Below are 144,179 nucleotides of genomic sequence, written 5' to 3' on the forward strand. Positions count from 1 at the left end.
AATTGTGTGATAATAAATAATCAAAATCATCAGAGAATGAGAGCCGAGACATTGCAACTATCGACTATCCAGGCGATAGTCACAATAATACTATCTACACCTCACTAACGCAGAGTTACAATTCAGTTATGGTACTGAAATAACCGACATCGAAGGCACTAGAGTCCTAGTGGATTAAAAAAAATAAAGAATAATAACTGGGAAATGTACCGAGCTCACAACTCTCTTTAGTTATAGTCCATTATTTCTATGACATATAAACAGGAAACAATCTAACTATCAGGTCTGTTACACCCTTTCGGGGCAACTCCTCCAAATATGAATTACATCGTATACAGAGGACTGCTTACTCGTTTAGAATACGACGGATTATCACGTCAACCGAGAAATTTACGCGAAACGAATAAATCCGTCGTACTAAAAGGGCTAAAATTCGTAGAACGACTTTAACAAAGAACAGTTTACCTCGTTCTATTATTATCAATAACCGGTACGTCTATTTCAAACATGATCTAATTGATATGACTCGAATAACTATTGACTACTATTGAAATTTGAAAACTATTTGTCTTTTCTAATACCGCTTCTCTGAAATACACATTTTCATAATACATCGCTCGTTGTCAATAAATAGAAGCGAATAATTCCCTTCGGTCGTTCATTAACATTTAAATTCTTACATCTACGCTATTCAGATAAAAGAATACTACGCGGCGATAACACGAAAGTCAATCAACTTCTGTCCCACACAGAACACTTCATTCCAAAATAGGAATACAATCTTTCCAATTCCAAAATCAAAATGCATAACGGCATTTTCCTTTATTCAATACAACGCTGGTACCACCGTTTGAATTTGGAATGGAAGCTTAGAATAACATTTTAAAAATAGAATGTAACATGAAATGGAATGAGACGCGCTTCCATTCCGTTATTATTCACATCAATTACCGTTATAGTAACAATATTAACCGTAATACAAATGATAATCCATTGTGTTAGGCAGTATTGTGTTAGACTTATGAAACGTTAAAAATTACACAGATATTTTTTTTTTATAAACTAGTAATTGTTTGGGTAACAGATGACACAGTCAGACTAGGAGTAGGTCTCCTAGAGAGGGTTGATCCTCCGAACGGAGGACCGTTTTGGTTACACGTAGCTTTCCACATGGGAGCTGGTGGACGGCCCCTAGAAGGACGCTTCCACTAAGTAAGTCCCGTCCATCGCAACACCGGTCTGGTTTCCTTGCACCGTGCTACCAGCGGGAATGTATTTACCGCAAGCTTGCTGTGAAACAAAACATTAATATTAATTCAAAATGTGAGGGTGAATGTAAAAAAATATTTCTAAGGTAAATAAACATTTTAGAAAATATATCGCTTCTCTATTTTATAATACTTGGTATAATTTCTTATTTTGAAACGTTTCGCGATCAATTTGCAAATATAATTTTTCTGAATTTTAATTTCAAATATTTGAAGTCTATTTAGTTTAAAATATACTAGTCAGTATGGAAGACTTTTGAGTTGCTTTAACTAAACTTTATATATTATATATAACTAACTACAGGAGTTTATATACTTTACTGACACATAAACATTAAAGCTTTACACCTTAAAAAGCTTCACAATAAGGATTCCACAGAAAAAAACACCGACGCAAAAAATTCAATAAAAAAATACACAAAAGTAAAAGTAAAAATGTGTCAAGTAGCATCGATGTAAGTGTTCTGAATGAAAAGAATAGTGTGCTTACATGCCAATTAAAATTACTTTTTGTAATGTAGACCCACTAGCGAGTAATGTTCATGTAAAAATGATGTATGTGAGAGTAATAATGACTTATTCGTGTGTGGTCGAATTTGAATTATCTAGTTTTCTATATGAATGTCGATGAATTGCATTATTATAAGAATATATCGTTTAAATTCCTTCGAAGAGCATCAAACACCGTTTTTAATTTAAAATTGATTGCTAAATAATTTTTACTTTTTATGAATAAAAGTAAAAATCGTGGCGTTCCATTTTTAAATTTTGCGAGGTGTTTAAGTTAGCTGGCAAGCAAAGAGGCTCTTTCTTAGTAATGTTGCCAATTAAAATTTGTAATATGTGTGCAGTGTGTTGGCATCAGATACTGCATGTTTTATGTTAAAAAACATCACTTAAACATTTATACGACATCATTTATTAACAATTACAACACTTTTGGATCTACTTAGTCGCTTTATTCTTCATTGTTCATTTTAAGCAAATTAAATAAAAGTTACGCAGCTGGGAAGATTGAAGCATCTTTTAATAATTACAATAAAATTACAACTGTTACGTTAGGTTTAAAAATCTTTTCATATATTTTTTGAAATATTTTTTGATTAGAAAGTCAAAGGCAGTAGGCATTTGAAGAATAAAGCAACTCAAATACAATGATACAAGAGGGAAAACAAAAATAATTTACATATCCATAGATTCTCAGCGTAAGTTTAGTTTAAATACACAATAGCGCAAGCTCATAATACAACGACGACATTCATCGGCGTAACTAGATTCGGGGCGCAATGATTTTAAATTTCGAATGAGATAAACTTACGATAAACACTTCTTACGCCAAAGGGAATTCGAGATACATGGCGTAACTTTTTTAAAAACACTTAAAAAAATTCTAATATTTTTAACAAGTAATTTATTTTATTTATATTCTCATTTTTAAATGTAAATTGTATTTCGATATTTTTTATATTATGTAACTATTTCCACAAAACTCTAGTTACGCCTGTGTACAACACACGTAGCGACACATGTGTCGTACGAAGCAACAACATGGTACGCAGCCAACACCCTGCACACATCGAAAGCCAATGACGGATTGTTTAACGAAGGACACCGCACAGCGATACGGATTTCAGATTGCTAAAAAAAAAGATAAAAAAAGAAAATAGGGAAATAAACTGGCTACTGAAAATAAAAAAAAGAACTAACTATTTTATTTCTGTTTTTGGAAAAACATAAATCATTTATAAGTAGATTAGAAATAAGTAGTTGTCAACAAATGGTACACTTAATTTAAATAAAAAAAAACTTGGTATTTTTTTCCTGTTTACTTAATTAATATCCTCTAAAATCTAAAAAAAACACAACTCAACTCGACAAAAATAAAAAAAAATACAATAAAAATAAAAAAGCTAGTTCGGATCGCTGCGCGGCGCCACACAACGTACTGGTAACGGGTCCTCACTGGCCGCCGCCGACACTGACGTGTCGGACGGACGCGACGCGGAAGTGTACCGACGTGCGCCCTTCATCCGACCCTTCCTACTCGACTCTAACAGCAGGACCTGTCAGCCAATTGGAAACTCAACCTTTTTGATAACACTGATGTGAAACTCCTTTCGGGGCTTAACATTATAAATTTAAATTTCAAAATAAAGAGCGCTCTTTCCATTTTTAAATTTAAAGAACAGGGCTTTCATTTAAATTTCATAGTATAAAAATAAAGTGATGTTAGATGTGATGCACATTTGTACCGTCGCAAGACCTTGTTCCATAGTAGTCTACTCTACGGTCAATAGGAAACAAAGATAATGTAAATATTATAGGTGAAACTTCTTTTGAAGTTTATGGATTCCAAAATCAAAAATTCCCCATAAAAGAAATATGCACTCTGGTTTTGCAACCAAATCAAACATTTTTTTTTTCATAATAATAAAAAGGTTTTGGCCAGAAAATATTATGTTAAAAAATCTTATATGAGATATTATTCACAGGATTTTAAAAATATACGCACACTGTCTACGGTCTTCCAAAAAAAGTTTCACGTCCGAAAATTGTTTTGTAGTCAAATACTCAAAATAATACCTAGTGTAGTGTTTTGTAAGAAGAAATTCTAAATAAAACGTGTCAAGTATAGAGTACAGATAATAGACAAATAAAAAAAAACAATAAAAAAGAAAAAAAAAATACACAGATATTTTCTTACAAAGAATTTTATAGAAATCAGAGTTCTGGTACAATGATTTATATCTTTAATTATACAAACTAGCCTCATCAAAAATGTTCTTCATTTCACCAATATGACGAAATTTTTTATTTACTTTTATAACCTTACTTAAAATACTTACCAAAAGTCCGTGGTTCATGACATTAACACAATAAACATGAGTTATTTGGGTTCTATTATTTATATTTAAAAAAAGGAAAATGAATAAGATATATTTTACGCCGTAAACCTCTATTTTGAGATTATATTTTTACTACTATATATTTAACACTAGACGCAGTAGTCAGTAGTTATTGCTGTGCCAGGATAAAATATAAATAAATGGATAATAAAATACATAAACTAATCATTATATCCCTGAAATAGATTGTTTATAAAATCAGGGGTTCTATGCCGTCTAAGGAGGCAAATCCGTCCTCTTCAATTACGAGCGATTTTATTCAAAGACAGCTTTGATAACCGTATAGATACAAGTGCCGAAAAATACCCTATCCTTAAACCACCTATGAAATCTGTCCTTTGATTAGAACGCCTATAATTGCAAACACACGGATTTGCCCCCATAGAAGGAGTAGGGCCTTATTTAAAATTAATTTGGTTCATATTGATAGCTAAATATATGAAAAATGATTTTTTAAATACTATTTATTTACTTTGATCAGTCTATTTCAAAATTAGTAACCAAATTAATTCAAAATTTAAATATTAAAAAATGTATATATTCAGTACATACACTTCACAACATGGCACTAAGCTTCTCATCTGAAGTAAAATTTTGATAGTGGCGAGTTACCACACTTTGCTGTTTAAGCCACAACATTCAGGGCCCTTATTCTGTATGATAGTGTAAACGCGTAACGCGGCCGTGTCATGTTATCTTCGAGAAATGTGCGTGGAATGGTATTCTGTAAGTCAAGTTTCTATAGTCCTAAACATGACGCGTAGTGTTCCTTGCTTGTTACACACTGTTGAAATAACGTGCGGGATAGAGAATAAGGCCCCAGTAAGGCTTGTATAATGATTACGAGTTGCCAATAATTAATAAACGTACGTAAAAGCTCATCACGCCTTTATTTCCGAAGGGGTAAGCAGAGGTGTAATCTAGGCACCCACTTTTCCGCTGTGAGTTCCGTCCTAAAATGTAAAGCGAGCTTATCGTCATACCGAGCACAAACTCCAGACACCGGGCTGACATTGTAGAAATACCCAATATCACTTTCCCCGGCCTGGGATTCGAACCCAGGAAATCAGAACTGTGTGGTACAGCACACGAATACAACGTAATACTACGCCATATTACTTGAACCCAGGACTTCAGAGCGATGTACCGCACACGCAATATTACGCAACAGAAACAGTCGGTTTTAACACTAAAAATATTATTTTAAAGCTTACTAATGTCTTAAAAATCGCACTTACGTTTTTGGTAATTTTTAACTTACGCAATTTCGCTACACCACTTTAAAAATATTCATTACGAAAGTCTATTATAATTTATAAAAAATCTCCTTATACATCTGTTATTAAAACATTTAGCCTTAACAATAAATTTGCATATTTACGATAAATTCACAATTAATAGTAAAGTAAAATGGTTTCATTCATCATCATGGTCATCATCAGTCCACTGTTGGACATAGGAAATATATAAACACACTTATTCTTATAATATTATTCTATAATTACCCTATAATCATTGCTGTATCTCATATAAAATCTACATATCTAGCCACTCCATCCTACAAGAGCAGAATATTAAATTTAAAGTCATATCAAACATATTTTATATTACCTCAATTGATTCTTAATTTTATTTAGCACACATTACGATACATTTTACTATTAACAGTAGCAAGCCACGCATATAACTGATATCGAGTTTCCATTGAATATAAACAGAAACCTCATTTATATGAATATAGTAACATTTTAGTACTAGCCACTGAAATATGTAGCAAGCAACACGGAACAATAAATGCGCAGCGGGGTAACGGGTACTGCGGTGGCGACGGTACCTCGCTTAACGGGTAGATGCGACCGAGGGGACTCACGCACCGCGCCGAACGACCGCGCTTCTGTCAGTAGAACACGCATATTAATAATCTGCTATCGAGATTATATAGTTATATATTTCTTTTCTCAATATAGGTACCAAAACTAGCCTATACGTACTTACGCAGATAAGAAATAAGTAGCGGATACAAAGGTAGTGCTTGAAACTGATGGTATCTTAGCATTACTACTAAAAATTACTTTTAGTACTAGCCATTTAATTTTCACATATTATTCTTTTGCCATTATATTACCTATTCTAGCAAAAACTTTTAACAATAAGTAACAAGCGTTAAGAGGCCTCAATAACTCCCAGAGGAGTAATAGGTACTGCAGTGGCAAATATACCTGACTTAACAGGTAAATGCGCCAAAGGGGAGTCATATTTCATCAAAGAAGTCTCCACGTTTTAATAATGAATGTCAAGATATCGCAGGGTAATTCTAGCACTGCTTTCTAAATTCACTTTACCTCTGAGATCTTTATAATCTACTAAGATATTAATTATCTTATCTCTCTTTTTATATACTCTAATCTCTTTCAATACGTTAGAGAATTTTTATACTACCAACTATAATACTGAAATTGGAGCTACGTAAAACTCTTCAATGTTATACCATTTTACGGTATCTAGATTTCAACCAACCCTTTTTGTACTAAAACTAGCCAGTCGAGTAGCAAACTAGACTAATGAATACATTACGGAGTAAAAAGTACCATTGTTCGGTAGAGCGGTGGCGAAGGTACCTCATTGAATGGGTGTACGAGTGGACTCACGCATCGCACCGAACGTCGGTGTCTCTGTCAAAATCATCATTTCGTTGATGTTCCATTAACATAGTACTTTTATTTTACCACAATCATTTTGACTGAACACACTCTCTACCTTATTAAAAATACAACATTATACACGTATATTGCTATTTATCTTAAAATATTATGTTATAAAAATAGATGTAAGGAAATACATAGATAAATATACATATATGTAAATATAATACAGACTATTATTACTGTCTTTCCTTTTGTATTTCTCGATTTTTAGCTCTATCTACATCTTTACACTCCGTGATAAAAACTTCGAAGTTGCGTGACGACGCAACGCCATTAGTAACGACTTATATTAGAGGGCTATGAATGAAATTTCCACATTCCTTAACATCTAATCTAAATCCCCTAAAGAAGACATAAGTAGCTCAGTATTATATAAATACCCGTAAACTTATACGTTTAACAATATCAAAGATCCCACAGCACATCACCTGATATTTCTGCGGGCAGCAGCCGCAGCGCGCGCAGCACGCGAGCAGCGCCGGCGCGCGGCCCGAGTGCGCGGGCGACGCGAGCGGCGACGGCGAGCCGGGCCGCTTCGCCGCGCCGTTGTACGGGTTCTCCATTTCGACGAACTCGCGGTCCTGGAATTCGTGATTTGGATTTTAGTAGAGGTCCTAAGTATGTGAAGCGGGAATGTGATTTGTAATATCGCACTCTTAATAAAATAATGACCTATACTAAAATTGTTAATGTGTGGGAATCATCAAAAAATTCATTTCTGTCGGCGAAGTTTTTTTTAAGTTGCTATAAAATTTAACTTGTTGAAGATAAGTCAAAAATGAAACATATAGCATGTATAAAAATTAAAAGTAAAAAAGTTTTTTGACGATTCCCACAAATTAATAATTTTGGAATATGTCATTATTTTATTTACTACTATGAATGTATAGTTGACTATTGAACTAGTAAAGATTGATGTATCAGAAGTCATCCATACCGTAGTGCGCTCCAGACATCTGAGCAGATGGTGATGCTGCAACTCGAAAATGTCCTCGTCGCGGCCGGCGTCGTCGAGTTCCACGCCCGACTCTTGCGCAGCGAGCCGCGCCTCGGCAGCCTTCTTCTTGGACACGAACGCAGCGCCAGATGAGGCTTTGGCGATGCGAATACGCGCAAGGCGGGCTTTCTGTAATGTTTAATGGTAAAAAGATGGAAGAAGTGAAGACAATGGATTGAAGTTAGAGTTGGTTTAATAGAATGTGAAATGGAAAGCAAAATAGAAGATTAACAACGACGAAATGTTCTAAGATAGGTTTAAACACCAACTGTTTATCGTTAAAATATCTACTAGATCGTATTATTATGTCGCATACTCCGATAAACTAGTGTTTCATAGAGTGTCTCAATGGTATTAGGCTCGTGTTCGGAATTATTTCTAGATGTGTACAGAACCCAAAATAGGATAAGTTTTTGAAAAATCTATTCATGAGTCTACCGACGTTTCAACAGGATTCAAAATTAGATCAAAAGGTTTGGATAGTTTATTTAAAAATCACCCAAGCAAAACAATTTTAAACCTTTACCCAATATCAAAAACAACTCTTTCATCATCAAACAGCTCCTTAATACCACTAAAATCTTACATCGAAACTAAACCCTTTATTTCTAGTCCATACCCTCTGAGCCTTCCTCTTGTCAGCCCGCTGGTTCTGATGATAGATCCTGGAGAAGTTGGACACGATGACCGGGACAGGCAGGGCGATCACCAGCACTCCTGAGAGGGAGCACACGCCTCCCACTATCTTCCCTGCGATGGTCCCTGGCACCATGTCTCCGTACCTGGAAAGAGAGAGATAGTTTAAGATGAGAGATGCAAGATGGTTTACAAAAATAGTCTTGAAATTTTTATGAATATATACTGGAAGTTCTTTATTATTATAGTTTTTACAAGTTATTCCAAGGTTATTGCATGATTAACAAATATTGATAAGTCATTGTGAAGGTTCATCAAAAAGTGTGGATTATATATCAGTTTTAACCTCAGCCTGAATGTCAGAGTATTGTTACTGAACCACTCAAAACATGATTGCTGTTTATAAGACTTGAAGATGCCGATATCCCATTCTCCCTACAACTTGTGAGAGGACATGATGTTGGTAGGTACTCAACCCTATAATGCATACTCTGATCATTCAATTTATGGGCAGTCACGTAGTGTTGAAAAATTCCATAGAGACAATCTATCGCACGAACAAACCAAACTATTTGACACATACTCGTACGCACTCTTTTGTTTATGATTCACTGAAAAACAAAGACAAGCATACACGTGTGAGCTTCTCAAATATTCCATCGTAAACAATGTAAAAGGAAGTTTTTGTTAACGACGCGTTCGCATCAACTCTATATAGCTTTTGTGAGCTTTTAAAAGCTTTTACAAGTTTTACATTTTAATTATGATAAGTTGTTGAGTAAGTAACAGTATGATGAGATCTTTTATACATGCGAGCCATAATACACTATGATTTTCACCCTACAACGTTCAGTATAGCTAACCAGGAAAATAAAAAACCTCACTACAATTTAGTAAAATATGGAACCAATTTCTTGTACGGACAACTTTAACTGTAAAACTAAAAGCAATAGTGGAATCCACGAAGCATATGTTACTTTCCCGGTCATGCTAGAATTAATTTCTATGGTTTTATAAGTAAATTGTAAAGATCACCGGGAGTCATTAGGAAAATTGACTGTTTTTTTATTCGGACTCGGAAAAGTGACCCCACTGCACCTGATGGTAAGTGGAGCAGGGTCCAATAGAATGTCGACTGACAGGAGATGATTACCCCTCGGCAGTTAATACAATTATGTCGGACTGTTGTAATCGGATATACACAGGCTGATCATCAACGCGACACTTACGTGGGCCACTATGGCGGGTTTTAACACCTTATGTTCGGTGATCGCTATCCAGGCGGATATAAAATATATCCTACCACCAGCAAACTGATATACTAAATTGAATTTGTTTCTCTTCAATAGGTACAAATAACTTATTAAGATAAATAATAGTTTACTTTTATCACGTAAACCAGTAGGGCTTCATCACGTAGGCGTAGCAACAGTATACTAGCTATAAAATGTAATATAAAGCAAAGATCATAGGCTAGTCTAAGAAATACGAAATAACATTATGGCTCTTTAAATATGACTTGAACCAAAGTGTACATAAGGGCGTAATTCCCGCGCGTTCCGAAAACTGCGCGGCTTTCCCACGGCTGTGTTGTCACATTAAAATTTCAGCGATTCGTGTCTTTATTAAGAGTTTATAAATGGTTGGACAAGGGATTATAAGTAATTTTTAAATATAGTATGTTTATTATTGCTTTGAATGACGAGACGAGCTTGCCGTTCAGCTGATGGTAAGCGATACGACCGCCTATAAGCAGTAGAAACACCATCAAACAACTTGAATTTCAAGGTATTGTTTGGTATTCCACTGCGCTCGTCATCCTGAGACATGAGATGTTGAGTCTTATTATGACCAATAGTTGTATTGGCTACAATGCTGCTTGCCGGCAGAAATGAAGTATTATATTCATTGCATCGTTTATAATCATTTGTAACGAATCTAATTACTTTGAACTGTAATATTATAATTGTAGTAAGAAGTTAGTCAAGCAGTCCATTTTAATAATTGACTGAGTCCATCCAAAGGTTGTCTGGAAGAAAATGGCGATAGCAATAAAACCGTGAATTGTCCTTCCATATTATATAAAACTAGTAACTACTGTATCTTTATTTTTCTATTATATCTTAAATGCACAATAAAGAGTTTAAAATAAATAAATAAAAAAAAATACGTAGATTAACCTTTACAATAAAAACATATAAACCTTTAAAAATCTTTTTAGCGCATTAAAAATAGCTACCTATCTCACTTAAGTTTAATTCCACTAGAGGTCGTTGAATTTTCAAGAGAACAATGAATTGACAATGCGTTTTATCGGCAATACGTGTGAACTCGATGTAACATGGGATGCTAGTTTATACTGCGGACTAAGTCTGCTGACATCTGGACTGAATGAATTTTTGATAAATATCCAGTTGGCAATATAAAGTTTGCGTCTGTTACTATAATATTATACCAAAATAAGATATTTTAAAGAATTATTTAAGCATGAAGTATTTACGGGAAATTCCGTTCGTACATATATACATAGTATCACGCTTCTATCCCATAGGGGTAGGCAGAGACTATGGATTGCCATTTTGCACGATTCTGGCATACTTCTCTCGCTTCTTCCACCTTCATCAATCTTTTCATGCATTCTCGCCGGTTCAGGGTACTTTTGACCCGGCCTTCTTAAGACTGTCTGATATTTGAAATTTGAAGGTTCGTTGCAGTCGCCCTCTATCGGATCTACTTTTTAAATAACTTTTAAATTAATATAACAGCGTTATCAAAATTAGGACTGGTTATCGCTGTTTAAGAATTTCGAAGACCTAATTAAATATTTTTTGAAAATAGTCGTAAAAATCCACAAAAATCTCTTTAACTTAATACTCAATGAACATTGTTAACTGTATTTTAATATGTCTCAGTCAAGTACTGTTTTAGATATTTTATATATTTGTTAAGACTATATATTTGTTAAGTTGACTGTTGCAGCCATAATATAATAATAAAAACTTTTTAAAAACCTGCCTTATAAAATTATTATAAGGTAGGTTTTTATATTAAAACGTATCTTATAAAATTATTTATTATTTTACACATAAAATCATCAGATTAAATCGAAGCTTAAACATTGGCTATTAAGCGGCGATTGCTTAGTTGGTTATGGAACGGACTGTCGAGACGCATGTCCGCAGTTTCAAATCCCAAGGGCACACACCTCTGACTTTTCTAAAAAAATATGTGTGTATTCTTTGTGAATTATCGCTTGCTTTAACGGTGAAGGAAAACATCGTGCGGAAACCTGCATACCTGAGAAATTCTCTATAGGAATTTTCGAGGGTGTGTGTAGTCTACCAATCCGCACTAGGTCAGCGTGATGGACTAAGGCCTAATCCCTCTCAGTAGTAGAGGAGGCCCGTGCTCAACAGTGGGACAGTATATAATACAGGGCTGATATTATTATTATTATTATTAAACATTGGCTAATCCGGAGTCACTGCATCTGGCGGAGGACCGTCATGCCTGGCGATCAGCTTTCCAAGACGCAACCAAGTGACAGAGGTCACGATCCTCAGCATTGAGGGAACGATTAGAAAGAGAAAAATTAGGGGCCGTTTAAGTCTTTGTAACGTAACGTAACTTTGTTACGTAACGCAATTTGGGGAGAGGGGGGTCTTGTAAAACGTTACGATGCTTTACAGAGGCTTCGTACAAAGCTTTATGTAACATTGTTTTTTTTATTTTAAAAGAATATCAAAGGCATTTTAACGACTCCGGTATTTTGCGTAAAATAATTAGAAAAAAGGTTGTAACTTTACGGTTACATAACTTTTGGAGGGGGGGGGGGTCAAAAGTCTTCAAAAATTGCATTACGTAATACTTGAACGGCTCCTTTGCTAAAGTGCAAAATGTGCCTCCTCTACGTAGTTGAACTAAATAAATACACGATCCCATAACACAGGTGTGTACCTCAGAAGATAAAGCGTTTACTGACAAAATATGAATCCATATATTTTCATTAAACGCTCCACAAGGCTGAGCCCTTCCCTTTAAAAATAGACTTTATTTATACACCCATAAAGATCATATCTATATTATTGATGTTACGTCATAGAGCAATATGTTATCATGAGCGGACTTTCCGAGTTTCTTTGAAGAATTTAAATTAAAACACGCGGTTAGCACGCGGTGTATTTGTTTATCAAATATAAGGCTTGTCGATGACAGTCAGTTCGATCTTCTGTTAGATATTTATATTCCCAAGAGATTCCAAAAAAAAGCATTCATGTCGAATTGATAACCTCCTCATTTTTTTGAAGTCGGTTAAAAGTCATTTGTACAGAAAATACAATAAATACTTAAATCGATTTAGCCAGTTAAGATGGTATTTTAAGGTGTTTGAGGTTAAATGTTGATATCTGTGAGGAAGTGGGAATATAATTTTGCTTTTTAATTGTTAATTTCAATGATTTATCAATGAAAAATCTAAGAATTTTAATGGTTTATGCTCGTAGCTTGATCAGTTGCCATTGCCTAGTTGAGTTTGCAATCGAATATAAGTCAGTGGATGATGAATATAATATCTTAATATTATAAAATATAAATATCTCTCGTCAGACTCACTATCTGATAGCCAGTCCACTTAGTTAAAGGTAGTGGAGATATCTATACATATTTTAAAACAAAGTCCCGTTTGATGTCTGTTTGTATATTACCGATTTTTTCCAAAATCTACTGAACGAATTTTATAAAATTTGGTATGGAGATGGTTTAGGACCTTAGGAAGGTTATAGGCAATTTTTTATCCCGAAAAATATACGGGACTTTTATCCCGGAAAACTTTTTCACGCGGTAGAAGCTGCGAGAAAAGCTAGTATATCTATATAGCTTATAATATTTTTTAAATGCCATAGCGTGTTTAATAAGTAATTGACTTGATTGGTGAAATCTACAGCCCATTAAAAACATACTACCCAAAGAATAATTATATATGAACTCAAAATAAAACTATTTTTCGGTCACGGGACGGAGTGATCATGAAAGCTACAAGTCTTCGAAACATCGGGCGAAAATCATAGTATAAAAAACCGCGATTAAATCAGAAAAATAGTTTTATTTCAATGTCTAACATTCGCGTAACCATAACCAGTCTTACTTATAAAAAATTCCCAATACTATGCTTAAAACACAAATGTACTCGATCAGCTGTAAGTCAAAACCCGCCATCTTGCCTCTTAATAAGGTTTAAACCAGGAACTGGTAATGTTTGTGACAGTTATTTAAGCAGTTCTTAACCACCTCTTAACGCTAGAACAAGTTTATAAGTAACACTGAATAAATCGTTGTCTAGTTTCCTGACTTAAAAAATAGACTTAAAAAGTAGACGTATTTTTATTTATTTATTTGTTTATTAAACACAAATCGGGTTACAATCATGAATGCAACATATTATGACATGAAAAATAATTCCTGGACTATAATTATAACCCAAAACATGTGCTCTAGAAAGTAAAAGTTACATACAGCAAGTACTAGCTATTGCTCGCGGCTTCGCCCGCGTGAAGGAGTTTTTCGGGATAAAAGTCCCGCTATACATTTTCCCGGAATAGTAGCCTATAAACTTCCCAGGGTCTTATACTATCTCCATACCAAATTTTGCTTTCTTAAACCACGTCTTATGTCACGTCCCGTTCCCGTGGGAACGGGATAAAAAGTATCCTATGTCCGTCTCCTGGTTCTAAGCTACCTCTCCACCACTTTTCAGCCAAATCGATTCATCCGTTCTTGAGTTATAAAAAGTATAACTAACGCCACTTTCTTTTATATATATAGACTAGCTTTTGCCCGCGGCTCCGCCCGCGTTATAAAGTTTTTCAGGCTAAAGTTTTCCGTTATAAAAGTAGTGGTTTCCCGGGAGCCTATGTTCTTCCCGGGGTCTCAAACTGACTCCATACCAAATTTCATCTTAATACGTTGGGTAGTTTTTGAGTTTAATACGTTCAGGCAGACAGATGCAGCGGGGGACTATGTTTTATAATATATTTTTTAGAACTTTTTAAGAGGAACAATCCCGTCATACATCATTGTTGCATAACTTTAACCGTTTACGCAGCGCACGCAACAGAAGCTCTCAATACTAATAAATTGTCCCCGTGTTTGCAACATGTTTCATTACTGCTCCGCTCCTATTGGTCATAGCGTGATGATATATAACTTAGAGCACTCCAAAAACAAAGGGCTATTCAACACAAAAAGATTTTTTCATTTCGAACCGGTAGTTCCTGAGAATAGCCATTACTGATCCGCTCCTATTGGTCATAGCGTGATGATATATAACTTAGAGCACTCCAAAAACAAAGGGCTATTCAATTCAAAAAGAATTTTTCAGTTCGAACCGGTAGTTCCTGAGATTAGCCATTACTGCTCCGCTCCTATTGGGTATAGCGTGATGATATATAGCCTATAGCACTCCACGCACAAAGAGCTATCCAACGCAAAAAGAATTTTTCAGTTTGGACCGGTAGTTCCTGAGATTAGCCATTACTGCTCCGCTCCTATTGGTATATAGCGTGATGATATATAGCCTATAGCACTCCACGATCAAAGAGCTATCCAACGCAAAAAGAATTTTTCAGTTTGGACCGGTAGTTCCTGAGATTAGCCATTACTGCTCCGCTCCTATTGGGTATAGCGTGATGATATATAGCCTATAGCACTCCACGATCAAAGAGCTATCCAACGCAAAAATAATTTTTCAGTTTGGACCGGTAGTTCCTGAGATTAGCCATTACTGCTCCGCTCCTATTGGGTATAGCGTGATGATATATAGCCTATAGCACTCCACGAACAAAGGGCTATCCAACGCAAAAAGAATTTTTCAGTTTGGACCGGTAGTTACTGAGATTGGCGCGTTCAAACAAACAAACAAACAAACAAACAAACTCTTCAGCTTTATATAATAGTATAGATATATAAAACCACAGTTTGAGTTTTGAGACTTACTCTTATTCAGACCTCTTTTAAAAAAAACGTGACAAACAAAATCTTCTCCTCTGATTTTTGAGGTAATTTCGGCCATATACAGACCTCATCGCATTCATCTTTGCGCCTCGTTTACCACTACGCTAAAACTACCCTTATACTGACGATATTTCGCGTGAAAACTTTTTAGGTTAATTTCCGGCGGACGCCATTTTTTCTTCACTTAATCATGTTTTATGGATAAACATGCTATAAGTTTTTGTAAATATGAAATAAAAGCGTGGAGTTATTGACAAACGTTATTATTTGCGGTATTCAGTTATAAAAAATACGATATCAATGTATTTTTTGTATCTTTTGAAGGTAGTACAAAGAATTAAAAAAAAATCTTGGTTAAATTAAAAAAAAATATATCACTTGAGTCAATCAGCCCTTTGAAACATCGATATTATAGAGTGGGTTTCTAACAACACCTACTTGTTTTTTTATTATGAGTCCATTATATTTTTTGAACACCGATTCGCGTACTATATGAAACTTAAAATTGACTAAAATGGGGCCTCAATCGGGAATAATACATATTTCAATTAGTGAAAGAAGTTACTTAAATTCATTTTAAAGCTATTAAAAAAAAGTTTCTCTACATTAATACAATTAAATCTACACTTGATCCATTCCGCACTAAACTACCTTGATGGACTATAACCTAAACTTGGTAATAGACGAGTTCTGTGATCTGAGGAACATAATACAACGGTAGTATTATTTATTTTTAAAAGGGCACAACAAAGCAAAGCATTGTACAAGAACTATTACATTCGGGTTTTTATTTATTTAAACAGGGAAATTATAATTGGATATTATTAGACTTAACACCCTATGCCACAGTTATTTTTTTATACGCATACGAGAATGTGACTCCGTTGCACCTGATGGTAAGTGAAGTGGAGTCCAAATAGTGTTGACTGACGAGATATTATTACTTTGGCCAGTCGACACAATCATGCATACCTCACTGGATATACAAAAGTTAGTCTTGAATAAAAGTAAATGTATTGTTACGCGCCGCTGTCCTAGCCGATGACATCGGGCGTTTCCGGAAGTATTCGGCTGCGCGGGCAGGCTGGCAGAAGAGAAGATATGTCACGCGGCAACTATTCTATTATAATTATTCTCTTTGGTTGGACGTTGTCAAAAAATGTCTAAAATTGTATTCTGTAATTATTTTGCTAATATAGTGTTTACTGTAAAAAGAGCGTTTAACAGTATATGTAATATGTAAATTGTATTGTATACACAGTATTTTAGAGTCAGTTACCCAATTGTTCGTGTACGTGGAGTGTAAACGCCTGACTCACAAAGTAAATGCTATAATTTACCGTCGGAACAATGTTTTGAAGATATTTCGGGTATTGGATAGTAAAATACAGTACGGCTACTTGATGACGATTACTGGTGGTAGGTCTCTCTTATGTGAGACTCGTCCTGGGTAGGTACCACCACAATGTCTATTTCTGCCGCCAAGCAGCGGTGTGTAGTCACTGTTGTGTTCCGGATTGAAGGACGTTGTAGCCAGTCTAACTACTGGACATAATAGACTTAACATCTCATGTATCAGGATGGTGAGCGCAGTGGAATACCAAACAATACTTGTAATTCAAGGTGTTGGATATTGTTTCTACTGTTTATGGGCGGTCGTATTGCTTACCATCAGGCGAGCGGCAAGCTCGTCTCGTCATACAAAGCAATAAAATAAAAAGGGAGCTTAGAAGATATTAACTACAATGCTTATTCCACCTGTCATGATATACAGGGTCATTTTGACTTTGCGTTACTAAAGTAAACCACATATTCGTCTTCACCTTTGCTGACATTGTGCCAAAAATCAACCATTAATAACGAATATTTTCTCCAAAATTCCTGAAATTAATTTTCTGATTTTTTTATCATTTTGTAGTTTAATGCGATTATGGCGTGTACGTGAGTGTAATCCTGACTGAAAGTATGATATTGCCGTTGAAACGAATTCTCTTAGAGTAGTAGTAGTGGCATTAGGGCGCGTAAAGTTAAAATTACTTTTTATTAATAAATATTTTTTCGAAACTTAGACATTTTTATTTTACATCTACGGCTCAAGTAATTTATTGTAAAGTGTTATTTCCAAGTAGATAAATATGTGGTTTCATTTAGTAATGCGATGTCAAAATGAGCCTGTATATGCTGCCGAGCACTATATGTTGTTCTGAAACACGAGATATTTCTGCATTCCATGAGTTACGGCTCGCCGGCATATTTTTCACTGCCCACTTGCCCACGGCCCAAATTCATTACTCTGAGATGAAGAAAGCTATAATTCAGAGCTCTCATCCCGTTTCATAAACTGCACTTTGGATTTATGTGTTGAAGCTTTTTATTATGAACTGATGTGACTAATGAACTTTAAATTCACACTTTTGTCCACGTAGGGGTAGGCAGAGGTGTAACTAAAGTTTTAGAGTGCCGTTAAATGAAGACAATCCTTTGTAATATACTTTATTATTGTCATTGTAAACTTTGTGATATATAAATACATTATTATGTTTTTATTCTCTTTATTTTAAAGGTGTTTTTTACATATATATTCTTTAATAAAGAAAACATGCATATAAAAAAAATAATGATATTCCGATGGCGAAGCTCAAGACCCAAGCCACCGGTGGTTAGGGATTCAAAGTGAGGAATCTCCTATTAACATTATTATTGTCCCGATTGTCGTTTCTGCGCATGGGTTGATACCAAAGAGCCTCGACCAACATCTTCGGAAGCTCATAGATAGACTATGCAATTAAAATCCAGCTTAACTAGTAATTTTAATTAGGCACCGACTCCAAAATTCGTATCCAGTATATACCTGTTATATGAAATTATTTTTTGGTTTTGAGTGGTTTTTGAAGGCGGTTTAATTTTTTGTTAAAATTATTTTTATCTAAGGAAGCATTGCTGTGATAACAAGTCTGTTTCTCAGCTTTGTTTATCTGCCAGCCAACTAGATTCAAGTTGTATCTCAATATTACCCGAGTGCCGAGAGCCGAGTGTAGCCGAGCAATCAATCCCATATAATAGGCGAGTCTGCAACCATATCGGGTATAATTTCTAATCTTAGGAAAATCGGGTGTTTTTTTTTAATCATAGCTTCAGTGTTCTAGTATTAAAATCGTTACTAAACTTACGTTCTAGGCTCAATTCCAGAACCAAACAACCCAAAATAATACTATAAAGTGGGGATAAGAACTGAACTTCGTATTATTATGACTTGTAAAATTTCCCAAGACCAAAGCAAGAAGCCGCTAAACTCAGATTGAACTGAGCTGGTCACGTTAGACGAGTCGGGCCAGGATTGCTACCTTGTGGAGCCCTGTCACTGCTCGTAGACGTCGAAGTAGACCAAAGAAGAGATGGCGAGACGAACTGGAATTATTTCAAAATAACTGTTTCACTATAGCGCAGGATCGTGAGTCATACAAGGATGTCGGGGAGGCCTTTGCCGAACATTGGGATATGATAAGCTGATATAATACAAAGCAAGAAGGTAGATTTTTTTTCCTATTTATTTAACTAACAACGTATGTGTCCTTCAGTTATTGTAGATGCTTCAGTCGATCTATTCCCTCTGTTGATAGCTCAAAACATAAAATAATAATTCCAACAAAGCAAATGAATACTAATTTATTCAACAAACAGGGAGATAATTTTGGCCTAAATAGTTCGCATAATTTATCAATAAAGGAAACATTACGTGACGTACACTATTATAGCCTAGATTATGACGCTCTATTTGTAATCGGAAATGCATCAGAGCGGATGAGTCCGCTCACGCCCGTCTGGCTTTATCATTATAAAAAAAGCAAAGGTCAGAGGGGGGATGCGATTTATTAACATTTTTATAGGTGCAGTAAATAATAATATACTGTCCCACTGTTGGGCACAGGCGTTCTCTACTACTGAGAGGGGTTAAACCTTAGTCCACCACGCTGGTCTAGTGCGGATTGGTAGACTTCACTCTCAAAATCCCTATAAAGAATATTCACACATAATTTTAGAAAAGTCAGAGGTGTGTGCCCTTGGGATTTGAACCTGCGGACATTCGTCTCAGCAGTCCGTTCCACACCCACCTAGGCTATCGCCACCGAGGTGCAGTAAGTCATAATGTAAATAAATGAGAATATTCATTTAAAAAGAAAAAAAGAATATTTTATTTTAATATAATTACCAAGCTATGAGTTGCTCGCAAATCCACCCATTTCAAAGATGATGATTATGATTCTTCGTAACCGAATTTCGGCCACGGCAGCCAATCACTACGGAGATCAGTCAAGTACGCAGGAGATATTATAGTGTGTGTGTAATACACAAGTGCACTCTCTGTTCCTTCACTCTCATAGTCCGGTGAGACGGCAATCTGACCTGACCAGAGAGATCAGACGCAGGGCCAATGGCTTTACGTGCTTTCCGAGGCACTATTACTAAGCTCCTTATTCAAGATTATATTTATTAAAACCATATGCGATATTTATTATCAGACAAAGGAACTTTGACGTAAAGCAAATTCTTCATCGTGATTGGTCGATTGTCCCCCTTCCCCCTTTTTTCCCCGAACATTGTAATATACTTGTTTTTTCTCGATTGTAACACGGTAAATATAAAACTAGTAAAACTACTTTAATAATTTAAAACCCGCTATAGTGGCTCACGTAAGTGTATAGCGTTCGGGATCAGCCTGTATATATCCGACTCTAACAGGCCGGCATAATTGTATCGACTGCTGAGGTATAATCATCACTCGTCAGTCGACTCCACTTACCATCAGGTGCAGTAGAGTCATATTGCCGTGCACGTATAAAAACAAATAGTAATATTCTATTTCGCATATCTATAAGAAATCGTTTATTCTAAGAGTCCAAAGTCAAAATAATTCCACACCAGCACCAAGCCGCAATATCTTTTATAACCTCGGGTACAAACCTATCTTGATTCCAATATATCATAGCATCGTGTGTAGCAATACTATGATAGACCCTGCAAGCCCCGAGGGGCCTCAAATACAATCAGTTTAAAAGGGTTTAAAAATAACGCAGTTTCTGCGCTTCAGATATCTCTTATACAATGTTTTAGTCCCAAAAGTGTATGTGAAGATGTCCATCGTCAAATCTACGCGCTTATCAGTCTCATAATGTATTAAGCATCGATACATGTTCTACGTACAAGATTTGGCGTTCCGCACATTCACTGTGTCCAACTGAATTGAACTGCAATCCATTCAAACTGACTTTAGTATGGTCAATATTGACAGCTTGTGATTGTGTACGGAGTGGCACTCATGATATAAAAAATCGAGTCTAAATGTACACCTAGGTTTGAATAATATTAGTCAAATAAATAATATTATTTGTTCTTCAAGTGAATAAATAGGTTATAACATTGACGTTTTGGTTGCCATTTTTGTTCAGATTTTGAACAAATAGTTTAAATGGAATATACGTCAATGGTATTAAATAATAAAGGCATCACTATAAATGATACCTTGATGGCGTATTACATTGTGTGTACGGTACAGTATTGCTCTGAAGTCCTGGGTTCGAATTCAGGGTCGGGTAGTCATGTTTAACTTTTCTGCTAGATATCGGCTTGGAATACCGGCGAAAGTGGGTACACTGGTTGCCCCTCTGTCTACTCCTTCAAGGATAAAGGTGGGATTTGTCTTTTGTTTTTATATATATTATATTTATAATAAACTACTTAAAGTAATATACAAGCGTAACGATCAAACTTTATACTGGTTAGTTCATGGTGATGAACAGGTGACTTATATTAAGATATGATATATTGTAGACTCAATAATATAACTGTCCATATGCTTACAAAAATACGTTCGGCATTACAATCTCTGATAACCCACGTGTTTTTCGCGCAATTCATAATGTTTATCCAAACGGCGCATCGCACTCAGATCTCCACGGTTCAAAATATACGATGTCTAATAATAACTATGATATCTACTATCCAACGAACATGTCTATAAACAATATCAGTAGTGTTAGGAACTGAAGCGATTTTGATTAAAATAAAAACTATTTTCTATAGGACTTTCGAAGGTGTATGAAGTCTACCAATCCGCACTAGGCCAGCGTGGTGGACTAAGGCCTAATCCCTCTCAGTAGTACAGTAGTAGAGGAGGCCCGTGCCCAACAGTGGAACAGTATATAATACAGGGCTGATATTATTATATTATATAATAAGATCTATATCTGACTAAAGATATTCTTGCACAAATATTATACAAACCAACCAACCAATATGATTTGTTAATTGCTTTGAATGACGAGTCGACCTTGCCGTTCGCCTGATGGTAAGCGATACGACCGCCCATAAACAGCAGAAACACCATCCAACACCGTGAATTTCAAAGTATTGTTTAGTATTCCACTGCGCTCGCCATCCTGAGACGTGAGATGTTAAGTCTTATTATGTCCAGTAGGTATACTGGCTATAATGTCCTTCAAACCGGAACACAACAATGACTACACACTGTTGCTTGGCAGCAGAAATTGACATTACCTATTCAAGCGGACTCTCATATATGAGAGATCTACCACCAGTCAACTATGAATGACCAACTGCCTCAGCTTCTATTTTTTTTTAACCTATACGTTTGTTAGCCTGGCAGGGCCGGCTTATACAAACATCGGACTTTCGGGTGAGGGCTTTAGGCGCTCGCAACCCTTGAAAATTAAGTGACCATGCTAAGAGCGACATACTAACGGGTCACGGACCTCGGCTCAGAACAGTCATTGGGAAAGGATGAGACGTCAACGATTATAGCCTCGGCCTGTCAAACGCTCATGTTTTTGTAGCAAAAAGTGTTACATATACCCTCACAAAAATATTTTTATACCAACAGTACTATAATTATTCTTTTACAGAGAACAAGTGTTCTATACTACTGAGGTTTAGATCTTAGTCCACCTAGCTGGCTTTTTTTAATCTTTTAAGGAGCTTGGTCGTTATTTCACGACTATGTCGCTCCGTATGTTCACTTTTACCCGTGCCTACTAGCTTTTGATGAAATCAAAATATTTTTTTAATAACCTAGCTGGCTGGTTGTTGTTATTCAGTGACCAGATAAATAAAAACCTCGCCAGTCGCCTGTGGTGAATTATGGTACAATATCTTGTAGTGATAACGTTAATTGAAATAAATAGTTTTCGGATTTTATTCCGGTTTTTATATCATTATTGTCTCCTCAAAGTTTAAGGTCAACATGCGCGTAATTATAAGAAATCTTTATACTGAATGTTAACTTTAGATCGGAAACACAAAAATGGCTTCTTCAAAGCAGGTGTTCTATTTTCCCGGTCAGACAATACATACCTATGTATCTAAATACAGATATCTGCAATTTTTTTTATACGTACACAGCGAAATGATCCCACTACGCCTGATAGTAAGTGGAGAGGGGTTCAATAGATCTTCGACTGAAGAGAGATGATTACCCCTCGACAATAAACACAATTATGCCGGCCTATTGGATCCGGATATACACAGACGAATTCCAAAACGCGACACATTTACGTGGGCCACTACAGCGGGTTTTAACACCTTGTGTACAGTCGCTATCCAGGCGGATATAAAAAATATTCTACCAGCAAACAACATCTTCACTTATTTTACTAACCTGCCTCAAAACCGAATGTATTTTTTGGTGTAAATTTCAATAAAACAATACATGTCCAGCGTAAACGTCGTAGAATAAACAAACACTATGTTTCTCTTGGCACGCGCTACAAAAACTGGACAAGAATGTTACATTTATTCGCTGGTTTTGAGAACACCTGATGGAAGGAATTAGCTGCTGCTGTTACTTTTATATATTACGTTTGTTAGGACAAGGGTCTTTTGAAGACCAGACCTCGCAGACAATACCGGAAGAAACCTGCGTTTGGGATGCTATAAGAATGCTCTAAAAACAATAAAAAACCAATTGTATTTTTATTTATCTTCTCTCTTTATCATGTACTGTAGTCTTTACCCTAAATTAAAAAGAGCAACACCAAAGTTTCTTGCCCGTTCTTCTCTGGTGAGAACTGCTTTCCGAACTAATGGTAGAGTTAATATTGACGGAATATATAGTAATATATAACATTTTACAGATTCAAATAAATCATTTTATTTCAGAATCTCCAGACATAGCGACTACAGGGTACTGGAGGAAAGTTGGCAAGCGATATTTGGGGGAAGGATAAGGATCCCTCTTAGGTTGGCGGAGGAGAGAAGGCCAGGAAAGGTTCGCGAGCCCTCATAGGCTTTATCGTGAATTTGGCAAACATGAGGTATACATAACTGTGTGCGTAGAGCCGCGAGAAAGAGTCCTCCCGTGCACGTGCATGCATTCGGTGCGAAGACCAAACACAAGAATTGCCTCTGAGCGTATAATGGTTGGCTTATACAAATACACCGGACTTTGGGTGAGCGCTTGAGGCGTTCACAAACCTTAGCAAATTACGTTCAGAGCAGTTGTTTAGACAATGTTGAGAGCAACCTTAACGGGTTACGAACCTCGACTCAGGACAGCTACTGGTAGAGGGTGAGACATCAATGATTAGGAAGTGTGTTATGGACGAGAATCGAAGCTGTTAAATAGCGTAGATGTCGACATTGCGGTGGTACTTACTCAAGCGGACTCTCGCATATGAGAGATCTACCACCACATGCAAAGCTTTGATATTTTTGGTTAGGCTGTTACATTTTTATATGTTACTTATTAATATCTCAACTCGCAACCGTTTCACAGCCTCGCTTTAACCTAGTGCATCGACCCACGATACCAAACTGTTGACCTGTTTAAAATTAAACTTACTCGGCTGCGCGCAAAAATTTTAATATTTAATAACACGTTTGCGGAAACCTTAAACTGAATATTAAAATAGTTTTAAAGATCGTCGCGATAAAATTTGGGAAATGGAACGCATAGTCACTCTTCATGACGTCAGCTCTCACGCTGCAATGAGATATAACAAAAAACACACATCTATCGGCGATAGCCTAGTTGGTTGTGGAACGAACTGTCGAGACGAATGTCCGCTGGTTCAAATCCTACACACCTCTGACTTTTCTAAAAAATTATGTGTGTGTTCTTTGTGAATTATCGCTTGCTTTAACGGTGAAGGAAAACATCGTGAGGGAACCTGCATACCTGAGAAATTTTCTATAGAAATTTTCGAGGGTGTGTGAAGTCAACCAATCCGCTCCAGGCCAGCGTGGTGGACTAAGGCCTAATCCCTCTCAGTAATAGAGGAGACCCGTGCCCAGCAGTGGGACAGTATATAATACAGGGCTGATACTATTACACATCTATCACGCCTCCATCCCCAAAACAAAGTATTTAGCTAAATACTCCATACGAAGCTCTTGGTGTATGGTAGTGTTTTATATAGGAGAAAAATAATAATGAGTGCGGTGTTTAAACAATTGTAAGTAACATTTGCACGTCAAAAATGACAGATTATGTGACACTAACTCGTGATTTGTAATATCTTTATGTAACCACAATTAGGCAAATACATTTTCATTTCATTACTAGGACGCTGTGACAGGTTGTAAAGAGATTTAACAAAAACACACCAATTATTCCTTCATCCCTAAAGCAATGTATACAGCAAATCACTTCACACTCCGCACGAGGCTCTTGGTGTATGGTAGACTGTTTTATGTAGAAGAAGCATAAAGAATGCTGAGGTTAAATAATAACAAAGGTAGAGGAAAGAAGCCGTTAATTACAATAGAAAAACTTGCAAACTTTTACAATTGAAGTAGGATCGATACAACAAAATAGTTAACATATTTTAGTCATTTGATACTTTTCATAAAATTTGTTAATCTTCTGTGTAAGTAGGAACAGTCAAACAATTATTTTATTTTTAGCTTCCCGATAATTTAAGTTATAGATTTTATGTGTTTTAAGTTGTTAAAAATTTTGGTATCATATAGATGCTTAAACGTAGAGTGAAAACAGCCTCGCAATACTAAGGCACTTGCCCAACAGTGGGACACAGCCTGGCACACTCAATCCATGCCAGCGCGAAGTCGAAGTGGCGATATTTCACGATTCGATTGTAAACCCGATGTTTATTGTTCATCGCACGGTACGTTTACGATCGTTATGTTTACGTTTGTCGGTACGTGGCGCTAGACGACAATAATAAAATGGACGAGTTTTTACGTCCGCGTGAATAAAAGTTTAAAATACGATTGTGTTTGAGATATTGACGTAGATAGATTTTTTTTAATAACATTGTTGAGGTTTGTTGCACTCTGCATCTTTATGGATGTTTTGTGTGTGCTTATTGAATAGTTGTGTAAAAATTACATTGGAAGTATGCCATTTACCGCGAATGAAATAGATTGTGTTACATTTTGTCTTTTTGCTTAAAAAACTCTGCGTCGACACTACGTCAATATGAACAGATTGGAATATGCTTTTGATAATATCACCTATATATAAAGCTAAAGAGTTTGTTTGTTTGAAATCCGGAACTAATAAACCGGTTTTGTTTCGCTAATTCGAAGTTAAATTATTCCTAAGTGCTACTACTATTTATTTCCACAATATATTTATCCCGGGAAAACATTTTCATGCGAGCGGATCTGCAGGTAAAATTTTGTATATAATAAAGCTAATATCAATTATTATAAGGATACGATTGTAGACCGATGTAACAAAATTAAGAGAAATCATTGTCAAATATATATTTCATATTTTAACCTAAAACTAATTTTATAATCCATAATATGTCAAATTTTAATAATACTTTCGCATTTATATTAAACACCAATTAGCAAAATGCACTTTCAAAATGTTTTACTAAACACTATCAGATGAAAACACGATACTTCTCGCATAAAACAACAAATCTAATATTTCCAACATCCCAATGGAAGCATGTTCGCAAAATCAATCGCGAACCAATTTTTAGATTAAAATCACTTCGTGACAAATTGGCCGTCGCGCTCGTCCGCGGCCGGGAAATCGGTTCCGATGGCGTAAGGGCTTATTCAGAGTCAACGCGCGGTAACGCGTATCCACGCGCGGCAGACAACGTGGACACTGCGTTACAGGCTAGATGATTTTTCAGAGAATAATTGTAAATTAATAAAATATACAGTTTTCAATCTAAATTATGTGTTTGTATTTAGATAAAAATATGATAGTGAAATCACAAAGTAATACGTAAAGAAAACTTAATTTTTATTTTAAATAGGTATTCCATTGAGTTTTTAACAGTAACTACGCTCGCTTATAAGAGCTATTAATGTAGCCGCAGGATTGTTTGAAAACTACGTACGTAATATCATTCCGTGCCGGCGTGTTAGGCAGACTCTACAGTCACTTCATTATGAATGTGTATGGCGGTGTTTACCATTTAATATTTCGCGAGCACCGCCGCAATGATAGCTTACTCTGAACGAGGCCTAAGCATTAACAGCATGGTACACGTTATTTTCATAAATGGTTTGCAAAGTGAAATGTAATGATGATTTTGTAGGACAGTAAGCGAGTCGATTTATTTTAATGCGAATTTGAAGTTTTGTAAAATATTAGGGAAATGCTTCTGTTTTCAGCTTCAGGAGGTAAACAGCCCTTAATATTTAGGGATAAAACATCCCTTATGCCTGTTATTGATTAAATATTTTCTTTTTTAATGCACATACGTAGATATTTGTGGATATATTTACATCCTGACCGAAATTCGTCAATATAATAATCAAGTAAGTGATTTTCACTGCAATTTTTTATATGACTTTCTGTGAAAAAAGTGACTCCAATACGCCTGATGAACAGAGTGCAGTTCAGATATTTTCGGCTGACGAGAGACATAATTATTCTGGCCTGTCTAAAATTGGAACACAGGCTGATCCCGGAACACAATGTCAAGGGCAAAAAGCAATTAAATCTATTCTCTTTGTCTCTCTCTGGCCATGGTGTCGACACCAACATTTCATTAGGCTTTGCATATAATAAATACATTGAAAAGAACAACCGTAGCCTTATTAATCCGAACACGCGACATACTTATAAGAGTCATTACGTCAGATTTTACACTAACGGTGGTCGCTATCCGAACAAATATCCTACCACCAGAAATATGCTTATTATATAATACTTATAAATAATATAAACACTCTTATGCCTTTTGTAATAAGTACGTCAGATGCGCAACGGGTGCTCCCAGTTTCCGCCGCGCGTATTCCATCCCATTATATAAAATAAGGCGAGCCCCGTCATATCGGACATGAATTCCAGATTCCGAACTGATATTGAGTAGAAAAAATCTGATTTTTCCAGACCCGAGATTCGAACCCGAGACCTCAGCACGTTGTACCATAATACAACTACAGCGAGGCAGTCTATAAATAATAATGGTAATTATTTATAGTAAAGTTACAGTACTAACCTCTTCCAGTTAACACAAAAACTGTCAAATCCTCAGAATATAGACGAGATGCCTTTTCTAATCGAAACGACAAACTCCACATTTATTTATTTATCATATCAAAAGCTTACAGTAGAAATAAACCAAAGAGCTTGAGTGAAAAAAAAACAAATAGGAAATATAAAACAAAACAATAAAAATTATCAATAAAAAACAACATCAAAATATTACTTATTAAATTGTCTTTTTAATAGTTTTGGTTTAAAATTAAAATGATGAGTACTTTAAGATGCACGGAAACAACAATTATGTCGCAGTTAATTGTGAGATTAATGACACTATCCACATTATAAAAAATAATGAACATATTATAGAAAACGCTCTTGATTTTTTTCTATATCACTACATAGTATAAAACAAAGTCGCTTTCTCTGTCCCTATGTGTGCTTAAATCTTTAAAACTACGCAACGGATTTTGATGCGGTTTTTTTAACAGATAGAGTGATTCAAGAGGAAGGTTTATGTGTATAATAATAACATCCATTAAATAGTGGAGAAATACTGTTATTTTGTTATGTTATACCCGTGCGAAGCCAGAGCGGGCCGGTATGTTTTTATATACAACGTTCACAGTTTTTCTGTAGTGTATTTAGTATCAGCATTGCACCCGTGCGAAGCCGGGGCGGGTCGCAAGTGTTTTATAATTCCCCTAAAAATACGCCTAGCGCGTTTTGCTGATAATATTTAACAACCCTCATATACACAAGAGACATAGCTCGCTGAAGTTATGTAAATAGATTCCAAAGACGTCGTACTGCCCTCCCTTTCCAGGTATCCATTGACGTCACAGGGCGCAGTTCGACGCACCGCGCTTGGCACTGCATAGCGTTATGTTATTAATACACTGTTGCAAAACTATTGGCTAAGTGTTTTTGATATGAAATATTTAGCACTGATAGTGCACACTCAATACAAGACGGTATACATCGACCTGTAGAAATGCTCGGTATGAATTAGCTTTAAATAAGCTGCAGGGAAAAGTATTGGGTTTGGATCCCTGGATGGGAAACAGATAGGAGGCTAGTCGTCAAAATTATTTTTTTAGTTGAGTTTTTGGAAAATACTCAAATAAATTGTTACGCCTACGGGTAAACCGTATTAAAAAAAATGATAAATTATTATTCTAAGACTAGTTTAGCTTTATATTAACACCTTGTTTTATTATAAAATAAAATAATATCTTCATACTGCAATATCTATTATAGTAAGTTTTGTTTGTATAAGCTGATCTCTGAATACCTTTATCAATAAGCATCATTTTTAGTGGCCTACGTAAATGAGTTGGGTTACGATATTCAGCTTGTGTATATCCGGTTCCAACAGGCCGGCATAATTGTGTCGACTGTTAACGAGTAATCATCCCTCGTCAGTCGACATTCTATTTGACCCCACTCCACTTACCATCAGGTGCAGTGGGGTCACTTTGCGATGAACGTAAAAATATATCCCTGAGTGCTATAGACTTTTCACAAACCTTTCAATGAGCGAAATCGTGTTAAAATGTTAGTATTAAAATAAATGAACAAAACAAAACCTTACAAACATAAATCGGTTAAAATACGAATAAACAAAGATAAATATTGTTTTTGAAATGTATTTGCTCTATTGTAGAGTCAAACAAATGTAGAGAATAACAAGCCGTAAACTACCGAAGTAACGTTCTCTGGAGGGGGTCGTAAAAACGTGCAGGGCCGGAGTTAGAATGGGGGGTCGGGAGTCTTAAATATTTTTGAAAATAGTTATGTTTATTGCTGTGCACACCGATAACCTCATGAATATTATGATTATTTTTCACTGTTTTTCCAATCATAACCGCACTGATTATGCCTTGAGGTTTGTAAAGCAGAAGATCCAACAACTCACCAATGTTCTAGTATTTATTTATTTGCTTTACTAATAATGAGATAACACAGTGCCCGTAAGCATTTCCTAGTATTAAAACAATTATTATAAGTGAATAAGCGACTTTTAACAATGTATTATATAAGGTTACGATGAGATTCTATACAAAAAAAACTTACATACGTTGTTCTTATATTATAGTAACAAGTACGGCGTGCAGTAGGAAAAAATCTTTAATTTTATTTCCCATTAAATTTACTGCATAAATAAACAGGACATTCACTTTGTTATGCGGGGAAGATTATATGTAATAGTAGTAGAAATTAGACCATTTAATTTAATATATTTGTAACACATATACATAAGTTTATTTTTTCTACAATTCTCTATATGCATTAGTAATTATGCTAAACCTCAGTTCTGTGTGCACGCAATGTGCCTAAAAAACGGTACAAAGTTTTCTCTTTAAGTATAAATATATACATAGTATAAAAACTCTTATTATAATAATTAGTCACCCAATAATCCGATCTGAATGCGTCCTTTGAAATCCACGTATTATAAAAAGTTAATCCGCTTTCCGTACTTTAAAACTATGTCATTACCTTGAGTAATTAATTCCAATATTTTGCTATAATATTGTTGGGGAATTTTAATCATAAATTACATGAATCGTGTTCCTGAAGATGCAGTGAGGCATCCTAGAGGCGAGCATTTGCTGGTAGTATATTATAAAGCGAAATTCTTAGTAATATTAATACATTTCGACGTGGGTCTAGCCTCCAATAAATTCTGAATACGTCCCACAGCGCCAAAATTCACATAAAAGCTTGATCGAAGCTTTATTGAGGTCACGCTAACTGAAAGGTGCGTGACATTTGATGCTGTTCGCAATGAATTTTGAGTTTTATCGCCCATCGCTGTCGCTTTGGCGGCTCTGGTGTCCAAGAGTAGTGAGGTAGGAGTAATATTACAGAATATTGAATAATGATAATATTGGTCAGTTTTTATTGACAAGCTTGTTTGGCCAAAGACAGATACGGTGACAGGAGTAATATCACAGAATATTGAATAATGATAATATTGATCAGTTTTTCTTGACAAGCTTATTTACGAAAAATACTGACACTGTTGCTGGTGGTAAGTATTTGTATCCGCTGGGATAGCGACCACCGTACACAAGGTGTAAAACCCGCCATAGTGGCACGTAAGCCGCGTTTCGAAATCAGCCTGTGTATATCCGGTATTCGGCTTCAAACAGGCCGGCATAATTATAACGACTGGCGGCGGTTAACTATCTCTCGCTTTCGTTTACCATCAGGACTCGGATGCAGTGAAATCGATTAGTAGTTTCAAAAACTATATCACATTGACAAACTATTTTCTGGTGTATTTCTTAGACTTCCAAACCCCAAAAGGCACCTGTCTGTCTGTCAAAACCCTATTTCTCTGGAACGAGAACTCAATTTAAAATTAATTTCTAATACAAATAGTATTTATCAATCTCGCACAACAATAATACGTTCTAAAATGCGGAAAGAATCATGAAAATTTACAAAAAAAAAATTGAAAAGTACATTACGCCTTTGCCCGCTGGGTAGAAGTGCAATTAGGCCACTCACTTCGCCATATATGTTCTTCCAATATGTTATAGGAAACGAATTGACTGACATCGACTGCTTTGATGACGTAGTTGTAATGTACATAGTACAAGTACGATTTTTTTTTTCATGGGTAAAATCCTCTTAGATCTCTACCTACTAGTAGTAAGCAGGTTATGCTCGATTTTATTAATTTATTTATTTACACTTCACATACATAACATGTATATCGGCGGACTTAATGCCAAAGGCATTCTCTCCCGATCAACCTAAGGGTGGTGCAGAGATAAATAAGGTATGTGCATCAAGGATATTTAATAATACATAAACATACATAAAAGTAAATATAATGTACATTAAATACAAAAAGAATATAAGAAATATTATAAATACATAAATATATATTATGTACATACTAATAATAAAAAGTTTAGAATTAACGTGATAACTCTTCTGCTTCTTTTAACAAAAGCTGCCGCACTCTCCTTTTGAAGGCAAGCCGAGAAGTGGAATATTTTTACTGGCTAAAAACCCCATGTTAGTCTCCATCTGCATCTTGGTCAAGCTCCGGAACCTCAAAATGAACACATCAGAAACGAGTACGACTATCGCGCTGTAGTCTTGGTTCTGTGCCTGATGTCTCGGTCATGTCGGATTGCCGTCTCACCGGACTATGAGAGTAAAGGAACAGAGAGTGCTTGTGTATTGCACACATTGCACTATAATACCTCCTGCGTTCTTGGCTGAGATTGAGATTGGCCGAGGCTGAAATTCGGTTAGGAAGGAATCATTCATACCCGGAAGATTTTATAAAAAGCATTAAATGAATACATTATCGTAGTTATCTTGTTGTATCGATCCTAATTAAATTGTCAAAGTTAGCGAGATTTTCTATTGTAATTTGAGATTTAACATAGGCATATAAACATCATCAGAAGACGACTATTTAAATAAAAATATTTTAATTCTAATATTACTATTTCTTTGACGGCTATGATCTTATATCAATTACCATGTGACCCAATTCCCTTGCTATAAAAACTAAGAAAGATGCGTGACAGTTCATACGAACGGCACTGAATTTTGAACTTTATTGCTATTCTCTCGCGTTACGTATACTGCGCCCTCCGGGAGGTCGTCACACGAGAGCTCGCATAAATTACATTGAACAGTCTTAACCTACTCTACGGGCTATTTTTGCGTAATTTATTACATGCCGGTGAGGTCCTGAGAACCTTTCGGAGTCAACCTTCTATGGATACAGACTTGCTTAGAAATGAAACAACGTTATCTATACGTATAATATATAGTAATATAGAAAAATAAATGTATGTAGGCATGATTTTTATTTAGTTATTAATAAATAAACACAACGAAATTATGATTACATTGGTGAGAAATATTAAATATAAAATATTTATTATGTTCCCTGAACTCCTAAGCGGTTGGAGCGAGTTAAATGAATTTTTAGGTCACTTTCAGATTAGCCCAGTGGGTGGTTCTATGTTTAATAGCAAATGGATCAACCTTTTTTAATTCTAGCAATTTTGTGTCATAGACATCTGGCAATAGATAAACAATGTTATCCGAGCGAACCCACAGTAGTTCGCTAATAAGGTAATAAAATAAATTATAATACGTCAAGTATAATTATATTATTTATTTAAAAAGGTAATCACTTTACTAATAATTCTAGAATAAAATTATGCCATAAGTATAAAATAAATATCTCTGTGAGAAATTTTGTCTGTCATTCCCAAATATATGCCTAAGACCCAGAATATCAAATGAAGTTCTTTTAACATTTCCATCTGAATGTGTCCCCTCAGACCATAAAGGTTCGACGTGTTATCAAGGTCGATGAGTTATACAAAGCGTGACATCCGATACATGTCACGCTGAGTTTTACATTGACACTTATATTCAGACATTGGCGAAGAAAATTTTCAAATTTACACACTCACACACACTCACGCCTTTTATCCCCGAAGGGGTAGGCAGAGGCGCAACTGTTGCACCCGCTTTCCGCCATGTGTAATCCCATAGAGGGCAAGATCATCATATCGGACACAAATTCCAGCCTACTGGCAAATATTGAGTAGAGAAACCCAACATCACTTTGTCCGAACCCAAGGCCTCAGCACGACAACCGTACACCTATACAACGCTATCAAGTAAATTTTGATAAATAAAAACATAACGTATTTAACACGTATGTTGTCTTAAATCACAGATCGAAACACGCTATCTGACTCAGCAAGTTGGCGGGCAGCGTGACAGTCCACACACGTAGCACTGATATGAACTTGTGGTCCAATGAAGTAATTTGTACGTGCGAAACATACATTGGAAACAGCGATGAATTTTATAGCTTCGAATACAGATTGTAATTTGACAAGTAAACTAAACCTTTCGAGAATTTATATTGATGTGTTAATTTTAATGAAAAGAGATGAGATGGAAATCTTATGGACGGTCTTGTTCATCGTTCTATTATAATTTAAGGAAATTCAGAGATGAAAAAAGTATTCATAGCCAATGCCTTATTGGTTTTGTTATGCTATATTCAAACTGTGAAAGTACTTGTGTTCATCGCTCAGTTTAGACAAAGTACGTGAGCTATCAATTCGAAATACGTTTTGTAAACTTTATAATATGATTAACAAGTATAACCTATATGTTGATAGATTCGACAAATTTTATTGAAACGTCGTATAGGATCTCTGCCTACCTCCAAAAAGGTATTAGCGTGAATGAATGTTTATAATACTGAATCAAAGACATTGTTTACACAAAACCTTAAAATGAACCTTGAACAAATCCAAATGTAAGTCACATAATGTCACGCGATATGAAATACAGCGGAAATATAAAAATATAAAATGTCACTCCACTTCTATTGTTTTGGTATAGGTTGACGCAAACCCATTCGCACAAAAATAGTTCTAATATATACTCGTAGTTTTGGAATCTGGCGCACGAGTATTGAAAAATACCATCAATATACGAGTATATATACTACGTACTAGATCTGGCGTTCCGTACACTCATTGTGTTTAACTCAACTGTACTGCAATCTCTACATCTAACTTTAGTATGATTTCAAAATTGACAACCGTTGGAGTGATGCTCATAATACACTGGAGTTTAAGATTAAACCTGGATGTGAATAAAAAATATTAGTCAAATAAGTAAAATTATTTGTTGTTCAAGTGAATACATATTATGTCCCCACAAATAAGTTATAACAGTGACGTTTTGATTGTCATTTTAATCAGATTTACAAATAGTTTATATAGGCGTTCGTGTCTATAGAATATACGTCAATGAAAAATACATTTGCCACTCTAAAGTTAGTTACCTCGGGCGCCCGCACGTATTTGACAGGCGTAAATTTATGTTAGATTACACTATATCTTATTATTTACTGTTCTCAGATTTGAATCATGATTCAGCGTGTTTATATATCAAGATATAGAACTTTATAACGCAATAAATGCACTTCAAAGTCTGCTTTGAAAAATTTCAAAGCAAATTGCTGCTAAGTGTACGTCACCCTAAAATCAGATCTGCGCGACCTAAAACCTTTGTGCACGTGACTACGTAACGTCACGCGCTCCGTCACGCTCGGCTGTCGAACGTGCCAGCGTGACAAACGCTTTGTCATTCGCACGTTTGGATATACGTGAATTCGAGCGTGACAAATTTATGGACATTGCCTGCGTAGTTTTAAGATAAATTATTCTGTAGCCTTGACCGAACTTTTTTGTGCTATAAAAATATATCGTGCTAGATTCGATCTACAGGGACACAGCCTAAAAATGTCACGTCTAGATTTATGATTTTGTATACGATTCAATGACTAGGAGCAACATTACAATAACAATTGAAATGCAGAACAATCCAATACCAATTCATAATAATACAATTCAAATCAATTCCACTGCTAATTGTACCACGAATGTTTGCGTTTATAATATTGGTACATTAATGTATAATTTTAAGTAATAGAAAAATAGTCATGGGACCATGTGGGTAAAAAATTCATTACGTACGGGAATCTGCAGCATGAATCTCTCTTGACGTCTGACGACTGTAGAGAAATGTTAATTTAAATATAACTTTTTTTTCGATTTTTATCGTGGTTTTTATATTATAATTTTCTTCCGGCGTTCAGAAGACTATGCAGCCTTCATGGTCACGGGGCGAACCGTGTAAAATCCGATAAATAATTTAATTTTAATGTCGAACATTCGCGTAAACTTAAGAAATCATTTTACTTCATTTAACTTACTCGAAAAGAATATTTGACGCGATTTTTATTATTCGTGCTAGGAGTACAGTATTCAATTCCATAGTTCGACCATTTTTTAAGGATATTCCTGAGATACAAGATAATGTACCTACAGGCATATGACCGGATGTTACATTCTACAACTATGAGTTTTAAACTCAGTAAATGTATGAAAACGGAATATTTATTTCTTTATTTAAGGATTTACAATTATGTGAAATCAAAGCTACAGTGAACAAAGACATAACAATATAATAAATAATAGTATGCATGATCATAAGTTAATTAGTTCAGTGAAATGAGAAAGATACGTAACAAAGTAAAATACTAATTTAAATTACATAGAGATTTTAGACCTATAATAACAAAAGAAAAAAAACATCATTAATATGAATAACAAAATTAAAACAATCAATAAAAACGATAAAAACTATAAGGGATGTTATTGGTACTCAAAATGTTCATATTGACTGCCAATTTTGTCCTGTGCCTTAGTCTTATACAATAGTTCCTAGCATTTGCTCAGCGCCTTAACCCTAACGTCATATGAGAATGTGATACCTAGAATGCAGGCCTAGTATTATACCCAAAACACTGAATTAAGAGGTTTTATATTAGTTCCTTGAAGAAACACAGAATCCCGCAGGCTATTTGTCACGCTATTTAACAGGTAAGACCCGAGGCTCTGTCCCGCATAAATTCAGCATAATCATGATATACTGGCACGCTGTTTTTAATGACCTACAAGTATGCTAAATACAGATTTATGTAATCCTTATTAATTTTTAAGGGATTCTGTTTTATTGCTGGGCTTGGAATAAGCCGGCTTGGAAATCACTGGTCGAATCCTATGATCTCAGACGTTAGTTCTTTTTGAATTCTGTCTAGCTTACAACTGACTGGCCGACTGCCTCGGTGGCGTAGTTGTACTACTTGTGCGGTACGGCAGCACTCTGAGGTCCTGGGTTCGAATCCCGGGTCGGGCAAAGTGATGTTTGGGTATTTCTGCTCAGTATAAACTCGGAGTCTGTAGTTTGTGTCCGATATGGCGATAGGCTCGTCTCTTATCAAATTATGAGAGGGAATACACACGGCAAAAGTGGATAAACCAGTTGCTCCTCTGTCTACCCTTCGGCAATTAAAGGCGTAAGAGAATGTGTGTAGTTCTTAATCTAGAAAAATAGGTGCAAAATACTGTGACAAAATTCATAATTGGTTTAGTTCCTGAGATTAGCGCGCTCAAACAAACAAACTCTTCAACTTTATATATTTTTATAGATTATAAATATGTTGGTTGTTTGTTAGAAGAAAACGCAAAAGCCGCTAAACAGATTTAGATGAAATTTGGCACACAGGTAGATGTCCTGGTTTAATTTGATCCGGCAAGTTACTCCTGTAAGGAATATTAAAATATGTAATCCATTGACGATGTTATCTAATTTTTTAAATAGATGGCGCTAGTATCGTATAGATCGCGCTGTGGATGGGAAAGGCTTTTTATCTTCTTTTGCAAAGATGCAAACAACGTCCTAGATAAAAAAAAACAGTTGCCACGTGTATTTAAGACCTATACTTAAGAACGGGACCGCCTTAACTAATTTATTTTCTGTTGTGTTCCTCAGTGTCAAGACAACATTAGTATCAAAAAATAATTTTAAAATATGAACGGGACAAATTGGCAATTTAGGTGATATTTTTGTTTTTGTACATACTTATTTCCGAAATGACCTAACTAGTACAATAAAGGTCATTATGAGAGATTAGTTAATTCCACGAATAGTGTAATTTTGGCCCAATAGATGGCGCTGTTGTCGAAACCTAAAAGAAAGGTTTACATTAAACGCGGTCTGTATCAGGACAAGGTCCGCCCGGCCCAATATTTATTCATAATTAAAGTTTTAGTGTATCCCCAACATATTTTGTCGGAATTTGCGTAAAGAATAATAGTGGAAATGAGATATTTAACGATATGTTTATTAATACTAAGGATGTTTAAACGGTGTGTTGATATAACGCATGCGTGGTTTATAAATTAATTGATTATAGTGAAAGTTGTATGTATGGCGTAATTTATAAACCATTTAATTTATGTGGTATGGGATATTGAGAGAAGAATTAGGCGCCGCGCAGATGTTTATAATAAGTAGATATTTTTATTCTTATTGTCATCACAGGGTGCTTTTTTATATTTTTATATGCATTATTTTTAAGTTGTACATAAAAATGTAAAAAAAGACTTCCCATCACAGGCTGATTATTTTTTAAATATATTTATGTGTATTGATATTTTTAGATGTATATATAATATAAAAAATACTTTCAAAATGAAGGGAAATAGATAGATAGATAATACTTTATTGAATAACACATTTATTATGTAAAAAACAGACATAGGTACTAACTACAGCTAGTGTAACAATAGGCGATTTATCACTAAGAGCGATCTCTTCCAGACTATCGTAGGACGGAATCTTTTCTACGGAGAATTGATAGTGTGGATTAAAATATGTTTATTCATCCAAATTATAGGTATATAATTTTCTTTAAGGCTAATGTCCACACTAGCCTGTGTCTTAGATATCGGTTTTAATTTCGCTCGTTATAATACATAGTTCGCTTTAACGGTGAAGGAAAACATCGTGAGCAAACCTGCACATCTGCGAAGTTCTCTATAGGAAATTCGAAAGTGTGTGAAGTCTACCAATCCGCACGAGGCCAGCGTGGTGGACTAGACCTAATCCCTCTCAGTAGTAGAGGAGGCCCGTGCTCAGCAGTGGGCAAGTATATAATACAGGGCTGATATTATTATTATTATATTATAATCTAAACATACTGTCCACTCTCATATTTGCGAAAACTTATTGAATTTGCTGACGCTATGCGGATTTACGATACAAGCTTAATGCGCACTGTACACTTTCATCCATCCATTAACTATGTATTATAATAATCGACGGTCCCCAAGAACAAAACTATACAAAATTTAATTTTTGATAATAATCAATAGTTTTGAAATAAGTAATTGATATTTAAATTTTCCCTTATCTTAAAACCTTCATATTGCAACTAGACATTTCGCGTATAAGATTTTGTTCTTGAGGACCGTCGATTATATCCTAAATAAAAATAAATATTATTCTAAAGTGTAAATGTAAAGTATTTTAGTTATGTTTGTGTGTGCGTGTGTGATGTTATGAAATTATCAACATATTTTAGCAACCACCACACACAAAGTGTAAAACCCATAGTGGCATATGTGAATTTTCGCTTGCTTTAACGGCGAAGGAAAACGTCTAAATCCGCTGGGTAGTTAGAGTTTATCGCGGTTAGACAGGCAAACAAATGCGACGGGGGACTTTGTTTAAGAACTTGTAACAGGAACGATACAGAAGAATATATTTAAAGGGAAAATATTTAGCGGGAATTTTACCACGAAAACTTATACGTGGGCGAAACCGCGAACAAAAACTAGTATTATATATGTGTATAAAGGAAATTGAACTTTACAACACAAAACTAAGGATGTTTTTACAATTTACAATGTAGTGCATCGGTAATCGATTTATTGACTGCTTGTTATCTACAAGCGACCTTGCACATATAGCGACGCTATGTATCAAAAGGAATGTGTTACATAATTAACGGCAACTTCTTTAGCAACAGAAATTAAGTACACTCATTTGTTTTTCTAGTTTCCGTCCCTGTGTAAGCGACATTACCACGTAATGGAGACATTTCGATCCCGGACAAATAGTAGGTATAGAGGCTTGAACTGATTAGTTACTTGTTAAGTACCCTCAAATTATGTTTTACCTTTGTTGTCATATATGTTTTGATTAATGTAGTTGGGTAAGATTAGATTTACGTAACATAGCTATGTTATAAATAAAATAAAATGCTTTCACGTAGGCGAACATAGTTGCACTTATGATAAGTCAAGGTACATGAGAACATTTAATTATTACTTAATTAAATTAGGTTATATAAACAAAGACAATTTATATTGAAAATAAAATAAATGAAAAATATAGTAAACAAAGAAGCCAGCTCGGGCTGGTAGGAAGGAAGAAATAAAATGATCCCGGACAACTAGTAGGTATAAAGGCTTGAACTGATTAGTTACTTAAGTACCCTCAAATTATGTTTTACCTGTGTTGTCATATATGTTTTGATTAATGTAGTTGTGTAAGGTTAGATATACGTAACATGGCTATTTTATGACCTATGCATAGGTCTAAAAATAGATCTCATATGTTAAGAACGTATTTAATTTAATTTTCTAAGTTACTTTGTGAATAATTTTATTTTCTTAATTTTGATTAATGCTCACCAAGCAATTACAAATTATAAGATACTAGCGACCCGCCCCGGCTTCGCACGGGTGCAATGCTGATACTAAATACACTACAGAAAAACTGTGAACGTTGTATATAAAAACATAGCGGCCCGCTCTGGCTTCGCACGGGTATAACATAACAAAATAACAGTATTTCTCCACTATTTAATGGATGTTATTATACATATAAACCTTCCTCTTGAATCACTCTATCTATTAAAAAAAACCGCATCAAAATCCGTTGAGTAGTTTTAAAGATTTAAGCATACAAATGGACATAGGGGCAGAGACAGCGACTTTGTTTTATACTATGTAGTAATTGAATTTTTAAAGGTATCCAAAGGTACAGGCACGGCCTAGTTTGGGTACCCCTGGTAAATACTTTATTTTTGTTTTTAGAAATTTGTTTTGTTAAACCTCTGTTAACTGTAAATACACATTATGTACTTTTTCATTAAAAACTTAAACTATGTTATTTTTCTAACAAATCCATCTTTTTACCTAGCCCTGTTTTTTTATACAAGCATGACTAACTGAACCCACTACACTCGGTGGTAAGTGAAGTTGGGTCCAATAGAATGTCGACTGACGAGAGATGATAATCCCTCGACAGTCGACATAATTATGCCGGCCTGTTGAAACCGGTTATACACAGGTTGATCCCGGAACGCGACACATTTACGTGCGCTACTATGGCGGGTTTTAACACCTTGTGTACGGTGGTCGCTATCCGGGCGGATATAAAATATATCCTACCACCATTAAGGCATGTCAATATGATCTTGGATACTACCCAATCGTGAGGATAGGCCTCCTCCACTACTAAATGGGTTTAACCGTTAACCCACCACGCTAGCTTAGACAAACTCAATGCCCTAGATTGACTGAACTTCTTTTCAAGATTGATTACCAACTGCGGACGTCGTAGGTTTGATTCCCGCTTCTACGTACTACTGAATAGGTTCAAGCGATACTCACTAAGCTGCCTTAGACAAACCTATTGTCCGCCCTAGATTGAGTTCAGAACTTCTTTTGAAGGTAGATTATCTACTCTGCCGATTTCGTAGATTCGATTCCTGCTTTAACATGAGACCCTTCCAATGCATAAGTCATTTACGTATATTCTATAGACACGAACGTTCATATAAATTATTTGTTCAAAATTTAAACTAAAATGGCAACTAAAACGTCACTTATAACCTATTTATTCAGTTGAACAACAAATAATTTTACTTATTTGACTAATATTTTTTATCTAGGTTTACATTTAGACTCGAGTTTTATGTTATGAGCGCCTCTCCGTACATAACCACACGCTGTCAATGTTGAAACCATACTAGTTAGGTGTACGGATTGCAGTACATTGAGTCGAACACAGTTAGTGTTCGGAACGCCAGATCTAGTACGTAGTACATATATATAGATGGCAGAGTACTCTTTGTAAAATAAAGCCTACACATGAACAGCTGCGAGATTGCACGCACGCGGACAGTTTACGCCAATTTTATTGCAGTCAAAAGTGTTGCTTTACTGCTCAGTTTACGAGCGTTCGGCCGATCGGTGCGTAAATATACGTCGAATCTTATCCATTGATATATTGCATATCTTTACTGAACTGCAGTTAAGTAGCCTGCATGCTGCTACTTAAGATTCTTAACTCTGTTTTGACCGACTTCAAAAAAAGAGGCGGTTCTCAATTCGACTGTAGGTTTTTTTTTTGTATGGTTCGCGATTACTGCACCATTTGTGGCCCGATTTTCAAAATTATTGTTTTGTTCGAAAAGAGATACTTCTGAAATTGTTCCATAGTCACCAAGTCAGGATCTGATGATGGGATCCTGGAGAAATCCAGGGCAACCCTCAAATTTTATAGGCCCACACATCGTTTTTCGCAAATTTATATTTATTATAAGGAAAACCTGTTGTCGATACTGCCACTAGAGAGATAAGTAAAAAGTAACGTTGGTTTCTTCGGTCATACGACCAAATTTTTGTATATGGACACAGCTAATTGACCCCACTGCTAATAAGTGGAGTGAGGTCCAATAGAATGTCGACTGACGAGAGATGATTACTCCTCGGCGACTGACACAATACACCGGCCTGTTGGAACCGGATATACACAAACTGATCCCAGAACGCGACACTTACGTGGTGCAATATGGCGAGTTTTAACACCTTGTGTACGGTGGTCGCTATCCGGGCGGATATAAAATATATCCTAACACCAGCAAACACATACATAATTACAGCATGTTGCAAGTTTCACAAGAGTGTAATCTTGGCAACGGACTAACATCTGCATGACGTAAACCTTTATAACTTCAACATCAACCACTAACACAGTATCAAAAAGAAAGCTGCAGTCTTCGAAGCGAAGAAATACAAAAACCGCGAAAAATTCCAAAAACTATTTCAACTTCGACTAGCTAATGTCCTAATGTCTACACTCGGGAATATAGCCTCATCCGAGGCATCATTGAGTCCCTAACACTGTAAATACACTAGCATACTGACCAATACGCAATAGCCCTCCTCGGCGCATAGAACATGGCCCCAGTATATCCTGTTGCACTGAGATAGCTGCGCGGAGTCTCTCTGCACGGCTATCTTTGCTACATTACAGCCCATATAAGATTCGTAACACAGACGACGCAGGGCTATAAAAACTTGGTTTGCAAATTCCAAATAACAAATAAATACCAAGAAAGGATTTTAAAATAATCATCACTAAAGGAGGTTATACTAGAGAACTTTAAGTAACTTTAAGTTAAACATTAAAATGAAACTATTTTTCGGAATTTATCGCGGTTTTTATATTATGGTTTTCTCGAGACGTTTTGATGTCTGCAGTCTTCATGTTTAATATATCTTTAATACCAAACGAATCTCATAATAATTTATTAATTTAGTGACAAATAAAAAAGATGACAACCCATTATAAAAAGAGAACATTAAAAAGAAAACTACCAACAAACCTACTTACTTAAAATAATAAAACATTACAATGTTCACGGGACTGAGGTGTTTACGTTTTCTATCATCCAATTGACTTGCTAATTGATCCTTTAAATAGTATTACGTCTGAACAGATCTTCATAAAAATAGCTAAGTACCATGTTAATCTCATAAACTTTCATAGAACAAAAACGCATCGCAATTTCTATAATTAGTTTTAATTACTGTTAATACTTATATTTTATGGTTAGTGTGAGTTACCGCAATAAACGTATTTTCTTTCTTTCGTTGAAATCGGTTCATTCCATTGCGAGCTACGATACCACATACAGACATACAGATACGAACCGTATATTTTAACACTCCTCTTTTTGCGTTGGAGGTTAAATAACCTTCCCCTACATTATACATACACATTATTAAACGGCATATACATCATACAATAAAATACAGCCACTTTATTCAGAAAGCTTCATTAAAGTTATGACGCGGCCTCGCAGCCTCGAGCTTCTAAAGCTCGGCGGAAAGCTCCGTGTAATTTACAACGAGGGAAGCTGCAGTATTCTTTATATCCTGCTACTGTGTGACTGCAATGCACCTGCTATGAAAAATGCAGACGTAACAATTTCGACCTAGTTGCATTCATCAATGTATGCTAGTATTTTGTATGTAGCTTTTGCTTGCAGCTTTGCCTGTGTGAAGTTTTTTCGGAGTAAACGTCTCGCTGTATAAAATGTATTTCTTTCTAAATGTATTTTTTGGGATAACAATTAACTTATGACCTTTCCAGGGAATCAAATTATTTCCATACCAAATTTAATCGAAGTCAGTTTTTGAATTTAACGCGTTCAGATGGACATTCTTGGCGGAAAACTATGTTTTATAATACGTAAGGAAGGAAGACAGGGTGTTCCTCGCGGTTTCTTTGCGTGAATGAGTTTTCCAAAATAATCTTTTATTATGTATTTTTGTGGAATTGATTTGTGCCAAATTTCATCAAAGCTAAATATTATTATTGATTAGTTTACATCCATTTGAAAATGAAATTATTTTGTTTTTTAAATATAACACAACTGTAGTTCTTTAATAGTTTGAATAGCAAATTATAATGATTATTTACGCAAAAAAAAATACTGTAAAGTTTTTGTTCAAAGATAATTATTATAAAAAAATATTCTAAAGTTTTAAATTAACCTTAATGACTACATAACAATCAATTGTTTATTATTCAAACAATACAATAAATAATAAGTACCAAAAAACAATTGTAAGTCGAAATACAGATAATAAATTCTCATATCCTTACTTCGAAAATGATTTTATCGTGGAATTAACATTCCCTTTAAAAGAGGTTGCGGGATTATGTAAAGCGGGCAACTTCGGCCAACTTCGCAACAGTTCGGGCAACTCCGCCCGATGCGGGTCGAAGTTAGCAGATAGCGGCGTCTTCCCAAATTGTTATAGCCCGCTCATTTATAGTGAAATACACGGGGTGTTATTGCGCCGTCGGGCGTCGCGTTTTATTACAAAGGTTAAGTTCCAAACAAGTTGTAAGAATTTTGGGGCGAATTGTAAAATGTTGGAATGGACGGGTGTACAGTCAGGAAATAGCGATTAAACATAATACGTATATTCGTTAAGTTTATTGAAATATATTTGTCTTTTAAATATATAAACACTTTTTAGTTTTTTTTGTGAAGAAAAAAGTTAAAGACAATATTTGTAATTGCGATTTGGAGGTTTTAAATCTTCAGCTATTTTGTAGCTGACTGTACAAATGTTTTGCGCAAATGTTTACATATTCATTTGTTTACTAATTATTCTCGGAATGCAAAGAAACTTGAATGTAAGATTTCGTATAAATTAACATTAACAAGATTTTTAAAACTTAATATTCAGTTTGGCTATTCATTCCCTGAAAGTAATTTACATAGTAAGGTAGTTTATAACTTTAGTTAGTTGTGATTTATATGTTGGTCTGTCCAGAATTCACATTTACCATCAGGCTTGAATCATAAGTTGAAGATAAAAACAAATTTATACGACGTTATATAGTAAGGTGCATTCGACTAATATCGGGTAAGGGATAAGATCGTATTACGCAAAAATACCACTTAACCATTGTTATTTTTTAGTTTAAGCTACATAAGTTGACGCTGTTTCTTTTTACGCAGCCATACTGCAGCTGATGATACAACTAAGAACATGGCTGCTGTGTGTAATCAAACAAAAAAAGGTGGGTTTCGCTCTTCTTAACATTGATCGGGCCTTCTCCTTTGTGGACTTTATCGTACTAGCAATAGAAGCGTTATTACAACGAAATTAGAACTTATCTCGCGAAAGCCCTATCTTTTGTAAGAGTTTTCAATTTCTATAGAGATATTATCAACTATTTTTAAGCTTACACGGAGAGAATTGAAAGAAGATTTAATTATCACTTAAAGTAGCAATAATAACCAGTTTGATCTATAAAATGCCGGTGTAACTTAAACATTTTATGACAAAAAAAATATTTCTATTTCCTGCTTTCCGCTTATGCAAATGCACATGATATTTGGATATATTTAGGTATTCAATGGTGGTAGGTCTCTCATATGAAGAAGTCCGCCTGCGTAGGTACCACCGTAAAGTCTATTTCTGCCGCCAAGCAGCAGTTTATAGTCTCTGTTGTATTTAGAGAACATTGTAGCCAGTGTAACTACTGGACATAATAAGACGTAACATTTCATGTCTCAGGATGACGAGCGCAGTGGAATACCAAACAATACTTTGTAATTAAAGATGTTGGATTGTGTTTCTACTGTTAATTGGTGGTCGTGTTCTACCTTGTCTAACAGCAAGCTCGTCTCGTCATTCAAAGCAATAAAAAAGATGTTTTACGTCAACATACTATATTTCTAAAAACTCATATCCATCCTAAATTCGACTCAAAGCGTCGACGCTCGCAAAATACTCTCGTATATTCAATAATAAATCGCATATAAATTGGTCAAGTTAAAGCTTAGATTTACGTAACAATAGAATACCTGTGTACCGAATATTGTGTTTTCGCCAAAAGTCGTGGACAGCGCGGCGCCGCGACGACACTTTTGTCAAGATTTATTGTAAGTATGTGTAATGAAAGTGAATCTAGGTTGCAAGATTATACACGCACCTCCCGGTTCTTCTTAAACAGGTAGGCAGATATGCAACCAAGGCCCTTGTCATATATGATAGGGAGCCCATCGTCATATCGGACATAAATCCAAAACTCCGGGCTGATACAAAACAAAAATCAATTTTCCCAACCCAATTTGGGGAATGACATTTTCGGTGGTTACTCTCGTCTCGTCTTAAATGCCTGTTGCTTGTTATATTCCAATAGCTCCAGGATCGGTATATAACCGATTCTAAGGCCGACATAACGGGGTAGTTGACTTGAATTGAACTTTTTAAAAACAGCCTTTATCACAAATGTATGTCATGTAAAATGTAACGGATAAAGATTTTTTTAAATCCGCGCTATAATAAATAATCTTTTTAGAAGTGGCCGTGAAATAACAGAAATAGCAAACTATGACGTAACCAAGTGTCACTTGTTCACTCCACGTCACTCCACTGACCATTTTAGGTTTAGTGCTTTGCTATAAGCATGTTTTTTAAAGGTACGGCAAACTAACCCCTCGGCCCTTGATATTAAACGGAGTAACGTCCCGATAGAATGTTAACTGAAGAGATTTGGTTATCCTTCGCCAGTCATAACACAGGCTGATGGAATGCAACAGACTTAGATGAGCCACTATGACGGGGTTTACCCTCGTGTGCGGTGATCGCTATCCGTGCGGATAGCAGTACCTACCACCAGCAAATATATCATCATCATCATCAGCCTACAGCTGTCCACTGCTGAACATAGGCCTCCCCTAAAGCGCGCCACGCTGTTCGGTCCTCCGCTCTCCTCATTCAGCGTCCACCGGCGATCCTACGAAGCTGAAGTGGCAGTGGGCTGGCCATATCTGTCGTAGGACCGATGGCCGCTGGAGCAGACGAGTCCTAGAGTGGAGACCGCGTCTCGGTAAGCGTAGCGTAGGACGACCTCCGACCCGCTGGTCCGACGATATTCGTAGGATCGCCAGCAAATATATAAACCTGCATAAATCTATATATATAAAATAAAGTTGTGTTAGTTACACTATTTATAACTCGAGAACGGCTGAACCGAACTGAAAATTGGTAGGAAGGTAGATTAGAACCAGGTGACGGACTTAATTTTTATCTTTCTCACGGGAATGGGACGTGATATAACAAAACGAAATTTGGTTTGGGGATAGTTTAAGACACTGGGAAGGTTATACTATCCCGGAAAAATGTATAGTGGGACTTTTATCCCGGAAAACTCCTACACGCGGGCGAAGCCGCGAGGCAGAGCTAGTATATTATAATAGCAACTTCTTTATAGCCTTTTATTCCGTCTATACAAGGGTAATCAAACAAAGCAAAATTAATGCTGAATACAAACAAAACCTTTCAAATTAAATATTAACAAGCCTCTTTTATTCCTGCCTTTTATTTACAGAAAAATTAAAATAAACACCGTATATTTTAATAAAATGTTTAACGTAAAATCCATTTCATGACCTTTGTTTAATAATTTATACTTAGCTGGCATTTGACCCTAAAAGGGTAGGCAATAATAGTAATTTGACTGTACTCTCATTTACATAACTAACATTATGGGTATGAAGTCTCATTTGCGAAGTCTGTTAAATATAATCGCTTTGTTTAACACAATACATGGTCCAAAATAAACCAATTTTTTTCTACAACATGTAAATGTCAACCTTACATTGGACTTTTTTTTATTGTTTTGAATGACGAAACGAGCTTGTCGTTTGCCTAATGGTAAGCGACACGACCGCCCATAAACAGCACAAAAACCATCCAACACCTTGAATTACAAAGTATTTTTTGGGATTCCATTGCGCTCGCCATCCTGAGACATGAGATGTTAAGTCTCATTATGTCCAGTAGTTACGCTGGCTACAATGTCCTTCAAATCGGAACACAACAGCGACTACACACTGCTGCTTGGAGTCATTGCGATGGTACCTACCCAGGCGGACTCTCACATATGAGAGACCCACCATCAGACTAGGATAAGGGTAACGAAAGACTTTCCCGTCCTCACACCCACCACTAAACTCCTGTAAGCCGGGATCAGCAGTGGCACGCATTTTATGACACCGAGCAGTGAAGCTCGGCGAGTCTCAGGGAAAACTAATATGTCATAATCCCGCAACGAAATTAATCAAATAGAAAGATAGGGAGGAGTTGGAAATATTAATTGTCCACTTCCCTCCAGAGCAATGCGGGTGACAAAATCATGATGTAAAGAGGCGATTAAACCTCTTGTTTAAGGATAAGGGTAGCTAAAGATAACGGGTATGATATGGGTATGGTATAAAGATACTAATGCTATGGACTCTTCCCAGATCGGCCGACGTTTTCCATAACCAGACGGCTGGACGTAGAGCCGTAAGACCAATGAAGCCAACATAACCAAACTCCTTGAGGCTGGTCAGTGGTAATTCACTTTTCCAAGAAAACAAAAAATATGGAAGAACAATTTAATACTAAGGTGCTTGTCTTTTTTATAGGAGCACGGCAAAATGGGTTCAATGTCGACTGACGAAGAATGATTACTCCTAGGCAGTTGACACAATTATGCCGGCCTGTTGTAACAGGATATACGCAGGCTGATCTCGGACTGCGGCACACTTACGTGGGTCACTATGACGGGTTTTAACTCCTTGTGTACGGTGGTCGCTATCCGCGCGGATATAAAATATATCCTACCACCAGCCATCTCTATCCATCTATATTTCGATTTATCTCCATCTATATCAGTTATTCATATTCTTATGTTTACGCTACTGTCGACATTAAAATAAAACTATTTTGCGGATTTTATCTCAGTTTTTATGTTTTAATTTTCTCGCGACGTTTCGAAGACTTTGCTGCCTTTGTAGTCATGGGGCGGACTGAGGTATTGGTCATCCGAAAAGCCAAAGTGATATAACAATAATATTTGGTCATCCAAAAAGACTAAGTTACAAAATCAATAATATATATTTTTTTCTTTTTTTCACTTATCCATTTCCTAGCTGTACTCGCTGCTCGTTTGTCTGCAATAAGACTAGTGCTTCACACAGACACGCATAGCTACCAAATGCTTTCGTCTCGTATCTATTATTCAAACTGACCCAATTGGCCGATGTTTATGCATCAATAATAATTGCATGACAGGTGCGGGCGATATTCTCAATCGTCGGTGATTATAATCGGGACGAGCCCGCGCACGCCGGCTAACATCGCGCGTGACCCAAATGTAAATTAGATTACTTTTGTAGTAACATTAATATTTATAAAGTTTGTATTTAGGCGTCGCGCAGACGCTGTCGAGTTGTTGAGACACTACACTAATGGAACTGATATGCTGTAACTTCAAAATACACATCATCCTTAGCCCCTAAGTAGTAGATAGAGTTCCAAAGAGAGCTTTCACTTTCAATTGCAAATTTACAATGGATTAAAATAAAATGCTTTATTTATTACGTAGGCGAACATAGTTGCACTTATGATACGTCATGGTACATGAGAATATTTAATTATTACTAAAATAAAGTAGCTTATATTAACAAAGACAATTTATATTGAACATAAAATAAATGAAAGATGATAAAGTAAACAAAGAAGCCAGCTCTGGCTGGCAGGAAACAAGAAATAGAATGATGTATATATAAATACTTACAATAATTAATACAACAAAAAAAGAATTACCGAAATTGTTCCACCCATTCACATGATGCGATGACCAAGGGAAATATTGATTCATTTATATAAATATAAATAGATAATAAATAAACCAGTAAACTTACTAAAAATTAAGTGCAAAAAATCACAAATTCACAAAGAACCCTACCTAATCAGTTTTCAAGCGATTAATCCATCTTCAGGATCGCTCAGTCAGCCCGCGATAAGCACTCGGCAGTGAAGAGGGCTCCCAAACTCGACTTGGATGTTGTTCAAAATGTTAAGTCTCTGTTTTACGTCGAATTATGTTTTGTAAGGTTTGTTACGTGATGTTTTTCGAATGAATGAGTTCACCTTTTTCTTTTTATTACTTTAAATGACGAGACAAGCTTGCCGTTGGCCTGATGGTAAGCGATACGACCGCCCATAAACAGAAGAAACACCATCCAACACCTTGAATTATAAATTATTTTTTCGTATTCCACTGCGCTCGCCATCCTAAGACATGAAATGTTAAGTCTTATTATGTCCAGTAGTTACATTAGCTACAATGTCCTTCAAACTGGAACACAACAGTAACTACATACTGCTGCTTGGCGGCAGAAATAGACATTACAGTGGTACCTACCCAGGCGGACTCTCACGTATAAGAGACCTATCACTAAGCAAGCATGTATAAACGGGGAACCAAAGTAATTCTTGTTGAATACGAATGAACGTCAAAAAATGGTCACATTTATGCGTATAATATCAACAGTGTAATATATCAGAGAGAGACCTACCACCAGTACTTCTATCCTAGTGTTACCGATACCTAAACTCAACGAAAAACCACCCTTATTGAACAAGTTCAAACACAAGAGAAATTAAAACGTAATCGTACACTAATTACAATGTATGATTGCTCGGCCATTTGTCATTCTTTGTCATTACAGGGTCCTCGATTGTCGACTGATTGTTAAATAACTCTATCGATCTCGTAATATGGGTTTGTTTCGTTTGAATTATGTGACTAACAATAACCCTGTAGCAGGCGTCATTATTTATACATTTTTTTTATCACCTACTTTAATTTTTTTTATACGCGCACCGCAAAGTGACCCCACGGCATCTGATGGTAATGGAGTGAGGTCCAATAGAATGTCGACTGACGCGAGATGATTACTCGGCAGTCGACACTATCATACCGGCCTGTTGGAACCGGATACATAGGCTAAACCTGAACGCGACAGTTAGGTGTGCAACTATGGTGAGTTTTAACGCTTTGTGTACCACTCCGCACTAGGCCAGCGTGGTAAACTATCCCTCTCAGTAGTAGAGGAGGCCCGTGCCCAGCAGTGGGACAGTATATTATACAGGGCTAATATTATTACTATTATTATATATAAGCCGATAGCTAATGGGGGACGCAAACAACGCAAAAGATGGGAATAAGACCAGTATCTGAATAAAACAGCGATAGTAATACTAACAGCCGGACATGCGAAAACCGATTATGCCTTAAATCAACAATGACGTACAAACAGACAAATTCACTTTGATAAGGAAACACGTAGATATAGATACTCAAGTACTAGTTGGCAAGACGCCACATTCACATCAAATCACACTTGTAATGTAAAAACTAAGGCTGTTTAAATTTAGTTTGGTGCGGAGAAATCATTTGGGTTTTGTTTGATTTGTGAACTTAATTTTGATGGGATTAGATTTAAAGGTAATTGTAGATACTGAGGTCAGATCTAATCTGGCTTTTTGCTTTTATAGGGGTTCGTCAGTCACCTCAATGCACCTGATGGTGAATGGAGTACAGTTTAGATCAATGACGAAAGGTGTAATTTTTTGTAAGGAAATCCGACACAATATATAGGTACATATGTATGAATGCAGCCTACAAATAGTTATAATGATAATTAGATTCTACAGAAATTCTACATAAAGGGAAGACGCCAGGAATCGGGTTATATTGACCCATAACCACTGGTCCGGATAAGGTATCGACTGACGAGAGATTACCCTTAACCAATCGACACAATATACACAGGCGGATCTTGATTTAATAGTATTAACGCCAAAATTGGTGAAAATGTTTTGGTTTGGAATTCTGATACTTGTAAACGTGGTAACTGCCGAAGTAAATTGGATGAAGTTCGGGGTCATAATTAAACTATGTCCTAGATTAACACAAGGCATTTTTTTCTAGAAAAGTACACAACAATTTTGTTTCAGATTTAATATTCCACGAGGGTGGGCCGTCAATTCTATTCGATACAAAGACCAAAGAAGTTACTGAACATTATGGCAATCCAGGACTTCTAAGTGTCAGTAAAAAATGGTCCTAATTTCATCCTATTCAATTATTTTGATACAAGCAATTTCAAGTATCAAACAAATCAACAAATACAGGAAGAATACCATGTGATTATTGAGTGACGAGTGGAAGTATCTTGCTGATTTGCAGCATATCTATCTGGAGCGCCGGTAGAGTAGTGCTGTCGAACGTTTGCTGCCAAATGATAAGGGACTTCAACGTTTCAATTTTCTCGATTTAACTTTCGTTTTAATTTGTTTTCATTATTTTCTGGGTAGGTCTTTTGCGGGTACGTTAAAGTGATCCCAATGCACCTAATGGTAAGTGGAGTTGGGTCCGATAGAATGTCAACTGACGAAAGATGATTGCCCCTCGTCAGTCGACACAATTATGCCGGCCTGTTGGAACCGAATATACACCGGCTTATCCCAGAACGCGATACACTTACGTGGACCATTATGGCGGGTTTTAACACCTTGTGTATGGTGATCGTTATTTGTGCGGATACAAAATATATCCTACCAACAGCAAACTGGTATACTAGATTTTGATGGATGGCGCTTTGCAAGCATTATTTTCCTAGATATTAAAGGATAATCAACTTACTAATGAAAGTCGGTCGACCAACAGAACAAACAAACATACATACATCTTAAAAACTGATTTATCAGATATTATTGTATGAAACGTTCATAATAAGCTTAAGTCGATAATTATGGCGGCCTGGGTCCCGAGGTCTAGGTATATTGAACAAGGCCAGACATTATAAAGAACCACTGCTATGGATTGTCTCATGTATCATTATCATGGTGTACCAATTATCCTATCCACAACCATCGATATATATGTACCACGTAATAGATTTCGCGTTCCGAACATTACCTGTGTTCGGCTAAATTGAACGGCAATCTATTCAAACTGACTTTAATATGGTCAATATTACAACTTGTGGTTGTGTACGGAGTGGCGCTCATGATATAAGAACTCGTGTCAAAGTGTAAACCTGGATTTGAATAAAAAATATTGGTCAAATAAGTAAAATTATTTGTTGTTCAAGTGAATAAATAGGTTATAACAGTGACGTTTTGCCATTTTAGTTCAGATTTTGAACAAATAGTTTATATGGACGTTCATGTATATAGAATATACGTCAACGCCTACAACACATACAGAAAATACACACAAAACAAGGTCATTCGTTCCATATAAACAATTATTTCCGGACTACCCTAAAAACTTCAATTTCGTCCATACATTTTTATTTCGCTATAAAGCTCTAGCGAAACAAAGGCATGTGAAGGGATGTAACAAAGGGTTTAAGTACCCATTGTTTCTTCTGGATACAAGGGTTTACTCCTGTAGGCGTTTAAAGAGATGTACTGGATGGGGAATGAGGTCTTTAATTTGGAATTTCAAATGTCTGTGTTCAAATGATTGCCTCAGTGGCGTTGTATTGCATGCGCGGTACGGCAGCGCTCTGAGGTTCTGGGTTCGAAACCGGGTCGGGCAAAGTGAGATTTGGGTTTTCTGCTCAGTATCAGCCCGGGGTCTGAAATTTGTGCCCGATATAGCGATAGACTTGCCTCCTATCACATCGTGGGATGGGACACTCTTGGCGAAAAGTGCCCTGGTTGCGCCTCTGCATACCCTCTCGAGGACAAATGCGTGATGTGTGTTTTCAAATGTCTAATTCGCTTTTGACTCCAGGTTTGTGAAAGTATTTTCTAGACAAGATTCAGTATGTAGGGTTCCGGGTTAAAAAATAGCATACCTACATGCTAAACCAGGATCTGGTCTATGGAAAATTATTTCCGGCATAATTGTGTCGACTATCGAGGGATAATCATCTCTCGTCAGTCAACATTCATTGGACCCCACTCCACTTAACATCAGGTGCAGTGAAGTAACTTTGCAATATCGTATAAAACAAAATAAAATTATAATACTTTATATCCAAAAAAAATGCCATCTCCAAAAAGAACCTATTAAATTCCCACTCTTCACAGAAAAACAACGTATTTGAACAGCCTTTTCCAAATTCGTACCACAGCCTGTTGGGTAATTAATTTGGCGCATGCTGCGACTGCCTATTTAACCCTTTGTTCCTTCTGAATATTTATCAACATCATTAGGCTCTTAATTGACCTCCGGGACCGGGGTTCAGTGCCAATAACCGAAATTTATCGTCCAAAAAACAAATATTTGAAATTTCTAGTCCCTTTTGAGTCATTTCACTCATAATGCGGGAAAATGTATTGTATTGAAGCATCGAAAGCTAAATTAATGCTCAGTGTAAACAAGATTTAAACGAAATAGAATTTGAATAATAAAGATCTGCATCAGTGCTATGTGCATCAATTAACCCTCAAACGTCCAGTATCTTTGTTAAATAAAGACGTATAAGGAATTCCCAATCCCTCTTCCTCTCCCTAAAGCCAATTAGGTTCTCCACTCCGAAGTGTGTGGCCATAAGGCCAAAACTCCAATATTTGCAGTAATCTTAAAACTGGAAGACAACATTACGACTTGGCAATGCTATCTAACCTCAACCCTGGGCGTACTCAGGAAAAAGCCAAGGTAGGGCGGCTGCAAGATTTTTATAGTACCAATTTAATTGGAAAGAGGGGAAGACAAGGTGATGAAGAAATCTCCAGCTGTTGTGGTAACATACTATAGTATGTACCTGTGTTAAGTAATTGAGGCTACGTCTAAAATATTCCTTAAGTTCCATTCTCCTACTCTCCAAGCAAACTGGGGTTTCCTAGTCCGTAAAGTATTTAGTACGTCCATAAAGATTACAATCGCATACCAACCTACTAAACAACGTGATATTCTAAAGAGGTCAACTTACACTGTTTTACAGAAATATTATAAACACTAAATCCATCGCCACTTGATATGTCTAAGACTTGCAAAGCTAAAAATAGCTTGAAGTAATAGTGATCTTTTGTTTTGTGTAGTCTGCACAATGTTTGTTTACGACACGCTAATGTAGCTCTTATGACATTTAATGAAAAAACGTCCTTAATGCGTTGGCGGCGTTGTGTGTGACGAGGTCTCGTCTTCGATGACTGGATAGGATGATGTTTTTCCTGATCAATATCAGTTCGAAGACTAGAAAGTCTATATCAACAGTGTCTTGCAGCTGGAATGCAATAGAATTTGCAGTTTGATAGAAATATACATTATGGTGTTAGCTAACAAATTAGACACTTTCGTACGAAAACTATGAATTTGCACGTTTTCAGCAATTACTATATCATCCAAAACGGAAAACATTGAAATATAAACTATAAATACATTATTGCAAGATATAAAATCCATTAAGATGTTTACAGTCCATACGCTGGCATAAAAACTCAATTACCATCGACATCTAGATATAATGTGTTTTTATGTGTGTCTATTTTCACTCTAATGTAGATCTAGACAGTCCAGTGTCTAATTTTAGAGTACTAACACTACGCATTATTTAAAATAGAGATTTGACTTGCATTATAACGTTCGCGGATATTTCTGTAGCTTCTTGGGGAATAATCATAATAATATCAGCCCTGTATTATATACTTGCCCACTGCTGAGCACGGGCTTCCTCTACGACTGAGAGGGATTAAGCCTTAGTCCACCACGCTGGCCTAGTGCGGATTGTTAGACTTCACACACCTTCGAAATTCCTATAGAGAACTTCTCAGATGTGCAGGTATCCTCATGATGTTTTCCTTCACCGTTAAAGCCAACGATAAATTCACAAAAAATACACACATGATTTTTTAGAATAGTCTGAGGTGTGTGCCCTTGGTATTTGAACCTGCGGACATTCGTCTTGGCAGTCCGTTCCACACCCAACTAGGCTATCGCCGCTTTTGATGGTGATGGTAAGTAATAACCGTCGCCCATGATCATCTGCAATAGTGGGCACAGAGATGCTTTGCTAGCCTTATGGGTGGGAATATGCTCTCTTTTTGATAGTCGCCATGTCACATCTGTCCGGAAATGTTGCTGGGGGCAATTGATTCCATAGTTTTGTAGTACGTGTTAAAAGTGTCGGCAGAAACGTCCTGTAGTGTATCGCCGATCTCCGAGGTGATGTGGATGGAATTTGGAGTTTTGTCGCGTTGTATAGTAATAATGATGATAGTAAGTATTAACTTTTAGAATTCTTTTTCATAGTCGATAATTTAGCTTATAAGCACAATTGGCCTTAGTATTGCGTTAGCATGATGAAGTTAGCATTGATTATGTTGTGATACGAAACTTTCGAAGAATGTCTTGTCTGATATCTAAATGCATTTCTACTTCCACGTATCATTGTAGTTTGTTATACTTAATAAGTTATGTATGTATTTTTTTTTGTTGCTTTACATCACGAGACGAGATTGCCTTTCGCCTAATGGTAAGCGATTCGACCGCCCATAAACAGTAGAAACACTATCCATCACCTTGAATAACAAAGTATTGTTTGGTATTCCACTGCGCTCGCCATCCTGAGACATGAGATGTTAGATCTTATTATGTCCAGTTATACTGACTATAATGTCCATCAAACTGGAACACAACTGTGACTACACACTGCTGTTTGGCGGCAGAAATAGACATTGCAGTGGTACCTACCCAGGCGGATTCTCACATATGAGAGACCTACCAGCTGAGGTGGAAATATCACTATCTTAAGAGGCCGACCCTAATTTGACAGCGTCTAATCTAATCGCACTTGAAAGCAAAACTTAGCTTCATCTATTAATACAACTCTTAGTCGTTCTTGATAAAAACACAAAAGAGATTATCTTAACTGTTCAGCCAAATCACTATAATATAATGACTCAAGAAGCCCTCACTCAAAACCCAGAATCCAAATCCCATACAATTCACTAAATAAAATTTTGAGACGCTGAAAGGCAACAAAAATCACAGGAAATAAAATAAACATTGAAAAAAGCATGGCAAAAATAGTCCGACTCTCGGCCGTCGCAAAACGAGGGCTGGAATAACTTCCCCAATTAACTTAGGCAGGGAACTAGGTCAGCGTTTATCCGAGAAACACTTGCAGTTTAGACGAATACGTATAACAACGTTGGGCTCGATAGCTCAGAGTAATAATACCAGCATAGGGGAAAGTGGGGGGAAACCGGACAGGGGGTAAAAGTGGATAGTGGCTATTTTCATAGTAGGCATATTGCTATCGCGTTTTAAACCTTAGACCGACACTCATAAACGCATGCTTAGTGTGGTTACAAATGGTGGCCAGGAAAGACTTTCATCGCGCCCATTTATACGAAAAAACGAAAATACAGGTAAATGATCTATTATTTTCTAATGTTTGACATATTCTTATTGGTTTTGGTTATAAGTTACTACAATGTTGTATTTTTTTTTATAATATCATGGATATTTACTCCATTAAAACTATAATAAGTGTTTTTCTGAGTTAAAAAAAAAGTGTTGGTAAATATTATTTCAAATATGGTACTTGTGGGGTGAAGTCGGACGGGGTTGTATTGGATATCCGGTTTCACCCCAGTGATCGAAGTTTCGATTTATGTTTTGGAGTATTTAGTTTAATTATATATTTTTAGTGTTTTGTACCTATTAATCTTTTTCTCATTTTTTTTATAGTTCCTAAATATGTCACCGACATACGGTAAAAAAGGCAAATAGGCTGATATGCTTTTGGCAATTAATTCCGTCTTAGAAGACAGAATGGATATCTTTTGGCAGCGCATATCTATTATGTACCCAAGACATAATTACAAGACCGCAATAAAAAAATCAAATCCGGAAAATTTAAAGACGAAGTATTCCGAAAGTGTCCTTCTGTAAAAAATGTGTATTTTCTGATGTCAAAGGTATAAGCTACAAGTTGGTAAAAAAAAAGGCAAAGAAGAAAAAAAAAGGTTGAAAAGAAAGGCAAAGACTATGGTTATTGGTAAAGAATCAAATAAAGAAAATAGCCAAGAGGATTCAAAAATTTTAATTTGTAGGGATAAATACAGCCAAACCATGTCCACTGATGTATGTTACGTGGCACGGCATACCTGAAGTAGAGTGTGGATTGCCTCATAAAGGTTGTATTGGATGGTCTGCACCTGAGATATAATTTTTGTATGCATATATTGTGAGTAATTACTATATTTTGCTATTTTTTTATAATAAATATTCACCTCGTTGATAAAATATGCGTATCCGGTTTTACCCATAGGTATGGGGTGAATCCGGAAATATGTTTTTTTGTTAAAACCCGTTCTACTTCCTATAATTATAATTGATCGCTGATATTTTAACACCAAAGGTATGTCTTATGTATGTACTACGCGGAGTGATGTTGATTTTTTAAATATATAATGTTTTAACTAACATTTTTTTGTTCTTTTCTTAACTATCCGGTGTCGCCCCACTTTCCCCTATATACCAGCCCTGTATTATATACTATCCCATTGCTGGGCCTCTACTACTGAGAGGGATTTGGCCTTAGTCCATCACACTCGCCAAGAGCCGGTAGATTTCACATACCCTCAAGAAGAAGAAGAACTTCTCAGGTATATAGGTTTCGTCTGACTTCGAAGGGAAGTGAATTCCGTAGAAGTATAGATTGAATGGCGAAAGAATAATGGGTGCAGTTACATCTATAAGGGGACACTTAAGAAGGTTGTAAGAAGAGCGAAGGTTCCTATCTTGACTATTACATAAATATTTGATAGAAGATAAGTAAGTAAGAAGGAGGGCACGTAGGTTACTGGTGATAAGTCTCTCATATATGAGAGTACGCTTGGGTAGGTACCACAGCAAGAACAACATTGTAGATTGTACCTGTATTGCTTAACCTATACTGTTGAAAGACATTGTAGCCAGTGTAACTATTGGACATAATGAGACTTAACATCTCATGTCTCAGATGGCGAACGCAGTGGAATACCAAACAATACTTATAATTCAAGTTGATGGTGTTTCTACTGTTTATAGGCGGTCGTATCGCGTACCAGGTGAACGGAAAGCACGTCTCGTCATTCAAAGCAACAAAAACAGTGAACAAAAAAAAATGGTCAGTGCAGGCAATGAGCGGCGCTGGCGAATAGGTAGCCATTTCAGTTGCAGACTATAGATGCTTTATTCAGAGTGTCCCAGAAAATAGTGTCAAGCGGAGGTCTAGAGATAGAGTACTCGAAAACTATGAAAAAACGCGGAACATACATGGGGGTGATTCGGACACCCCAAGGGGTGCTCTATCTCTGGACCTTTGCTTGACACTATTTTGGAACACTTGGATATTAGAATAGATTCAAATCGAATAATATCGTCAGCATAGTTCAATAAAGTTATCACGAGATATTCATAACAAGATGCACTGACTGAACTATTACAAAACATAATGTGAGAAAGTTCCTTGCATCAAAATCGAAGTTTTCCATTCACAACTTCATAATGAAATATGGATTTAGTTTTGAAAAGTTATATTTTAGTTGAAATATCGATAATATTTGTGGTGTTAGCCGTCTGTCAGACGCAGGCTAAATTGGCTGTGGATCTCTATACCCTGGTTTCGTATCACACGGAAAACTTTGTGCGGATTTATTTACCTCAATTTTCTGGTGACTCGCGCCCATAGAGGTTTGTAATATGAGTTTGATCTTAGGCAAACGGCCAAACATAAAAAGCCAAATTATTCTTTGCAACATTGAAAAAAATGTTGCGAATTGACATTGAGTGATGCGAGAAAGCAAGAGGGAGAGAGGCACGGTGTAGACAACCCTTACAAAATAATGATTAGCATTAGTTTATTGTTGTTAACACACATTACAATTATTTATTGGTACATACATGTTACATTCATGAGCATCGGAACCAGAAAGCCGCCACGTAGAGATGGCACACATGACATTATATTTTAATCAATATCTAATCTCTTACAACCCTCTCTATCTAGCCCAGCCTGGAATTCGAACCAAAGACCCTACGCTACCACTGAACCAGAAGAGTCTTCACATCAGCAATCTATCCATTCATCGCATACTGCATTAGAAAGAATTTCCGCAACATCTCAAGAGCGTGGGCGGAACCAACTCATTACATCTGCTACGTTTTATTAACGTAAAAACATAGATGTTAGGTTTATGGGAGTCTTGAGCGTTGGTATGAAGTATACAGTTTTTATATCTGCCTGTTCAGTATGATTGGTGTCACTAGCGATGTGATGCAGGTTCGATTTCCGTGCGTAGATAATATTTACAAACACCAACGCCTTTTATGACTGAAAGGGTCGATAAAGACCTAACTAGTCCACCCACTTATGCCATGCTTATTCCGTCCCATGATGTGATAAAATTTCCCAACTCCAAGCTGATAGCAAATCCTAACATCACTTACCGTACCCGGGATTCGAACCGATACTTCAAAGCGACGTCGTACCACGCACGCAACTTCTACGCCACTGATCAATGATTTAACAGCATTTTAAAATATTAATCCCCCTTCTAGGGGAATATGGGCCGCCGGGAGCTGCTCCAAATGCATTCATTACTTACACACCCACGTTTTAATTAAATCTCAGCTGTAATATCAAATCATATTACATAATTGTTACGTAATCGGTGTGGAGAGGGTTGTTGGTGTCAGGGGTGTGCGATTCGGAGGCCAGGTCGGGTAAAGTGGATATTAGATGGTCAGTAATAGATAATAATAATATCAGCCCTGTATTATATACTGTCTCACTGCTGAGCACGGGCCTCCTCTACTACTGAGAGGGATTAGGCCTTAGTCCACCACGCTGGCCTAGTGCGGATTGGCAGACTTGACACACCCTCAAAATTCCTATAGAGAACTTCTCAGACATATAGGTTTCCTCACGATGTTTTCCATCACCGTTAAAGCAAGCGATAATTCACAAAGAATACACATATGATTATTTAAAAAAGTCAGAGGTGTGTGCCCTTGGGATTTGAACCTGGGGACATTCATCTCGGCAGTCTGTTCCACACTCAATGGGCTATCGCCGCTTTTTACTATCACTATTAGATTTGAGAATAATTGTATTTGGTAAATGCCAATTAAATAGCTCCCTGTTTTATGGGACGTGACGTAGTAGCGGATAGATGTAGGCCGATGAAGACGGGGATGGTTGGCGCTCATTTGAAGCCAATGTTCAGTGGTGGACAGCAACAGGCTCATTGCGACTATTTACTAACTACCTGCATTATATTGGCAAACAAAAATGTAAAACAAAAAAATCTGCAGTCGCTGAACACTCTGAAGGAGGCTCCAATAATTATCGAGAAATAAGAAATTTATTTTCCAAAAACTACACTTCTTATAAGAATTTACCACGATATCCACACTAGGCTATGTCTTTATCTTGGACATCAAAAACAAAGTTTAAAAGAACAAACCATATACCATCTAAAATTGCAATAGAAATACATGAATTTGAATAAAATGAAAAAAGAAAAAAAAATAAAAATTCTAAGACAAATGAGTAATAATGCGACTAGACAAGCCACAAATCCTTGTTAAAGAACAGCGATTCCTGCCTAGGATGATTCGCGAGGCTAATGATATTAAAAAACATCCGAATTTTGATAGAGAAGATGGTCGGAAGCTTCATCATTCAGTTCTACATTAAATTAAAACGGAACCCAAAAGACCGGCTGCCAAACTTCAAGACACTGTGAGCTCATTCTGCGTAGACCGGACCACCAACAGGTAAAAAAATAAATAATAATAATATCAGCCCTGTATTATATACTTGCCCACTGCTGAGCACGGGCCTCCTCTACTACTGAGAGGGATTAGGCCTTAGTCCACCACGCTGGCCTAGGGCAGATTCGTAGACTTCACACACCTTCGAAATTCCTATAGAGAACTTCTCAGATGTGCAGGTTTCCTCACGATGTTTTCCTTCGCCGTTAAAGCGAACGATAAATTCACAATGAATACACACATGATTTTTTAGAAAAGTCGGAGGTATGTGCTGTTGGGATTTGAACCTGCGGACATTCGTTTTGGCAGTCCGTTCTACACCCAACTAAACTATCGCCGCTTTTGGAAAAATAAAAAGTTGTATAATTATAAAATGTAGATAGATATTGTAACTTTGCGGATGACGAACATCTTTGTCCGCCCCGCGACTACGAATATATTTTATATATCCAATGTATCACATTAAATTATTCTGTCTTCTTTCAAGATTATAATTTAATAATGTATTCCAGGTTATTATTTTTACAAATAACTCAAGTATAGTAATATAACTAACGTTTACTGCAGTCTACTCGTATGCTGACGTCACGGGAACTGCAAACGCGTTTCTCTATAACCCAGTTTCAGTTACAATACACACTTAGTTAAAAATTCAAACGCCGAAACACGTTTTATTTAGCGAATAAATGTACGCTTCGAAAAATATATAAAATATATTTTTATACAAATACGTGTTAAATCGGTTTATTCTTGCAATGTACCTATATGCCTATAATTAAGGAGGTGCTTGTGCAGGTTTGCTTGTGGTAGGATATATTTTATATCCGCCCGCATAGCGACCACCGTACACAAGGTGTTAAAACCCGCCATAGTGGCCCACTGAGTGTGCCGCGTTCCGGAACCAGCCTATGTATATCTTGTTCCAACAGACGGACATAATTTTGACGACTGCCGAAGAGTCTAGCTCTCGTCACTTCACTTACCATCGGGTGCAGTGAGGTCAAATTGGCTTGAATGTATAAAAAAGAAATTACCCCAATTCGCGGACTATCCAAATTCATAAGGCGTGCTTCATATAAACAAGCAGGGCCCTTATTCTGTATGATAGTGTAAATGCGTAACGCGGCCGTGTCATGTTATCTTCGAGAAATGTGCGTGGAATGGTATTCTGTAAGCCAAATTTCTATAGTCCTAAACATGATGCGTTGTGTTACGTGCTTGTTACGCACTGTTAAAATAACGTGCGGGATAGAGAATAAGGCCCCAGCTTTACAATGAAGTCCTCAGCATTTTCACGAAATGCCCAATTGACATAAACAGTGGCAGTTAAACAAATTATCGCTTGGCAAATTGACAGGAGACGTTTGCGCGACGTTTGACAAAACATTAATTGTAAATAGACAATTTACATAAATATTCCACGCTATCAACCACGTGTAACTAATTAAAACAGTTATTTTGATTTTGCTGAGAGTCCATTTTGTTTTGAAGAGATCTAGGGCCTTATTCTCTATGACGGTGAATTCGTAACATGGCTGTGTCATGTTACATTTGAGAAATTAGTGTGGAATGGTATTCTGTATGACAATTTCTATTGTCGACGCCACGCGGTGCATTACGTGCTTGTTACGCGCTGTAAAAAAATCCTGGATAAATATTTTCCTACGATAAAAAGTAGCCTGTAGCAATCAGTAGTAACTTAGCTTCCTATTAGTGAAAAAAAATCAAAATCGGTTCAACAGTTCCTATGATTACACCTACTGATGGTAGATCTCTCATATGTGAGAGTCCGCCTGAGTAGGTACCACGCAATATCTATTTCAGCCGCCAAGTAGCAGTGTGTAGTCACTGTTGTGTTCCGGTTTGAAGTACATTATAGCCAGCGTAACTACTGGACAGTAAGACTTAACATCCCATGTCTCAGGATGGCGAGCGCAATGGAATACCAAACAAAACTTTGTAATTCCAAGTGTTGGATGATGTTTCTATTGTTCATGGGCGGTCGAATCGCTTACCATCAGGCGAACGGCAAGCTCATTTCGTCATTCAAGCAGCAATAAAAAAGATTAGCGCGTTTAAACAAATAAACTCTTCAGATTTATATAATAGTATAGATTACTACAGATTCAAGGGCTGAACATCTTAAATGAGATATTATTCATTTTGTCAAAATGCTTGGCATGTGTCCCTGAGCTAGCCGCTTGCTGAAATAGCTAGCGTGTAGTGTCTGCGACTCGCCGCCGTCTACGCTCTATGCCAATGTTTACAAATTTTCCTTGTCTATGATTCATGCTACAAATTCCTCTTCAATGAATTTTTGTGTGTTCCACTGTGTATCACGTTGGAAAACACGCATTTAAATATACAAGTATAGTTTACTGGCGAGGGGTGATCATCTCTAGTTAGTCGACGCTGTTTGGACCCTACTCTACTTATAATCATGTGCAGTAGGTTTATTTTGCAGCAATAACAACAAAATGTACTTACCGTCCAACTGCTAGTCACGGGCCTCCTCTACTACTGACAGGAGTTAGGTCTAAGTCCGTCACGCTGTCCTAATACGGATTGGTAGACTTCACATACTCTCATAATTATTTTAGAGAGTTTTTCAGTTGTGCAGGTTTCCTCACGATATTTTCCTTCACCGTTACAAGCGATAATACACAAAGAATACTCATATAATTTTAGAAAGGTCGAAGTTGCGTGCCCTAACCCGTGCATGTACTAATAAAATTTATAGGAAGTGGATAGTCCTCTAGCACACACATTCTCATACCATTTATCCTTAAAGAGGCAAGCAGAGACCCAACTAGTGCACCTACTCTATGCATTCTATCCCATAACGTGAGTTCATGAAACCGAGGCAATAGAATGCCTGTAATGAAAGGTACTGTCTCCCGGCTGTTGTGCTAGCCTCGGCCCCTCCGGAGAACGTTGTTGTTGTATAATACAAATTTAGATTAGCAAGTTCTTGCAGCAATATATTGCGCCAAAACTTCAAGCGTTTACGCTTGCGGTAATATTACAATAGTTCTATACACATGCGTTTTGCCAGAAGACTCGTTAAGTTCAAATTAGCAAGTCAGTATTCTGCGATTATTGATACGGTAAAAATTGCTTGCGAAAGTCGACTATTAGCTTTCTTGCTCCAAACCTAGCTTTATAGCGGATAATTACAAACAACTTTCAAATTTGTTCGTCAGCGTTCTTTTCTAATCGTTCCTTTGGCTTGTGACTGCCATTATATAAGTGTAAACAGTCACCCAATTCTTGTTTTCGCGTTTCACAATCAATTGACATTCTGTTTGACATTTCTGCGACGCGCGACGAGGAGCGATGCTGTTCCCTTTGACAAATGTGCGATGCGCCGAGTTCCGAGTTGCAGTATAAAGTGCAGTGGGGTCACTGTACCTTATAGGTATATAAAAACTAGTTACAAAATTACTTGCGGCAAGTTATCGAGGCGAGTCTTGCCTGTCAATGTGGGCATTTATTACCTGACTATTGTATCCAAATGAGGCAAACTTTTATGTCCTTTAAAAATCACGTGCGAAGCGAGAATATCTGTGCCAATTTTAACCAGGACTCAGTAGTAATCTCATTGCTTGGCGGCAAAAATAGATATTACTTTGGTAGCATCTCTAACTATTTTGTACCCGTAAAGATATCCCATCCGATAAAAATGCTAAGTCAATGTTTTACCAAGCACATTTCCAATAACATTATATTTACCTTTTTATCTGGCAAAGTTCCAAGCGTCAACAGGTCCTGCAGTTAAGGTTACCACTACGTGTTTTGATGTCAAAATAGTAACTGTGGATGGTCGTCACGAAGCTGGCCGGTTTCCAAAATAACTGATTATTAACCGTAACGTATTAACGGGGATGTATTATGGAAATATACCGGGGGATAGGACCCACATTTTTCTATTGCCATTATACAATATATCTTTATTTCTTAAAAAATCGAAAAATCGATCATCGAGATTTTTTTTTGATCTGGAACCAATTTGATCTGGATTGTGGTGGTGGTGACGGCTCCGTGCCTTTAGAATACCTTTCCCAGTATAAGTGTACCTTTCCTGAAGAAATGTAAGCTTTTATCCGGACGGAGCTTCATATAAAAGTAAATTTTCATACCGACCTAAGTAGCATTCTCGCGAGTGGAGCTTCATATAAAAGTAGGTTTTAACGTAACCAAGCTACGCGCGACACCTAGCTTGAATACCCATACAATGCGTTGTCAAAGTATATAATAGAACATTCAATACTCTACGTACTTAGCTAAATAATTTACATTATTGACCCCCCGTCTTAATACCCAAGTACTTATCTCGACGGTTCAGTGTTCAAGCTCTAAATCGGATTGCTTTCGCGTTAAGACGTCCGTTGAGGTTAGCTCACATTAAGACGCAACGCTATGCCAAGAATGAAAGCGATATTCAAATATTTTCCAATAATATTAATATCTTATACTGATGTAGAATGTTTATACATATTATAAAACAAAATCGCCTAAAACAACGTTTCTGTCTTTATGTTATCGATTTTATCAAAAACTACTGAACGGATTTTTATGAAATTCGGTATGGAAATAGTTTAAGACCCTGGGAAGATTATAGACTTTTATCTTAGGAAAATATATAGCGAGATTTTTATACCGAAAAACTTCTCCACGCGGGGAAAGTCGCGAACAAAAGCTAGTAATATGATAATTGTTTTCGTTTTGAGTAACCTAATTGAATTCGATTTGAAGAATGTTATGATTTATCTCATCTAGTCTCTCCCAGTCAGGGTTAAACCACTGAACTCATTTTGATGAAAGTTACAAAGGAAGATATAGGACATATAAGGCTATTTTTTAAATATTTGTCACTAATCCAATTCCTTGCGGGCAGAGCCTTGAGCAAATGCCAGTAACTAATAAAATTTTATCGGCAGTTTGATCCGACGATAATAGCATGAAAAAGAATTACATGAGATATGCAACGTTGAAATCACAAGACGGCATAATATAAACACTGACGTTTCATACTAAGATTTATACATGCTATATAACAATAGCATAGCAGCGAGAAATCTCTGTAACGCACCAAGGTAGTCGGTAAACATATATTTTCCGCAATTTATTTACCTACATATTTGTTAATACCTTGTCAAGACTTCGTATAACGCGATAGTTGATGTGCGATAACCTTTAATCCCACTTTGATGTTGGAAGCGATTGTAAACAACATGGCACCTGCATTCGCTGCGGGATTTGTATCTACGAAAATCGGAAACCATAAATAATGTATATAAAATATACATGTTATTGAAACTAAACTTGTGGCATTTGGAAACAATTGTCTATTTCTATGCACTGCGCACTGTTCCGGTTTACAAGGTAGCTTTTAGTCCGCCCCACGACTGCGACGGCTGCAGTCATCGAAACTTCGGGAGAAAATTATAATATAACTACGATAAAATCCGAAAAATAGTTTTTTTTAATGTCAAAAATTGGGTAAACAAAAACATCATTAGCTTTTAGATAGCATATTGGGGATTAAAAGAGTTAATATTTAATATTAGAATTCAGTGTAATTTCAAAGTTCTTTATAATATTTTGTTCATTTAACTAATCCGATTCTCTTTTGTTGTTTATTTACTTTATAGTTTCTCCTGCAGATTATTCACTGCGTATACAAGAACAGTAAAACTATGGTCGTTCTGATACAAAATGATGTAGATTATTTACTTATTTTCTCTTCTTTGTATATTATTTATAAAATATTAAACACAAAACGCTCCTACATACAAATAAATAAACGAGAAACATTTTTAAAACCTTTCACTTGCCCGATGTGAGCATTCGATATCCATAACCAAAGTGCAGTGTGTTAAACAACACAAGGTTTTGAAATTAAACATTGTAGAGCTTTAGTTTTGGCTGTTTAATTATATTAGTGAAAGAAAGATTATTATTATAATTAATATTGATTCTCCTGTCTAAATACTGCGTGGACGTTGATGACTATCTGCCAATTTCATTGAACGATCCCAATCGTTTTTGTCTATCTATCGCGACAATGGTCAATCAGAAAAAAAATTGACAGGCTTACAAATGACTTATTTTGATTGGTTATTCTGGATTGGATAGATTAAGATATGGATCGATTGAAATCGACTGTTAGTAAATCCTGCGTAATGTTATGAAACAGTGACGTGCTAAATTATTTACTTTACAAATATTGTAACTTCTATCCACTTTATAATTATGAACATGAAGTAGACAGTTCGTATTTATAATGTGTCGTTTAATTTGACAGTGTCTGCGTGGTGTCTAAAAGAAAGTCACCTTGTCAATCATTGGTTACATACAAAATATTATTTTAATATTTTTTTTTTGAAATGACATAACTAATACCTGTCATATTAAATGAGTTATGTTTTCTGAGGGCCATCTTTATGACAGCACTGAATTTAATAATAGTTGTAGCGCTGTAATATATACTGACCCACTGCTGGGCATGGGCTACTACTGAGAGAGTTTAAGCCTTAGTCTTAGCTGGCTAGTAATATGTACCGACCCTCTGCTAGGCATGGGCTACTACTAAGAGGGTTTAGCTTTAATCTTGGCTGCCTTTGTAGAGGTTGGTAGAGTTCACATATTTCGAAATTATAAAGAACTCTCAAATACGAGGCACGAATAATGAGCAAACTTGTGATTGGTCGGTCTGTTCTCGCGATAGTTGCTTATCCGTTACACGTTGTCTGTCGTTTACATGTGCCTTTAGCGGCGTAAAGGTAGACGCCACTGTAGAGGAACAAATGCGTTCCTCTATGGAAGGGAAAGATTTCCAGTCAGGCAGATGTTGCGCGTGATCGGCCGCGGCCTCTCCGACGGTTTTTATTCGGAGGTGGTATATATGCTATGCGTCGCGCAAATTCTGCTAGGGCAATCGTTTATCGCCATCTTGCGTGATTGGTATGCGATAAATCACTACACTTGTGTCAGTAACACATAGGTCTTCTCGTACTTCCATTGATGTTGACAAGATGGCGGTGAGTATAATAATTGTACGGCCACATGCCATGCGGTTACACTTTCATCTAATTTGTACATACGCGAGCTTGCCACCACTGTTAATCTGTGCCCATGACTTGTGCCGCTATCTTATATTTGCTTCAAGCAGTTGGTTTTTTTATATGCCGAGCAGTGTCAAAACTGACTTTCCAGCATGGGCCTCTTTTACTTATACAACGTCCTTTTAGCGTTACTACATAAAACATATTAGTATTTGCCTCTGCTAACATTGTGCCAATATCATCCATAAAAAAGGAATATTTCCACCAAAATCCATTTTTTAGTTTTCTGATTTCATTTATTATTTTGTAATTTAGTGCGAATATAGGGCTTTAGTGCGTTTAAAATTAAAATTACTATTTATAAAAAATTATTTTGTTCAAAACCTATACTTTTTTAGATAACGTCTATGGTTAAATTAATTAATGACAAAGCGTTGCTTTCAAGACGACTACATAATAATGAATCTCAATAATTCGTTTCATTGTCGCTATCTTTCAAAGAACAATAGCAAAAATCTATTTTAAGAGGACCTTAAATAAAGTTGCAAATCACGTGATAATAATATCAAGTAAACATACCCGCCCGGGCATCGAACCCGAGTCAACTGAGCATAAACAATGGACGTGTATCTTTGTTTATTGTTGTTTGATCCCGGATATTGAGTTTATTGAAAAATATTGTTTTATTTTGAAATTTTTAAGTCCATATAAAATGTGTAGTTACTAGTCGTAGGTCTCTCATATGTGAGAGTCCGCCTGGGTAAGTACCACTGCATTGTCTATTTCGGCAGCTAACACTGCTGTGTCCTGTTGAAGGACATTGTAGGCAATGTAACTACTGAACATATTAAGACTTAACATCTCATATCTCAGGATGACGAGTGCAGCAGGATAACAAACAATACATTGTAATTCAAGGTGTTGGATGGTGTTTCTATTGTTTATGGGCCGTCGTATCGCATACCATCAGGCAAACTGTAAGCTCGCCTCGTCATTCAAAACAATAAAAAAATTATGATTTATTTGTTCTTTATAATTATTTTTACGCTTTGTGAACATCATGTATAAATAAAAAAAATGTGTGTAAAATTACTACGTGCAACACAAAATGTCAATTATTATTTACTATCGTTACTAAAATATTGGCAGTTTGATCATCATTTGTGTGGCTCTAATACATGATACATCCGGGTATATATAGAGGAAGTTGGGGCCAGGACGTAAAAACTTAACCAAATCTTTGTGGAAACATGTTTGAAAATCCTCACCAAGACAGCTCTTTATTTTGCTAAGCAAATTAAAACCCTTTACACTTAAAAATAACACCTAAACTCTTCATCTCTCGCACGGCGCCACGTGTGACGGCACAATGCGTCTAATTACTTTATTGCCCAACTATCAACTAAAAATATAACGCAGGTACACCGAGAACTGAACCTTGGTCCGAGTGACGTGAGTCCAGGCATTGACCTACATGTTGTGATGTTCGATCGCTTGCGTAAGGTTTGGGATGTTTTTTTTACTCAAGGCTTGTATCTCTGAGTCATGTTTCCTTGATCTATGTGTAAAAAAAATGCTTTATTCATCACGTAGGCGAACATAGTTGCACTTATGATAAGTCAAGGTAAATGAGAACATTTAATTATTACTTAATTAAATTAGCTAATATGTAAAGATGTTTTATACTAGACGGGATTCGTTTGATAATAAGTTCACCACTGTCCACAAACAGACAACAGCGAAGATCAACCCGTTCTTAAATTGATTGACTCCTTCCTAACCGAATGTCGGTCAAGGCGCCCAATCTCACCAGAGATCAGTCAAGTACGCAGGAGATATAGTGCACAAATGTGTGCGCAATATACAAGCACTCTCTGTCCCTTCTCATAGTCCACTGAGACGGCAAACGGACATGACCGGAGATGAGGCAAAAGAAATCAGGCGTTTCTAAATTAATGCAATAAAAACTGGCATTCTTTAAAGTATTTTTATGCTTGAAAACAAAGGACTAATGTCAAGAACATCAAATAAACAACACTTCCTACTAATGTTATAAATGCGAAAGTTTGTGAGGATGAATATATGTATGTTTGTTCCTCTTTCATGAATAAACTACTGAACGGATTTGGATGAAACTTTACAATAATATTGGTTATACATCAGAATAACACATAGACTACAATTTATAATAATTCGTGTAATTTGGTCATAATATAACGATAAATATCACGTAAGTCGGAAAAAATGTGTCCCGGAAAACACCTTTAGGCGGCTGAAGCCGCGAGCAAAAGCTAGTAATACATAAATTAAATATTCATAGGGAAATAAAGAACCGTACAGCATAATAGGGAATTTTGTCTAAATCCACTATACCATCATAGTCCGAGGCGAAACAGAATATATAATAGCCATTACGCCACCCAAACCCCACCTTACTAGTAAATCTTTTAGACGCCCTCCTTTTAGCGAATTATAAAAGAAAACAACTTTGTTAGTCTAATGGTGCTTACATATTATATTTATAGATTATTTTTCGCTTTCGGATATGACCGCGTGAAGAAGTTTTCCGGGATAATTTTTTTTTCAGGCTTGATATATATCGTTATATTATGACCGAATTACACAAATCATTATAAATTGTAGCCTATGTGTTATTCTGATGTATAACCAATATTACTGTAAAGTTTTATCCAAATCCGTTCAGTAGTTTTTTCGTGAAAGAGGAACAAACATACATACATCCATCCTCACAAACATTTGCATTTATAATATTAGTAGGATTTTAACAAAAAAATTTAAACACCTTCAAAAACCAAAACATAATTTAACATTATTGATATATACCGGCTACCTATTTTAGTCTCCTTTTTTTAAAATAGGTTAAAAATAAGACTAAATTGTGCACCCAGTTCTGCTTGCATAAAAATTCATTCTAGTGAATAAAAGACGTAAAATATTTTTACGGCTCTATATTCAAACAGGCCGGCATAATTGAGTCGACTGGCGAGGGATACACATCTCTTATCTGTCGACACTCTATCTTCTCTTATCATCAGATGCAGTGGAGTCACTTTGTCACGCCCGAATAAATATTTATTTATTTATTGGATAAGGATTGCTAACAGAGTTAACAATAATTCTTATAATAACTACACTTATTTATAGCTATAATAGCTTACGTAATTGTAACTCTGGTTATAAGCAACAGCATGCGCCACAATCTTTAAGACAATAGAAAATGCTCAAGTACTTAGTTTATCCATTGTATAATTATATAGCATGGATTTTATTATTTTTTATGTATAAGCACAGCAAAGTAAGCTCATTGAATTTGATGGTAAGTGGAGTGGGGCCAGTAGAATATCGACTGACGAGTGATGATTACTCCGCGACAGTCGATACAATTATGCCGGCCTATTGGAACCGGATAGACACAGGCTGATCCCGGAACGCGACACACTTACGTGTGCCACTATGGCGGGTTTCAACGCCTAGATATAAAATATATCCGACGACCAGCAAAATCCTACACTATACATTCAGGAATGGATGCTTCAGAGATGGTGGACATCAGCAAAATCTCTTTTGCAACATGTTCGAGTCGCCCACAAAATAGAGTGGGTAAAGCAGACTAGGTATTATCTCAAGACGATTTTACCCGACTAAGACAAAGCAAGGAAAAGCAATTTTTGATGAAGTGGCTCTTATACTTCAGTAATGTCTCAATGATACTCAGGTCTTAATCATCACTTCTTCAAGTCTCGATTTTGTCAGTGTGCAGTTTTTGAACATGAATGTAATTAAGAACGTATTAAAAAGAACTCCAATTTTATTATAGTGGTATTATTGAAGTAATGACAGCGTATTTTACGAAAGATTAGGTATTGAGTTCGACTCAGTAGGGATTTATATATTCGATAGGAACAAAATCATCTGAATGTGAATTTTTGTTTTTTATACCCTCCAGGGGACGTCTCGTTACCTTTAAGGCTGCAAAGTCTTCGAAACATCGTGAGCAAATAATAAAATAAAAAACCGCGATTAAATTTGAAAAATATTTTTACTTCAAGTAACATTCGTGTAAACAGAATAAATCATTATTGAAGAATTTTCAAGGTTTTTGTAATTAGTGTGGTGGGTAAGACCTAACCTCTCAGAACTAGAGACCCTGGCCCAGCAGTGGGCAGTATACATAACACTTGGACATTAATATTATTATTCAAAGCGTAAATTCTACATATCCTGTTCTACAACTCCAAACAATCTCGTTGTTTTCTCTGTAAATAGTGCGCGGTATGTTTTTTTAACATGGTAACCGAAACAGTGGTTAAACACGCGAGTTAATTAACTGATTTTGATGTTATCGCTTACGAATTATAAAATGATGGACAAGACTTATGGTAAGGACCATGACTGCCCATAAACAGCAGCGGGGGGCATACAATAGGGTATTTTCCCATGTTTGATTTAGTTTATTATTTTATTTGTAAGACAAAATAACATTAAAAAGAAATTCTCCTGTGAAATCAGCATCAAAATTGTTTGAAAAATTCGCTGTCCTTTTCTCACTCTTGTAACATTATGGCCGGTGGCACTGGGTGACGTCACATTTCACTATTACTGTTATTTGACAGCTTCCCTTTGCACCAAATTTCAAAGTTTTATAACTTATTTATTCTTGCGTGGATTTTGAAAATTGTTCTTCCGATAGTTTATAGATGTAATATATTTTTGATAAATGTATAAAAATCGTCAACTTCCTTATTAATTTTATAACGCTTACGTACTTTTGGAGACTTGAAATCAACGTTACTATTTAATTTTCTTTTTTATTAATTCAGGTCTATCTAGAAATCATTAGGAGAGACGTATGTGTAGCAGTGGACTTCATATCTCTGGTAGTAATAATGACGATGATGATTTATTCTACGTATATTAAAAACTAGTTTTTATCTCGAGAATACTTATTCCTATTGTCGCACTTATCGTCTCCACTGTCAAAACTACCTTCATTTAATATTATTACACCAGTTTCTCCTCTACGCATAAATTGTAACGACATTATAAAAGAGGCAGTGTTGGACGAAGAGGGGAAGTCGTTCCTCTAACCGTCGGAGAGTGCTGATGTTCCAATAATCATAGTGAAATATTGTGATAAGTGTCTGATTATATTAAATCATATGTACTACTGTGTTGGCGTGTTACTACATTCCACTTATATTCCATTAGTTAATTTTAAGGCAAGTGTTATTACAAATAATAATAATATTAGGCCTGTATTATATACTTGCCCACTGTTGAGCACGGGCCTCCTCTGCTACTGAGAGGGATTAGGCCTTAGTCCACGCTGGCCTAGTGCGGATTGGTAGACTTCACACACCTTCGAAATTCCTATAGAGAACTTCTCAGATGTGCAGGTTTCCTCACGATGTTTTCCTTCACAAAGAATACATATATGATTTTTAGAAAAGTCAGAGGTGTGTGCCCTTGGGATTTGAACCTGCGGACATTCGTCTTGTCAGTTCGTTCCACACCCAACTAGGCTATCGCCGCTTGTTATTATTAAAACGATATATAATTTGAATGTTTCGTAAGGATCCTTGATAGAAAATCCAGGTTGAAGCTATTAGTCGGGCCGGACGCTGCCTAGTTCGATGTTTGTAACACGTTTAGGGACTTCGCCCACGGTCGCCCATTAACTCTACATGTAACAGCTATTAGATAGCGTTTAACTTGTGTTTCTAGCTTGTTATTAGGAATTTCAAAACGTTTATGAAAGTTTGAGGCCTTCTAGGGGTTAGCGGTTTTGTGAAATCGTTCCTGGTATGAATATGTACTTCTCTTAAAAGTAATCTTTATGTTAACCTATAACTTGACCAAGGTCTCCAAAATTTTATCGAATTTAATTTGTTATATTTCTATCCATTATCCAAACGATCTAAGATTTTTTTTATATAAAAAATAAAATACTTTATTTATCACGTAGACGAACAAAGTTGCACTTATGATACGTCAAAACAAAGCATAAGAAAAATTATTATTATTTCTAAGCAACTATTAAAATTACTTATATTAAACTATGGACATTTTAAATTAGCGATAAAATTTATAATAAAAACAAGGTACAAACCGAAGTAACCAGCTCGGGCTGACAAGTAGGGGGAAATAGATGGGTAACGCATCGCGATCCTCACCGGCGAGGACATGAGCCCTAACCTAGCTAACCTACCAGCCTTTCGCTAGCTACCTAAGTGATGACTACCCGAAGAAGAAAGGCAGAAAGAAACTCCGGGCATATAAATAAGAAATAAACTTCTTTCTACTTACACAGCTCAGCAAAAGTGTTCCAAAGAAAGACAAATCAACATTGTAATCTTAGGTTGTAATCCAAAAATGCTCGAAATACTCTCGAATATTTTACCTTCCGATAAAAATATATTTCTCGTTTTTTATAGATTTCTGTGTTAAAAACAGACTTTATAGGTCATGTCGCTGTACGCTTAGGTTCAACATAACGATAACTAAGAATAGGGAATCGATGTGTCCCGAAAACAAAACGAACACAGAAATCGAGACAGCGCGGCGTCAAGTCGCGTTATACAAATACCTACTACATTTATTTTAGTATTTTTATTTCTACATACTCGGATATAAGTTATTGGGGTGTGTGTAATTCCAAAAAAGTTTATTTTTCTTATGTTAATAAATACAAATATACTGAAAAATCAGTGCATGTAGAGTGGAAGCAGCGACGACGTAGCTCTTCAAGATGTCTCCAGAATTGTAAAATCAATTGCGATGACATTTTGAGTAAAAGTTTCCAAAGAATAATCTGAGTTACATTTAATCTCAAACGAAATTGCAAAAGCTAACATTAATTACTTTACCAATATTCAAGTTGTAACTCTTCCCTCATTTCCAACCGCTCCCAAGTTATCCGAAAGGGAAGAGTGACGTCACAACTCAGAGCGTAGTGCGCGAACATGTTGATCGATTGATTTATGACCCGCCATTAACTACTGTCGTAAACTGACCCGGATAACTCTGAGAATAACGAGAAATCAGAAAAATGAGAGAACTTCTCAGTTGTATTTCGGGGGCCGTGTTTTATATAGGGTCATTATGACATTGAGTTCATAAATGATACTACATAGTATGTGGTATATCATGGGGCACATACCCATCTTGAGTTTTGCTAACAGTGTTGAGTTTTGTGTAAAATTCATCCATGTACAACGAATATTTTTACCAAAAATCACAGTTTTACTTATCTTATATTTTAATTATTTGTAGTTTAATGCAAGTATGCCGGGTGCGTGACTGTGTTTCTGATCGAAAGTATGATGTTGCCGCTGCATCAATTTATTTTAGAGTAGCAGAAGTGGCATTAAGCGAAGTGACGTCCAAAGTGTTGACTAATGAGATGTTTATCTCTCGCCAGTCAAAATAATACCTACAGCATAGCACACGAAAGTCCTTAATTCTTCCTTCCTCCTTAACCGATATATACAAACCAAAGACTAAATAAAAAAGCGCAAAACAAAATCTTTATTTAATCTCTATTTCGTAATCTACCATCCAGTTCATTCAAAAGTTCTATAAATGTTTTAGCAACCACATAACGTTTTATGTGTAGAAATATATCATTTTAGTTTATAATACGGTACGGGAATGTAAATCCTTTTGAAAATTGATTTATGGTACTTTTTATAAATGTTGGTGGGTGTGGCTACTTACAAAGAGTTTGATATCTAAGCTATATTTCATAAACATTGCCTTCAAAAAAAGGTAATTGGAAACACTTTATGTGGTAATCATAACATCAGATTTTGGCTCACTGCCATTTGAAGAAATAAATAGAATTTGAGAAAGTGAACGATTTATTCGACGTTCCGAAAATTTTGTTCGAAAAAGCAACAATAACACAAACTTCCAATGGCTTTCCGTTTGAGCACGAAGATTATTTCAGTATTTAGATTTAGGTCTTCGGAATACAATATATTAGTCGAAAAAGAAGCGAAGTTCACGTTCTCACGTTTTAATACAGTGGAACTACGAAGGATTCGCTGTCAATAAATGTGATAGAATACGCAAATTTATAGCTCGTTTGGCACTACGATCCTAGGAAACTTGGATTTATCTTTTACATGCGTAGTCTTAAAATATCAAAGTATCGTTCCTGTTTATTTCTAGAATACGTGAATTATTTACAATTTATCAGAGGCATGCGTTAATGTTATCAGTCGTATTTAATAATTGGTGGTTATATTCATTATGCTTACATTATTAGATAACCTTATGGAATGTGCGCAATTGCAAGTGCAAGTTACAGTCATCAAATAAACTCAAGATCTTTTTGAAATATCAAAATATAGTTGACAATGGGAATGCCCAGACACCTACTTAAATATAACTAGAGTGAGAAACATTATAACAAAGTCAATGCGCGTGGTTTAATTAATTAAAGTAAATTAAGCAATCATAAAACTGTAACAATAAGTCCGATCCAAGAAGATACTGAAGCACAAGTCTCAGTTGAATTAATATGCATAAATTAATAATCGATAAACAACATCAACATTTCAGATGAACGTTAATAATAAACTGATGATTAATTATGAAGAAATAGATGCGTGGGGAGAGACGATTAATTGCTTACATATAGAAATAGATTGTAGAAGAATCATTAACGGAGACACTGATATATCTAATTTAATAATTCCTTCACTATTACTAATATTGCAAGCTTATATTCTATAAATATCGAATGCATAACAACGAAATACCGCAGTCCCAGTGGTATAATAAAAATAGTAAATGCCGTTTGTCTAAAAGAGGATAGATAAAGGAATAAAACCTTACCTACGGACACGAGAATACCAAAACAAATCAATCTCGGTGGTGTAATTTAATAAAATCTCCGCATAACGTGAGCGCGCGTACGGTGCGCAATAAAAACCAGATACTGCCACTGTCCCGCTCTGGGACAAAGCAATTTATTCCCAAAATGGTTTACGACCACTCCGTACATTCGGACCACTCAACAAATTACATATGAATTAAAAAAAACGGCGGCGCACCGCATTCATAATCTAGACGTTAAACCCTTTATGGGGTGAGGACGCCATGACAGTTATTTTCCCGCGTACATGTTTAATGGCGTCGACAGGTGTCAGATTGGCGCAGCAAATTAGAGTAAGATAATGATAAGATAGAGTACTCACCCAAGAGTGGTCATCGTCACGATGGTGTACCAGAAGGCGGCTGGGATGGACGTGAAGTTTGTGTCTTGCTCGTTCTTCTCAGCATAGAACATTACAGTGGCGAATATGATGATAGCCATCGCGAGCGAGAACACGAGGAAACCCAGCTCGCTGGCGCAAGACTTGAGCGTATAGCCGAGGATCCTGAGCCCCTGCGAGTGCCGCGAGAACTTGAAGATCCTGAACACACGAAACACTCTGAGAGTGACGAACGCGCCTGACACATCATCGTTGTCCGTGATGCCCAGGCCGATGTAGTACGGCAGGATGGCCACCACGTCGATGATTGACATCACCGATCTGACGAACTTGCAGCGGTCCGGCGCCGCGAACAGCCGCAGCAAGTACTCGGCCGTGAAAATCATCACGCAAGCTGTGTCCAAACAGAAGAAAACTATTTTGTATCGCTCGCCGCAGGGCAGCGTGCCCGCGCGGCCCGGTCTGTGGCCGCAGGGGACTGTCTCCACCACGTTGGCCATCACCGACACCGCGATGAAGAAACCGGTAACGTAATAGAACACGAGAGCCGCGGTCGACGTGTGAGGGTTCTCGAACGCCCTCCACATTTTTTGTCTTAAGTCTGTGAGCTGCGGGAGACTCTGGTCTCCGGCTTCGCTCAGTTTATCGTCCATCAAACGCTCAGCATTCTCCCTCTTCCTATCCCTGTAGTCCTCGTAACAACAATCACCGATAACATCAGGCAGAATGCCGAAAAACGCCAGCTCCTCATCATAGCCGGTGAGGCACTCGTGTTTCGGATAATGCAACTTGCCAGTCCTATAGTAATTGAGTATATGCCTGAATATGTCAGGGTCTCTGTCGAAGAAGTACTCTCTGCTGTCTTCGTCATAAAAAAACTCTCGCTCGGAGGAGCCGAGCAGCGAGTCCGGGTATTTCTCCAACGTGTTCCGCCATGTTTCGAAGCGGCGTCCGGACACGTTGATGAGGAGCTTTTCGTCTTCGGCGCGCCGCCTGTCTTTGGGCACGGGCGGCGGCGGGAGCGGGTGGGTGGCGATCGGGACCCACCCGATGGCGGCGGCTCTGGCGAAGGGCAGCCAGGCGGCCACGGACGCCATCGCGTCTGTCCACGGCTCCGTCGCCGCGACAACTGACGCGCCCCCCGCGCGCGCTATTTCAGTATCCCGCCCAGATGGGGCGTGTGTTGCCACATGCACAATTATAATTAGCATTTAAAGACATTGTTTTCGTTTATGATTTTATGCTATTCCACGTTTTATGGGTTGTGAAACGTTTGATGTTTAGTCTGAAGATAATTCTGTTTTGAAAACATTGTCTCTATTATAACTCCATCAGCTTACGCCCAAACAGATATTAATGTTTTATGCGCACTAACACAATAACTGGACTTTAGTGTGGTGCCTAAAATAATATTTTATTGTTTAACCATGCGTAATTTGCGGGAATTTGCAGTCACGTGTATATTTAGATATGTTTTTCACGAGCATTACGATCGCCTCGAGATTTATTTCCGTTACTCGTTCGATGTAATGCTATTAAACCTATTTTTGAGTCCATCATGATTCATGTTATTACAGATAGACTTCAAATTCTAGTATTCACGCCCACCCAAATATCAAGCGAAGTATTCTTGCACCAGCAACCCTACCCCGGGAGCGGGCGCACTGCGCTTGCGTACTACGTGACGTCACTGCCTAATAAATTGATTTTCAGCTTTCCATCCCGCTCACACTGACCCGTGCCTCCATACAGCCATCCCTTTCGTACACCTTTAAGCTTCGGTGACCTTTTGTATATTTTTCACTGCTTGCAAAGAGTTCCTCAAAGGCTTTTGTCTTGGGCCAGTGGAAACGTTGAATATACCCCGGAGTCACCCTTAGTTTTTTTTAAGTGCCACTGCACGGCAAAGGCGTTTAAGCGAAGAAAGTAATTTGAAATGTGAGAAACTCGACGAGGCTCGCAGGCACTAAGTTCTTTTGAATTCGGCTCGTTACTGGCCCAGCGTAATCTCTGACCTACATGCCCGGAACTAACTTTACCCGGTTAATGGTTATGATTGAGCGTTGCAGCATTACTTTTAAGAGTAACTTAATGATATAAGAAAATATTTTTATTTGGTTTAGGATCTGCAATGTTTAATTAAGTGTTATTCCTCAATTTATCGTAAACAGCTGTTGTGGATAGCATTCATTCGATTATATTTTGCTAATACAGTTGTCAACGTGACTTTTGCATTTGGCCGTCTTATGAAAGCCATAGAACTTATTCAGACCTAGGGATTTCCTGGTGGTAGGATCTATCTTATATCCACCAGAATAGCGACCACCGTTCACAAAGTGTTAAAACCCGCCATAAAAACCCATGTAAGTGTGTCGCGTTCCAGGATCAGTCTGTGTATATCTGGTTCCAACTCACATAACTGTGTCGACCGCCGAGGAGTGATCATCTCTCGTCAGTCGACATTCTATTAAACGCAACTCCACTTACCATCAGTGCAGTGGGAACACTTCTTCGCGCATAAAAAAGAAGATAGGGTCTTAATGCTTAGAGGTGCTAGTCAGTCGATTAGTCTATATCTTTGTCCATAAAAAAGGAAATAGGCTCTAATATTTAGAAGTCTCAGTTAGTCGATTATTCTATATCTGTTGCCAAACAACTCTCTGTGAAGGACATTACAGCCAATATGACAATGCATTATGCGATGCATCTAACCGCTCAGGGTGCCGAGCGTAGTGGACTGTCACGCAGTTCTTTGTAATTCAAAATTCTAGTATCGATGCTACTACATATCCACACACACATCACGCATTTATCACCGAAGGGGTATGCAGAGGCGCAACTAGGGCACCCACTTTTCGCTAAGTGTGTTCCGTCCCATGATGTGACAGGGGCGAGCATATCGCCATATCGGGCACAAATTTCAGACTCCGGACTGATAGTGAGCAGAAAAGCCCAAATATCACTTTGGCCGACCGGGATTCGAACCCAGGACCTCAGAGCGTTGCCGTACCGCGCATGCAGAACAACTATGCCACCGAGGCAGTCAAATATCCAGTAGTCGTTGCAAATGGAGTAGTTTGCTGCTCAAAATACTTAAAGAATAAAATGATCTCACGTAATTTATTCATAGTTTTAATAGAACATAAATCCAGAGTAAAATTTATGTATAAAACGCAGCATAAATCTCAATTGAATTAAAAACAGACGTATTCAGTGCTTTTTGATTATACAATTAACTTATTTTAGTGTGAGTATAAAGTAATAAAGACTTTGAATATTTTTAAATGGAAACTTCCTACACGAGTGTTTGCATGAGAACCACTGCATTAATTATTTCTAACATCAATCAGCATTACAATTTACAAGCACTATTGTTTTCGGTTAGGAGAAACAGTAGCTAAGATAAATTACTGGACATTAAACATATTAACAAGTGCGATGATAAGTAGGGTCCAATAGAATGTCCACTGACGAGAGATGACTACCCCTCGACAATCGACACTATTATGCCGGCCTGTTGGAACCGGATATACACAGGCTGATCTAGGAACGCGACACACACTTGTGCCACTATGGCGGGTTTTAACACCTTGTGTACGGTGGTCGCTATCCGGGCGGATATAAACTATATCCTACCACCAGCGGCCCCCAATGTAATGCTTTTGAATTCAAAGTTTTTTTTTTTAACATGACGTTTGTTAGCCTGACAAGGGTCGACTTATACAAAAACCGGACTTCTACTTCTTCAACAAAAGCGGTATGTCAGGAAAACCTTATTTCGAGATAATCGAAGTTTTGTAAATATAGTTTTATAGTTTCGTATGTAAAACTGAGATAGAGAAACTCTCTTAAGGTTTTTAACAAGTTCTAAAGAACATACCGTTATTTAGGTAAGTTCATTGGATGGGTATTTCTTTAAGCTATCTGACGACATAAAAATCAAGACTGTTTTTTTTTTGAGATACCGCTTTTGAGCTTAGCACAGCAGTTTAGATGTAATTTGTATTGTAAATTAGTGTTGTGACGTTTACCATCAGAGCGGCTTGTTCTTAATTCTTGGACGTAGGACAAATAAATTTGAAAGGCGATTTAGAGAATTAAATTATTTTTATTACTAAATGATGAGATGAGCAAGTCGCTCGCCTGATAGTAAACACCACAACTATGTCCTATAAAATTTACAAGCTTTAACATGCGCTCGTCATCTATTATATTAATTTTCATACGTAATTACTAACTTTGTACAAAACATACTCCCGATATTTCAAAGGCATGTGGGCAATGTATACTGTTTGGTATTAATCCCGTAATTCCGGGTCACGGGACGCTCGGTAATCCTAGGATCTACGCGTAATTCAAGTGTGCTTTAATTGAAGATACGTGTGAATGGACTACAGCTTCCTGGTTTAGCCGCATTGTATAATATAGATAATATATACTTAAATTGTAACTAGGTCTTACAATAATATTACCTTTTTGAGTGGTATCTTAGTAGTAGTACTTAATTAACTATGTAAATAACTTCTGTTGAACACCACTGAAAATTATCAATATATTTAAATGTGTTATCCAGGTCATGATATATTGTTGCGCAAAATTACATCCAAATCTGTTAAGGAGTTTAAATTCAACTCTAATAAACGTCCAAACATTTAGATAGATTTATAAACTCTTGTACAGTATCAGCTCTGGATCATATACTGTCCTACCGCTGGGCACGAGCCTCCTCTACTACTGAGTGAGATTAGGCCTTAGTCTACCACGCTGGCCTAGTGCGGATTGGCGAACTTCACACACTCTAAAAATTCTTATAGAGAACTTCTCAGGTATGTGGGTTTCCTCACGAATTTTCCTTCGCCGTGAAAGCAAGCGATAATTCACAAAGAATATACACATAATTTCAAATTCGCTCCTGGGTATTGAACCTGCGGACATTCGTTGCAGCAGTCCGTTCCACAACCAACTAAGCTATCTTCATTTTGCCATCCTCGTGTATTTATAATAAAGTAAAATTTTGAAATCCAAGAAATGCAATTAGAATTCATAAAAATAAATTGTGGAAAACTAAAAAATATCGTTTAGTTTCTCTTAATTGCTGTTCGCACGATGGCTCTACGCGACTCTAGTACGCTCTTCTGTAGAGCGACTTTGAGATTGTTTCTATTTTTAATTGGCTTGAAACACTGGCTTGGCGAAAAATATTTAAATATTTGGTTAGAGAAAAAAACTTAAGGCTCAGAAGAGGTGTTCCCTTTAATAATATTGAAACTCTAATTAGTCACAGGTCAACTAGAGTGCATATGAAGCGATCATACAATCACACTCATATCAAAAATTATGCACATTGCACATACAGAACCAAACATTCTAAATGTGACTTTTAGATAAATCTTGCGTTGATTCACATTTCCATAGAGTTAGATTATATTAAATAAAGAGCGAATATTAGGAAGATTTTCATACAAAAATTACGCTCATGCGATGGTCCAATCTACTATGAAATGGCCAACACCAATGTAAAATACTTCATATAATCCAAATCGTAATTTGCAAGTTTTTTATGCGCATTTTTTATGTAAATATTTTTTTTTTGCCCCAATATATAAGGACGCTTTGACAATGCCACACAGAAATTTCAAGAAAACTTATTACCAATTTGTAATAACTTCTGGAGCAGGAAGATCCTGATGGCTGATCTATAACTATCCTGTTTAATGTTTTTATACATTTCATTATATTTTATTTAACTCGGAATGTAAATTGGTCACCTACGATGCAATCAGTGCGTAGTCCGGGTGTAGGGTCTGAATAATTTTTATTTTAATATTACCTCAAGTTCATTTTGTTAGTATTTAATAACTTAAATCATGTATTAGGTCATAAGGCATGTTGTACTTCCCTATTTCCTCTTTCGTATATTTTTATTCTTCCGAAATAAATTACTATGTCACTCCTACAATAAAAATAACTACAATGACACCCTGTTATTTATTAAAATTCATTGAAATTGACTATAAAACATTTAAAAAAATTACATCTTATCTTATTGGTGGTGGGATGTAATTTAAATCCGCCTGGATAGTGACCACCGTACACAAGGCGTTAAAACCCGCCATAGTGACTTACGCAAGTGTGTCGCGTCCGGCATCAGCCTGTGTATATCCGGTTCTAACAGGCCGTCATAAGCACGTGGTAGTTATCTAAACCTCTCTGGCTATATCTTGTGTAAGGTGGTCAATATCAAAGATACAAAATATGTCTTATGACCTACATCCTCTACACATGAGCCCAAAGTTATACTCCAGTCTATTTTTTTTCCTTACGTTGTACGTGGGGACATTACCTCGCTCCACTGAGGCTTTGTAGGTCTATATTACCGTGAATACTCTTTTTTAACCTAATACTATTAAAATTAAACTATTTTTGGGATGTTATCGCGGTTTTTATATTTTAATTATTCCCGACGTTTCGATGACTGTAGCCGTCGTGGACATTGGCTGAGGTGTTGGTCATCCGCAGTGAAAGTAACAATATCTATCTACATTTTACAATTATACAACTTTTTAATATTTTGCTGTTGGTGGTCCGATCTACGAAGAATGAGCTCACAGTGTTGAACTTTGGCAGCCGGTCTTTTGGGTTCCGATTTAATTAAATGTAGAACAGGATCCCCGGCTTGTGCGAGCTTCCAACCATCTTCCCTATTGAAATTAGGATGGTTTATATTTCAAAAGCCTCGCGTTTCTTTATGATATCCAATGATTCTTTATGATAATTTCATCATCCGCTATCTTTACTCTACCATGTTAGTTATTGTGGTAAATTTTATGCGTATCGAATTGAATACGCATAAAATTTAGACTTTTTTTTCGAAAATATTTGAGGCATCACAGGGGATAACACAAATTATATCACTTATAATAAGACATTGAACAATAAATTTTATCAATAAAAGAAAGATTAACAATCCCCGAGCATGTCAGAGGTGGGAAGGGGAACCGGGCAACCTCTTGGGGCCTCGCGCGGTGCCTTGGAGGGTCTTTGTTACCATCTTATCAGCGACTATTAAAACCATAGAACTTGTTTTGCTTCGTCCAAGGCCGCGCGTCGTCTAAGGCCGCTACTGAACATAATAATAAGTGTTCTATAAAAATAAGGCAAAAAATCTGCATAAAAAAATACACAAATAATCTTTGTAAAATTTACATTTAATCTTACATAATCACGAACTATGTACATCAGAAAGCGAGCTATATTTACTATACATATACAAAAAATATTGTATTTACCGTCCTTCACATTTAATGACAATTGGCCCATAAACCCAAAATCATTTTCAACTGACGCGTTGTTGTGCAAAAGAAAAATTTCTAACCAATCGATTAATCGATATCAAAATCGATTCATTAAATAATTCGCTAATACATACACTAGTCTACTCGAACCACGCCGCGGGTTAAAGCTAGGCGTAAGGATTCTAATTGATTTCTTCCATAAACAGACAGAATGACGTTCCATTTCCATTGTAGAATCATAATTGGTAATAATATTTGAGAATGAATATTTCCATATTAATTAATAAAATGATAAATAATTTTATAGCATTTAAAAAATATGCAATTATATTTTACATATTTTTACACAAATATTGCTTATAAAATAAATATTTTGCGGTAAATTGCACGTTTTTTTATTGCACATTTTGAGTGTATGGAAACGGAACGTCATTTATTTAAATATTCAATCTGATTCCCTATCTACTTATTGTTATGTCATCGAAGCTTGTGTTTAGCTGTATATAAAAATATGAGGTAATGTGTTAAAATAGGGCCATGACCCAAAGTAAATTGGATTTAATACTGTTTTCGAAGAAAAACATGAAGATTGTTTACAAATTAATTATATCACATCACAAATATTAAATAAAATGTTCTTTTTTTAAATTTAAATTGACAGATCTCATACATTCACCCACATAAGTACCTGAATAAATATAAAACTTTAAATACGCGTTAAGTTTCGTCATATTAAATTTTAAAGGCCGAAATATCCATGATTATTAATTATTTTTACGTTTTTCTTTCAACTGCGAGAACTAATCACTAACTAGACGTGAATTTAAATTCTTTACTTGCCAATACTTGTTTAGTTACCCAGATTAAAGCCGAAACAAAATGTATGAAAATGGACCTTGAGGTATCGCCTTAAGTGTAATATTATATCTTTGTGTGAAACAATGTAAATCACTTTTATGTTATTTTTGGGACAAGAATTTTCTTTAGTAAAAGCATAAATGTATGGGCGATTTTAAGTTTTAAAATTATTCAGGTATTTATGTGGCAATATGACGTATTTTGATTGGCTCATTTTAAATAACGAAGATTAAGATTGGAATTGTTTATTGAAATGAACGATAGTATTTTTTTAAATCAGTAGATATGTTAAACAAAGTACAACACAATGAATATTGAAAACTGCTTTTAGTTTTTTTTTTTAATTAGTAGATATCAGTGGCGAAGGGATATAACCGATTCCTGCCGACTTTCCTTTCGTACTAAAATCTAATTATCATTAGAACGAATTGTAGTCCGCATTTATGCAAGTATATGTTGTGTCGATCACTTTTAGGAAAACTTCAGCCTTCTCCACTGGTAGTTCAACACATTACCGCAAAAATTGCACAAAACTCTTTGGTGTGGTGACTAGCTGGTACAAAATAAATAGTCATAAATAAAACTATGCCTAACTCAAATTGTTTCGCTAAAGATAAGAATTTTTACAAGAGTATCACTTGGGATCATGGTTTTGAAATCTTTGGTATACAATTACAGGACTGAAAACGTATGAACTATATGTGTAAAGTGACCCCATAGCATCTGATTTAAGTGGAGTGGGGTCCAATAGAATGTCGGCTGACGAGAGATGATTACCCCTCGACAGTCGATACAATTATGCCGGCCTGTTAGAACCGGGTATACACAGGCTGATTCCGGAACGCGACATTTACGTAAGCCACTATGGCGGGTTTTGACACCTTGTGTACTGTGGTCGCTATCCGGGCGGATATAAACTATATCCTAAAACCAAAATACACATAACTTAAAACCTAATGTATTATGTGTTGCATCTGGTCCTGTTTCATCTATTTTACCGTCTTCTTACATAGATGGTTCGATATAATTATGGTTTAGAGACGATATAAGAAACTTACACCTTATTCATAATATAAATAAGATCGATATTGAAATACCATAATCCCAAGTGGTCATGAAGCATTACCTCTATATTAATCTAGTCTTGCACATTACATAGACGTATAATTATTTTAACAAAGCATCACTTATGACCTATTCATTACATTTTAAGTAATATCACGAAATAATTCATTTTTGGTGACGCGATCGATTAAAGAGTGCATTGAATTGCGACTTCTTTAATCGTCTGACGTCGCCATGTGTCTAAAATTTAGCCGTTGCTAAAGGAATGTTGAGACCTCTTGACTAGAAAATAAAGTACAGTTTTGTTTGGGGTGTAAATATTCTGGTATATAAAATTGTAATTTTATCTTGAAATGAAGACATGATCTGTGGTGGACAAGAGAAATCAAAATTGTACGGCAAGATTGTGTGAAAAATTATTTACATTTAGTTTTTATTTTATTGATGGCGTATGAAACTCACATTTTTAGTAAGATTTAAACCTAAGATACCATTGAATATATTTATCAACCAATTACCAAATATGAATTAAGAATAAATGAAAAAAAAAAGTATCTTCTATGCCGTATGCCAGTACAAAAAAAATGACTCGTAACTGTTACGTGAAAATGGGCCTACTTTCCTACTGATAAGGTTTAGGTTTAAGTCCACCACACCGGCCATTACTATATCAAAAATTGTTGTTCTTAATTCAAATATATTTCAAAATTCATATTTGGAATACCTACACCCATGTCAGCAATTACGAATAGGTACAAAATAACACATAACAATCGAATGATCCGATTTCATCGGATATTTTGCTATTTCATTCACTATTTAAAAAGCAAAACGCTTTAAACACCTAATAATTTAGTCACTTGAGCAAGCAGACGCTTTGATATTTCGAATGAGCATACATGAGCTGGCAAGTGGGATTTGGTATTGAAAAAAAACCGCAGTCTTGATACCACGTTAAGACAAATCTTAAAGATATCAAAAAATAAGACCATCCATGTTCGATGTAATGCACTGTGATGCACATGATAGGACTCTTTGAGCGATTAATGCGATTAAATATTAATCATGTGTGTTATTTATGGCTGTATATTATATACGAAGAGACCCGTGCATCGGGTATAGCCTATCCAGGGCCAATCTTACAATATCCAGAGAAGGATTTACGTACGCAAATCAGTCTTGGTGTGAACAAAACCGCGGACCTAATGTCACAGTCAATTCATCATAGAGGTTGTCACTAAATGCGACTGACTGAAAAAAGCTGAAGCCATAAAAAATACAATTTTAAAAATCGAACAAGCATTTTTTTTCCCAATTTTGCCAACTCATGCCTGTTGAATAATCGAATAATTATACGCATCGAGAATTAAACTAAAAAGTCAGTAATAAATATAGACTTGTAAAAATACATAAGAAAATGTCTTACGTCAAAATAATTGGAATGAACATTGCAAAGGTCCATAAGGTAAAAGGTAGAGATTGCACTTAAATATATGAAAACAATATATTATGTATCTTAACTTTAAAACTTAAATTAATGACGTTGACTAGATTTAAATAAATCCATTTTCGATCGGACTAGTTTCCACGTTACTTTGCATTTTTTTATCTTTACATTTTATAAGTGACTAGAATCACCTAAAACGTTTACAAAGATAATTTTGTAATTCGAACTTATTGAATTCCGAATTCCATTTTCAAACATTCAACCAGCGAATATAGAATGTGCCGAATTACTTTTAGACTCAGACAAATTCTAATAAATTAATCTGTTGAGAATAATACTCGAGGATAATAAAAATACTCATAGCGTAAAATAAATCTAAAATAGGAAAGGGATTAGGAGCCATTCTCTCTGATGGTGGAAATAGTATGGAAACAATAACGTATCATTCTATTCCATGAGAACTGAATAGAACCGGCTATATAAAACAAATGAGTGGGAAATGGCTTATTACACCATAATTAGTTATAAATTATTTAAATCCCTTACTCTTCTATTTAAACTATAATGCCCTATAATCCCTTAACTGCAGTAAAACACACAAATATTCTACAGGAATGCATAAAATAGGTAATGTGAGCATTGAAGTTCGTGTCACAAAATTAATAATCTTCATAGTTAAATGCAGAATGTGTGAAACTTAAATACTCGGTATAGTGGAATGATGAATAAGCCTAAAATTGAAACACTCAAATCATTGAATAAATAAATTACGTTATTTAAATACTCGAACTAATCGAGTCTTTTTTGTCTCGACACATCTCAATTTGCATGCTTCATAGAATCCGTAATTTTCTAAGCGTCAATTGCAGTGATTACTGATAAGCTAAATAAATCTGACTAAATAAAACTATATTACTATTTGTTTCCTCTGACTAGTAACGTTTTTGATATAGAGATCAAGTTATAATTACAAGGATACAACTAGATCGGATGTTTCGACGCTGCGTTTTATTATGTGTATTGCAGAGTTATTTTTAAAATGATTGCTTTGTCCTAAATTAATATATTTACAGGATTTATTGATAATAATGGACTTACTGTAAATATTTTGTAATTTAACATATCAACGCATTTACACCTCCAAAATGTAATAATAGCAAAAAATGTGGTTTCTCGTGGTTTATTCATTGTGTATGCTCTATTTTGCATTCAGTGAGTTATTAATATGTTCTGTATTCAAAAGTATTTTTCCTATCGGTGTTTTAAAAAACGCAGCGTAAAACAATTCCGTGCAGTTGCCTCCTAACAGCAGCCACGCGCTAACCTTACTTTATAGTAAAATCTGTACAATAGTCGCTTGAAGTTGTATTAATTTCGAATGTTGAATCGATCTTAAAACTGTTGCAATATTTTCACGAACGCGCCGATTTTATACAATATTTTCAAAAAATATTTGCAACTATTTTTAGTCTCGGTATTTTTTTTAGACTCGATTCCCAATTATTTTGTAGAATATACTTAAAGCATATTAAATAGAATTGAAAATAGTAATACAAAGTACTAGTGTTGCCGTTAGCAATATTATTTAAATAATTCATTAGCAGTGTTTATTAGAATAAATATAAAAAACTGATTCTAGTACTTATATAGTAGTGAGAAAGTTCATTGCTTTCAATTATAAATGGGAATCTCGTCTAAACTTAAGAATGTAGTAATTGTGATCTTAAGTTCACAAACAGAGATAGTGGCGTCGTAGGATTATAGTCTTATAATTAAATATATATGGCCACGGACCATAAAATCGATGATATTATCAATAATACTTTTTGAAAATACAAAACAGCAGTATGCCCAGTTTCTGAGTTCATTTCAAAATTTCTTTTTATCAAATTAGCTTTCCAAAAATCTAGTTTTGTCTATCCCATACTGAGACATGAGATGTAAAGTCTCATTTCCAATAGTTATACTGACTACAAGGTCCTTCAAACCGGAACACACTGTAACTAGTAAAGAGATTTTCCTAAATTGTTTACTTCAGAAACCAGGCGTGGAATACAAAACAAATCACGCCACTATCAGTTTATTATCAAATCATTCACAACATTCGAAATTATCAACTCAAAGCCCATTTCATAGCACTAACAACTGCTGTTGAGAGACACGGCGTCACAACAGGTGGTCATCGTGGTCGTCGTGGTCTTCCTCGGAGTCTGCCGAGTCCAGGCTTGGTACATGCTCGATGTCGTGCACTTCGCACTGCTGGTCTAACTCCGTGCTCGGCGCGTCGTCGTCTTTCCATTTGTCCATTGATCGTCTTCTGGCGTTCATGAAGAAGTTGCCCACTGTTGTAGGCTCTAACCCTAATTGTCTTGCTATTGTTACTTGCATTTCTTTTGACGGCCTTTTTGTCTCCTGTAAATTTTTACGATAAACGTTAATAGATTTCTTTGGATTTTTTTTCATGATTCAGAATTTAAAGTGTTATGATACTAAATTATCATTTATCATCATGTTATAATTAAATGTTCTTCGTATTTGCGCTTTTGACTTATAATTTGATCAACTTTTGCTCAAAAGAGGTATGCCAGGATAAAAGTCGCCTCACCAAATCTCAAACCATCTGTATACCAAATTTAATTTAATTTCGTTTTGTATTTTTGTGTTCCGTATCCGTTATATATGGTGATGAACTTTGTTTTATAATATGTAAGGTTGTCTCGAATTTTAAAAGCAAATTACCTAATACACAATATATTATTATCAACTCTCATTCTTTAACTTTATATTCTACGAATTTGGCATTGGTATCATTTAAATCAGGAATGATGCCTACCCTACACCCCATTATTACAGGTATTTACTGTTCACACCGTGAACAATTAAGTTTTCTTAATATTTAACACACCATTTCCTTGTGAAAAAAAGGGTCATTTTTTTTAAAATGAAAGTGATCTTACCTTAAAAATAGCCTGTAGAGTACGCCGCTGGAGGTCTGTGAAAACCAAACGTGGCTTCTTCGGGGAAGGTAGGGTATCCGAACCCAATTCCTCCTTGCGTTTGCAACCTGAAAGGCCCACAATGCATCATAGTACCTTTGCTCAAGACAATAAGACCCGTACATTGAAGCGTTATAGCCTAATCAAGAAAATACAAACCTGCTTTGGGAGCGTCACTTTCGATTTTTTTGTTTTAAAGTTAACATTGTCAGTATAAGAAATTAGTTCCACATTTTATGCAACATCGCGAGGTTTCTTATTTTCCTGGTCAGGCTATATACTTATTCATTTAAGCGGTGCACAGACGCTATCAAATTGTTGGTGAAAATTACATAACTATTAACTAATGTAAAATTGACAATTGCTGAAGTTCTTGGTATTTTTTTCCTGGCATAGTGACCCCATTGCACCTGATGATAAGTGGAGTGGGATCCAATAGAATGTCGACTGACGAGAGATGATTACCCCTCGACAGTCGACACAATTATAACGGCCTGTTGGAACCGGATATAAACAGGCTGATCCTGGAACCCGACACTCTCACACGAGCCACTATGGGAGCTATCCGGGCGGATATAAAATATATCCTACAACCAGCAAAACGACAAATAATAGGTTTGATAGATGTTAAGTCATATTCACGACACATTTTACAGCGTCTGCGTGGAATCTTATAATTCGATATTAATCATCGTTAACTATACTAAAATTTGCAGTTTTGGATTTATAACAAAAATATGTGCAATAAAAGGCCATGCTATGTACCTTTTCAGCATAGCATTAGAAAAAGTTTTGTCAAATCAGGAAGTTCAATTATACCCCATGTCATTAATATTGTATTTGTCATTGATTAATTGTTTTTTCATATCGTACCTTCATTAGAAAGTAATAAAAAGTGACTGTTATGTAAGTGCTATCTTTTGGGGTAATCAATAATACTATATACTGACAACTGCCTTTATTATGGAAGTAATAACATTGTTTAGGGTGTGTTTCACTTCTGAGTAAATTCTAGTCGTTACATAAAATTGTTATCCGACCAAATAAAAAGTCACACTAATCTATGTTCTATAAACGGTAATAAAATTAGTACTCTCTACATTAGCTGTTTAATACTATAACTTAAATAAAATTTACTTGAATCAAAGGCAAGCCCTAGACTTGTAAATGTTAATTTCAAAATTGTATATTATTCTATATTATAAAAAATAATCATACCCCATGTCCCTATGAAATCTAAATAATAATAATACATTAATATACGCACGTTTACAAATAAAAAAGTATATCGACGTTTGAAAGGCTAATTGACTTAAACGACATTTTTTTTCGAAAATATTTAATTAGGTTAAAAAAAACATAGAAAAATGTGCTGATTTTAAATATGTATGAAACTTAGTGTCTCAAAAAAATGTCACTTACGTCAATTAGCCATTTAGCCGTCGATATTACGTCAAAATACACAATAGTCTCTGTTTCTGTACCATATGGTGTAATTATAATAACTACTATTTAACTAAGACATGAAAGATTTGATACTTACTGCCTCTCTGAGGGATCTGGGCCGCTGCAACAAGAAAAAACAATTATATTTAATACCAATAAAGTGCATGTTAATTGCTTATTCACCAAGGTATAGAATGTCATCTAATGGACAACAAACATGCTTCTAAACATTGACTACGTCATATTTATACGCACTAGACAAAGTAAAATAAGGAATTTAGTAACCAATATCAATTACAGGATAGAAAATGTCAGGAAAAGTAAAGCCACTAGTGCGTACAAATAATGACTCAGAAAACCTAAAACCAATAACATCTATATAAAAATAATTTATAATAGACTGTATACCCAGTTTCGGGCTAATTGATTATACTATAAAATGGATATTTTGGAACATTAAACGTATCAAATTAATCCAGTAAATCATAATAAATATACAAAGTTCCAAAATACCAATATTAATCTAGAGAAAACATCAAACGTATTATTAAAAACGCATACCTGGCGACAATGTAAACAACATTAAAAAAGGGTTCATCTCGCAGGCACCTATAAAATCATATATCAAATAAAACTATTGCAGCCCGGGCGCGGGGGGTAAACAAAAAGGGAGGGAGGGGCAGCGATAGCAGTCTAACATTCACCTTGGCTTCTTGAAGCTAACAAAATACACTTACCTACAGCTATAAAGTTTTCCAAAACATTGTCTAATTTAACAGTAACTTGGCTGGGCAGTATCGTTACCCCATGGGAGGCTGTCAATCATAACCAAAGCTCGGGGAATGATGCTGCCCATTCAATAACGAACATCTATAAGAGCAAATGTCTATAAAATTTACACATTTGATTATTGACAGAAATTAAAAAATAAATTTACATTCTGACATTTTTTTTCGATGCTATATTTAAAAGGCTTGTCACAAAGCTTATATTTAAAATTTAAGTCGTTTGGGGTAATTTTGAACTATTGAAGTGTGAAATTTTTACTGAAATAATTTTCCATTGATATAATGACGATTTCATAATTTACAGATATAGTAGATAAGCATTTCAAAGTTACCCCAAACGACATTTCATAAACTTAAAACTCACGTATCATCTTTGTGACAAACTATTTACAGATAACTTGTATAATACCTAGTAGAAACCAAGTCCACTGCTACGCAGCCACAGATTTTGGGAACAGGAAGGAAGGAATGAAAGGATAATTTAAATATGAAAATAATAAAAAAATTATGTACACATAAAATATTTTATAAATGCAAATCAAATAAAAAAATGTTTTACGTATCATTCATTCATGTGTTTCGTCGTTTCTGTCATTTTTTTATATTTATTGATATTGCAACTTAATAAAAAAAAATAATATATAAAAAAAAACAAACAAATAATTGGAATAAAGAGGATATATGAGGTGAGGATTCAGGAAAACAGGAACGAATCAAGTTAGGGTAGGACTCACAAGCAAGAAACGTCCCCGGCTGGTTCATATGGCGTTTCCCAGGGGGGCGGTGGGCCCGGGGGGTACATGGTGTGGCCGTGGGCCCCAGGTGCTTGGTATTCCCTGGGCTGGCAGTAAGACTGTTGGTGCATGTTGTTTACATTGTCGCCCTTTATCGTTTGATGCTGGTTTGGGGTATCTGTGAAATTAAAAACAGTCAGTATTGCATTTTATTTTTTAGAAAAATCCAAATTTTAATTCATGTTCATCGTGTGTGTTAATTAAAGTTATAACTCTTAAAAATAAATCTAAATTAATTATATACGTTCATCTATTATTAGACAGTTGAAAATAGAAATTAGACGGTATAAGCTTCATTTTCGATAATAGCTTTAGTTATAATCGCTAAGAATCATATTATTATTATGTCTTTTATATTCTAATGAAAGACAATAACAATAAGATATTGTAATTAAAATTGAGATGATTTTGATATAACTTTATTATTGTTCATTTCAAACTTAGTAATTTTTATTATTTCACCATCTTTTATATCTTATCACACATTGCGAACGATTTGGTTTAGTTTAGACTCCATACCTGTCTAACCTCTACCTGTTTTGAAGGTTCAAATCTCAAGGAAACCCTATTAAAATATATATATATATATATATGTATATATATAATAATAATAATAATAATAAGATGAGCTCTGAATTGAATACTGTCCCACTGCTAGGCACAGGCCTCCTCTACTACTGAGAGGGATATAGGCCTTATTCCACCACGCTGGCCTAGTGCGGATTGGTAGACTTCACACACCCTCAAAATTCCTAAAAAAACTTCTCAAGTATACAGGTTTCCTCACGATATTTTCCTTCACTGAAATATATCGTGAGTAAATAAAGTTGTTTGGTATTTAATATTTAAAATTCACCCCAATTATACAAAGTTACCCCATAATGACGCTAAGTTTACTAGAAATGGGTTAAGTGCCATTAAAAATGTTGCCCTAACAAATAACTTGTATATATGTCATGTTACTAATCCTATAACATCAAAAATAGCAAAAAAGATTACAAGAAGTTTGAATGTTTAGATATACTTATAAGAGTAAACGTTGAAACTACTGAATGGATTTTGATAAAATTTTGTGTAAAAATATTATGGAAACTTGCACGCTTTCATCCTGGGAAAACTCATTCCCCTGGATGTAGTTTCGAGCAAGATTTTTTCATATCACTACGAAAATGTAAGTTTGCGAAAAAAATCAAATGATATCAATACGAAAAAGGAATTTCACAAAATGCTAATGAGAATGTTCTACACAATTGTAACTTGAATAACATAAGAATAAATTTAGCCTAAATAACGTCGTTTGCCTCCAAAACTAACTCTCATTTACAACTGGAGCGAGATAACACGCGATAAGCACCGATAACCTGACGGTTTAATTTGATACAAGTTTAACGAGTCACATAGGTGCAACCCACTCGAAACCACACTAAACAACCAGAGCAGCTAATGATAATAATATTAGCCCTGTATTATATACTGTCCCATTTTTGGGCACGAGCTTCCTCTACTACTCAGAGGGAATAGGCCTTAGTCCACCACGCTGGCCTAGTGCGGATTGGTAGACTTCACACACCCCCTCGAAAATTCCACCCTGGAGAATTTCTCAGGTATGCAGGTTTCCTCACGATGTTTTCCTTCACCGTTAAAGCAAGCGATAATTCACAAAGAATACACACATAATTTTTTAGAAAAGTCAGAAGTGTGTGACCTGGTGATTTGAACCTGCGGACATTCGTCTCGGCAGTCCGTTCCACAGCCATCTAGGCTTTAGCAGCTAATATTAACTATTTTGCCGGTGGTGGGATATATTTTATAAAATAATAGTTAACTGCCCTACCTATTTTATTTTCAGGATGCCGGGGGAGGCTTTTAACTGCAATTGAAATACTGATATCATGACATGATATTGGGTTTGAAAAAAAATCATTTATAAGTTACTGGTTTGTTATTTTCCACATAAGCGAGCTTTTAAAAGCTCTATCAAGTTACACAGTATTAGAATGTATAACTTTTGTAAAATGGAGTAAAAGGATGGATTATTGGATTTTAAGTGATAAGTAAGTCAGATATTAATTTATTATTTTAAATTTCAACTTATTAAAATTGTCTTGCTGGGGTAGCAACCACCATACACAGTGTGTTAAAACCCGCTATAGTGGCCCACGTAAGTCTGGCGCGTTCTGGGAACAACCTGTGCATATCCGGTTGCAACAGGCCGGCATAATTGTGTCGACTGTCGAGGGGTATTCATCTGTCGTCAGTCGACATTCTATTGAACCCCACTCAATTACCATCAGGTGCAGTCGGGTCACTCTAAAGTGCGCGTATAAGAAGCATAATAATAATAATAATAATAATAATTTTTTATTTGCATTAACTTAACCTAGGTACATTTTGTTTTTATTGGAGCACTCCTTTTAAGTATGGCAATACCTGTGTTAGGAGGCCCCGCACTTCCAAAACAGCAATTAAATATAGATTAAGTAATACAATATAACTAAAACTAAAACAAAAGAAAACTATTTAAAACCAAAAAGGTAAGAATATTTTTTAATTTATTTAGTAGGTATGTTGTGTATTTTTGTGTGCTTATTTACAACAATAGAATGTGTGTGTTTGTGCGTGCGTGCGTGTGTGTGTGTGTGTGTGTGTGTGTGTGTGTGCGTTTGAGTGTAGGTGTGCTGTGGATGGAATACTTCCTTTATTTATATAAGTACAAATGGATACATTAGGGTATCAAGTATATGATTCTATAAGAGATTCTGTTTCTTCATACGATTTATTTTTTAACCAATTAGTCAATATTTTCTTGCAGTCATAAGCATACATATAATTTATTTATTTTTCAATTATTTTAATTTATAGTACACAAATTAAGACTCGACAAGCCGTGATTTTGGTATTAAATAAGTTAAGCCTTAATAATTATTGAATTCGTTGACGCGGAACTTAAAAGTTTTCCTGTTAGACATTTTAGATTAAAATATAAATAATAGGTCAAGGGCAACCCGTCGAAGTATTTTGGGTCGTCACTAAAAAGGAAATCGTTTTGATAGTGAATTCGGACAGGAAAAGGATACGGCATTTTTCCTGGATCAGTGGAAATTTCGTCAAGGAAAGAGCAATTTATTGGTACTTATTTATTTTTCCATAGAGCTTTCTTTTATGGCTTAATGCCAGAGTCCGCTTTCCCGTCTCTTACGGTTGTGTAGAATTTAGAGTGCGATGAGTTTTTTCAAAACAATACAATAAACAAGTAAGTCGATCCGAACAGACCGGCTTATTTCTGTAGACTGGCGAGGGCAATTTTCAGTTGACACTCTATCTGAATCCCAATCCGCTTACCATCAGGTCCAATGGGATAACCATGCTGAGCCCCTATAACAAGAATTACCCTTAGTCTACTGTTAATACAGTCACTAATGTGTTACCTAGAGCTCTCACGGACAAGATATTATCACTACATAGTATAAAACAAAGTCGCTTTCTCTGTCCCTATGTATGCTTAAATCTTTAAAACTACGCAACGGATTTTGATGCGGTTTTTTTTAATAGATAGAGTGATTCAAGAGGAAGGTTTATATGTATAATAACATCCATGAAATAGTGGAGAAATATTGCACCCGTGCGAAGCCGGGGCGGGTCGCTAGTAGAGATTAAAACATTCAGTCTTGCCAATATATGGCATAATGACTCTATAAAGTTTTGATGCAAAATGCTATGCAAATGCAAATTCTATAAGCTATAGTCTAATTTACATAGTGCAACAAGTTTAATGGAAATTAGTTGAAATACAGTTGACCGAAGCGGCGATAGCCTAGTTGGGAGTGGAACGAACTGCCGAGGCGAATGTCAGTGGGTTCATAGCCCAAAGTACCTCTGAATTTTCTAAAGTCATGTGTGTATTCTTCGTGAAACATCGCTTGCTTTAACGGTGAAGGAAAATATCGTGGAGAAACCTGCACACCTGAGAAGTTCTCAATAAGAATTATGAATGTATGTGGGTTCTGCCAATCCGTACTAGGCAAGCGTGGTAAACTTAGGCCTAATCAATTTCAGTAGTAGAGGAGGCCCGTGCCCACCAATGGGATAATAATACAGGGATAATATTATTATTATATTGAACAGTTGTCTGGATAATGACCGTTGTTCCAGAGATAGTGTACATGTCGAACAAATTTGTATGTGTCTATATCACTACTGTCAGATCTAATTATAATTCTATGTATCTTCCCGCACTCACCTATCACTACAACTCCTATAAGCCAAGATCAGCAGTGGCACGCATTTATGACACAGAGCGGAGAAGCTCGCAGTCTCAGGCAACACTAATCTGTCTGTATCCCGCAACGAAATTAATGAAATAGGTAGGAAGGAGTTGGAAATAGTTCACTTCTCTCCGCCGCAAAGCGATAGACTAAATAATGAACTCAGAAGGCATTTTAACTTCAAGTATAAGGACGTTTACATCTAGAAAATATAGTGCACCACCACGGATAAAAATTAAATGAAAGCTTCATATCATATCGGCTGTTACATTTAATTCTAGTAGTAGCCATGGCAAAAACGCCGGAAAGCATGGAATTTCTGACTGTTAGCCTATCAGTATATTTGGGCTGTGAATCATAAGACTCTGAGCTCTATTCTCAGGTGAAAATATTAAAAAGCTGCGCATCGCACAAGTTTACAATGTATGTCCAATCACAGAAGAAAGTATCGCCGACTGAAGCAATAGTTGCACTTCTGCTTAGCCCTTCGAGAATTCAGGTGTGAGCTTATGTCCCTCACCAAATAACTAACACATTCTGACACACATCCCAAAGCTTTATAATAGGATGGACCTTTGACCTCCGAATCATAATGTCAAATCAATGCAGACACTAAAAAGTAGGTTCGGAAGGTATAAAACCCAGAGGCGCGTTAGTCGGCGGGAGGGGTCAGAGTGTGAGGGAGTGCAGGCGGGGAGTGGATCGATACCGGCCGGGGGCGTGACGTCACAGGGGGTGAGCCAGTTGCCGCTCTTTTGCTATTTATACGTTTTGTTAAATTTATATATTTTTTGATATTTATCAACGTTTTGAGACGTGCTGTTTTATTTATATTCTAATTGTGTTTTATTCTATGCTGAAAAATATTTATTAACATTTTAAGACGTACTGTTTTATTTATATTCTAATCGGGTATTTTATTTTATTTTGAGTAATATTATAGTTTATTTATCGGTATGATTAATAAAATCATGCTACAATTGTTTGTATTTCATAGATTATTTCAGTTTTGAAAATCGTGGCAGTATTCGATATCGATTTACTAGTTTAATATTATAACTTATTGCAATATCATTATGACAATATGAAAAAAATATATTTTGCTAATTAGTGTTTGGTATAACCATTTTACCCCAACATTAGGTAAATAATTAATAAATAACAAATAGACACATAAATTTAAAAATAAAATTACATGTACAATCAAAATAAAATATCCTCAAAAAAGCTATCAAGTGTAACTCACATCCACTATTTATACTCACATCCACTATTTATACAAATAGAAATAATTTCTTTACCAATCTTACATTAATATACATAACACAATGATAGGTGTGATAGATGAAAGTGTATTGCTGGTTACCTGAGAGTACTACCAACATATATTTTAAATCGGATTGGAGTAACTTAAAAAAAATTAGGCCGATAATTAACTGCACTTTCCAATATTTTTATCATCTCCATCCAATAGTCGTCTGGTAGAGATCGCCCCGAGCGATAAGACCGCCATTTGTACCACCATATTTAAATTATTTCCATTATATACATATTTGTTTTTTTTTTATATTTATGGTGTACAATACTTTTAAATTAATAAATAAATTCACAATGATTCCTATTGTTAACTCGCGTTGCTGGTCGGACCTTCACCACTGAAGGTTTAGATCTTAGTCCAAGGTAGCCTTTAGGCTTTACATTCCTTAAAAATACTTATTGAGAAAGTATGTTACTTTATCATGTATTCCGTTAAGGTTAACACGAAATTTTAGTATTAAGAAACGTGGACGCTGGATGCAGGCCGATTTTAACAAGTCTGGAAATTAGGGACTATGTTCAGCTGTGGACTTCCTAAGACTGATGATGATGATAAACGTAAAGTTAAAAACAAAGCGAAATCAAATTGTAGATTTAGGTCTTTAAACACCAGTCTTACTTATAAACTTGTTTTAGCGTGAAGAGGTGGTTATGAATTTAAATAGCTGTCAAAAACATCACCGATTCCTAGTTTAATATTAAGAGGCAAGATGGCGGGTTTTGACTTACAGCTGATCGAGTAAGTGTATTAACTAAGCATAGCTTTGCGATGTTTTTATAGTTAAGACTGTAAATAGAAAATTGACAGAAATCGCAAAGCACCCCTAAGTGATCATAACTCATTTACACTAAATGACTAGTTTAATACCGTCTTTTGAGGAGTGGGGAAAGAGGAGTTGATTTAAACCTCCTGCAATCTTAGCAAACGTACATATACAGCATATGTTTTATTTTACGCTGGTTTTCTGTGGGTTTTGATAATAATTCGATAGTTTCTAGTTTTAATATTGTAGATATTGTCTACATGTTTTTATCAATGACGAAACTTTTATTGGAATTTTTATTTTAATAATATTCGCATCGGTAGTTATATTAATACGACTGCAGGGCTGAGGTGTCGGGTTCGATCCCCGGGTCGGGCAGTGATATTGGATATTTTTAGACAGTATCAGCCCGGAGTATGGAATTTGTGCCCGATATGGCGATAGGCTCCCCCGTTCATGGCACAGAATACACATGACAGAAAGTGGGTGCACCAATTGTTTCTCTGCCTATCCCTACGGGCATAAAAGGCGTGAGTGTGGGAGCTCTCTGTATATTATCTCTGGGTATAACTATATTCAAATTGGATAATTATAACCATAGAACAAAGGAGTACTGTAATATTTCTATGATTTACAGGAATATAGCGTAATTACTAAGCATAACAAAAGATAACTATTTTAAAACTAGTCTAACATCTAATATATTATGCCCATAATGTCCAAGAGCTACTAGACGGTTGCCATAATTTTGCCGGCCTCCCTAATTGCGTCTCCACGCCTCAGTTGAACGTAATTACACTGGGAACACCTGGTTACATGCCATTCCACAGGGAACTCTCTTCCTTCCCTTCCCAATGGACGTAAAGGTAGTTTAAGGTAAATGTCTTGACAAAAAGGATTTATTTAAGGTTAGGTTACTTTAAGTATGAAAATAGTACTTCAAATTAGCAGTATTGATTACCAACATACAGATTAAACTTATCTCCAGTAGTGGTGGTGAGTTTTCCTCCACGAAATAAAAGGATGAATTATAATAATAATAATATTAGCCCAGTATTACATACTGTCCCGCTGCTAGGCACGAATCTCTACTACTGAGAGGGAGTAGGTCTTAGTCCACCACGCCGGCCTAGTGCGGTAGACTTTATACAAACCCAAAAATCCTATAGAGAACTTCTCAGGTGTGCAGGTTTCCACGCAATATTTTCCTTTACCGTTATAGCAAGCGATAATTCACAAAGAATACACACATTATTTTAAAAAAGTCAGAGGTGTGTGCCCTTGGGTTTTGAACCTGCAGACATTCGTCTTAGCAGTCTACCGCCGCTTTTTTTTTTTACTATTTATAAACAATAACAATTCTAAAATTAGTATGTAAAGACTTGCATGTATGTGAAACATAAAATTGTAACCCTCAACAATTCCTAATTCCTTAAGTAACATCACAAATGGATTCTTTACCAACCCTAATTCATATAAAAAACGACTTTAAAACCACTTATTTTCCCCTAGTGTTTGACATAAACTGTCTCTATATTCACAATAAATATACCTTGAACATAAAATACTAGGTTTTTTGAAACGCTGAACCCTTATTCCACAACTTGCAGCACTTCAAACGATCTACAACAACAAAAAATACATAAACCAAACACTATATTTTTCTAGTGTTTGACATAAATTTCATCAATCTTATAACTTTAAACACAAAATACATGATTTTTGCAACTTGCAACACTTTCAACGCTCGCCAACAACGCCCGCCTTTTCCCATCTACGTAACAAAAACGTCGATGTAGTGACGCGCTGGCCGCTGACCCGACGCATTGATTGTCCGCAATCGATGCCGACAGCTGACTGTGTTTGTAAACTGAGCGGTTTTTGTACTATTGACGTGGGATAGAGTGGGACACCGACTTTGTGTAGTACAAAAGTGTTGAAAACTAAGTAAAGAGGCTGGTTTGTTGCCGACTTTGCGCTTGATTCTAAGATTATATAGAGGGGACTTTGAGAAGATTGTCATACAAACATTTTGGGCTCAGGCGATGGTTTCTCAATCTCCAGTGAAATAGTAAAACATCAATGTAAAATACTTCTTATTTTTTCCATGACATGATTTGTACGTTTTTAATGCGAATATTAGAATATTTTCTGTTAGTATGTTATTTTTGTATTAATATCTAAGAACGCTGTAACATCTTGTCATACGGACGTTTCAAATAAGACAACGACGTATTACCAATTAGTAATAACTTTTGGAGCAAAAATCTGGCCTTGATGATCGGTCTATAACTAACTATATAGTTAGTTATTGTCCTTGGTTTAAAGACGAAGGAAAACTTCGTGAATAAAGTTGGTTGCATAATTTTGATATTGTTTTAAAAATGAATTTCGAATTTACAATCTGTCAATCAGAATTAGGCTAATGTAATTATCAATAAGTCTAACATTTCTTATTGAAGACCCTAGCGATTTATAGAGTGTGTTGACAGAAACGCAGTTTTTAAAAATAGACTAAACTTACTAAACATTTCGACATTTTTACATCGAGACGAAACACAAATGAAATATTAACTATTTTAAATGCCACGCGAAGTTGTGTAGCGTATTGTCATCGATTCCAAATACCGAAAGTAGAAGAAAACTTTATGTTTTAGCAATTAATATTTGAAATTTCAATTCTACGTGAGTTATTAGTGATTTATTGTTTTAAAACCTCGGTAAATCAGATACTAATATGTAAATCTGGAGAGGTTTTTTGTTTGAACGTGCTAATCTCAGGAACTTCTAAACCGATTTTGAATTTTTACTAATAGGAAGCTATATTACTTCTGAGTGCTATAGACTACTTTTTTTCCCGGGAAAACTTTGAACGCGGGCGGAATCGCGAGCAAAAGATAGTATTGTCATAAAATTACAACCCACATAATACAGTCAAATAGAAACAATAAAAATTGCTATAAGGCAATGAGATAAAAAATCCAAAAATGTAGGTTTTAGCCTAAACTTTCATTAAACATTTTGGCATTGTTTCAAGTTACTAAAGCGAATGTATCAACAATTATATTAGAAATACAATGTCGCGTGTCCTAAAACTATAGTTCTATAAAACTTTATAATACAGTTATAATGTATATCAATAACAACATAATATGAAACATGGAAATAAAACTATTTTACTATAATGCCGTTTTATAGCATAATTTTCTTCCGACGTTGAAATTAAACTAATTTTCCGGATTCTATCGCGGTTTTTTGTATTTTACTTTTCTCCCGACGTTTCGAAGACTTTGCAGCCTTCATGGTCACGGGGAGACTGAGGTGTTGTTCATCCGTAAAGTCAAAGTTACAATATCTACCTACATTTTACAATTATACTTTTTAAAATTTTAGCTGTTGGTGGTCCGATCAACGCAGAATGAGCTCACAGTGTCTTGAAGTCTTGAACGTCGGGAGAAAAATAAAATACAAAAAAACCGCGATAGAATCCGATAATTAGTTTAATTTCAATGTCTAACATTCGCGTAAACAAATAATATATTCAATTTGAGATAATTATGTCAGCTATATCCTACTTCTAACTCCAAAGCACGACACATCGATGATACAATATCTACCTACATTTTACAATTATCCTACTAATATACTAAATGTAAAAGTTTGTCAGGATGGATGTATGTATGTATGTATGTTTGTTCGTCTTTCACGAAAAAACTACTGAACGGATTTGGATGAAACTTTACAGTAATATTGGTTATACATCAGAATAACACATAGATTACTATTTACAACGATTTTGTGTAATTTAGTCAAAATATAACAATACATATCAATTAAGTCGAAAAAAAATGTATCTCGGAAAACTCCTCCACGCAGGCGAAGCCGCGAGCAAAAATACATCCCGAACCAATAATACCCCTCCCATCCCTCCCTAAATTTCCTTCCTAGGGAACACCTTACTTGCTAAGCTGACGGATAACGATACCGTTCAGAGTACCCTCGGCGGTAAATATGGCGGCTCCCCAAAAAAACAACAAAATTATTCCTCGTAGTGTAAGGGAATATTATTAGCTCCCCACACACACACAACATCACGCATTTATCCCATGGGGTATGCAGAGGCGCAACCAGGGCACCCACTTTTCGCCAAGTGTGTTCTGTCCCATGATGTGATAGGGGGCGAGCCTATCGCCATATCGGGCACAAATTCCAGACTCCGGGCTGATACTGAGCAGAAAAACCCAAATATCACATTGCCCGACCCGGGATTCGAACTCAGGGCGCTGTCGTACCGCGCATGCAGTACAACTGCGCCTCCAAGGCATTCGAAGCTTTATTACCTTCCCCATGTTCAGTTTTTCAAAATACATTGTAGGTATATCTAATCGCCCAGTTACTGGCGACCTCCATCTCTTATTCATTCCCTGAATATTAAAGAGCCTCGTTGACTGGTCATTAATTAAATATTTATAGTCTTGTGACAATTTTGTTGACATTGTCATTGCTGACGTCAGGTTACTTAAAAAAAAATAAAAACCTTTTTAACGAAAATTAAAACCGTCTTCAAAAACCACTAAAAAACAAAAAAATAATTTTACATTACCTATATACTGGTTACCAATTTTGGAGTCGGTACCTAATAACAATCAAACATCAAACATTGTTTTCGTACATTTGTACATGTATTTATCTAGCTTAACTAGCAATTTTAATTACTATAGACCACTTCAAGAGTATCTCCTTTCGAACAAAAAAAAGAATTTTGAAAATTGATCCAAAATGGCGGAGTAATCGTATAACAAACACACAAAAAAAGAAAAAATACTGTCGAATTGAGAACCTCCTCCTTTTTTGAAGTCGGTTAAAAAGATATATCGATTTTGCCAATGATTTTCAAAAAGTATACATCCGCCATAATCTACAAATAAAATAAAAAATGTGTATAACATGCTCATTGTTATATGTGAAAGATATGTCATATAACAATTCCTTGCTAACCAAATTTCGGCCACGGCGGCCAATATCAACGAAAATCAGTCAGATAGGCAGGAGATGTTTTAGTGCCCAAGTATGTGCGCAATTCACAGGTGCATTTTCTGTTCCTTCACTCTCATAGTCCGGTGAGACGGCAATCCGACATGACCGGAGAGAGATCAGCCGCAGGACCAACGGCTTTACGTGCTTTCTAAGGCACGATTTTTTCGACTGAGTAATTTTTGAGATGGAAAAACCCAGTTTTATTTTTAGTCAGACCCGGAATTTGATCCCAGGACCTAAATGCGTTAGTCGTACTCATATCGTGGACAAATACTACTACACCAATGAAGCAGTCAATGTCAATCAAACACAGTGAATGTTCGGAACGCCAAATCTAGTACGTTACATGTCGATGGTGTAATTAGTGATGGCGACTGATATAGCAAGGTGATGAACATTTTATTTTATTTAACAATTTTTGAAAAACTAACAGCTAATACATACAGAGTACAATTGTGGGTAAAAGTTAATTATAAGTTTCTGCTTATAAATATTGTGCCGCTTTAAAAGGAAAAATATATTACATATATATTAATCATATTTCATTTTTGGCTTTCAAAATAGAGATCACTCAAAAGTCGCTTAAGATGTTTAGGAGTTATGCTATGAAGTACGCAATTTGTACAATATGTTGGCACCAAATACATAACTACTGTTTAAGGGGTTTTTGCGGCGCTTTCAGGTGAGTGATTAGCCTTCTTATTTACGTAGTAATTATCAAGGTAATTAGTAACATAACAATGAGGACGAATTTTCAATTAGATGAAAGCCATTAAAAAATCTGCCTAATACAAAAATGAATAACAATATCAGCCCTGTGTTATATACTGTCCCTTTACTAGACACGGGCCTCCTCTCCCACTGAGAGGGATTTGGCCTTAGCCTGGCCCACGTGGCCCACGCTGGCCTAAGCTAATGGGCAGACTTTACATACCCCTTTTTATAGAGAACTTCTCAGGTATGCAGAATTCCTCATGATGATTGCCACTTGGCCAAAACAAAAAGTGAAACTGTTTAATTCATAAACTGATTTTGTAAATTTTTCACGGCTCCATTGGCTTTTATCACGTACAGAATAAAAGTCCCATTTATTTGCGAAACAAGTGTTCTTCCACACCTGTGTAACATTGATGTCAAGTGAAGGAATTGTCATAATTAAAGCAGTATGAAAAAAGTCAACGTGTATTTGAAATTTACGCTTTGTGAATGCAATCATCCCAATTGGTACAATTACGGGTCTTCTTCTTTCTAGATTGCATGTTTTAGAAGCATTTCTACCTCTTTATTATAATATACCTTTGACCTGCGGCTCTGACCGCGTGTAAATTTTTCCGGTATAAATATTTTCCCGGGATAAAAAAGTAGCCTATTCCTCAATTGTAATGTAGCTTCCTATTAGTTAAAAAAAATTGGTCCTGAGATTAGCACGTTCAAACAAAAAACAAACTCTTTATAATGTAGATATATCATTTATATATATATTATATATATCATATATTACGTAATTGCTTTAAGTCTGTACCAAATTTCATACATTTCCGTTCAGCGGTTTTTGAGTTAACTTCGAACAAACATCTAAACAAACTTCACATTTATATTAGTACGATTTTAAGCTATTGTTTAAAATATCCCTATAGAGCTCACTCTAAACTGGTCTTCAATTCAAAGAAAGTTGTTAACGGAATTTCTATAAACACTTTACCGAGAAATAATAATATACTTCTTCAGTTATTACGTAGATATTTATATATATTTATATAAAATAGGTCACCTGATCATCGCTCATGAACATTCACCTACTGGTAGGGGAATTGTGGGTTTGAAATATTTAAAGTGCAGGCTCGCTATTTTTGGGTACGTAGCGTCTCTCGACAGCAAATTGACGAATCTATATGGTGCCTAACCTCAAGCCAACAAAAATAAAAAATAATGACGAAAAAATTATCATTGTAGCTGTTACACTGTGTGCCATCTGGAGATCCAAAGCAAACCCTTCCCTGCATTTGTATACCAAGCAATAAACAGAGACAAAGGTTTTTAATATGTAGACAGACACTAAAGTAGCTGAATAAATTCATCACTTCAAATCGCCTACACACGTTAAGTATTACTGAAACATTTTTATCTTTGTTTCAAGTAAAGTCAATGCCTTTAAATTTGTTTTTATAAAGAAAAAATTGTTAAGAACAGAAACGTGTATAGGCGATTTGAAGTTTGAAATTAATTCTATTTATGTGAATGACGTACATTCTTGATATACAATTTCGATTAAGATATTTTCGAATTCCCATTTGTTAAGGATAGTTTTTGGATATTTAATAAAAAAAACAAGTAATAAAATTCTAACAACGCAAAGAGCCATGGAACGAAGTATTCTAAATTTAAAATTAAAACATAAAAGAAGAAATATTGATATTAGGAAAAGAACAAAAGTTATTGATGCTTTACAACATTGCAAAACCCTAAAGTGGAAATGGGCTGGCCATATTGCGCGTATGAGTGATGAGAGATGGGCAAAAAAGATAACCACTTGGAAAGGGCCAGTGGGAAAGGGAAACAAAGGTAGACCTGTGGAGAAATGGCTCGATGAAATTCTAAAAGTTGCAGGAAAAAATTGGTTACAAAAGGCAAAGGACAGAAATATGTGGAGAAACATGGAGGAGGCCTTTACTCTTCAGGGAGGTCCTTAAAATACATATAAAAAAAAAAAAAAAAAAAAAAACATTCATACATAAAAAAAAGGAATAAATAAAGGCTTTATTATTATTATTATTAGTATAAGGATAGTTTTTGATAAACCCAACCAATATACATGTGGGAGATCATGAACAACACCGTTCAACAGCGGAGAAACTACGGAAGGGATACTGGAATCCCCCTGGCTTAATGACTGCAGGGCTCTGGAGGAAAATTGGGAGGGGATAGTTGGTAAGAAGATGTGGGGGAAAGACAAGGTACTATCTTAGGATGAGAGGAAGGAAGCCGAAAAAAATTTAACTCTTATAGGACTATGTTCAACCCAGTTCTGTTTCTAAAGTATACGTTCTTAATTTAGTTTTTATTGTGTTATCGACTAGATTAGTGGACCTGTGGGCAAAATGAAGACTTTGTTGTTTCAAATGGTCATTGATAAAGTTGCAGCAATATCTTCAAGGGGCTTTTAAAATTAAAATTATATTGTTTTTTTGAACAAAGTTAACTGACGAGAGATGTAAACAGTTGCCAGAATTATGCCGGCTCTTACAATACATAACCGTTACTCACCCCCCCTATCCTACCGGATGGGCTAGCCGATTCAGCATCTTGTGGATGTGGGCTACTTATATATTACTTACATATTTACATAATTCATCACAGACCTAACAAAAAACAATTAGACATTGACAATGAATTGGATAATATTTAGTACACAAATAGACATTATTCTCGTATCACAGAAGTCTACCTTCCACATTAGTATTTCTAACATGGAACAATTGGACCGTTGAAAGCTTTGAAAAATTGTTGTTTAATATAACTAGATGGCGTTGACGTCGAATTAGATTGCTTTGTAGTATTAATTAGTGTAAGAAATTAAGATATTCAGTCTGCGAAGCTGGACAAAAATACAATTATAAATAAATATTCATGAGAAATGAGAAACATAGGACAAAACGTGTAAACACGCCTTTAATAAGCGCATCAAACACGCATCAAACTTGTAATGCTATTAACCGCAATGTATTAGTGAACACGCTGTATAAAAATTATAGGTCTAGTCCAATATAGTTGATTAGACGAGTAAGTAGCTCGCTTAAGAACCACGATTGTCTACAAACAAAGAATTGTTTGGCAATGCACGCATCACATCGAAATATTTAGTCACATAATTCCTGAATAAGACTGTATAATAATTATCTTTGGACTGCGAAATCATCCTGAGACATAGATAAGGTATGGTACAAAATAGTTAATAAGACGAAGCTCTTAAAAGAATGAAAATAAAACACACCGGCCAATGTCCTTTAAAATTTACACAAGGATGCTAGCATAATCCTAAGACGAAATAGACAAGACGATTGTACGTAGGTACCTATATATCCTCATATACAAGGGTCCTATCGAGCAAGAGAAATTGTACCTATTTGAGTACATTTTTTTTATTACACACAGTAAAACGTTAAAGTTTGGATCATTCCAGAATACGGATTATTTTGAGGTTATGTTTTTTATTAAAAAAAACAATGCTTGTATTTCAGCACACGTTTTTAAAATAAAATAATACTTAAATATTAGGGTAAGTAAAAACAACATTATTACAGTGACTTGTTAAATCTAAAGCTACTTTTTTATGATTAGATTGTCACCCATATAAAATGTTATGACACTATCATAAATTCATTAGTTCTAATTAAATATTTCGTTGTGTTTCCACGAAGTAAAAATATAGATATGTCCTATCTACATGACTGCCTATTTCTATATAAATATATCTAACACAACCTGTAAATTGCATACAATACACATTTATAAACAGCTACAAGAATTACCACGCTAATAATAACTTAACACTATGTAATAGCGAGAAGCGTCCATGCTCCATACCTGCTAGCCTCAGCGCGGACATCCTCTGGAACTCGGGCTCCTGCAACCACTTCCACATCCGCCTGAACGTCTCCCTCCCCGACTTCAGCTTTGACCACGGCTTCGGGTTCCTTAGCAAGTCGCTTAGAGTCCCTTGGGACCGACACAACACCCTCTGCGCGAATATCGCCTGAGGTATAGAGTACCTCTTCAACTCCCCACTTATCCTCTGCGCCAATTCTTTTGTGTTGATCTCTTCTGTGTCGTTCTGCGCTTGTTGCGCCTGCTGGGCTTGCTGCTGCTCTTCTCTCGCCAGCAGAGCAGCGTTGAGATCCAATCCTGGACTCGGCAGCGGCGGAGTCGGCGATCTCCTCTCAAAAGAGTTTGGAGACACACTCCGCCTGCTATACGCAGACTGGGGGGATAAGGGCTCATTATAAGGGGCGGGAGACAGCGACGCGTATGACTGTTGCTGTTGGATAACTGTAAAGGTGCCCCCAGCATGGTACGCGAACTTGTCGGATACTGTACTAATGGGGGGTAGTGGAAGGAGCGGCGTCAATGTGGCGTACGAGGCGGGCTCGAGCCCCGGAGGGGTCAGCCGACCGTTAACGGCCGAGAGAGGGTGAAACGCCGCATCGCCGTCGGGCAGGAGGTCCGCGGGGACAGTCGCGGCGGTGAAACGTTGCTCGGGGCGACGATGACGGTGAGCGGCGCGCGGTCTCGCGCCCGAACTTCGTCCATAGCGCGCGGCCGGCGGCAGCGGGGTCGCGCGGGCGACTGAAGCACGCCTGCGCGACGCACCCTGCCTACCCCCCCGCCCCGCGTCCTGCAAACACCCTTGTTTCTTCACCCTTCGCTGGCGTAGCATATCTGTAGGTATAGCCATTCCAATTAGAACTTTATCGCCAAGTATTTTAGTCCATATTTCCCCGTCATATAGTCTTATGTCAGACCATCTGATGTGAACGGCGCACGATGCACCCTTAACCTACCCCGAGGCTTTGCAGGTACCAATGCTGTGTAACAAACATTGTTCCACATCCATTGATGGTTTAGTTTCTCTCGTGCTAAAATTGGTCCTTCGAACCAGCGATGGTTGTGTATAAGTGTAACTGTCGTACGTTTAGTGGTGGAGTAGTAGAGGTGCTGCCCTCATTAGAACGTGGCTATCACACGGCTATTCGCTGGCGAGCTTGCCTCATGAAAGACGAAAGTGAAAGATTTTGCATATCCAGAAAAGATTTCTGGTCGTCAGAAACTCATTTACCCTGACAAGAAGTGTGGATGAAAAAATGGAATTGTCAAACACTTTTATCAACTCAAATTACTTGTTTAAAATACCATAGCGCTTACAGGAATAATCGTATTCAAACATTATGATACGTCTATGAACATCTTCAGAACTCAAGATGTCCACCTACACCCTAGCCTACAGATAACACGTAAAAACCACGTCCACCCTGGTCTATAGATAATATTACACATAAAAAAGAGTAAAATATAATCCCTTTTTATAACAAATGAACACTACAATTTAAAAATAAAAAGTAACCTTCGTTAAAAGACTATCCCAAATTCCGTCCAAATTCGTTCAGTAATTTTTTACTTCATTTTTAACAAAATTTCATAAAGTTTTATTACGTATCATCAAACAACGCTTTGTCTATAAGCGATTATCATACGTATAACATTGCCTGTAGGGAACTATATAGAGCTGTCATAGACGTATATTGCTTTGTCTTCATTACTCTGACGTTATGTCACTCAATAAGGCAAAATACGGTAACTAGACGTGTGCGTTTATTAGTATGGCAGTGGTATACAGGACTATTTTGACATTACGTTGAAAGTAAACCACATACTTGTATTTTCCGAAATAGCGCTACCATAAGTTGTTTTAAACATAGAAGTAAAATAAAAAAGTGTAAGTTTCGACCAAAATCATTATTAATACAAACAAATAATATTTTGACATGCCCTAAAGCCTTCTTCTACGCGAAGAGAAATTGAATTAACAGCAACATCAAACTTTCAGTCAGAAATACACTCACATTCACACCACACGCGGTAAACTACAAAAAGATAAGAAAATCGGAAACTAAAACCAGGATTTTTTAACGAATTATTTGTTGTTCATTAATTTTGGCACAATGTTAGCAGAGATATAGACGAATACATTTCATTCAGTAACGCAATGTTAAATTTACTCTGTATGTCTATTATTTCCAAAAACATAAATGGTTTTTATAAAAGAGAGATGGTCAGTCGTAAAAACTAATCCAAGTTCCAATAATTCACACTGTTGCTTGGCAGCAGAAGTAGACATTGCAGTGGTACCTACTCACGTGAACTCTCACATATGAGAGACCTACCACCAGTCAATTTTGGTCGACCCTACATTTGAGTAAATGAACACCAGTGAAAGAAGATAAAAAAATATAGAGAACCTATACTGAGATCATTTCTACCACGAACTTGTGGCCTATGAAATATACTATGTCTACAGTGATTTCTCGGCGTTATGACGTATCCTTCCAATGGTTTAAAAAAGGTTTTTCACAGTAGGCAATGAAGAACGCAATGAAAATGGTGAAGGAAAACATCGTGAGGAAACCTGCATACCTAAGAAATTCCCTAAAGGAAGTTTTCGAGGGTGTGTGAAGTCTATCAATCCGCACTAGGCCAGCGTGGTGGACTAAGGCCTAATCCCTCTCAGTAGTAGAGGAGGCCCGTGCCCAACAGTGGGACGGTATCTAATACAGGGCTGATATTATTTTTATTTTTTACAGTAGGCAATCATGTGGGCCGGTCAGCTGCATTTAGTAGCAATGAAAACAAAAATCATAAATTCAAGCAAAAAAAAATTGTGCTAGTATCGTAATGCTTTTTCAGGAGTGTTAAGCGATATATTTTTAAAGTTCTTGTTACTTTGGACTCTTTTTAGTTATGATAATCTTCAGTATTAATTTGTCGTCACTTTTTAAGGCAATAATGTTATTCTGTCAAAGAATTCTGTCTGCGAACAAACCTGACTCTATCATGACTACAATATATTAAGTTTAAATGTATCACTATCTTGTTAAATTTTATAAATGAGTATTTTGTATAGTTATGACCAGGGAAATACAAAACCTCGCCTTGTAAAGTATGGATAAACACACCTGAACAAATGTAGATGAAATCAGGCAAACTGCTAAACGAATTTCATTTTGCTAACAATTTAAAAAGATATAAGTTATATAAAAATCAATCTCTATTTCCCTTGGTCATTGCATCACGCGTGAAGGAGTGGAACAATTTCGCTAACTCTTTTTTTGTTACGTTATTTAATATTAGGAGAAAGTTCGTATGAAAGAAATAATTAGGAAAGTAGAACAATAATGGAACAATAGAAAATTTTAAAAAATAAGAAATCTTAACCTTAATATTTTTCCATTACTGTCAGTTTGAAATAACTGTCAGATATTGACAGAATGCACTCGTTTATTCATTAAAACAGGACATAATTTATCGAGTCAGCTAGTACCAAATAAAAATAAATAATGTTTAATACTTTAACGAAGACAATATTTTTGTTTCCAAAGAAAAAAAAAACACTTGATTGTCACCATATAGGTCCTTATTAACAGCAAGGCTATCTACTTATTAAATAGCCGGGTTTGAATCAGTCTGAAACATAGATATAACACAATACCTCCAAACAGAAGTAACCGCTGTACGGGACAGGACGTGGCATAGGGGCGGCACGCGTAATCGTACCGGCTAGGGATGTGCTAACTATCGATGTCGATAAAAAAATATTTTGTCAAAATCAACTGTGATTTTGATTACACGCGTGATAAATGTCTTGACGCCTTATTAAGTGGGTCAAGGGTAGCTAAAGCTTACATATAATATGTAATTTGGTTTAAGTTAATGGTAAATGAAAATTATGTTTTAAGAAACCGCAAATAAAACCCGAAAATGCAAACAATATTGCATTATGTTAAATAACAAAATTAATTTATAAATTAATTAAATTGTCACGGCATTTACTGCAAGAGTTTCATTAATAGCAACCAAAGAAGATGTCAGTAAACTAAACTACTATTTACATATCGATATTCTCTTTAAACTTTTCATACGACGATTGTTTTCCCTGCCGAAGACGACTTTAACTATAAACAATATAAACACTTAATCTATACAAAGCTTTACCTTTACCTTTTAAGATAGGCAGAAGTGACATACATTTCGCAATTTTTATCGATATTTCTATCACAACGCTAGTCGCCCTTTGTCGCGCGCCAGGTGTCGACGGGGTCATTGTATGTGTGTGTGCGTAACAATACAACGCGTGCTTTACCGTACGCTATAATTGTTGCAGCTTGTATTTTATAATTATTTTTTACTTATATTTACGTTGTAACCGGTATCTTGCACCTTTCTACTTAGATTCCACCTGGAGCAACCATAATGACTATTTCTATAGAATGGTGAGATGAGCGAGCCGCTTGCCTGGTGGTAAGAAACATATAATAATATCAGGCCTGTATTATATACTGTCCCACTGCTAGGCCTCCTCTTCTACTGAGAGAGATTAGGCCTCGTGCGGATTCAAAAAACAGACTCTAAAAGAAATTTTAAACTTTATTCATATCCAATTTGAGGTCAGTTAATCTTTGCAAACTTGAGAATAAAAGTCATCTGAACTACACAACTTACATATTGGAATAAAACCTAGGTTTTAGATATAATACCTGACACTATACTTCTAAAAACCAAGGTTAAACGTGTCTGGAGCAGCATCAAGTACCGGAAAAGACGGCTCAGCGTGCTTGAGAGGGAGGGTCTCCGGTTTTTCGTCTCTCAAGTATCAGCTGCGAGAATTAGGCACTTTCAAAACGTCTGTAGCGATTACAACATTGTATTTTATAGTCCTCTACATGTGAATATAAAAGGTGTCCGTTGGTTAGCTTATAGCTAAATGAATGAATCGATTTTGATGATATTTAGCGTGGATGTAAAGTTGCGTAAAAGAAAAAGATAGTTTTAACTCAAAAGTGCATAGTTTTCTTAGAATAACGAATATATGTATGCACGCAAGTAACCAGTTTCGAAGTCATTTGTATTCTTTTATGTTAAAACCTCCCTAAAAAAGCAATAAACTTTATCATGTAAAAAATCGTACAAAGGTCTCCCCAAAATCCATAATAAATTGCCTAAATTTGCGTACACCCTTCGCTGTCACCCTATTCTAACAGCTGCGCGCCGCCATTGCGTGACGTCAGATATCGATCTTTTGGTAAAATCGATCTTATCGACCGCACACCTGTGAGGCGCGTGCCACGCACTACTTTCGAGGGCGTTGACCTTATTTAATGTGATAAAAAGTTTTTTGAATTTGAATTTGGAATCGTTGATTCATTATTCGTGAATTTTTTTATCTATGGTAACTAACTCGTTTCATAGAGATTTGGAAGTTTCTTACGCGAGTGTTACATGTATGCAGCGTAAGTTTTATTGCCGTAAGTTTCTTGCATAAGTTGTTAGTGAGAATTAAGTTGCGAAAAATAGAGACGGCTGTTACTGTAAGTAACTCAGTAACTAGTTTTTTACATTAGTATATTTTCCATAGGTAAGTTAGGTGCGAAAGTTGTGAAGATATAAATAAAATTTCTTTCCAATAATTATAACATTTTAATTGCCAATGAGCAAGTTACGCAAGAAAGTTGTTGATTTACAAATATAATTCTTCCCCAATAAACATAAAATTTTAATTGCCAATGAAATCGAACCTTTAATTTCATGTTTTAACCCAAATACACTTCCACGACAAAACCAGGCGCTTCGTTGACACACATACTTAACATAACTATATAATTATTTTTGTTTTCATACTATAACTATGTTGGTAATTGGGGTGGTACCAGCTGCCAGCTACCACCCCATTATTAATGTCGCCAAATGTCAGTGTGAACTCTACCATTTGGGATGTTTAAGTCCTACTAATATTATAAAAGCGAAAGTTTGTGAGGATGTATGGATGTATGTTTGTTCCTCTTTCATGAAAAAATATCCCGGAAAACTCCTTCACTCGGGCGAAGCCGCCAGCTGAAGCTAGTTATGTATAAATACTTGGTGCTTTATTGACACGAGGTAGTAGTTTTTACAATTGTGTAAGAATATTTGCATATTTTAGAACTAAAAGCGGAAACTACTGAAGAAATTTGATATGAAATGAATAATGTTCTTGATTATCGCATAAGGTACATTTCATTCAAAAAGGCTTTTAATCCGTAAAAAGATTTTAACGCAAACAAAACCTTACGCAATACTTAATCTCTAAATATAAGCAATAAATCAAAAATTCTGGAATAAGGAATATTTGATATCTTAACATAAATACAGTCCACCACACAGTAAATCAAAAATTCATCTTCTTCTACTGCTTACAGACAACGTGACATCAGACGAGCTACTAGCTCGTCTCAATTTATAAACCATACTTTGAACACCAGTATTTGCGCAAAACGTCCCCAACTTTGGTTTAGTTAAGGCTTCGTGGTCATTAACTGATACAAGGGGATGTCCCCACCGCTTCCGACGCTATTGTTGTAACCCTATCCTAGTTGATTCATTTCGCCCCATATCCGATGGTAGACAGAGAAACAAGTTTATTCATATTTTGATGGTCGCGTAGTATTACGGTATGACTGCAGAGCTGAGATATTAGTGCTACTCAGACAAAGTGATATTAGTGCTACTCAGTATCCGCCCGAAGTCTGGAATTTGATGAGGGACCTACCACGCACTGGTGGTAGATCTTTCATATGTGAGAATCCGCCTGGGTAGGTACCACTGCATTGTCTATCTCTGCGGTCAAGCAGCAGTGTGTACTGTTGTGTTCACGGCAAGCTCGTCTTGTCATTCGTAGCAATAAAATATAACCCTAAAAGCCCTCATACTGCCCAACTTCGGTACATATAGGAAAGTGGAGGACTAAATACGCAATGTCTGTAATCGCCTATAGCTCTAGGGCAGCGGGCACTGAACACGGAACATAAAACCTATCTCAGTTTTAAATATCAAAAAACTAGGTCCACGCTTAATACGTTTTAAGGGCTTGTTTCACCATGTCTGAAGATATGCTATTCGACAAATCTATATATGAGTTATATTGACATTGCGTTAATAAATGAAACAACATACACGTGTTAACATTGTGCCAAAAATCATCTGTGAATAATGAATATTTTCACCGAAACTGCCAGTTCAACTTACCATTCTTTTTATCATTTTGTAGTTTAGCGCGAATATGGCGTGTCCGTGAGTGTGTGTCTGACTGAAACTGTAATGTCGCTGCGGCATATTCTCTCAGAGTAGTAGTAGCATTAGATTGTGTAAAATTAAAATTACTTTCCATTGATATTTATTTTGTTCGTAACTAACACTTTTTATTTTACGTCTACGATAAATACTTATAAGTATAATGATTTTTTATGTTTACACGAATGTTAGACACTGAAATAAAACTATTTTCGGAATTTATTAGTTTTTTTATATTACAATTTTCTCCCAACGTTTCGCAAACTTTGCAGCATCTATACAGGTCTTCCCCGTGACCATGAAAGCTGCAAAATCTTCGAAACGTCGGGACAAAATTATAATATAAAAAACCGCGATAATAATCGAAAATAACTTTGTATAAGAAATAATAGGTATCTCCGACATTACCTATTTAATACATCCCACAACAACTTAACATCTAATCAAAAATTGTAAAACAAACCCTTTAACCATATTTTGTGTCAAACATGAAGGGTTATATTGCTTAGGCTTCACTTCGCTTAACATCAGATACGGTGAATATTCTGTGTTTGAATAAAAATTTGTGTTTGCTCGTATACTTATCTTAAATTTTCTGTGACATTGTGTTATCAAAGCTAAATACGAAAGTTAAAGTATGGACCTACTGTATTCAATCACTTTATAATAAAAATAACAATAAAAAAAACATTTGAATTAAGTATATGAATTTGATTCATATATCTTTTGTAAAATAAATAACTTGATTGGAATATAGTCTTTAAAAAAATGAGTTATAATTGCATTTGATAGAATTGACTTGATGGAAAAATCTGTTCTTAAAGTTACTTGTATAATATTACTGCTAGACGCCAAAAATAGAACAAAAAATGTCGAAGCAATCTTTTGACTATAAAATATGGCGGCGTTATAAGACTTGCAACTTGAGTGTTCTAACGTCTCTATAAAATAAATTAGGTTTTACGCTCATAAACAACTGTTTTACGCTACTTTAATATTTATTAAGTACAGATTAATATTTAAAGAGATATTTCTAAGTACTTGAGAAAAAAAAATTAGACAATCTTGCGGGATCAATAAACCAATAATCCTAGATTTTTTTCTCTACACCTAATGTTCTACTGGAAAATATCATTACAACATTTTATGGGAAATTTCCAACAACAACGATATATTATCGAATACTGATAAAACAAGATCTCTGTATCGAAAATCTTACCCTGGCAAATGGCCGTTGCCATAGCAACCCCTCGTCGAGCGACCCCAATTTCCCAACGAAAGCGGTGCCATCTCCCGTCCCTTTCGCGCACGAATTTCCCGCCCTAAGAGTGAGGGAGAAAGGCATGCATTTCCACTTGCGTTTCAGTGAAAGTAGCCCCTCGTAAAATCGATATCGCACAAGGCTACGCGTCGATTATCCACGTCGCTAATCGATGGAAGAAAGTCGTATATATAAGGCATTTTCTCGCACCCTCGCCTCTATTACTGTGGCGTAGGGGAGGTTATCGCTTGAAAAATGGCTCGGAAGTACGTCGTTGTGCAATGTTATGTCGACTGCGGGTAATTTCTATGACACAGCATCGACTATTGATTCCCGAGATCGCTCGTTCGTACCAACAGCTTCGATTTATTGGATTCTAGTTTCGTATTTTGCGGTGAATCGCCGCGGCATGCTTTGGGAGCTGTTTTGCTGACTTAAAATTTTACTGTATTATTGTCTCCTTTGTCTTAGATCAGAGGGAATTGTTTCCTTTGGCGTTTTATGAAGAAGTTTAGGTATAATGCGACTGTAGAAGCAATTAAACAGGCCGGCATAGCTGTGCCGATTTCCTGAGGATATTTATACATTGGCAGTCTAGCGATTTTTGCGCATTTATACACTTACCATCTGGTGCAGTGAGATAAAATTGCCGTGCCGAAAAAGACACTAGGATCTGACTATCGTATGAGGGTCTGTTTTAGGTTATTTTTGTCAAATACTATGCATTTATTGAGCTCTGAATGGTTTAGTAATTACTGGATAGACAGTTAAAATTTCTAATGCTGTACCGTAGTCAGTATGCCGTAATTTATTTATTGTAATGATTGGAATTCAAATTCAATCGACAGAGATATTTGTCAAATACTATGCATTTATTGAGCTCTGAATGCTGTAGTAATTACTGGATAGACAGTTAAAATTTCTAATGCTGTACCGTAGTTATTATGCAGTAATTTATTCATTGTAATGATTGGAATTCAAAATACAATCGACAGAGATATGATTCAGTCCCCCCGTGACGACGGAGGCTGCAAAGTCTTCGAAACGTCGGGAGAAAACGAAAATATAAAAAACCGAATAGTTTAATTTTAAAATATGATTCTATTAAAAATTACAAAAAATAAATAATTTTTGACATTCCCTGTTATTTGCCTCTGCCCTTCATGTTATATCGCTTACCATTAGACGAGCAGCTTGCTCATGTCCTCATTTTTAAAATACTAATTAACTGACGTGTTTCAGTTAGAAGCTGAATATATTTTGTACTCACAAAGGTATCGACCGTATATACTGAAATTTTAGTAACAGGTTTGACAAGTCCTATGGAGTCAACAATACGTTTAATAACGACCGGCACAATTCTCGCGATTGTCAGCACACCACCCATGAAGTTATAATTCAATTTGAAATCCTCGAAATTTCTAGTCTAAGTGACGCACAAACAAATTAACATATATTATTCATTCTAATAAAAATTATTAGGCTGCACATAAATAACAATATACTTAGTGCCGACGCCGCGTTGTCTACACTATTTGTCATGTTTAACCGACTGCGCGGAAGGTTGTGTAGTTTTAATGAATCTCTTGATAGAAACGAGAACATATAAAAGATTTTTTTTCACCCCTTATTAATTGGTAGTTTTTAATTAATCTCTTGATAGAAAGAAGAACAAATAGACGATTTTTTCACCCCTGCCTGATTTTCATTCGTCTTTAATTGCTGTCACAGTGTGTCTGTTTTTTGGCGGTGATCAACTTACTATCAGATTAAGTAACTTGTCTATTTCTACTATAAAAATATGAGTTTTTATTACTCACGAGAATGGGTATTTTATTAGACTTACTTACTAACCTATAAGGATATTTACTTATGTATAATAATATCAACTCTGTATTATATACTGTCCTACTGCTAAGCACAGGCCCCTACATTACTGAGAGGGATAAGGCCTCAGCCCATCATACTAGCCTAATGCGAGGCAGACTTTACATACCCTCTAAATACTTATACAGAACTGCTCAGGTATGCATGTTTCCTCATGTTTTCCTTCACCGTTAAAGCAAGTGATAATTCACACATAACTTTATATTTCAATTGTATTATAAGATAAATAAAACCTCGATAACGTAACACCTAGAACCAAGAAGAATATAAACCTTTGCATGTTATATGGCGCTTGTTTCCCTGAGACATTCAATCTTACTTATAAAATAATCACAAAGTTATGCTTAGTTGAAACACAAATTTACTCGATCAGCTGTAAGTCAAAATCCGCCATGTTGCCTTTTAATAACGTTTAAACTAGGAACCCGTGCTGTTTATGAGAGCTATTTAAGCAATTCTTAACCACCTCTTCACGCTAAAACAAGTTTATAAGTAAGACAAACATCTTAAGTATCATAACGTCCAATAATTCTGTTGGGTAAAATTAACTTCAAACTCGAATACTATGGTGTGTTTAAGCTTCACAGCACAAATAGATATATCAGTATTATTTATTTAGATAGAGAGTAGTGAGTATATTGTGTATATTTACATCTAGAAAAACAGTAAATTCTTGTAATAGCGTACTTTACTATGTTTTTGTCCATTATGCTAAATATAACAGCACATAATACGAAAAATTAGCCTTTATGTGAAAATTGCATTAATATTGTTAAAGAAATGGGGCAATAATTGATATTTCAAATATTGCAATGTGCAGCAGTGGCCGCGTATAGAGCATAGGCTCTTTCTCATTCTTTCCCACGCATCGTAATTCCCGATGACGTCACGTGCGTGTATTGTATTTTTTTATGCGCCTACTATAATTCAAATGCTTATAACTTATTTTTAACGGATTTTAATCAATCTTTCTATTTTAGTTTTTATATGAGGTAAGTAAATATTTGGTAGATGAAAAGAAGGAAACTGAATTTATTCATTATATTTACTTAGATGTGAATAGGGTGACGCTCTACTCCATAATCAGTCGATATAGTTAGTTTTATGGCATCATAACTTAGTATACTTAGCCTGTGAAAACGCCTGGGTCCTGGATTCGATGATCAAAACTATTAATATTTATTTAAGGCTGTGAAAAAAAAAACTTTTATATTCTTGCCCAGTATTTGATCGGAAACTTCACCAACTGTCATTTTCACAATAGAAGTGTCTCTCGGCAACAATTTAACAGCGTCTGCGCGGTCTCTTACCATCAGGTAATCCACATTCCGTACGGAATGTGTGGTCGCCAATTATGTTCTTTTTTCGGCATCAATATAATATTATCTTCATGATACTACTTCATTTTTTTGTTGGTTTTAGACTAAACAATATATACTTAAAGTCTGTAGTACATAGCATCACCCCTGCATATTAAATGAGTCAGCAGAAAACAGATACTTTGCATGCTCTTGACTTGATTCCATTTATAGTCCGTATTTCATTGTTTCATGTTTTAGGATGTTAGATATAAAATAAAACACAACTGTGTGTTTGTTTGTTTGTATTGCATCAACTGTAACACTTTCAGTTTTCATCGATATTGAGCAAAGTTTACCTACATTATTACAACTGCTAGCATGCACACAATGAATTGCTTATTTGTTGGTTGAACACTTTCAAGAAAATCGTTATAGCGCCATCTGTTATTTGTGTCCGGGAAGTTTTAATTTCCTACAACTATGGCGGTTATTTTAAAAATAAAATATTTTGTATTTCGAACACTACTTTCAATTTATTTGATTTAGCTAATATATCAAATAATACTTATTATGTAATGATTAGAGTTGATTTTCCTCTATGTATCTTTAAAACTATTTTTAGGTTAGAATAAGCACGTTTCCATCGACAATCGGCGCTGTCAGACATAATTAGTTCAAATAGACAATCCAGTATGTGATGCTCGCATAACAACGCATGCTATGTCATAATGCTCGACTTCCATGACAATACACACACGACCCACGTCGTTACATATTTTGTTAAGCTTAAGCACCAATTTTCTTTTATAACAAGTCGTTCGAAATAATTAAACGACTAAAATTCTATAAATATACTTACTATGTATAGGTTAAAAATACATGTTATAACATTTTTACAAGTCTATCTTTAGTTTATTGTGCGTGAGGGAACGACCCATTCCGTATTGGAAGTACGTTGGTGTCTGTATGAACAGGCCATTCGCATCACGGTTAACTATTAAAAAATAACTGTTTCAGAAAAATTGTAAAAATCTATCATAAGAAAATATGAAAGCGGTAAAGACTCGATAAAACAACACGTAAACTCTCAACGTCTACTGTTAATAATACAATTATAAATAGCGGAACATATTTACATAAAATGTGGTCGTGGACAAAAATTATAATCTAAAATAATAATTAATAAATTCGCTAAAAAATCAATCGTAATTGCACATGACGAACTAAGACAATTCATAACTAGGGTTTAAACTATTGGTTATTTATACTTACATTTAACTATTTACGTATGTTATTACAATCTGAAAATTCACAAAATGAAAACTTAATAACGAGACGGATTGATTACGTTACATTACACTGAAAACAAATGAAATTATATTCTCTGCGTATAGTGAAGTAGAAATAGAAGTGATATCATCAAAAAGCCATGCGAGAATCAAATTACTATAAAGATTTGAACATAAAGCGTGCCTAAAGTTGCGTTGATTAAGATACGTTCCAGTAAAGTATGCACATACTTAAATGGGTACAATGTAGGTAATCACTAAAATTATATATTAAGTACTTATATCCCAGCAATAACTACGCGTCAAGCGTTACTTAACAGTAATTAATTACATGAGGGTTACAAGGTATTGGATTTAAAAACAACACCCAGACTGCCGTCCAGGTTAATTTTGACAAAACAATGAAGAGAGATAGTGCTATGAAGGAACACTCGTGTTAATACATTGGGCCTAATAGTACATCGCACAATTTAGAACGAACAGTGTCGGGTAAGAAATCTTAGGAGATCCAAGCCGCTGCAGAAATTATAACTAACGTACATAGATCATTCAAAGTCCAGCCATTCAAAATAATGTTTATCATTTACTTCTAGTTAGCACGTTGTAAAGAACGCATCATATATATCATACAATATTGTTGTATCTAAGGCACATATTGTTTAGGCTTTCATTAACTCCATATCGTCACAATGGTGCTAAACAACGAAACTATGTGATACATAAATTCCTATCAAAGCTAATCGAATTTATACGGTAACTTCAAATTCCTTCGCAGAACTATAAATAATGTATAAAAATTTTGTGTCGTCACATGTGAAATTAAATAAGCTAATGACTACTGTCAAATCATAACTTCTCACGGCTTCCAATTGACCTTCGGTAACATTATCATTAACAACAAATGCATTGCATACAACACGTCGACTCGCACAGTTTGAATCGTTAAGCACGTCACAGTGCGTATTGCCAATCATACAAAACAACTATTTTAATATAAGACACGTTCCGAATGAACAATTGAATCACAGTCTATATTTTCGGCACCAATGAGCTAAGAATTCGTCACTTCATTGCCACATCGCCCTAGGTATTCCCTTTCAGAGTCACAAAACTGTTACGTTCCTTTTGAATTTAACCAAGCCTTACATGACTTCACTATTATTATTTCTAAACTGTATTTCATTATAATCTCCTAATGTCTATAGCTAGCAATTGACTAATTCCCGCATTTCTGCCTAGGTAATCTATTACAGCTGTTTATAAAGTCTAATATAGTTTTGTTTTGTGAGATTGCTAAATTGTACCAAACTGCTTTGACTAAATATTTATTAAATCGAATTTATACATAGAACCCAGTCTGTCGAGCCATTTTGTTTCTATAGAAAAAATATACTGCATGTATAGGTGATACTACGATCAGTACAGATATCTAGCTTCCCTAAAGCTAACTTTGTCGTTATAATATATTTTTATAGTATTTATTGCTCGCAATTATTGCTATGTTTCCTAACAAACTAGTCTACGATTTATAGAAAATTCTTTATAACTGAAAGGGACGAATAAACAGTAACAGGCGCGTTTGAAGCATGATTATTCGACAAAATTAAAAAGGCGTTGTGACAGAACCAATAACTCCTCCCTTGAATGTGTTTTAATTTTCAGTATTACGGTATTGTAGTTTATCAATATAAACATACAATCTTCCAAGCTTTAGACAATTGATGAAATAAAAGCAAAAATATCAAAATTGATGTGCAGATTAGCAATCTAAATAATTAATGAACTATGGCGTTTAGTATATTCGAATCGATCGCAATAATTAACCAATCAGAGTAAAATATGATCGCAACGCTCAAGTAATATCAATTGGATTGATTTTTGAGATCGATCTAAAGATAGCTGTCAGAATTATCAACCGTTAGATGACGATCTTAGGTTTAAATTTGGAAGATTGCACGCTCAGACAGATGCGTCACTGCTAGCTCTATAGTCACATTTGCTCGTGTCGGCTAACCTAACCACCAAGACCTTATGTAACTCTAAATCTAATTGTGTATATATATTTGGATTTTATTATTTGTAATTTGGCCACAATTTTAGTTTCAACCCCCTACTAACTTCAAGGGGCAGTTATAATAGTAAATATTTTTTTTATTAATATAATTTACAATGTTACTCTAATGACTAGCTTTTCTCGTATGGCCACGGTGATTGCGAAAATAATCGTGTTTGTGTATGGAAACTACGTTCAGAGATATAAAGGTAACGCTTCTAAAGAAAGAGTTGTTGAAGTCCAATTATTCTGCTTCTGTTGGTAACTATAATATGGTACGCACAATATCGATCAGAGTAACTGTTTTCTCAGAGATATGAGTTTAATTCTTCAGCGTATCGCTGTCCAATAAAACAAAGAGTTTCTGGTATCATATAACCCCTTCTACAGAAACGTCATTTTTATTCACTCTGCCACTAATTAGAATAATAGTGAAAATGTATTTTGTAATTGATAAAAACCTACAAAACCGAACAGATGTCAATTTTAAATATACAATACCAATTTGCGATGTAAAAAAATCCCAAATATAGGAGATTCGTCAGTTACAAAACACATGTACTTACATTAATGAATTGTCCTCGTTTATGAGCGGATGGATTAATTAAAAGAACACTACAATTTACAAATCCTATAAATGTAATTTTACTTTTTTTTCAAAGGCACCTATAAAATGTCCCTCGACCGGAGTCGAACTAACGAATCGCTATTGTATCCGACGCGGGATCTCATTAACTCCACGACTTGAGATCGAGGCTTACACCTCACGTGTATAATGGTATCTGAAATACCGAATCGCGGTACAATAACCAGACTATTGTTAGCTACTAATATAAACTAAACTAGTCTCTTAAGCAAGGCTCGTCTTTCTTAAATATTCGTTCAATAAATTAGACAAAAAAAATATTTTTTAACTAACCGACTCTTATGTCTATTAATTTTTTTTGTTCAATACAAAACACACAACAACGAAACAAAAAACAACTTATAATATCACACTTTCGTCAATAAATTTTTTTCTGACGCTAGTATTGGAAGCATTATTTTCATAATACGCATTTCTAACTGTCTCACAGCTTGGCAAATGAATTTTATAAGCTGCATTTTAATAACATTTTTATTTTACTAAATTATTGGAAGGCTTGATCATATCATACTCGTTTTATATTCTATAAAAATATTAGAATATATTGTTGTTTTTTATTTTTCGTAGCTTTATTTTTTTTTACATAATTATCGTTGGAGTATTATATTTTGTTATCGCCTTAACAATACAATGAAGACCATACAGATCGTCCGCGTCTGCTTACACTTCTTCAAATAGCGATGGCGCTGTTTACAATCGGTTATCTATTCAAATTTAGTAATGCATATAATTCAAGGCCATATTTTCAATACATTACCACCCATTTTTTAAAAAGCAAATTTCCTTTTCTAAACTTATCAACTTAATTTCTATACAAACGTAAAAAAGAGTTTTATATGCAAGTACTAATATAAAAAGCCAATAACACTTCCCTAACAACCATCCCGAAGCCACGGACGATCGATACAGATTAAAAATTGTAAAATCTAAATTTCAACTACAACTTGTATTTACACTAGTCCCCGAGGCGAGATCGGATCAGACCGTCCGATGGGAGACCGGCCGCCAGTGAGGCAGCGGCGCGGGCGTCCAGCGCGGCACGTCCTGCAGGCCCTGACCGTCCTGCAGGCCCGGCCCTTCCTGCCGGCCGTCCGGCACGCATGACGGGCCGTCGTGTACGCTCGGCCCGCCCGGCGCGTCAGACGGGGCAAGCGGCGAGGATCACGGCGAGCGCAGATCCGGCGCCGGTTTGTCGGGGGAGATGTCCTCGCCTTCGACCCCCACTGCCTGGCCGACGCCGGAGCCCGTCGTATCCATCGCCGTCGCCTCAGACGTGATCACATTTGATTGGAAAAACCGTTCTGAAACAGATACAAAGCTGACTTCACTGGAGAAATAGTTTTGTATAATTCCATCTGGGGGGTTAAGCATCTCTTATAAGTCAATTTAAAATCTACAAAAGCTGATTTAGTATGAAACTTGAGTCCAATGCCGGATACACACCAAATGAACGAACACAATATACACGAACGAATAAGTGTATGAATACTCATCGATGGCGAGCGAGAATGCGGTCCCGATCTGCCAAAGCCACTTATTCTTACGTACGTAGCCGGCATAAGATTTGAATGAATACAATAACACATTAAAGCACGTCTTACAACATGTAGAAAATACTGTTTTAATAGTTAGCTACTCCTTAATTGTAAATAGATTAATAAATCAGTAGGAATATAGGAAACATTGATCGCATCTATCTATACTTTTTTCTAACTACCCAGCTGTAACATATATGACTATTGTTGCTTTGGCCATCACATTTCACAACTAATTCTTTCTTAACACTATACAAATACCCACACCAACCAAACAACACTCTAAAATTTCACACTTCCCTTTCACAGACAGTTAAATTTTAAGCTACCCTCTCCACTGTAAAACCCTACCAGACCATCACTTACAGCTCTGATCCGTTCTTGTATCTACGTCCAACAACACTCCCGGCTGCAGGTGGAGTACTCACCATCGTCCAGCAGCACGACGTGGTCCGGCCCCGGCGGCGCCGTCATTATGTTGAACTCCTCTTCTAATGTTGGGAAGGGCGCGTTCCATCTGGAGAATTATGGATCTTGATCAGTTGGTGAGGAAATTAGCATAAGTTGCTGTGACAGGATTATTAATCCGTGGTACATATCCACCGTACAAGAGTTTTAATCCCGCTATACTGCCGTGCTAAGCGCAAAAGCGGTATGTCAGGGAAACCTTATTTCGAGATAATCGAAGTTATGTTAATATAGTTTTATAGTGTTGTATGTGAAACTGAGATAGAGAAACTCTTTTAAGGTTTTTTTTAACAAGCTCTAAACAAGATACCGTTATTTAGGTATATTCATTGGATGAATATTAGCAGAATAATGGACGTCGTAAGTATGTCGCATTCCAGGATTAGTCTTTGTATATCTGGTTTTAAAGAGGCCGGCATAATTCTGTCGACTGACAAGGGTGATCATCTCTCGTAAGTCAACACTATTTTATAGGCAATACTGGTATTAATATTCGGGAACTACCTGGTTTGTCTTTATCTTCATTGCTCATTAAGGCACTATCTCCACTAATACTAGATCATTCTAGTTTAAAATAAAAATCTATGGAATTCACGACCATTGAACAAGTTTTGTGACTACCAAAGCTATCACTGGCGAAGCATCTATACATCCCGATTTCTACCTGCTTCCCTTTACATTTGTCTTAGTTTGTTTTTTATTAAATTAGCTGCAATATGTTAACTAAAGCTTTTTTTCCTACCTTTTGGAATATTTCACCCTTCGCCACGAAAGCTGTTCTTTTTAATCATACTTTTACAATAACATTGGTTATAGGAATGAATTATCGCTTACATTAACAGTGAAGGAAAACATCGTGAGGAAACCTGCATACCTGAGAAATGCTCTATTAGGAATTTTCGAAGGTGTGTGAAGTCTACCAACCCGCAATAGGCCAGCATGGTTGACTAAGGCCTAATCCCTCTCAATAGTAGAGGAGGCCCGTGCCCAACAGTGGGACAGTATATAATACAGGGCTGATATTATTAATTACTGGTTATAAGACATACCTAGGTGGCGCTCTAGTAGACGCTCTCGGCGCGTACAGCCCGAGCCCGCCGGGAGGCGACACTCCCCCTCCGCCCGCCATCACCGCGCCGCCGCCTGCGCCCACCCCGGACACGCTGCCGCTCAGACCCACGCCACCTAGCGAACCGTAGCTGTACACCTGGGGAGTAACCAATTTGTTTATTGAAACGATTAAATAGAAAAAAAAATGGATTTAAATAAACGAATAGCTCGTTAAGAAATCTTCGCTTTCTAACTATAAAGGTACGTGAAACAATCATTTAGCGTTATTTTTTTATAGATTCTTCATCAAATTTATTTTCTATGTAGTTCATTAACATTCAGCATCCACAGACTTTAAAAATTCATTTTAAAATGTCTTTAAGTCTCTATTCATTATAATATCTTGGTAAACATAGAACTTGTCATGATAGACGAGTTTTGTTACCTATAACGATATATCCATACTACCAATAAAATAACGATCTAAAACCGGCATGAATTTAGATTACCTGCTGCGGCTGCGCATGGAAATGGTTGAAGTGCGAGATGGGCGGATGGCAGTCGGTCCGGTAGGAATGCGGCGAGCGGCGGCGCGGCGACGCGGGCGGCGAGCGCGGCGCCGGCGACGACGGCGAACCGGACCCCACCAACTCACTCGCTGTGCACAATAATACTGTATTATAATTCCAACTTTATCTTGAGTAGAGTTGACGTATGACGTTGCGTATTTCTCGAAACCCTCCGGGCATTAATTAACTTTTCAGGAAGTAAATCGCATTTTAAACTTTTCTAGGTTAATAGTAACGTAAATGTAAATCCTGGATGAAGTTTATATGTAATAATATTCATGCAAACCCGTTCAGCAGTTATTCTTACAAACATCCATACATTTTTACAAACTCTCGCATTTATGAAATACCGCAAAAAGCCTAGCAATGTGCAAAATTTCATCCAAATCAGTTAACCTGTTTCTGTTTACTTCTAACAAACATTCAAATATTTTCACAATCTAACATATGTATAATATTAATTAGAAGTAACATGAAGTACCGAAAATATAATCTGCGTTAGTTACCTGTAGACCTTATGATGGCTACAGGACGTGCCATCGGCGGCAGGGGCGGCGGCGGCAACATCGAACTGCTGAAATACGCCGGCTTCGGGCTCCGAGACAAACTATGCACCTGGAAACAACGAGACAAAGTATAAAAGTGAGTTCAGGAAACATTTCAATTAATAATAAATTTTATGTAATATGTATTACGAATTATATTTGAAATACGCGACAAGAAAAATATATTAATATAAATACTATTTTCCTACTCACATAAATAACTAAGTAGAAATTATTGTTATTGTATAGATTTATAGTTCAAACAGATCAGTAGACTTAGGATATCTCATTGAATGTACGAAATTACGTAACACAAAGAAACCACAACGAGGACGCGGTTTCCAACAATATAGAACCCTAGTTGGAACACATATTTTCGTCTCGAACACGTTATCCAAATAAGCCTATCATAAAATATGTTTACGTGCATGTTTTTAAACGCATGTCTAAAATGTATGTAGATAATTTAGATGACTCATTGTCGGCTTAAACCAGCCTTATGTTTAATAATAACAGCGCCATCTGTTATTTAATCCTCCGACCTACTTAAAAATATTATAATTCTACTAGCTTTAGCATTTTTGCCTGGGTCCAAAGTATCCCAAACAGGGTAATCCGTTCGGTAGTGTTTGAGTTTATCGGGTTCAGAGGCGGAGGGGGACTTTGTTTTATAATACGTAAGGAAGTGCAAAATTAGTCGTTTGTGAACATTAGATGTTATAATTTATTACTCACATCATAGTTGCTCTCTAGCCTCATCGCAATGAATATTTAATTTAGTCGAATTTTATCAGAAACGAAATCCATAACTTTCATTTATTTACTAACGTAATATCTAAAACACTTCATATTCCTATCAAAAGTAATGAAACATGAATGATATAATATATAAACATTTAAACTCACCTCTAGTTCACTCACCTGTAACTGCTGGACATCGGTCGGCTCCTGGCACACAAATGTCACGAAGTCACCCAGCGAGTCCTGCGGCGGTCCTTCATACTTCCCAGAGTGCTGGGTGAGGGCTTCTGACGCTGGAATTTAGAGAAGGGAAATTAGCATTGCCTCGAAGTCTAAGCACTGTTATGTAAAGGAATTTAAATGTTGTAGACGTTGCTATTGTTTATTGAACTAAGCAGAATTTAGCGTCTAGAAAACAATCTGTTTGAGGCATTATAATGGATAAAAATAATCTATTAAAAACACGTGATTTGAATGTAATTTCTAATAAGTGTAAGTATTATTTAATATTGATTTAAAAATTTTCTATTTCTGTGTTAATTATAAACAGCAACATGGCACCGCACACATCACCTTGAGATAAATCAGAATTACCAATTACACTGACTTCAACTAAAATACCCATAGACTGTTGTTGGTGGTTTAGCATACTAATATCACACTCTTCTTTCACACTCTTCTTTTCATTCAAACCACACTTACTTGTAGGATGCGTGTCCGTGGGCGGTGGTGCGTGTTGGTAGAATATCGTGTTGGAAGGCACCAGCGGCGACTGCGCCGCGCTCAGACCGGCCGACGTGTGCGGGATGCCTGCGCACGAGTATGGCCATCATTATCATGTTAAAATTCACTTTAAAGGATTAAAAAGATGCACACGTTTGTAGTATGTCAGGCCGCCTGTGTGATGTTTCCGGGAATCCGGAATCATTGACGTTAAAAAACTGGCGTTATTACTAAATTGATCTCAATAAGGTTGCATCATTACGTCGTCTAGACTATAATTAAGTGTTTAATTCATCTGTAACTCGTGTGCACCCTGAAGGGATCAATAGTGAAAATATTTGCGTTCACTACTTAGTTTATGGACCCAAACCTATACGGCAAAGCTTAAAATAGCAAGAAATATGTTTAATATTATAATATTTTAGTCGTAGAAGTTATTATTAAAGAAAACACGATCTTAAGGAGCATTTTGCTTACATGCCTCGTACAAAGTCACATTTTTTAAATACGTAGAGAATACAAACAAAACTCAATTTACCTTTAATGCGTCATAACTACAGCAACATTACCATTGAGTTCTCAGAAGCCCGACACGTAGCGACATCTACACACCACGAACCGAACTACTATGTAAATCGAATACGTAATGCCGCTTATCATAAACAGACATCGGCGACGCATACATTAGTAGGGAGAATTCTGCGCACGCGCACCAAACACGCTAAATATAGTTCGGGATCGGATTGTAATTAATCATGGTGTGTCACCGGCTATTCTTATGTTTCCTTTGTATTAAGTTGTTTGTACGTGACGATAGATATAATCTTGTATTATAAGAGTGGAGGGCAAGGAAAATGGCGGCAAAGTTACTTATAAAGAGTAAAAAGTATGCACGAGGAGTAGATCTCTCCTATGCGGAGGGCAGTCAGTAAGTACCACCGTAATATCTATTTCTACTGCCAAGCACCAATATTATCTTGTCTTTCGGTTTGAAGGACAGCGTAGACGAAATTAATAGGCATTATGAGACTTAATCTACTAAGGTATCAGGGTGACGAGGGAAGTGAGGGTACTTTGTAATTTAAAAGTCTGTGTGTTGTTGCTACTATTTCTGTGCGATGATATCATTTGCCACCCGGCATACTCTTTCATTCAATTGCAATAAAAAAGGGGGAAGGTATATTTAAACCTTAAAACAAACACCATAAGATATGTTGTTGATTGATATAAGGCTACAGCAACTAAACCGACAAACTCACTGAAACACTGCCCAACCAGCATGGCGGATGGCGTGGCTCTCTCCGCTGGCGGTTCGAAGGCAGGCGGGGCTGGACTGTTGTACCCATAATATCCGGTCTCCACCTTAATGCCGCCTCCAGAGCCGCTCGGCGATTCAGATCCCGTCTCTTGGAGTATTGATGCTGGAATCAAGGACAGTCATAGCTGATAAAATGTTTAGACAAAATTATTAATGAAGTTAAATATGGTATTACTTTGTGTATGATATGCTATATATTACCTCCAAAAGGTAAACTTACAAGAGTTACAAAAATAGGAATAAACACAACTACAATTTTTAAATAAAAAAATCTGCTCGTCAAAATGAACCCCTTATTAAATTGAAACGTAAATAGGCGTCCAAAACTTAGCCGGCGAGACTACGTTGTCAGGAACAATGCAATATAGATGCATATCACAGAAACGTGATTACACGTCCATCATGGATCTCGATTGCATATCAATGCAAAATGACGTATAAAACTGACAGCTTGCTTTCCTTTCACTTATAGGTACAATACACAAGTGTGCGTGGCTATCTATATCTTAAAGATAGGTTATAATTATAAAGTCGTACATAGACATGTCTACAATTAATTTATAGTGATTTTTGGCGGTAATATGGCTTTTTGAAGGACAATTTCGTTCATTGATAATCAGTTACTGTTACTTTTCGGTATATTATAGCAACTCTTATTGCTTTTACTTTAACTACGAGTCTTGTGGTAAATCTAATAACTTATTTTAAATTGATTTTAGATGAAATATCTGCATGTAATCAATTATTTCCAAAAAATTTTGGATCTCATTTACATGTCAGTACATTGACATGAATGGTGTAGGTAATAAAACCAGTATTGAAAATTTACGTAGTGTACACTCGTCAATATTGGGATAATTTTATAAATGCTTGCTAATGGCAAATCTATAGTTTTTGATTATCATTGCTAGTAGTAGGATATATTTTGTATTGCATAGCAACCACCGTACACAAGATGTTAAACTCCGCAATAGTGGGCCACGTATATATATCGTTAACACAAGCCGGCATAATTGCGTCGACTGACGAGAGGTAATCATGTCTCGTCAGTCGGCACTATCTACACCCCACTCCGCTCACCACCAGGTACAGAGGAATCACTTTGTCGCGCTCGTATAAAAAATGCCCTTTGTAAAAAGCCGTTTCTAACACCAACTGAACATGGAATCAAATTTATGAACTGTTGTTACACAACTTTAATGTTTTTAACGAAACATGCCTTACGTTCCAGCCATCCACGTGGTTACTAAGTATTAAAGGTTTTCGCGGAACACATTTATTACGGTCCAATTTGTTAATCCACGACTATAATTTCTGGGTAACATAAATCCGATTCCATGTTTAAATTGTTTGATTAACAAAAAATATACCTTTAGATAGCTTCCATAGTTCCTTTGACGAGAAGACACCGGTCGCTAAAATGATATCGTTGCAAATTACACCGTTATACGGATTATGACTGTAGCCTGAAATCCACCAGTACATTTATTATTTTGACAACACACACAACCCTTAAATATAGACAGCGCCAAGGTTTTGGTTGTCAAGGAGAGACTAAATGTTACTGGTTGGGCTACGCTCAATTGGTGTAGCGACCAGATTAAAAATGGCTGTATTTTCACGTCAGATGGTTTTTAAATGTAACTGGTGCTACAGTGTTACTTGGTAACTAGATGGGTTGTCAATATATTATTGTTCTAAGTTGGGTCAGTTGTTTGAGTAGTTAATTAGCTAAAAGTCAAAGATTTTTGGGACAATGTTCAATAATTACTATTTATAACGTTCGTGCAATGGATAAATGCTCAATTGCTTTATCAGCTACGAATTTATGTTTTTCATGATTTTAAAATTGGTCCTTCTAGCTAGATAACTTTAAACTGACTTTATTGAAAATCACTCTTTACCATCTTAGAAATACAGAATATATTTCAATAGCAAACATACGCTATACTAGTACGTTTAGTCCATCAGACGACTAAAGCCACAACATCAATTCAACACAATCACAACTACATAAGTATTTTGTAATAATCGATGCTTTTCTGAAAATATTTTTTTATTCTAAACATAGTTCTATTTTTATTATTAAATGTTCATTTAAACGTCCTATTTATATCGATTTAAAATCTATACTCCAAGTATCTTTTTAGTTATATCACTATTTAGAAGAGCATCGATATATACAGAAGTTGAAAGAGTGACAGAGAAGGAACACCGACTACGTGATCAAATATACAAACATTGCAAAATTTCACATATCTTTTGTTTCAGCCAATTAAAGCATGGGAGGTGTGAGTGCAAGCCAATGCAGGATTAAATTTTCAAAAATAAATCCAACAATGTTTTATAAAAAAAAATATTTTTGTAAAAACACATTCATGTGCAAAATGAATCAGAATTAAATATTTGTAGCAATCAATATTCATCATATTTCTCATTAGTTTTATGTCTAGTTCCTAAATATAAACATAAAGAGCATTTATTTTCACTCCATGATATTTCAAAAAATATTTTAACTCATTATTCAATGCGAAGTATTTATTTTTCCAAATTTATCGTCCATTAATTTTTAATTTCATTTTTAAACCAGGCTCGTGAGAAAATGTCATTCAGGTTACTTTTACCTTGGTCTAAAAAATTCTCTTTATCGACATATAGGTACGTCACATATATCACAATAGAAGTCTCTTGAAACTTCTTACTTCTCTTTCCCACATAATTTTTTTCCCTTTCTTATATTAGTTTAATAATTTTGATATTTTTTTGTATATTTTCTATTGATTGCTACAAACATGATGCACAGGGATGAGCGACGAGGACGTCGCCGGTTACCTTTGCTCTTAGCATCGTGTTCATTCTCTCTCTCTCTAGGCGGGTGCGGCGAGATCGAGCCGCTTAGTATATCTGAAACACATGCACCTTTTAGTACTACACTGTATCATGAACGTTATTATCCGTTAATATACTTTTGCGGCGAATTTATATGTCAAGCTAGCACGCGGTGTACTTGACGTAAATATACGTCATGCATGCACGCTGAATGATGAACTAACAAGTAAATTTAATGTAAATTTGGTGTCTCGAGGCGTTAATATTCAATGGCTTTATTATGCGAAAATATTTAAATAATTATGCCGTAGATATTTTTTATATTTAAATATTGATATTATGTCAAAATGTCTTCACAGATCGATAGAGTTCAAACATAGATGCATAAAATTTAATTATACGTGGTATCATTACTATTACTTGTGTTCGTTATATTTAAAAATAGCTGTAAATCGTCCTCCAGGTTTGATATACCAAAACCTATGAAACCTATCAGCCTATATTCGTTAACTACTGGTCACATTTTCTTGATACCTGCCACTAAATATGATTTTTAAAACGAACTGCAATAATTACTTTAAATCACCACAAATACGTGTAAACTGAGAAATTTAGTCAGTATTTTATGAGAACATTACTATAATGTTTATTCAGAGCAAAAGGACGTGTAGTTTATTTAACAATAAGAGCAAAAGATATAATTTGAACAATTGCCAAATGAGTACACGTATTTATAGCACCGCAAAACTATTTGCAAGTGTCTCCGAAATAGTTTTATATAAACAATAATGACGTAATAATGCGTCTTTAAAACGTGCTGTAGTTTTGTGTTCTAGTATGTTTTTATTTTGATGTAAAATACCACGGCCTATTGACGTCATAGCACGTCATTTTAAAATTAGAGCCGTAGTAACGTCAAATTAAGACGTCAAATGCATTCTGGTTTAAAAACAAATTAGGCTACTTGTTTGTATTTTTTAGAAAGAACTATTGAATATTGTTCAAATAGTTCAAACTATTCTTAAAAGCAAAGCAAGTGATTTTTTCGCGCAAGCATTTGAAAGCTTCTTCAAATTCAGTTTGGAATCGATCGATAATTTTTTAGCATTTTTGTTACACAATGTATTTGCACCCTTTATTCTTACGAGTTTTTCATCAAAAAACCATATTTTTGGAATTTTTTATTTGTTCCATGTCTATATGCTCTGTTTTATCAGACTTACGGTATTTTATATTTTATGACCATAATAATAATGTCTATTTTTACTAAATATAAACCATACGTAAGCGCTTACTCAAGTGCAGGACGGCATAGTTTTTGAAGCTTTAATTTGATTTCTATATTGATGACGTTAGTGTTCATATTACAGTGACACCATTGTGATCAATTATAGTTGCAAAATTGTAGAAACCGATATGAACCTTATTTTCATCGAAATAAAATTTAGATTTATTCGCATGTAATACAGGCCTGAAGACGTAGCTTGGTGACAATAACTTAGATATTATTCGGTAAGTATAAGTACTTATAACTATAATTTTGCAAATAAAACAAAATAGGGACCGAGTGCTGATTATAAGATAATGTAAGAAAATACAAAAATTTTTTCAATAAATTAAGTAATTTTAGGTGTGAGGTATTTAGATTTAGGAAATGAACGATTGTAAGATAAAAAAAAGAAATCCCTTTTTTATTTCTATGACTGCTCATACAACGATAGAAATAAACGCAAAAACCAAAATCTATTAACTTCTACTATGTTAAGTCTTATTATGTCACACTAGCTACAATGTCCTTCAAGCCAGAATACAACAGTGACTACACACTGCTGCTTGGTGGCAGAAAAACATTGCGGTAGTACCTATCCAGGTAGACTCCCACATGTGAGAGACCACCAGTAAACAATGTCGTGTTTTTATGCCAAATTAGATATTTAAATAATTAAAGGGTCTAAGCCTTATAATTGATCGTCATTTCTTTTTAAACTAATTAACCGACATACTCAGCGCGTCACTACAACGTAACAACGTAAAGGGAGCTTCCTTGCTTTATTTTAGTCACGTCCTACTTTACTAAAAAGTTACTGTCTTATATCACCACTAATTATAACAAACTGTTGTGTTCTCTAGACAAGTGATTAGTAAACATTATTGGGCTTAAAATAAACCAATTTTTTTCTAGCTATTTGAGAGATCTAAAATAGTAATCTGTCTTTGTAACCTTTAATTTGGATAGGTTAGATACATTTAACCTACAAATAAATTATTCAAACTTTCAAAATTTTCATAATCTCTAAAAATCAATTATAATTGAAAAAGAACTGTAAGTTGATAGAAAATATTGTATTGATTGTCGTCGTTAAGAATACTGGCGTTTACGTATTACTATTGCATTACGGGACTTAACATTAACCATCAGAGAGAATATGTGTTTCGTCATTCTTTAAAAAAAAAAGTCATTCTTTGAAAACAACGCCATCTATCGTATAACCAACACTCATCCCCAAGCGATTCAATAAGTGAGCGAGAGACCTGGCAGACCGTCGCTCCCATTACCATAGCTGTTTATGAAGTTTGCCAGATACAAGTCCAATTCTCTAACTGAAACGTTGATGTGGTAAGGGTTGACGCAGAGGCCTGGCTGCGTGCATTCCGGATGCTTCTCTAGCCGCTCCCCGTCCGTACTTTCCAGCGGGATTGCTTTGAATAGTATCACCATTACCAGGTCTAGTCGCCACACCTGGAACGAGATAGGTTTTATTTGAGCATATTTTAGAGGTTACGTGTCTCTTGGATGTGAAAGACCATAAGCATATGTTAAAAATATATTTCTGTGGTAAAGAATATTCAAGTTTTGCATCGTTATTGATAATTTTGAGCATTGTTGGCGCCTATCATCAGTAAACAGTTTATCCGACACGTTTAACATTTGTAGGACGACAAACCAGATAAAAGATATTGAAGATAACTGAAAAGACCTTATCCAGACATATTTAGTTACAGCTTTTACTTTACCATCGTAGTCTTCGCTCTCCTTTTGAGTATATTTCTTTTATCTACATCTTTCATTAATCATTCTTTATTCTAGCCATTTAAGTATCTAGGAGTATGTACCTTATCAGCCTGTCTCAAGCAATCTATCCGCCGCATCTTGCCCTTCTGGTCGGGGTTGGAGAGCACGCACACAGCCGGCCGTTTGCCCGTGATGCTGAGCACGAAGTCCTCCCGGCAGTCTTGGGTTATGTCCTTGCGCAACTTGCCTAGCAGACGGGAAGCCCATTTTTGTTTCACTTCTGCTTTCTCGTTCTGGAATGATAAAGGATTTGGGGTCAATCATTGTAGACTACAAAATTGTAGAGTGACTAAGTGAGGTATTTTTTAGCTGATATTTTGGAAATGCTCCCCAAACTTATTATCTTTGTTGGACTAAAAATACATAACTTAGATCAAGAAATTAAATACCGCAAATATTATTAAGTTTACAGCTGTCAAATCAGAAATTACTCATTTTCTAGTTGCCCAACACTTTATATTATGTCTGCCGAAAAATCTTAGTTAAGGAATTAACGTAATCTCACCTGTAACTCATATTTAGTATGCCGTTCCTCCTCGAGACTCATCCGCTTCTCGTGTTTTTTGTAATATTTCCGTTTGGCCGCTTGTAAATTGAACCAAGTATACGAGAATGACTTTACGAATGGCATCAGGGCCTCTATGAACGGATGGAACTCGTCCTGCGAACAAACATCCATGCATACAGCAGTTAGATATGTTTTGTTAACGAAATTTCTAAGACCCTTGGCGCCAGCGGCCTGGAGGCCAATTTTGATCACTTTAGAACCAATATTTAATATGTTTAAAGTTTAATAAATGTTATATTTATTTAAATTAAAACTTATTTTGAAAAATGCCAATTGGCGCCCAACGTGTAACTTTAATTTTAAATTTAACTTTAGTTTTAAATCATTGCCATATTGTTAAGTGGAATGTTGGAAGGATGTCTTAATGATGACCTGTCTCCAAACCTGAAAAAGCTGAAAATTTTAACACTTTTATAATGGCACCCAACATGGTATTAGTATTTAATACTGTGGTGAAGCTATAGAGAGGTTATATTTAATAAAAAGACATAAATAATTTTGAGCCATTTCTTGCTTCGTCCTTAAACTATTTCAAGAACTAATTGTCTGGAATATTTTGCAAATGATATTTACTTTTAGCCTTAAATGCTACTACCTACCTATTCCTCGCTAACTTCTTAAAAGAACCATGTTATCTTTCGGTCATTGGCAATCTAAAATATCCTTTATACTGGTATACTTAAAAATAGTTTGTTTAAGAGTCACTAATATGGCATATAATACCTGTAGTTCAATCACAATTTACTTGTTGAAATTCATTCAATAAATCGCTACAGCCGCATTCTCCCATACATAACTAGATATTATGCCGGCCAATGCCGCAACGCGACTCGCGGATTTAAGTTGCGAATATAAAATAATTGAAAGATATGTCTATACTACTGCACAATATTAGGTATTTATTAAAATATCAACACAACGCTTCAAAACTCAAAATAAAAAAAGATTTATAAATTTTCCATAACAAAAACTGTTAAAGAATTTGAATAAAGAACATTATTTACTTAATGTCAAACAATAACAACAGGTCAAAATACACAATTCCAAAAACGTAAACAATTAAAATTCAAACCTCAAATGCGATCCTAATAAAATCTTAAATTAACAATCGATGTACAATGAAATACGATAGACATGTGTCATGAAAAGAAAGACGCTTAACGCACTTTTAGTATTCAAAACACGCGCCGAACAAATATTGTATTGTAATGCGTATTGAATCATAAAATATGTAAGTGTGCCACAGTAATTTATCGCGTGCGATCACCGCCGAACGATAGAATACAAGATTCCTGTTTTTATTGTTTTTATTTCAAAACCGTGAAAGCATGCGATGCAAATTATATGTCAGTTTAGTAATTGGGAATATGTTTTCGAAATTCATAAGTTGTGCTTTGAGTGTAAGCATTGGTAAAGGCTTGATATAGTTAGATATCGATCCAAATAGGTCTAAAGAATACTAACTAGTTTAGATTTATTTAACTTGAAAAGGTCGCGCGATGTTATCAAACGATTCCAATCTTATCTCATAGAATGCGTTTCTACTGTAAGTATTGAATATCAGTGGCCCAAAACAATCACTTAAAACATTTAAGAGCTCAGTAAGATCAGTCAAAGCATTGGTTTACAGATTGCCGTCCCCTTCTAAGACAGATAAAAAACAGGTTGTAACAAAAACCAACATTCATACTTTCTTAACTATAAAACAATGGCTAAAATCCGCACATCCAACGCCGAAATTAAAAACCTAACACAACATAACCTCAAAATCCAAGCGCACCTTAACCTAACCTCATTAAACCAAAACAAACGAGCGAAGCCAAACGTTAAACTATAAACATAATGTCGAGTCATAACATCAAGTTGGCGTGTGTTGCAGACGCTGTGAACCTCTGCCAAGCTTCGCTGGGCTGTTCTTTTGGCAATACCTTTGCCACGTGGGTGAATGAAAAAACCTAACCTTATACTATGACTTTTACAAACTAAATCTCGTTGGCTTAAAATTAGGTTCGCCTGTGTGCATCGTGACGAAAATTATCGTATAAAATTGTCTGGTAGGTATCACCGCCTAGTCTATTTCTCGACAGACAGCAGTTTGCACTGTTGTATTCTAATTGAACTGACAATGTGAGCTTATTTAACTGGGCACTATGACTTGAGATGTAATATCTTAGTTACTGAGAATACAAAGTAGTGCATGGAAATTCAAACTTCCAAGTAGCTTTACAGTTATAAGCATTCGCAGCACTTACCATAATGCTTTCTCGTCCTCTCATTCAGTTATATTTTAGAAGTAAATCTTCAAGGATCACTAAACACGAGCCCTTTTTGTCTCTAACAAACTGCATCTAGCAAATTGAATCCCATATGATATGGAAGGGCATGATGTAAGAAATCAATAAATTACTAGGAAAACACGCCGCCCGCCCGCGTAAGCGAGCCCCACTGAAACCCGAGTGTTTTGACTAATTCAGAACGCTTGTATGTATGTATGACCATATCGAGGGTATGTATCATTATTTGGTATGTTTGACTCTTTATGAGTTATGACAGCTTATTTAAAGTGGTTTTTTTATGGAATTCTCAAGGTAGATATTTATTTGTTTATAATTTTGGGTGTGTTATTGGTACAAGGTGCCGGAGAGGGGTGAGGTTTCGCTATTTGATACGCAGTTCGCCTCCCTCCGAGTGTGCAACGATGCAGGTGAGTACTGTGTTACAATGTGATTATATTCAGGGTTTGTGTTGCAGGGTCTGTACTGCATGCGCGGTACGGCAGCGCTCTGAGGTCCTGAGTTCGAATCCCGGGCAAAGTGATATTTGGGATTTTCTGCTCAGTATCAGCCCGGAGTCTAGAATTTGTGCCCGATATGGCGATAGGCTCGCCCCCTATCACATCATGGGATGGAACACACTTGGCAAAAAGTGGGTGCCATGGTTGCCCCTCTGCATACCCCTTCGGGGATAAAATGCGTGATGTTGTGTGTGTGTTGTGTTGCAGATTGAGAACACCAAGTTAGATTTCAATCCATAAATAAATCCAACTTGTCTAAAATTAGAATTGACATGGCTCACCCCCTATCACATAACGAAACGGAAATATGTTCGAAAAACATTTTTGAGAAAATGCGGTTTGGATAAAGTAGAGGTCAACTATACATGTTTTGCAAAATTCGTTTCTTCACCAATTTTTTTTTATAAATCCTCTGTTCTTATACCTCTGTTTCAAACAGTAAAAATGTGAAACAGATGTTAAAAACAGAAGGTTGTTCTGAATTTGAATCTAACAGAAGCATCCTTAGTTTAAATACATGATCATTCTGTTATCAATTTGATATCCTCTACCTACTTTCTACAATTCAAGAATGAAATTATGAATAACGAAGTCCCAGTCACAACACGTTGTTGGCTGAACTCACAGACGGTCCTCAGGCCTGCCAAGCTGCCACGAGCTGGGTTGGCAGGGCCCAACCACCACGTGGCCACCAAATATATTTGCCAATTTTTATTCAACCGCAGAGCCAAAAAGAAAGTTGGTAACGTTAAAATATTGATAAATTCGTTCGAATATTCATTGATGTGACCAGATGGAAGGAACAGATGGAGTTATCAGTTTTAATAGGAAATCTAGGGACTGAATAAGGCATGGTTATGATAAATTAAAATGATATCCGTAAGCTCATACATATGTAGCATTATTAAGTGGAAGGTCAGAATTTGTGTATATTTAAAAAATACAGTTCTAAGACCAAAGCTTGGTTTGTTAAAAAAATAACTAGAATACATCTTTATTTCACAACGAACACAATGTACAAACATAAAAATCCAGCATTAAAATGAAACATCTGAAATAACCAAAACACTGCATTTTATAATCCAAAACAAAAACTTTATCTAAACCCTTAAAATATGGCGGCGATAAAAAACGCTCCGCCATATTGGACCGCGAAAAGCGCGCGAAACAAAATAAAAATGGCGTCGTAAAACTATCACAGCACAACGGCGATAAGGTGAGAATATTTGGCAAATGTAAGAACAACAAATGCTGAATAGTAAGATTGTTGGCAATTTGCTAGCCCGTAGTAGATTCCGATGTAATAGGATGATATCATCGCATAACTGATTGTACGTTCAATACTTTATATTTCAACAAAATAAATCTCACAAATCAGACAAAACGATTGCAATGTTCACGTCATTATTCTGACGTCCGGTGTTGAAGTCGATTGCATCAATGCCTTG

General features: G+C 35.9%; 3 protein-coding genes across 12 annotated transcripts in view; all 3 read right to left on the reverse strand.

The window, feature by feature from the left end:
- Positions 1–499: 499 nt before the first annotated feature.
- LOC115442974 (potassium voltage-gated channel protein Shal) lies at positions 500–79,277 on the reverse strand. Its single transcript, XM_030168225.2, has 6 exons — positions 78,118–79,277; positions 8,496–8,658; positions 7,817–8,005; positions 7,308–7,460; positions 3,215–3,331; positions 500–1,290 (listed from the first exon to the last, which is right to left on the reverse strand). Exons 1-6 carry the CDS (start codon positions 79,230–79,232, stop codon positions 1,192–1,194), a joined length of 1,836 nt encoding a protein of 611 aa, XP_030024085.1. The 5' UTR covers positions 79,233–79,277; the 3' UTR covers positions 500–1,191.
- Positions 79,278–85,324: 6,047 nt separating this feature from the next.
- Positions 85,325–111,659, reverse strand: LOC115442976 (hepatocyte nuclear factor 6). The gene is made up of 4 exons (XM_037438570.1): positions 110,792–111,659; positions 93,340–93,363; positions 91,758–91,873; positions 85,325–91,212 (listed from the first exon to the last, which is right to left on the reverse strand). Exons 1-4 carry the CDS (start codon positions 111,657–111,659, stop codon positions 90,967–90,969), a joined length of 1,254 nt encoding a protein of 417 aa, XP_037294467.1. The 3' UTR covers positions 85,325–90,966.
- Positions 111,660–122,817: 11,158 nt separating this feature from the next.
- The window catches only part of LOC115442964 (nuclear factor 1 B-type), a 77,434-nt gene continuing 56,072 nt past the window's right edge, over positions 122,818–144,179 (reverse strand). For 2 of the 10 annotated variants that reach the window (XM_037439493.1, XM_037439467.1), the window contains exons 2-14: positions 139,875–140,030; positions 139,411–139,602; positions 138,829–139,036; positions 136,300–136,371; positions 134,838–134,933; positions 133,409–133,570; positions 132,129–132,236; positions 131,592–131,719; positions 130,647–130,755; positions 130,081–130,229; positions 129,571–129,728; positions 128,482–128,570; positions 122,818–127,819 (exon numbers count right to left, since the gene is read on the reverse strand). In XM_037439493.1, coding sequence (XP_037295390.1) covers positions 127,680–127,819; positions 128,482–128,570; positions 129,571–129,728; positions 130,081–130,229; positions 130,647–130,755; positions 131,592–131,719; positions 132,129–132,236; positions 133,409–133,570; positions 134,838–134,933; positions 136,300–136,371; positions 138,829–139,036; positions 139,411–139,602; positions 139,875–140,000 — 1,737 coding nt within the window. In that variant the 5' untranslated portion in view covers positions 140,001–140,030 and the 3' untranslated portion in view covers positions 122,818–127,679. Of the gene's footprint in view, positions 127,820–128,419; positions 128,571–129,570; positions 129,729–130,080; positions 130,230–130,646; positions 130,756–131,591; positions 131,720–132,128; positions 132,237–133,408; positions 133,571–134,837; positions 134,934–136,299; positions 136,372–138,828; positions 139,037–139,410; positions 139,603–139,874; positions 140,031–144,179 lie in introns of all 10 variants that reach the window. The other 8 variants (XM_037439487.1, XM_037439477.1, XM_037439483.1 and 5 more) reach the window with 8 other exon arrangements.

The sequence above is a fragment of the Manduca sexta genome, chromosome 3, assembly GCF_014839805.1.
Source record: "Manduca sexta isolate Smith_Timp_Sample1 chromosome 3, JHU_Msex_v1.0, whole genome shotgun sequence".
NCBI classification, from domain to species: domain Eukaryota; kingdom Metazoa; phylum Arthropoda; class Insecta; order Lepidoptera; family Sphingidae; genus Manduca; species Manduca sexta.

Bases quoted from the DNA above. Each gene is read 5' to 3' on its own strand.
- LOC115442974 (XM_030168225.2), bottom strand. From the start codon at position 79,232: ATGGCGTCCGTGGCCGCCTGGCTGCCCTTCGCCAGAGCCGCCGCCATC. The intron at 8,006-8,495 runs GTATGGACTAGA...TAAACATTACAG, and splicing joins ACAAGAGGAAGGCTCAGAGG to AAAGCCCGCCTTGCGCGTAT. The intron at 3,332-7,307 runs GTGATGTGCTGT...ATTGGCTGACAG, and splicing joins GCTGCCCGCAGAAATATCAG to GTCCTGCTGTTAGAGTCGAG.
- LOC115442976 (XM_037438570.1), bottom strand. From the start codon at position 111,659: ATGGCTATACCTACAGATATGCTACGCCAGCGAAGGGTGAAGAAACAA. The intron at 91,874-93,339 runs GTAAGTATCAAA...GATGCATTGTGG, and splicing joins CCAGATCCCTCAGAGAGGCA to GCCTTTCAGGTTGCAAACGC. The intron at 91,213-91,757 runs GTAAGATCACTT...AAAAATTTACAG, and splicing joins CTCTACAGGCTATTTTTAAG to GAGACAAAAAGGCCGTCAAA.